General features: G+C 42.2%; 1 protein-coding gene and 2 long non-coding RNA genes across 7 annotated transcripts in view; 1 reads left to right on the top strand and 2 right to left on the bottom strand.

Annotated features, from left to right (window-relative positions):
- The window catches only part of eml1 (EMAP like 1), a 263,264-nt gene extending 192,989 nt beyond the window's left edge, over positions 1–70,275 (bottom strand). Inside the window, exons 1-2 of one of the 5 annotated variants that reach the window (XM_059958938.1) lie at positions 70,187–70,221; positions 66,759–66,848 (exon numbers count right to left, since the gene is read on the bottom strand). In XM_059958938.1, coding sequence (XP_059814921.1) covers positions 66,759–66,848; positions 70,187–70,211 — 115 coding nt within the window. In that variant the 5' untranslated portion in view covers positions 70,212–70,221. Of the gene's footprint in view, positions 1–32,841; positions 33,045–55,547; positions 55,570–66,758; positions 66,849–70,186 lie in introns of those variants that run through there. The other 4 variants (XM_059958960.1, XM_059958978.1, XM_059958955.1 and 1 more) reach the window with 4 other exon arrangements.
- Positions 70,276–83,717: 13,442 nt separating this feature from the next.
- On the top strand, positions 83,718–139,484 carry LOC132405618 (uncharacterized). Its single transcript, XR_009515931.1, has 4 exons — positions 83,718–83,977; positions 108,652–108,778; positions 114,364–114,480; positions 139,367–139,484. It is a non-coding gene; the product is annotated as an uncharacterized LOC132405618 (long non-coding RNA).
- On the bottom strand, positions 112,457–139,454 carry LOC132405622 (uncharacterized). The gene is made up of 4 exons (XR_009515932.1): positions 139,323–139,454; positions 137,512–137,666; positions 137,274–137,415; positions 112,457–113,129 (listed from the first exon to the last, which is right to left on the bottom strand). It is a non-coding gene; the product is annotated as an uncharacterized LOC132405622 (long non-coding RNA).
- Positions 139,485–144,179: the final 4,695 nt, after the last annotated feature.

Raw genomic sequence — 144,179 nt, 5'->3', positions numbered from 1 at the left:
AGGTTGAGGGGGGACTTGATAGAGGTATTTAAAATTATGAGGGGGATAGATCGCGTTGACTTGGATAGGCTTTTTCCATTGGGAGTAGGGGAGATTCAAACTAGAGGACATGAGTTGAGAGTTAGGGGGCAAAAGTTTATGGGTAACACGAGGGGGAATTTCTTTACTCAGAGTGGTAGCTGTGTGGAACGAACTTCCAGTAGAAGTGGTAGAGGCAGGTTCGATATTGTCATTTAAAGTAAAATTGGATAAGTATATGGACAGGAAAGGAATGGAGGGTTATGGGCTGAGTGCGGGTCAGTGGGACTAGGTGAGAGTAAGCGTTTGGCACGGACTAGAAGGACCAAGATGGCCTGTTTCCGTGCTGTAGTTGTTATATGGTTATATACTGTTGTCTGCTGTGATGCAGTGTACAAGCCCCACTCAATTTCTCATTCCCCTGGCTGACCAGTATCACAATGCTATGCTTTGCTCCTCAAAAATGCCTCACGTCATTCTGGTCTGAGGCAAAATTAAAGCAGCTGCCGAAGCAGACAGGAGACATTTTGACTGAACTAATCAGAGGCCACTTGCTTGTATTAAATGAGATACTGGGCATTGCAGAGCCTGCTGCAATAGGTACAACAGATGAAATATTCCTTCTAGCAACAAAGCTCTGCTGTCAGCTCAGGACACCCCTCCTCCACCACTTGTCTTCCAGCCATTGTTCTTCAGCTGTTCACCCTACCCAAGGACATCTACTCTTAGGACAAACCGCTCAAAGTTTATTCTCAAGTAGAGATCCTCACTGTGGAAATCCGCAGGCAGTACCAGCTCCATGCTCTGCTTGAAAAAGGCGTGCAACTAATTTGTCTGTCTTTGTGCCTGTCAACTTTCTTTTCTTTGCTGCTGACTTAATATCTTCTTACCTAAACCAATCGTCAGTCTGAACTTCACCCTGTAATAATGGGCTAATTCCAATAATGGTCCCATAAAGGAGTGCAACACATTTGGAAAGGAAGTCACTTGCAGCCATAGCAAGCAAATTATGATTCTTGGGAGGAGTCAGAGAGATCAGCAGTACTGTACAAAATCTAACCTGACCCAAACCTTTAAATTTTAGCAGAGTGAACTAATTTTAATCAAACTGATTCTACTTTCATTATTTATGAATGCTATATTTTTGGTATCTTACTGAAGTACATTTTCTAGTTACTGTTGCAGAATAGATGAACTTGTCCAAGATAAAAATAGTCAAATTCTGTCTTGTTGCATTACTCAAGAAGATTTTCTCGGTTTCAATATGATGTTGAGCACATTGAAATGTAATAATCTTGAGGTCCTCATCAACTGTACCGTATCATTTATGGACCAAAACAGAGCAACTCAATTCAAACCATGTGGTTTACTACAATTTTTTTAGTGGCCTGGGTCAAATGTGTAGCACTCCTTTACGGGACCACGTCACAACAATCCTTTTCTTCCACTTTTCTGAATATGCTACTGTGTTAGGTAGAGTCATGTTATCCATTGGAAAGTTCCAATCTGGGAATTTCAATGCGATAGTCTTTTATAAACTTTCCACAGCTGTGAGATTTCACATAGCACCAGAGTTAGGAGATTAGAACTTAGTTTAATTTGGTTCAAATTGATCACTTACTGTTCTGCCTTGTCGTTTGCCAATGTCCAGTTAATGCTGTACTCTGGCTAATATTTCACTTTAACAGTGTAACAGTCAGAGCTGTTACATTGCTCTGTTCATAATGCTGCTAATAATTCCAACTCTTCAAAAACTCAAGTTTCAATATAGCACCAACATAAGGAGATTTTGTGGATGGCAGGGCATCAGGCAATTATGCTGCTAATTAGACTAAATGTTCAAAATAACTGAATTTCAGTCTGATTCCCAACCAAAGGCTAAGTTAGATTGCTTATCCCCTCTAATACAAATCCTTCATTTTGTTACAATGAATAATGTATTCAAACTGGAGAAACTATCCTCTGGATAAATTCATGGGATAAGAGGACCGACATGTATGAAAAGTTTGTTTTCAGTTATGCATCTCAAAAAGTATAAGGGAACATACTCACTATATGTAGACATGTACAGAGTATTAGCTTGTGTCAAAATCAGAGATTGACAATGGTGCCCAAGATCAATTTCAAAAATCTTCGATAGAAGACTGGAAATCTAACCTTAGAAACCAATTTTGGAATCATTCGAAGAATATCCGATAAAGGGACAATTTAATTTTAATGGACCAAATGCACTTTCTGTCAAATGTGAGATGTCACCGCTCCCTGACCTGGAAAATTGTCACATTAACTGAGAGTCACATTACTGCACTGCGTGTGGTGGACCAAAGCATTTGATTTAAGGTCCTGGAAGTGTTGGAATGGCTTGACGAATGCATGTAGGTCACAGGGCTGGAGTGAGCCTCATGCAGGAGTGTAGGATCGAGCGGTTAGGTGAGCTTTGGGGCATCAGCTACAAGGTGAGTGACGTTGGTTGGGTGGCCTAGGGTGGCAATGGTCATTTATAAATAGGATCAGGGTTCTAACTGACTGAAGGAAAGCCTTTGTCACAAAGGATGTCCTTAGTAAGAAGTAAGTTTTTTTAATTTAAAGGCATTTTGAACAATGGTCCCTTCAGGCATGTCTCCTTTAAGTTTCACCAAAGCAGAGCTTCATATTGAAAGTCTGCTTTGATGGAAGTGGCAGACCATTTGTGGGCCATGCATGTATTAATGAATTTCATGGAATTGATATTCAGCCATGTCCTGTACACAGCTGTACCTGATTGTTATCTCCCTGTGTTAGCAGCGTGCATGGATGGCGGATTCTGAAACAAAATTTCTGTCTCTTTTATCTTCTCTCTCCAAGCTTCTAAAAGAACTTTTCAGTTTTGCCCCTTGTACAACTCTGATTTATTGTCTCAGCACTGCCAATCAGCCCTCAGCCGCCTTGGCCTAAAATTCTACTATTTCCTCATTAAAAATTTCCCTTCCTTCCACTCTCCTTTCAAATGCCATTCTACGTTTGTCAGCTATCACTTGTCATAATATCTTTTTTAATGCTTGTTTGAAAATGTTTCCTTTTGTCTTGGGACACCTTACAGTAATAGAATTGTGAATATAAATGCTAATTACTGTGATCTTGGTCTTATCTATCGAACAACAGTGATTACATTTTGAAGGCAGTTTTAGTCTGGCCGTCTTGAAACCAAACTAGGAATTATAAACGAAAACTCTTTCTTTCCAATGTCAGTAGTCTCCTGCAAATAATGTGTGAAGTATATGATAGTTTCTCAAACACTGGGATAATAGGTTTATTCATTGTAAATTGGATGGGATATTATATCTTGTAGGTGTCAATAATTTATCATATTGCGCATGGTAAGAAGAGCTAACACCCCTTTAAAACAAAAGCTCTGAGTTGGATGGAATGATGTATGCCCATTGCACAGACTGTGATGAAAAATCTTAAGGACATACAGAGGGAATATAATTTCCTACTCTGTCACTTCTGTGAGCAAAGCAAAGGAAATGAATGATACTCTAATGAGATGCAAACGAGCGAGTTGCATTTTTCAGATTTGCTCTGTGTCCATTTAACGGATCTGCCCGGTTAAATCTTATGTGCTGAAAAATTTTCAAAATGCATTTTACATCAACTTACAGAAAATGTGACAATATTCTGCAAATGGGAATAAAGGGAATTCCATTAAAACTAATCAGAAAAAAACAGAGAACACCCCTGTGTTAATTGCAGGTTTTTGGAAATAAACCAAAATTCCTTCTCCTCAACTGAAAGCTGCTTTCTCCAATGATCTAACTTTTGTCTTTTTATCGGTCAAGAGTTAACAACTGGTAGAAATTGACCACTTCTACGTAACAAAATGAAGAGGTGCATGTCTTGTATTTACTTTTCATCAGTTAAGTTACTTCACGTGGTTGCTTTGGCATATTTCAGTCGTGTCATTTGATTAATACACAGCTATACTCAAGGGAGTAGATTTAAAGCTGTTGGACATATGGGCTCTTTTCCATTCAGATTTAATCTTACTGAAGCTTTGATTAGCCTAACTGATGATGCCTGTAACTGTTACCTTGTATAGACTATTACAAAAGTGACAGATGGAGAAACCCCTTTTGGCTTCTGCTAAGTCTCTCTGGCTTTGAATGCTCTTAAGTTCTTTCATGTCAGGCATTGATATGAAATTTTGTTTTAATGTTGCTCATCCCTGGGTCTTACTACCGCGTGACACTTACTGTCTGATACCAGTGCAACATTTTCCTGATTTCCTTCACCGTGATAAAGCGGACTAAGGCAAGCACTTGAGGATACAGGGCCTACTCCTCTGTTCCAGACACCTTGGACCTCATGCACCACCGAATGCCCTCGCAGCACGGACAAATTCCTTGGCAATCACTATCGATGTACTTTGGTAGTTATGATGGACTATCCCTTTAGAGTCTCATACACGAGTCTCCTTAATCATTCAGTGTTTATAATTACTCTAATGGGTCAACTTTGAATATTAGAGAGAACCATAAATATTGGAAAAATCGTCACATGCTGGGCAGATGGTGAAATAAGGTGAACACATCAGCAGCGTCAAGCAGAGTGTCTGATAGGATGACGAGGTGGGAACGGCTGACAGGTTGGTGTTAGCTGAGCCAGGGCTATAAATATTGACTCCACATAAGGACAACACATCATTAAATCACTTCCATCTCCTTCTTTCTTCACACATTTTTGACATATTAAAACAGCAGCTACTGGCAAGTGTAGGCTGCTGACAGATACAGAACTTCCAATGATGGTGTTGATAGTGATTGAAGTAAACGCCATTTCGTGAGATTAAGATTGAAACTCCATGTAATTCTCTTTTATGTAACTAAGGGAAATCTACGTCGCATTAAAAGGTCATTGAGTTTAATTGTTTTCAAATGCAGAGTCAAACCAAGCATAAAAGAAGAGGAGGAGGAAGGTTATGGTATGTGATGTTTAACTTTGGGGTTGGAGCTAGAGAGAATGAGCATCTTAAAGTAGCTGACAGGGATAAATATCTAAAGTGCTCAAAGGGAAAACAAGGACGGGAATGATACAGGCAGCAGGGTTTTAAAACTTAAAACCAGCACGGATGTACAAGTTATCATTTCTGAGTCAAACATCTGACTAAAACAACATGTCACCATAACTCTCCACAGTCAGATCTTAAGGAAATGGTGTGAGTAGCAATAGTCATTGTTCTGAGGGCAGAATCCAAAGGCAAGTGGGACAAGAAGGAGATTGATTTACTCTCAATGGACCCCAATTCTCAGTGTCAGGGCGCAGTGATGGAAAGCTCTGATTCTTTTCCCCTTCATAAACTACCTAGACTGGTATAGCGATCTGACATTAAACGATAAAATTATGTTAATTTTATCTTTTGTAGCAGATAGGAATGAATCACTCGGCCACACCAGCTTGGTTCCTTCCATTGGAAAATCTCCAGATGAGTCACAAATCAAAATTTAGCACAAACTCCACTTGCAAGTGGTGGGGGTAGATTTTAAACCTGACCCCGGTCAGAAACTAGCATTGCACATTAAGAGGGTGGCCAATTTACACTGACATTAAATCATTTTCTATAGTGCACAATCTCTGCTGTCAGTTTAGCACACAAGCAGCAAATTGAAACTCTCTTTCAGTTACAGGTATTAATTGAAGAGTTTTAAAAATTCTAATAGAATCTTATATTATCTCAAACAAATCTGTACTCATTACTATGCCAATTTCTGTATTAAAATTACTGTGCAATCTTTTATCACCATGGGTAATATGAATTGAGAATGCTTTCAATGTAATTCAAATGAAATGGCACATGACCTTTCTCCTAGTACTGAGAGAGAAAGAATCTCATTCTCCACATTTTTACAATTCAGATAATTTCATCTTCAGTACCAGGTCATTCCATAAATATTCAAACACAATGTCCTTTTATCCATCATACCTCAAAACAATGCATATAGATGGTTTGTTTTAACCAAGTAGCTTCTCAAATATGGCACAGTTTCAAATTATATTATCAGCACTAATGCCAAACGCATCATGTAATGTAACGGTATTGTTCTTTTAACTAGATCACATGATGAAGAGAAAAAATGTAACTAATTGAGGACCATGGAGACCCATTGTTGAAAACGAGATTTATATTTATTTAAATGTTGCATGATATCTGTGATTGATTATCCATAAAAGTTAGGAGAACAGCAAGTTCCTCATTTTCAGAACAAGTAGACTGTACGTGGCTAAATGATATTATGCCTTGGTTTCTCCACAGAATCAGAGAATCAAAGGATGATGTTGTATTTGGCATTCTTTCTCCATACACTCATAGCAGATCTGCTCCATAAATCTGTCAGGTCATAGGGGTTATGTTCCCTTTGACCTGTTTTACAAGGCTTTTAAGTATAATTGTAAACTCACTGTGAAACTTTAACTGTTCTTGCAATTAATAATATGAAGTACTCATTACGAACTTGATTTAAGAGTTGTTGAATTAGGCCAATTATAAAGGTATCATTGTGCCTACAATTGGCAATTAATTTTGCCCACATGTGGGGCAGAGGGGGAAAAAAAAGGACCAGCCATGATTGAATGATGGAACAGACTTGACAGGCCAAATGGCCTAATTCTGCTCCTATGTCTTATGGTTTTATGTTCATGGGAATTGACTGTCCCAGCAGTTGATTGCAAGAGTATGGGGAAGGGGAGGGGCAAACGGAGCCACAACAACTCCCAAAAAGCTATTCAGAAACAATACATGCAATGTGTTTTTTAAAGTTTACTTGCATATGTTCTCCCATAACAAAATGGATCTGCCCAACAGTCCCTGTAACTGCTGGCAAATTGAAACTCCTTAGAGCTTACAGTCTGACAAGGAATGTCCTTTGACCATAAATTGTCATAAAGGAGGAAATGCTGACTTGCCAACGGCAAGCTCCCATGGAAAGCAATGGCCACTGGCATGATGTTTATTGACAAATGCATAACTAGCCAGGGCACATGTGTAATGTCCAGCCCTTCTAATCTTCCTGACGAAGGGTCTCGGCCCGAAATGTCGACAGCGCTTCCCCCTATAGATCTGCCTGGCCTGCTGTGTTCCACCAGCATTTTGTGTGTGTTGTTGTTTGAATTTTCAGCATCTGCTGATTTCCTCGTGTTTGCTAATCTTTCAAACCTATTTGAGAGAGGAAGGCAGGCCTCAGTTTAACAACTCATTCTAACAAAACCCTTTACTATGTCAGAATTTATTGTTCACATCTTTGACGTGAGGCTGTTGTGTATTTGAAATTTCAGTAATATTTGAGTAATATTGTAAATATAGCTTGATCAAACACTCATTATTTACATAATTCATTACGGGTCATGTGTAAATGTATGTGATTGGCATATGTCATGATGCCACCAGGCCATAAGTGCAGGCCTCACTGAAGTGAAACTAAACAAAAATGAAGTTCACATCCAACCCTGGCTGCATGTTGTCACATCAATTAGTTTTATGTGTTGGAGTTATAAAATATAATAGGGCCTGAACTATTTTCTCCTGATGCCAGGACATCCAAAGTCATAGAGTCAGGAATGAGGGGGAGGTAGAGGGTGTGCGCATGTGCACGTGCACACTCATCTTTTGCTACTAGTGCACAAAGGAATTTAAACTGTGCACAAAAGGTTGTCACCCTCTACCTCCTTGGCAGATTAAGTATATTTCAAGCTTGTACACAATTGCATTGCCTTTCTGGTTTATGATCTGGATGGTGTTGAGAATGTGGAGTTTGCAGGTTTTAGAGCTGGCCTATTTACACTGTTTTTATTGAAGAAGTCGTTCAGTGTGCACGTGTTGTCACTAGGAAAAGAATTGCACAGCACAAGATCTTTGAGCACACTGGTCATTACAGATTAGAGGCAACATTGGTTAGAGGTCATTGACTGATGACGAACAGGGTCAGGTGCTGGCGGTCAGAGTCTAGGTCGGGGTAGTCCACGGTCGAAGGCCAGCAATCCCTGTGCAAAGATGTCAGGTCAGCAGAGATTGAGGATGAAGACCAGCAATCCCCATGGTCAGTGACTGAAGGAGCCAATCACTGAGGGTTATGTAGCCCTGTGGATGAGGGTTGGTGAATCTCCCAGGTTAGTGAGTCCCAACGTTGGTCATCTGTGTGAGCCTGGAGTTCAAGGCTCAAAGTTGAAAGTCCAGTAATCATTAAGTCATTGGGACCAAAGTCAGGGAGTCCAGAGGTCAAGACCTAATGGTCAAAGACCCTAGGTTGGTGTGTCCGGAAGATGGAGGCCCTATGTCAGTGAGTCCATGGCAGACTCTGGAAGATAGAGATCCAATGTCAGTGAGTCCTTATCAGACTCTAGAAGATGGAGGCCCAATGTCAGTGAGTCCTTATCAGACTCTGGAAGATGGAGATCCAATGTCAGTGAGTCCTTATCAGACTCTGGAAGATGGAGATCCAACGTCAGTGAGTCCTTATCAGACTCTAGAAGATGGAGATCCAATGTCAGTGAGTCCTTATCAGACTCTGGAAGATGGAGGCCCTATGTCAGTGAGTCCTTATCAGACTCTGGAAGATAGAGATCCAATGTCAGTGAGTCCTTATCAGACTCTGGAAGATGGAGGCCCTATGTCAGTGAGTCCTTATCAGACTCTGGAAGATAGAGATCCAATGTCAGTGAGTCCTTATCAGACTCTAGAAGATGGAGATCCAATGTCAGTGAGTCCTTATCAGACTCTGGAAGATAGAGATCCAATGTCAGTGAGTCCTTATCAGACTCTGGAAGATAGAGATCCAATGTCAGTGAGTCCTTATCAGACTCTGGAAGATAGAGATCCAATGTCAGTGAGTCCTTATCAGACTCTGGAAGATGGAGATCCAATGTCAGTGAGTCCTTATCAGACTCTGGAAGATAGAGATCCAATGTCAGTGAGTCCTTATCAGACTCTGGAAGATAGAGATCCAATGTCAGTGAGTCCTTATCAGACTCTGGAAGATGGAGGCCCTATGTCAGTGAGTCCTTATCAGACTCTGGAAGATAGAGATCCAATGTCAGTGAGTCCTTATCAGACTCTGGAAGATGGAGATCCAATGTCAGTGAGTCCTTATCAGACTCTGGAAGATGGAGATCCAATGTCAGTGAGTCCTTATCAGACTCTGGAAGATGGAGATCCAATGTCAGTGAGTCCTTATCAGACTCTAGAAGATGGAGGTCTAGAGGTGGCCTGTCCTGGCAATGGAGATCCGGCTGTATGAGAGAATTGCCGGGAGGGTGGAAATGACTTGTTTTGTTGTTATGGTTGTTATTGCAGTTTTGTTGAAAATTGTGGGCATTTTATATTGTTGCTGGAATGTGTGGCAGTATCTGCAGGCTGCTTCCAGCACATCCTTTGGCTGTGTTAGTTGTTAATACAAGCAATGGATTTCATTGTATGCTTCAATGTACATCTGATAAATAAATGAATCTGAAAAGGCTAAATAGTTATCCTGAGGCTGCAGTCAGGCATATTGCCATCATAATTTAATGTTCCCAAATCCCATCACTTTCTGTTGCGTGGAATAAACTATAATTAAGCTATAACCTATAACTATAAAAGGGTACCTGGAGGCACATGATAAAGAAGGCTGTATTCAGCATGGTTTCCTCAAGGGAAAATCTTGCCTGACAAATCTGTTGGAATTCTTTAAAGAAATAACAAGCAAGATGGACAAAGGAGAATCGGTTGATGTAGTGTACTTGGATTTTCAGAAGGCCTTTGACAAGGTGCCACACATGAGGCTGCTTAACAAGCTACAAGCCCATGGTATTACAGGAAAGATTCTAGCATGGATAAAGCAGTGGCTGGTTGACAGAAGGCAAAGAGACAGGAACAAAGGGAGCCTTTTCTAGTTGGCTGCCAGTGACTAGTGGTATTCCACAGGTGTCTATTTTGGGACCAATTCTTTTTACGTTACATGTCAATGATTTGGATGATGGAATTGATGGCTTTATTGCAAAGTTTGCTGATGATATGAAGGCAGGTGGAGGGACAGGTAGTTTTGAGGAAGTAGCGAGGCTACTGAAGGATTTAGATAGACTAGGAGAATGGGCAAAGAGGTAGCAGTTGGAATACAGTGTCGGGAAGTGTATGGTTATGTAGCTTGGTAGGAGAAATGAAAGGGTTGACTATTTTCTAAATGGAGAGAAAATACAAAAAACTGAAGTGCAAAGAGACTTGGGAGTCCTTGTGCAGGATTCGCTAAAGATTAATTTGCAAGTTGTGTCTATGGTGAGGAAGGCAAATGCAATGTTAGCATTCATTTCAAGAGGACTAGAATATAAAAGCAAGGATGTAATGTTAAAAATTTATAAAGCACTGGTGAGGCCTCACTTGGAGTCAATGTTCCCTCTAAGGTGTGCGTGTGCACACATCTTTTGCTACTATGAGAGATGACCACATTGAAACATATTGAATGGTGAAAGGCCTTGATAGAATGGATGTGGAGAGGATGTTTCCTATAGTGGGAGAGTCTAAGACCAGAGGACGCAGCCTCAGAACAGAATGGAGATAAGAACAAATTTCTTTACCCAGAGAGTGGTGAATCTGTGGAATTCTTTGTCACAGGCACCTGTGGAGACCAAGTCTTTATGCATATTTAAGGCAGAAGTTGATAGATTCTTAATTGGTCAGGGCATGAAGAGATATGGGCCAAGTCAGAGATTGGGGCTGTGAGGAAAAGTGGGGCAGGCATGATGAAATGACAAAGTAGACTTGATGGGCCAAAATGCCTAATTCTGCTCTGATAACTTATGGTCTTATGATAAAAATATCAAAATTTGTAAATATGTTCTTAAGAAATGTCATATAATGGGGGGGGGGTTGGTTGTTTAGAATTTTGACAGTTTATTGCTGCAATTATGGTCATTTAGCGTAAATTATTGTGGAACATTTTGTATTTAAAAAAGATGAAATTACTACAGATCAGTCTGTTCTGCTGTCACGTTGCAATATAAAAGAGGAAAAGTTGCTATTAGCACTTTCTACATTAAATAAACAAAACTGACACAAAATCATGTGTCACAATTCACATGGTTTGTAGATATATGGAAAATATGCCGCTTTCATTATATTTAAAATCAAAATCTTAAATTTAATATTTTTTCAGAAAAAAAACAAAGGCTATCACAAGCAAAATTTAAAATGCAGATCATGGTGTTTTCTTCTTTGTTTCCTTGAGGTTGAAACCAAAGGCATGTAAAGCATGTTGTTCTCATAATCTGTATCAATATAAATTATTTTTCTGTAAGAAAAGTGACATAGATTGTGCTTATCTTCCTAAAAATTCACAGCAAACCTGAGCACTTTCCTTTCAGCTGCGGATGACTGACATTTTACTTCTACTGGTCATTAATATCACTTCTCACATTTCATATGCCTTCAGCACACTGTCTCTAGTTACTGCATAGCAACAGAAACTTTTACAAGTAAATAAAGAAATAAAATAGCTCGCAAAATTACAGAAACCTTTTTTAAACAGTTCAGCAATTCAAATCCCAGGAGTGTACTGGATTAATTTGATAAGTAGTGAATTCATTATAATTTAAAATAGGAAAATCAAGAATTATTTCCACCATGACCCAGCTGTCATGTTCAAACTTGAAAATTCAAAACCACCGTGATTAAAATAGGGCCAGGTTAAGTTAATCATTGCCCTGGTACTTCAGAAACCACTTTTATATCAAACAAACTCCTCCAATAATTACCCTTCTTAAATACGCATTAGTGAAACTCCCGAAGACTACTGTTAAGTTTATGGCTTGTCATAAATTCTCTTCCTCTTGTTGCCATTAGAGGAGATACGCTTATGGAAGGTCTCCACAGGAAGTTTCTCTCTTTGTCTTTTATCAAAAGCACCAGCATTAGCATCATGCTTTTCTTAAAACCAAAAGGAGCCAATTGCTGTCAGTGTGTTTCAGAGAATTCCTTTGATAGAGCTCTTGGAGATTTAAGCATGCAAGCAATGAATTATTAACTCCCTCTTGTCTTGGCCATTCCAGATGGGCAACACTGTCGGCAGCCAACTTCCAAGTGCAGCTACAGAATAAAAGTTCTATTCGATGCAAATAGAAAGGAAGCAAGCTCCATCACAGTAGAATAATCCTTGATAAATTGTTGTAACTAAATATTCAAAGTTGTCTGTAAAATGATGCAAATAAGTACCAAATTTTTTAGAAATCGCAACTTGTTTTATCAGTCAGATGCCATTAAATATGGATCATATTGGTCCCCTTGTTACTTTGAGCGGACCATAAATCAATCTGAAAAGTGAGTCCTTATTTTAACAGTAGCATCTTCTCTCTGCTCACTGTGAGCAGTTAAAGCCCCCTATTTCTAAAAGGCGACATAACCTTTGTTGGCTCCTACTACCAAATGAACAGGGTCCCACTTGACAGTTAAGAGTGACCACCTGATAGTATCATCTTAAGTAACAGTTTGGGGGAAGCTATGTGCATGTTTAATTGAAAAAATAGTCAGGTGGTAAATCTGGCTGTGTGTCAGGCTGGTCCCCTGAATTATTTGCAGCTTCTGTGTCCCTAGATCTTGGACACACCTGAGGGCATGCTACACCACTTCCACCCAGAAAAGAAAGTGTTGTGTGCAATAATGTGCTCACATCAGAATGCTAATATTACGGTGTCTTACTTCATTGTCTTTGAAGCTTTCTGTAGGAGACATTATAGTGCAATGTGATTGCTGGAGTGTGTTTATGCTCACTGGGGCCCTCTGGTGTTCGATTGTCAAAATGTAAGTACAATAGGAACAATGGTGAAGGAACTCAGCCAGTCAAGCAGCATCTGTAGAAGGAGACAGACAGTCAACATCTTTCATCTGGACCCAAAACATTAACTGTCCATTCCCCGCTATAGCTGCTGCTCAAGCCACTGAGTACTGTACCTCCAGCAGGTCATTTCTTTGCTCCAGATTCCAGCATGTGCAGTTTCTTGTGTCTCCATTAGTACAATACATATCCCTCCAGGGTCGTAAGAGACACCCGAAAAATAAATATTGAAGGTACTGGAAATCTGAAATAAAAGTTGTTCCATGTTCTGATTAACACCTAAAAAATGTAATGTGGCAATAATATCATCTGATAAAAGCAATCCAACAGGCCCAAATGCCTTGGAAAATTCCTTGGCACTTAAGGATACTACAAGGGGTGACTGATAAGCTCGTGGCCTAAGGTAGAAGGAGATGAGTTATACAGCTCTTGTTACTTGCACATGCAGGTCAACTCTTTGAGTGATTATGCAGAAAGTTTGAAGTTAATAACTCATCAGTTAATAACTTACCGGGGTGATTGATAAGTTCATGGCCTAAGGTAGAAGGAGATGAGTTAGCATTCATTTCAAGAGCAAGGATGTGATGCTGAGGCTTTATAAGGTACTGGCGAGGCCTCACCTTGGGTATTGTGAACAGTTTTGGGCTCCTCATCTGCTGGTTTTGGAGAGGGTCCAGAGGAGGTTCACAAGGATGATTCTGGGAATGAAAGGGTTATCATATGAGGAATGTTTGATGGCTCTGGGTCTGTCTGGAATTCGGAAGGATGAGGGGGATCCCATTGAAACCTTTCGAATGTTGAAAGACCTAGACAGAATAGATGTGGAAAGGGTGTTTCCAATGGTGGGAGAGTCTAGGACAAGAGGGCATGGCCTCAGAATAGAGGGGTGTCCTTTCAAAACAGAGATGCGGAGAAATTTCTTTAGCCAAAGGGTGGTGAATTTATGGAATTTCTTGCCACTTGCAGCTGTGGAGGCCAGGTCATTGGATATATTTAAGGCAGAGATTGATAGGTTCTTGATTGGACATAGCATCAAAGGTTATTTGGTATTTCTCCTACCAAACTCTTTTCCAACTTTGTATTTCATTTGCCACTTCCTTGCCCAATATCCTAATCTGTTCAAGCATCTTCTGCATCCTATCTGTTTTCTCAACATTACCCGCCCTTCGACCAATCTTCGTATCATCTGCAAACTTGGAAACAAAGCCATCTATTCCATCAACTAAATCATTTACGTACAGCATAAAGAGAAGCGGTTCCAACACTGACCCCTGTGGAACACCACTAGTCACTGGCAGCCAACCAGAAAAGGATCCTTTTATTCCCACTTGCTGCCTCCTCCCAATCAGCCAATGTTCTAACCATGTTAGTAACTTCCTTGTAATACCATGGACTCTTAACTTGGTAAGCAGCCTCCTGTGTGGCTTTGTCAAAGGCCTTCTGAAAGTCCAAATATACAACATCCACTACATCCCCCTTTATCTATCCTACTTGTAATCTCCTCAAAGAATTTTAACAGGTTCGTCAGGCAGGACTTTGTACTATCTTGTCCTGTGTCACCAAGTACTCCATCACCTCATCCTTAACAATTGACTCTTCCCTACCACTTAGGTCAGGCTAACTGGTCTATACACTGCAGAACAGGTCCTTCACGCCCACCAATCAGAGCCAGTCAGCAACCCACCCACTTAGCCTGAGTTTAATCACAGAATGATTTACAATTAACCCACTAACCGGTATGTCTTTGGGCAGTGGGAGGAAGCTGGTGTACGGCAGGAAACCCACACAGTAACGGGAAGAACATACATACTCCTTGCAGATGATGCCAGGATTGAACTCTGAACTCTGACAACCTGAGTTAACATTGCACTAACCACTGCACTTCTATGGCTTCCATTAATAATGGACTTATTCAAACATAATGAAACTTATGTATGCATTTTATCTATTACAAAATTACTACAAATGTTCAAGGCTTATGTATTTATTTTATACTATGGCCCCTTAAAAAGTCAATATATCTTTCTATGGGTTTGAATACTCAAAATTGAACTCTAAATACCATTTTACATCCAAGTAATATCGGATGCACCTGAAGCACAAGTTGCTCCACTCTAACTACGCAGTATCTACAACGTGCCTGCTCCCAGACTGCCATTTACTGCTGCAGATATAATACACAGCAGCCTTGTTTGTCAGTGGGTCAATTACAAACAACTCTGAAATGCCGAATTTGAGAAAAGTTACATACCTATTTGGTATGTGCTTTTAGGAACATGTAATCACTTAAATCTGAAGTGGGTTTAAAAGTACTTCTTGTAGCGGCGTGCTACACGCAGCGCTGCAATAATGACACGGATTCGGTGAGCTGCAGTTACAAAAGAGGTTTATTCAAACTTCGCGGCCTTGCTTTAAAGCCTTCCTGATCCCGCCCTCCCCGGGCAGGAATGCTATATTGCGTATTCACAGTCCCGTCCTGCGTGCGAGCTTTTCCCCTTGCTGGTGAAGCAGGCTTCGTGCCCTCTTTGGGACCTGCCTCAATGCCGGCGCGCACCGCTTTGTGAGCCGGTTCGAGTGCTCTGGGAAGTGGGTCGCCACATTCCCAACATATTCTGTACCCCTGCCAGTCCAGATGGGATTGAGTGAGTGGAGTTTGGGCACAATTTAGTGGTGTTCTACAATCACCCTGGCTAGGCACAGGCAACGAGACAAAGACAGAGAATGGAGTGCAGGGATCTTCAATATTATGACTTGTCTGTTCGTTAAATTACAGGGTAAACTCACTTGGAATGTTTTTAATTCTGTCTGAATTAAACAGGAGATAAAGCAAATTATATCAGCAGTAACCCAGCAGTGCAGCAAAAGCATTATAAAGCGCCACTCTCTAAGTTCTTGCTGAAGAAAGACAAAAGATACCCCACGCCCACATGCAGTCCTCAGAGCGACTGAATAGGACCAATCAGTATCATTACCATCTCAGTACCGTGGCTACTCATTCCACCAATTAACTGTGCTTTCACAGCAAGTGTGACCTGGGACCTGCAAATGTTCTGGGATGTTGTCCTTACTGCTTGGATGAAGGTATTTTTAACTGTTGAATGATTGTCGATCCATTTCTCTGGAAATGCCATACTCTCCCTTTTGTTAATATTACATCATGGTTGTGAAAATCTTGAATGTAAAAGATTTTTACAATCTTGATAGTAAAAATCTAAGTATATTCAACAATCATAATTATAATCTACCTGTTATTTCTAGTCAAAGACTGTTGTTGGATATGTTTTCTAAAGCTTATGTAAAATGTTCATAACGTTTATCTTGCACTCACTTTGAACTGTATTATGAACTGATTTTAAAGCAATTACCCATAGCGTGTTTGTCTCTTATTGGATTGCAAATGCACTGTTCTGTATAAGGTTACTTAACCGGATGCACTGACATTATTTTGGAACAGGATACACACTGTCTGTGTAACTTACACAAAGTTAGTGAGAGTCCTTTCATTAGTTTAGGTCATTTATTTTCTGGAGAACATAAAACTGTATAGTCTGAGTGATGTGAAATATAATGGAGAGCTGGATTCCCCAGAATTTCAATTGTGTTTGCAGCAGGATGCACTGTAATGTAGAGATATTGGTTTACCTGCAGTAGACTAATTCTAGCCGTTGTGAATAAACCAAAGAGAAAATGCAAGAAACTTGATCCTCTGATTGACTAATGGTTGTTCTATCATTAAGCACCATTCAGATACATTAAAAGAGAGGGCTGAGAGGCGGGACTGCGCAGGCGCGTGAAGGAGGCCCGGGAAGGAGGGAAGATACATAAAGAACGCCGCCTTAAGAAGCGGACAGCTTCGTTTGTGGGCAGCGGAGTGAGCCGGGAGCAGAGTGCAGGGCTTGGGCTCAGAGGGCTTAGGCGGAAGAGGGCACAGTAGGCTTATCTTTTAGTTCTTGTATTTTCAGTTATTTGGGAGGTATGAGTGTGAGGGCAGCTTGTTGTTCTCGGTGTCGGATGTGGGAGGTCCTGGAGTCTCCGAGCCTCCCGGACGTCCACATCTGCGCCAGGTGCGCCGAACTGCAGCTCCTGAGGGACTGAGTTAGGGAACTGGAGCTGCAGCTCGATGACCTTCGCCTGGTCAGGGAGAGTGAGGAGGTGATAGAGAGGAGTTACAGGCAGGTGGTCACTCCGGGACCACGGGAGGCAGATAGGTGGGTTACAGTCAGGAAGGGGAAGAGGCAGGTACTAGAGAGTACCCCAGTGGCTGTACCCCTTGACAATAAGTACTCATGTTTGAGTACTGTTGGGGGGGACAGCCTACCTGGTGGGAGTGACAGTGGCCGAGCCTCCGGCACAGAGGACGGCCCTGTAGCTCAGAAGGGTAGGGTTAGAAGAAAGAGGTCCATAGTAATAGGGGACTCAATAGTCAGGGGCTCAGACAGGTGGTTCTGTGGAGGTGACCGGGAGTCCCGGATGGTAATTTGCCTCCCTGGTGCCAGGGTTCGGGACGTTTCTGATCGCGTCCAAGATATCCTGAAGTGGGAGGGTGAAGAGCCAGAGGTCGTGGTACACATAGGTACCAATGACATAGGAAGGAAAGGGGAAGAGGTCCTGAAACGAGAGTATAGGGAGTTAGGAAGGCAGTTAAGAAGAAGGACCGCAAAGGTAGTAATCTCGGGATTACTGCCTGTGCCACACGACAGTGAGAGTAGGAATAGAATTAGGTGGAGGATGAATGCGTGGCTGTGGGATTGGAGCAGGGGGCAGGGATTCAAGTTTCTGGATCATTGGGACCTCTTTTGGGGCAGGAGTGACCTGTTCAAGAAGGACGGGTTACACTTGAATCGTAGGGGGACCAATATCCTAGCGGGGAGGTTTGCTAGGGCTACAAGGCGGACTTTAAACTAGTAAGATGGGGGGGGGCGGGAGACTATTTGAGGAGACTATGGGAGAGGAGGTTAGTTCACCAGTGGAGCAAGTAAATAGACAGTGTGTGAGGGAGGAAAGGCAGGTGATGGAGAAGGGATGCGCTCAGCCCGAAGATGTAGGGGAGAAGAAAGAAAAGGATAATAAATTTGAATGCATTGTTAGGGATGGAAAGAGAGGAGGAGATGGAGAGTATCTTAAATGTATCTATTTTAATGCTAGGAGCATTGTAAGAAAGGTGGATGAGCTTAAAGCGTGGATTGATACCTGGAATTATGATGTTGTAGCTATTAGTGAAACATGGTTGCAGGAAGGGTGTGATTGGCAACTAAATATTCCTGGATTTAGTTGCTTCAGGTGCGATAGAGTAGGAGGGGCCAGAGGAGGAGGTGTTGCATTGCTTGTCCGAGAAAATCTTATGGCGGTGCTTTGGAAGGATAGATTAGAGAGCTCCTCTAGGGAGGCCATTTGGATGGAATTGAAGAATGGGAAAGGTGCAGTAACACTGATAGGAGTGTATTATAGGCCACCTAATGGGGCGCGTGAGTTGGAAGAGCAAATGTGTAAGGAGATAGCAGATATTTGTAGTAAGCACAAGGTGGTGATTGTGGGAGATTTTAATTTTCCACACGTAGACTGGGAAGCTCATTCTGTAAAAGGGCTGGATGGTTTAGAGTTTGTGAAATGTGTGCAGGATAGTTTTTTGCAACAATACATAGAAGTACCGACTAGAGATGGGGCAGTGTTGGATCTCCTGTTAGGGAATGCAATAGGTCAGCTGACAGATGTATGTGTTGGGGAGCACTTCGGGTCCAGTGATCACAATAGCATTAGCTTCAATATAATTATGGAGAAGGACAGGACTGGACCTAGAGTTGAGATTTTTGATTGGAGAAAGGCTAACTTTGAGGGGATGCGAAGGGATTTAGAGAGAGTGGATTGGGTCAAGTTGTTTTATGGGAAGGATGTAATAGAGAAATGGAGGTCATTTAAGGGTGAAATTATGAGGGTACAGAATCTTTATGTTCCTGTTAGGGTGAAAGGAAAGGTTAAAGGTTTGAGAGCACCATGGTTTTCAAGGGATATTAGAAATTTGGTTCAGATAAAGAGGGATGTCTACAATAGATATAGGCAGCATGGAGTAAAGGAATTGCTCGAGGAATATAAAGAATGTAAAAGGAATCTTAAGAAAGAGATTAGAAAAGCTAAAAGAAGATACGAGGTTGGTTTGGCAAATAAGGTGAAAGTAAATCCGAAAGGTTTCTACAGTTATATTAAAAGCAAGAGGATAGTGAGGGATAAAATTGGCCCCTTAGAGAATCAGAGTGGTCAGCTATGTGTGGAACCGAAGGAGATGGGAGAGATTTTGAATGATTTCTTCTCTTCGGTATTCACTAAGGAGAAGGATATTGAATTGTCTAAGGTGTGGGAAACAAGTAAGGAAGTTATGGAACCTATGACAATTAAAGAGGTGAAGGTACTGGCGCTTTTAAGAAATTTAGAAGTGGATAAATCTCCGTGTCCTGACAGGATATTCCCCAGGACCTTGAGGGAAGTTTGTGTAGAAATAGCAGGAGCTCTGACGGAGATCTTTAATATGTCATTAGAAACGGGGATTTGTGCCGGAGGATTGGCGTATTGCTCATGTGGTTCCATTGTTTAAAAAGGGTTCTAGAAGGAAGCCTAGCAATTATAGACCTGTCAGTTTGACATCAGTGGTGGGTAAATTAATGGAAAGTATTCTTAGAGATAGTATTTATAATTATCTGGATAGACGGGATCTGATTAGAAGTAGCCAGCATGGATTTGTGCGTGGAAGGTCATGTTTGACAAACGTTATTGAATTTTTTGAAGAAGTTACGAGGAATGTTGACGAGGGTAAGGCAGTGGATGTAGTCTATATGGACTTCAGCAAAGCCTTTGACAAAGTTCCACATGGAAGGTTAGTTAAGAAGGTTCAGTCGTTAGGTAATAATGCTGGAGTAATAAAATGGATTCAACAGTGGCTAGATGGGAGATGCCAGAGAGTAGTGGTGGATAATTGTTTATCGGGATGGAGGCCGGTGACTAGCGGGGTGCCTCAGGGATCTGTTTTGGGCCCAATGTTGTTTGTAATATACATAAATGATCTGGATGATGGGGTGGTAAATTGGATTAGTAAGTATGCCGATGATACTAAGGTAGGAGGTGTTGTGGATAATGAGGTGGATTTTCAAAGCTTGCAGGGAGATTTATGCCGGTTAGAAGAATGGGCTGAACGTTGGCAGATGGAGTTTAATGCTGAGAAGTGTGAGGTTCTACATTTTGGCAGGAATAATCCAAATAGAACATACAGAGTAAATGGTAGGGCATTGAGGAATGCAGAGGAACAGAGAGATCTAGGAATAACTGTGCATAGTTCCCTGAAAGTGGAGTCTCATGTAGATAGGGTGGTGAAGAGGGCTTTTGGAACGCTGGCCTTTATAAATCAAAGCATTGAGTACAGAAGTTGGGATGTAATGCTAAAGTTGTACAAGGCATTGGTAAGGCCAAATTTGGAATATTGTGTGCAGTTCTGGTCACCGAATTATAGGAAAGATATCAATAAATTAGAGAGAGTGCAGAGACGATTTACTAGGATGTTACCTGGGTTTCAGCAATTAAGTTACAGTGAAAGGTTGAACAAGTTAGGTCTCTATTCATTGGAGTGTAGAAGGTTGAGGGGGGATTTGATCGAGGTATTTAAAATTTTGAGAGGGATAGATAGAGTTGACGTGAACAGGCTGTTTCCATTGAGAGTAGGGGAGATTCAAACTAGAGGACATGATTTGAGAGTTAGGGGGCAGAAGTTTAAGGGAAACACGAGGGGGTATTTCTTTACTCAGAGAGTGATAGCTGTGTGGAATGAGCTTCCTGTAGAAGTAGTAGAGGCCAGTTCAGTTGTGTTATTTAAGGTAAAATTGGATAGGTATATGGACAGGAAAGGAGTGGAGGGTTATGGGCTGAGTGCGGGTAGGTGGGACTAGGTGAGATTAATGGTTTGGCACGGACTAGGAGGGCCAAGATGGCCTGTTTCCGTGCTGTGATTGTTATATGGTTATTGATTCTTTAAAAGGGTTTGTATGTACTTCTGTACATAGTGCACTGGAGTGCGGTGGGCACGTCCCACAGCTTGGAATTGGAGCCACAGCCCCTGCAGCTTCCTGGTGCAGACTTGCGTTTCCGCCAGTGCAGTAATTACAGAACCAGAGAGTCATAGAACACTACAGCACTGCAACAGACCCTTTGGCCCATCCGGTCCATGCCGAACCATTAACCATCACCACTTGGCTGTCAGCTCCACCCACACTCTCACCAACCTCCCCCTCATGTTCCCCTTAAACATTTCACCTTTTCACCTTTAACCCATGACCTCTGGTTGCAGTCCCAACCAACCTCGGAGGGAAAGGCCTGCTTGCATTTCCCCTCCAAATTCGGGCAATACACACAAAATGCTGGAGGCCAAGTCATCCCTCTCCCCAACACCATCCAAAGCAGTGTATCTGTTGTTGTGGGGAATGGCTTCCTGTCCCCTTTCCCCTCCTGATGGTCACCCAGTTACTTATGTCCTGTACCTTGGGTGTAACTACCTTCCTGCATGTCCTGTTGATCAACCCCCCAGCCTCCCAAATTATCTGGAGTTCATCCAACTCTGGTTAGAAGCCACAGCAGGATTCACTTATAGTAGTCATGAATACCGGAGGCCTCTCTGCCTTCCAGCATCCTGCAAGAGGAGCATTTCACTATCCTGCCTGGCATTCCCACTGCTCTAAATCAACAATAGGTAGGAAAGGAAGGAAGAATAGATAAAGAAAATAAAATCTACCCATATCCTATGTCTCTCCTCGCCAAAGTTTCAACTCTCCTCTATAACACTGGCCCGCTTACACAGTAGCCTCTCCAATAGCTTAACTTCTTTTTATTGTATCTTGCCAAGTGCATAATTTTGCAGAATCAAGTGTCTCCTTGGGAAATGTGGCTCGCAAACATACCACTTCTTTCAAACTCTCTCTCCACAGCGGAGAGAGTGGAAAACATCAAGTTCCTTGGGGTGCAGATCTCGGACAATCTTACCTGGTCCACGAACACCACTGGGATTGTGAAACGGGCCCAGCAGAGATTGCACTTTCTGAGGAAACTTAAACAAACATCACTCCCCACTAACATCTTAACTACATTCTACAGAGGCGTGGTTGAGAGTGTGCTGACCTTTTGCATCACAACCTGGTACTCCAGCTGCAGTGCTGCCGACAAAAAAGCCTTGCAGAGGGTGGTTAGGGGAGCAGAGAAGGTTATTGGGGTTTCCCTACCTGCTGTCCAAGACCTCTTTCAGAGACGATCCCTCCAGAAGACATGGTACATCATTAAAGACCCCTCACACCCTCTCCATAAACTGTTTGTTCTGCCATCAGGTAAACGTTACGGGAACATCAAAACAAAAACCACAAGGCTACTAAACAGTTTCCTCCAACAGACAGTCAGACTGCTAAATAGCTGCTCTACCTGACTCTGCTTTGGACACTTTTAACTTGCACTGGACACTTATAACTTGATTTTAACTGACGTGTGGTTGTTGTGTTTTACTATTTATTGTTGTGTTTACTATTTATTGTTGCGTTTGCTATGTGGGCAAGGCATCAGACTAGTAACCTGAAGGTCACTGGTTCGAGCCTCAGCTGAGGCAGCGTGTTTGTGTCCTTGAGCAAGGCACTTAACAACACATTGCTCTGCCACGTCACCGATGCCAAGCTGCATGGGTCCTAGTGCCCTTCCCTTGGACAACATCGGTGGCGTGGAGAGGGGAAGGCCTGCAGCTTGGGCAACTGCCGGTCTCCCATACAACCCAGCCCAGGCCTGCGCCCTGGAAACTCCAGGCGCAGATCCATGGTCTCTTGAGACCAACGGATGCCACCACATTGTTATGTTATGATTGCACTTGCCCCTGGGAAACGCTGTCTCATTCTGCCCTGCAGAGCTGATGTAAGGTTAGAATGACAATGAAGTTTTGAATCTTTTTTTTTGAATATGCGCAATCTAATGTCTCCTCGGGAACTGTGGCGCACAAAAGGTACTTCTGCCAGCACTTTCTCTTGCTATCATAAGTGACGCCTTCCCAGGGACCTGAACAGTCTTTCCAGGTGAAGGAATGGCACACTTGCGCTTTTTCTAATCTAATGTCCCGCATTCTGCATTTGCTATCTGTTTTCTGCACTGGAGAAATCAACAAAGATTGGCGAAACGCCTCTGTTCCATCCACAGCAGCATGCTGTGAGTTTGCTGTTGCCTACTGCTTTAATTCCTCATCTCTCTCCTACTTCACTTTCTGTCTGGAGCCCCTTACGCCATTACAGTGAGTCCAATGGATTCCTGAGGAACAGCAGCGCTTCTCCCGAATGGGTACATTGCAACCTTACAAGCACAATACTGGTTTCCATTCCCATTCACTCATCGCTCACACTGATTTCCAGGGTCAAACCGGTCTTGCTCCATCAGAGACATATCCCTCCCTGACCTGCCTTCAACAAGCTACTTGTCTCCCCTTCCCAATTCTGATGAAGGGACTTGCTCCCTCCATTTCTCTTGCCACAAATGTGACCTAATTTGCTGTGCATCTCCTGCATTTTATTTATTTAGGAAATTAAAATATGTTGAATTCTGATTTATTAAAAATTTTAAAATCCATTTATAAAATCTTTTCATGATACAACTTCCCAGTTCCATTCTGACATGACAGTCCATGGCACCCTCTACTGAGGCACTCAGACTTTAGGAGCAACACCTCACATACTGTCTGAGTAGCCTCCAACCTCATGGCATGACCTTCCATTTCCCTCATTTTTGGTCATTTATCCCCCTCTGTCTTCTCTCACCCCACACTCCCTGTTCTGGTTTCCTCTCACCCCTTCTGTTTCCCTCAGCTGACCATCTGGTGCCCCTCATTTTTCTCTTTCTCCCATGGTCCTCCGTCCTCTCCTATCAGATCTCTCTTCTTCTTCAGCCCTTTCCTTCTTCCACCTCTCAGCTCCCAGCTCCTTACTTCATCCTCTGTCCCTCACCCACCCACCTTTCACTCCTTCTCCCCCCCACACCTTCTTATTTTGGCTTCTTCCCCCTTTCCTTCCCCAGCCTGAGACATCAACCATTTAATCTTCTCCATATCTGCTGCCTGACTTGCTGAGTTCATCCAGAATTTTGTGTGTGCTTTTCACGATACAAACCTCCCAGGCAGTTCTCTGGAGCACTATCAAAGCAAGTTTGACTCTTAAAGATGACATTAGATCATAATAGGAAAATGCTCCAACTGATTTAGTTTTCACATTCTCAATTTGAGACGTGTAAATATTGAGGTGTAGATAAGAACATGTAAAGAGCAAAAAACCGCAATGATTCGCAGTTTCAGTACAAGGCATCACAGAGCTGTAAGAAGTTTATCTCACGTGGCAGGACACAAGGAAAAGAATCAAAGGATTATCGCATCACCGAAAATTAATAACCCATTTCACTGCTGAAACCCACAACCTGGTTTGTGAACCTCTAAGAGGCGAGTTCCAAAACATTATCAGTGTATTCTGAGATTCAACAAATCTATAAAATTAGGGCTCTATCTTTTCCATTCTTAACCACTCACATTAAAGAACTGGATGAGCAGTGCTGTGTCGATTTGATAGAAATGATTGGTTTCCTTGGTTAATAATAAATATTACAAAGCAATGCAAAAACCTTGCAAATGTTTATTTGATAGGTTAGATACTGAGAATGTTCCTCGTGTCCAAGTCCTATAATAGTGGCTGCAAACTCAAGACAGTTACAATGTTAATAAATCTAATAGTGGCCTCATCAGTAACTCCATCAATGGGCATTGGGATGAGCTCTGAGTATGCTGACCGACAGCTGCTGGGCTCAAGCAAAGGTCTCTGATTCTTCAGCGTATCTCTCTCTTTAGAGTATGTGAAGTGAGAGGCCAACACAATGGTAGTCGTGTTCAGGACTAGACTGAATACCCTGTCGTTGGATTCACCACTGAGCTCAGCACAGGAGCAATGGCTTCTTAAAGCTGGGCTTCCCAACCCTTTTTACACCATATTGGGAATCGCTGTCTTAAAGAGAGTGTCCATATGTACCACACCTGGCCAGTTTTAGCCAGTTCCATATATTCCAATGGGATCACTGATCCTATGAAAAAGGGTAGGGGATTAATTTAATATGTGTAATCCTTAAACTGCTTTTGCTTTTTTTTAACCTTATAACATTTGTTTTAGGACAAAGAATGAACTTTTTAGGACAAAGGACTTGCAAGACTGAAGCATTTGAGGTTCATGTAATTTTGGAAAAGTTTCAGGCTTATTTTATCTGAATTCCATGATCTAATTGCTGTTTTGTAATGCCAACAATTTAATTCATCCTGTACAAACACCAAAACTGAAATACAATGGCAGATCTATTTACTCGATATCTTTGGGAATAACATAGCCTGTTCACACTTTTAATGGCTGTTTTTGACTAATGAGCAGTAGACTAGCAAGACCAATAAACATTCAAAGAACGACCTGGCGTTTCCATTCCCAAGCACATGTATTTTTACAAAATGGGATTGTTTGTAAAATGTCAGAGGTAGCCACCCCTGTTGCTTATTAAACATTACTGCCTTGAATGTGCCCACAAAAAAAAATATGTTCAACTAGGATTTCAGAGATCTTCTATTGTTCATTTATCATGCCTTTCAATGAATGTAAAGAAAGTTGAGAAATCCAGTCCCTCCTCTGAATGCAAAGGTAGTTCAGCTTCAGTTCACAGTCCATATTTACATGTATAATTAAATGTCAAATAATGGATTTCCTTCATAAATCCAAATTAGTTGTCTGTTACCATGGTAATGAAACAGCTAAAACATTCATGTCTATTGTTTTCATTGAATTGGATTGAGTCTCCTGGCCTAGGGCTGCATTGTTTACAATGTATATTAACTAGTCTTAACAACAGCAGCAAGTTTGCTCAAAAATAAGTGAGAATATTGAGAAAAACATAATTTATTTTCTCATTTGATATATAAAAATTGCTGTGGAAACAAGCTGCAAATTCTCACCTGCTAGCTATTAAACCTAGCCCTAAGGACCAATGTCATGTTTCTATGTCCTTCTCAATATCAGCAACAGAATTTCTCCGCCCCACTTGGCAGTGAGCAGGTCCTGGTGAACCTGATGTTATGGATATTGCTGGTTCTGTTGATACACCCACCCAAAGGCAATTTCTCAGCAATTCACTTGGACACGAATAGTTCCTGGGCCACGTTACTGTAGTAAGCACAGGTTAGCCTGGCTTTGTCCCAATTTGTCACTTAAATGATCAGCAGTGGATATTGAAGGCTGATTTGTTTTTTTTTTCTGACAGTTCCATTATCCAGTGGGGATATGTTACCACTCGTACCATATTTTGTTACTAGCACACAAACTAGAAATCTAGAATCTCCCAAATCAATGAGGAACCATATTTTAGAGTTATAGGTTAAATCTCCAAGAAACAAACAATGTTAAAAGAATACAGAGTATTTTCTGATGTCTTGAAAATTTAAGGGAAATTAGAAGAAATTTCTGTTTAAAGAAGTTTTACAGAAATCACCTGATATTAAATTATCATCAGATGAATCATTTGTTGAAAATACAATGGATTCCGATTAATTGGGCCACTGATTAATCAGGACAGCCACTTGTTTGGGACAAAAACTAATCAAGAAAGTAGCCAGGATTCTCTTCATTTATTTGGGGCACTATGCCGCTTAATTGGAACAGGAGACTTGCCGAACAGTTTCTAACTAGCGTCAGTCACACACATTTCTGTGGCCATTAGACACGACGCCATAGTTGACGAGAAATAAGTAGAAAGGCAAATCAGAACTGTTTTTCTCACTGTGTTTGCCAGTATTCAGACTTGAAGCTGCCAGAAATGGCCGGGAACTACAAAGAATTTGAACGTAGTGACCGACAATCATTTTGAATGTTACAATGAAAATGAAGAATTGGAGGATGCAATCCTCGAAAGCATTGAATGAAAGCAGTCCACTATCTGCGCTGATCTTGTTCATTTGTGCCATTCAAACAAACACGGCCACATACACAGGATGAATTCCTCTTTAAGAACTAATACACTGTTTTACAGTACTATAGTAGCACTTGTAGTTTTCTAATATGTTCTGTATTTCATTTGAATTCATAATTTGTTACTTAGTTAAATGGTATCTTTTTAACTATTTCCCTGAAACTTTGGCTAATTGGGACAGCTGCTTAATTGGGCGAAAATGTACTGGTCTGATGTGTTCCAGTTAACCAGAATCCACTGTAAATGATTGAAACCTGTGCAAGTGTTTCATTAGTCACTTGACAGACCAGTGTTCCGTTAAGTGTTCTGGGTGTAACATTTTTAGATCCAAAAACAACCCAGCTGAGGTTGTTTAAGCAGCATCTGTGCAGGCAAAGGGATAGTCAATGGTTCTTGCTGATTTTCTGCATCAGGCCTGAGAGTGTCGTGGGGAAATAGTCAACCCAAAATGTCAACCATCTCTACAAACGCTGCTTGATTTACTGATTTCCCCAGCAGGGTGTGATTTTTGCTTCATATTCCAGCATTTGCAGCTTTTGTAACATTTTTCAAACTTATTCATGTTTCCATTATTCACTTTTGTCTAATCGCAGTACAACAGTGATTGATTTGTCTTTAAACCTTCCTCAAAAGCATAAATGTTCTTTTAAATTACTGGAATCTCAGGTTAACGTGTAGGTAAATGCCACTCTTTCTACCACACCTGTGCTACCACTTATGTGTTCTCAAATGAAAGTAAACTTCCAATGTTTCTGCATCCTTGCTTATTTCTCATTTTCAAAAGTTGGAATTAATTTCCTTTCAAATTATATTTTCCCTTCCTCAATAGTAATTTACAAACACAAGAGATGCTGCAGATGCTGGAAATCCAGAATAACACACACAAAATAATGGAGGAACTCAGCAGATCAGGCAGCCTCTATGAAGAGGAATAAACAGTTAATGTTTTGGGCCTAGACCCTTCATCATTGTGTGTGTGTGTGTGTGTGTGTGTGTGTGTGTGTGTGTGTGTGTGTGTGTGTTCTTCAATAGTCACTGGTAGTTCAGGGGCTTTGAACAGATTCTCCCCTTCAGTTCCAGGCTTAGATCCTGCTTGGGAGCAAATTCAGCTAAGAAGTATTTCACACTGTAATTACCTGCTGTATCTGATGATAGCATTTAAGGAGGTTTTGGATCATTTAAGATGAATGTGAGTTCACATCTGGACCTGTTTATGTGATCCACAGAAACATAACATGGTCCTGTTCCAAAAGGTGTTCTCAATAAAACCATGAAGCAAGGAATGGCTTGGCAGCGTGAGCAACCATGTCCTCATTACCAGATGATGTTGCATTTGGCTTTCAGTCAAAAGGAGTCATGCCACACCATGATTTTGTTCACTCTCCTTACGCCCCAAATTTTTTACTGTTCTTTGCCTCTCTTCTGGGCTTGCCAGGTATCACATTTAGGACTTCACCCATGTTTAGGGCCACATTGACACACAACAAATTTATTGATTTAGCTGGTGGAAAATACTGGAGAGCTTCCTCTATCTGCAACTTTGCGCTGTTTCCCTCAGTAGAACCTGATGGTTTTGCTGAATTTGACACATGCCATCTGAGGGAATGCACTAACTGTTAGAAGTTGACACTGAAATGTGTTTGTAGGTGACAGTATTTAGTACCAAAGGCATGTTTAGAATTAGCCAACACTCTCAAATTGCTAACCTGGTTAACTATTTTATAACAATAAAAAGTTAAAAATTATTTTATGTTCTTTTAAATATCTAGGCGGCAGGGTGGAGATTCGTCTCTACCTAAGGAGGTATAAGGTGCACCTTCTCTCCACTAGCCTGCAAGGTCACACTTGGACAAGGTGTAGCACCTGCTTAACCCCCTGATCAGGGTTGCATGAAGACATGGGAGCAGGAGGTGGATGGTCATGTGAGCAGCTGGTGCATATCACAAGTCCTGGTGAAGCAACCAGTGATGCCATGCAGACAATCTCTGAAGTGCAGTAAGAATGGCTGCTCATCAGAAGGCAATGGAAAACCACTTCTGTAGAAAGACCATGATCGCCTGTGTCATGCAAGACACGTAATGAAGAAATGACGGCCAGGGGTTCGGAACTGCTGCAAGGTGAGGAGAGTGGGAAGAAGGACATCCAGGGTTCCTGCTCATTGACTACTGTACAATCATAATGGTCTTGTGTTCTACAGTTTATATCACTTGCAATAACTCCTCTGGCTAAATGAGCCACCGACGAAGAACGATCATGGATCAGACTGTGTACTGGTCAATAGCATAATTTGGCGAAATAAGTTTTGGGAGAGGATAACTAAGTAAGAAAAGCAAAAGCAATCTTCTTGTCATCTCAATGGTCACTCTCTGCAAATTATACTGACCTGCTGCAGAAGAATTATAACACAATTTTAGAGAGGCTCTGTCTTGATGCACACAGAAAAATGCAACTATAGTCAGCCCTCCTTATCTGCGGGTTCCGCATGCACAGATTCAACCAACCACGGATTGGGAAAATCTGGAAGTTCTCTCTCCAGCACTCGTTGTTTGAGCATGTACAGATTTCTTTTTCTTGTCATTATTCCCTAAGCAATACAGTACAACAACTATTTACATAGCATTTACATTGTATGGGTATTAAGTAATCTAGAGATGATTTAAAGTATACGGGAGTATTACTTTTAGATACTGGGAATTATCAAAGTCCATTAAAGCATTCATTCAACCAAAAAAGGCAAATTTCACATTGTACACCATCTTCATCCATTAACTTTGCAAGTGTTGGATTTTTTCCCAACCAATCCTATCGCCTTTGTGTTTATGCTACAGTTGCATTTTTTTCCTGTTTCAAATGCTCATTTTACTTTGGTATCTGCCTCAACTATTGCCTGGTCTCACATCATTCCACGTAAATAAATTTGGCTCACATGTTATCAGTGACTAATACACACAGAATGCTGGAGGAATTCAGCAGATCGGGCAGCATCTATGGAAATGAATGAACAGTTGGTGTTTTGGGCTGAGACCCTCCATCAGTCCCATGCCCAATTACTCCATCGTAAAAGGACTTGGGTATGTAAGGCTACCCCCTTGTACTCTAGTGACAGTTCTTGTTGCAAGGTGAATTAAGCCTAGATATTTCTCATCACCAGAGTATCGAGCTAATAGCACTTTCAGCTACCAGACATTCACACTGTGATCTCCTTCCAAATTCCAGATTTGGGTTGGTTATGGATTTTGGGGAGACATACAATGTCCTCTGTCAGCCATAACGTTTATAACTGAAGTACTTTGTTTGATGCTGTAGCTCAAGTGGCTTGCCAAGCAACCACACGTCAGTAAAGTGGAGGCATGTTTCTACAGCCAATTTTCCGGGCCTTCCTACTCCCTTTCTTTCACATTACTGTGGAATTGCCAAATGCAAGACAGCCAAAATGCATTCTTAGCTCAATATAAGTGTCTCTTTGTGTCACATTCCGCCTCCTGAATACTTTTCCTCCATGGGATCAACAAGCCGAGTTCACTTTAATCTGGGTTTAATTGTAGCAAAGGATTTCAAATGTGTACATTGCTTAGATGGTGTACCATGCTGCCGAGGTTTATATTCCCTGGCTCACAGCACCAATGAGACTGATACTCCTCTGTACCACAGTACAACAGGTTCCTTAATTCGGGTATGAAAGAGCTTTTGTTTCACTTCTATCTAGACGAGTCAACCATTTTTAAATGAGCTGGCTCAGAGATGACCTTGAACTCCATAGACCAAATTCTGGATACTTAATTTCCACAATATAGAGAGAGAGATGAACAAGTTTCAAAAGAAAGCAAACAGAATTGTCCAACTGAGGGTATTTGTTTCACATTTCAGATTGTATTGCATCCATCCAGCAAGCTCATGACGTTCACCTGCAATTAGCCAATTTATACGTTGTGGGTCATCTTCATCATCATCGTTATGTGCTGTGTCGTAAGATGTCGGTGATCGTGGTCTCATGTCCATGATTATTCTTCGCAAGTTTTACTACAGAAGTGGTTTGCCATTGTCTTCTTCTGGGCAGGTCTTTACAAGGTGGCTAACCCCAGCCATTATCAATTCTCTTCAAAGGTTGTCTGCCTGTCTTCAGACATGTCATATGCACCTTCTGCTCATACGATCATCTACCACCCTCACACATGGCTTCATGTGCCCAAGCGTGACCTGCAGGCTGGTGAAGGGAAGAAGCGCCTTACACCTCCTTTAGTAGAGATGTTATCTCCATCCCACCACCCAGTGGTGGGGTACTGGTTAGAATACTAGATCAGCAAGCCAGTGGCAGGGACTAATAACCTAGAAACTTGAATTCAAATCTCAACTTGACAGCAAGGAAAGTTATGCAGTTTATCTGGCATTATGTAGGTGATATATAGTCTTGGGAGTGATGGACCTGTTGCGACTCCCTGGTGGCAATTTGGTGAATAGGTGACTGCTAAGGTGGGTGGAGTCAGCAGTACTTTTCCAGCTCTGACAATGTACGTGTCTCTGAAGGTCGGTAGCTGACAGCCAATTGACCTTCTCCGCTGAAAGGATCACTCACTGTGACCTGGACCAGGAGAGGAAGGAGGCAGCAAAGAACCAAATGGTGATAGAGGTGGCCATAACACTCTCAATGATGGATGAATAAAAATTTATCAGGATACACCCTGAGATGTTAAGTTTCCTAAGCTGGTGTAGGAGGGACAATCTCTGCTGGGCTCTCCTAGTGATGAGTATAATGTGCCTGCCCCACTTCAATGTATTGGTACTGGTAGTCGCCAAGCGTTTGAATGACTTGACAACAGATACAACCTGGCCATTACTTTCCAAGGTAGGGGGTTGTCAGCAGAAGTCATTCCTCATTTCCACTGCCTGGATAGCATTCTGAAGTCAGAACAACTGGCCTATAATCATGAAGTCCCGTGATCTTGTCTTTCTTGGGAACAGGATTAATTGTAGCAACTTTAAATTAGTCCGGAACTCTGCATAATTGCAGGGAGGTGTTAATTATCTCAGCAAATTCAGGTGCTAACTGATCTGTACGGTACCTCAGAGTACCAGGCATCATCAGGATCTGCAGCTTTCCTAATGTTCTGCTTTCAAATAGTCTGTGGACATTTTTATGTGGAACCTTTACAATGGGAATGCACCTGTATGGAGATTGTTGACAACTGTTTTCTCAAGGACAATGAAGCATGGGTGTTCAAGCTCCATGTATTGGGGGAAAAAAATGAAAAACTCTGGATGACCTGTTGTTGGTTTGAACCCTGCACTTTTCTGGCTTCTACAGTACCTAACAGCCGGGAAGGGAACTCTTTAAGCTCTGTAAACTTTGAGTATATTTCTGAAGCAACGTATAATGGCCATTTTGCAATTCAGTAGTCAAAACTAATTTAAAGTAGAGAGTGAGATTTACACTCTCAGATTCTGGTTAATTTGCTTTTTAAAGTGCCTTTTTAATAAAAGATGAGATAAATGCAGTTCTCAGAATTCAACCCATGACATATTTTAATAAAATGGCATTAAATATACATTTATAAAAGGACAACAATTAGACATGCTAAACAAATTGCCTTAAGAGAACTGGCTTTAATAATTATTAAATCAGCGGGACTGCAATTCTCTAAAAATGGCACTGTAACTATTTTCATGTATTTATATGAGCCACATATACCTCACCCCTGACCACTGCTGTCTTTATTTTAATTCTGTGACCCTTTGGATATTCGTAGATTTTGTAAAACTGCAGACTCATCAACTCGAGCGTGGTTCTGGATGATTCGTTCAGCTGCTTATTTAAAATTAAATCAAGTTTAGGTTAAGTTGCTTAAGCTCGACGACTGGCAGCACTGAAGGATCTGCCGCAGAGTGTCCAGCTTTTAAATCTGTATCACAGAGCGCAAGCTGAGAGCTGAGGACAGAGCAGTAAACTGAAACTGGCACTTACCCAGAGTTAATCCCTCACAGTCAGACATCACGTACAAAGGGGCTTTTCTACTTCTTCCCTTCTTTCCCACTGTTTTGTCTTGTATCCCTAAACCACCGCAATAACCTAAAGTTTAAGTCTTCCACTGGAGAGCACACTGTGAACCGTAATCAGCCCCAGATGTAACTTGACAGCAGTCCCCACCCCTGCTAATGGAAACAAACAGTCCACAGCTCATTATGGAATCAAAGAATGCAATTCTGTGCCAGAACTCTCTCTTCCCATTGGTGGGTATAATTACTTCTCTCCGCCCATTCCTAACATATTCCCACCCAAGGTCAACGGGTCATATTGGATATACTTAATTGCCATTGAAATATTAATAAGGCAAGAAATGAAGTGTAGAGTGTGAGGTTGGGACGAAGAAGGCCGGACTGATTCAAAGGAGAGCTGGCTGCTCCGTCAGCTGATGTCGGAGTCAGTGCTGCATTTTCTGCATATATAACCACAGCGAACAAGCAGTCCTGCAAGCTGAAAACATTAAGCAAGGAGACCATCACTTAAAGTGACGTTGAAACTGTCAGCCATGACATAGGCTCAGCTGTGGTTTATTAATTGACTGGTACCTGTACTTCATCACAAATAATAAAATCTGTATCAGCTTGCTCATCACATAAACATCAGATAAAGGGTTTGCTTCCTGTTACTGAGGCAGGAAAGACTGCCTTCCTTATACACTCAGTGGCCACTTTATTAGGTACACCTGTCCGTCTGCACATTAAATGCAAATATCTGAGCAGCCAATCATGTGGCAGAACCTGGTGCATAAGAGCATGCAGACAAGGTCAAGAGGTTCATTTTGTGTTCTAACCAAACATCAGAATGGGGGGGGGGGGAATGTGATCTTAATGACTTTGAGCATGGAATGATGCCAAATGGGGAGGTCTGAGTATCTCAGAAATTGTTGATCTCCTGGGATTTGCACACACAACAGTTTCTAGAGTTTACAGTGTTTGATGCAAAAAACAAAAAAAAATCCAGTGAGTGGCTATTCCTTGGGTGAAAACACCTTGTTAGTGAGAGAAGTCAGAGGAGAATGGCCGGACTGGTTCAAGCTGCAGAAAAGCGACAGTAACTCCGATTATCTTCTGTTATAACAGGGGTGTGCAGAAGAGCATCTCCGAATGCACAGCATGTTGAACCTTGAAGTGGATGGGCTACAGCAGCAGAAGACCACAAGCATACAGGAGGTTCCTCATAAAGTGGCCACTGAGTGTAGTTCTGTGTGACCTTGTCCTAAATCAAGGCTTGATCACAGAGACCAGTTTTCATTAGTGGGCCCACAGGCCCAGATTCCTGACCCAGCTCTCATAACAGTACGGTGAGAGTGGGTGGCGTGAGGCGCCCAGTGGATAGGAAGTTGGGGGGGTGGGGGGCAAGTAGAGATAGTTGCAAGTTGTAGCTTTGGAGATGGCAGGGAGTTCTGAAACTTTGGTGGGAAGCCAGGAACACAGGAAGAAGCAATAGGTCTTGGCAAGGAAGGTAGGAGATTTTGAGAAGAATGATCCCATGCCTTCTGACCCTACAAAATTACCAAAATGGAAGGAATTTTGATCTGACTGCAGCTCCATTGAATGACTGCACATGAGTATAGGTGAGCAGGGGCCCCCAAAACCCGCATTCCGTGCATTGCTGGCTGAAAATTGCACCTGCCTCCCACCAGCACATATGATCCAGATTTGGCTCAGGTAATTGTTTGTAGAATTTCAAGAAGGCACCCAAGGTTGGATGGTTCAGAGGGATAATTGAAACAGAACATGATTTGGATGGTATCACCATAACACCATGGCTCTGGCCCTGTATTCACTGGAATTCAGAAGAATGAGGGGTGACTTAATTGAAACCTACCAAATGATGAAAGGAGTTGACAGAGTGGATGTGGAGAGGGTGCTTCCTATGGTGGAAGAGTTTAAGACCAGAGGACACAGTCTCAGAATAGAGGGGCATCCTTTTAGAGTGGAGATGAGGAGGAATTTCTTTAGCCAGTGAGTGGTGAATCTGGAGTTCTTTGCCATAGGCAGCTGTGGAGGCCAAGTCTTTAAGTATATTTAAGGCAGAGGTTGACAGATTCTTGATTGGTCTGGACATGAAGGGATACAGCGGCAAGGGAGGAGACTGGGGCTGACAGGAGAAATAGATCAGCCATGATGAATTGGCAGAACAGACTCGATGGGCCAGAGGGCCAAATTCTGCTCCTATAGATTATGGACATAGGAGCACAATTAGACCATTCATCCCATTGAGTTTGCTCTGCCGTTCAACCATGGCTGATTTATTTCTCCTCTTAATCCCATTCTCCTGCCTGTGATCATAATTATAATCCCGCAATCATACTTACAGTGATAAATATTCCTATTTTAAAAAGATAAAAGAACATGTTTATAGAGCAAAACATTCAGTAGTAACAATGCAGGAAGCAAACTACTTCAGATTCAGTTTGTTTCAACTGTAATTACTACCCTAAATAAATATGTGATATGGAGCATCATTGTAGGAAATATAGCTACTTATAACATACATTCAAATGTATTATGCAAATTTTCCAATTTATGCTCAGCCAATAGAAAGGGAATGATCTTAAAGGTGTATATGTTGTAATTTCAGTTATTGCTGTTCGGCCCAACTGTGTGTCTAAATTGAAAAGCCAAGAGATACATGAACATGCTAAGTGGATACAATTAGCTGGTTGAGCACTCTAATCATAGTAATGAAGTCTGTACAGAAATTTTCCATGTGGCGTTCACCTGCTAAAACAGGCATTAGCTACTTCCACATTCTTTCTGAATTTCAGTAGGGTCTCATCTCTCCTGTACTACCTTCAACCAAATTTTAATTCTCAGTCTCACTCTAATACAGTTTAATAGTGTAATTAATACTTCAGATTATTACATTGATTTAGATCACGTTCCACTGATTTAGTATCGTTGATCTTACGTAGATGAAATGTAGTTTCGTAATGGTTACCATACTGCCTCCAGTGAAGGCATTCGATTACAGGAAACCCAGTTGGCACCAGTTGTATAACATTCTGATTTGTAAATATATTGCCAGTCCTTCTTCATCAGCTCCAAGTCCCGGGATGTCCTACCCGGCAGTGCTGTGAAAGGACCCCCACAGTGGTTCCAGAGGGTTCTCAAGAGTAAATAATTTCTATATGTACTTGGCAGCAATGACCAGATCCTGGAAAATGAACTTTAATAAAAAGCTGGCATGAAAAAGTAAGAATGACTGAAATCGTAGAGCCTAACTCATTTGTTTGCTACATTCCTGCACTGAATAAATGTTTATTAATGAGAATCTAATAAAATTTTTAAGTTACTCTTAATATCCTGGGTGCACTTTGGCTGATAACATGATTACTTTGAGAAATCCTTGTATCTGTCAGCCATGATTTTCTTCCATTCTGGATCAGTATCTTAAATGCTCTCTGAGTCTAATTCTGTGTAACAGTCATCTGATAATCTGGTGCCTTTATTTGAATGTGACTTCTTTTATAAGAACATAAGAAATAGGAGCAGGAGCAGGCCATCCGGCCCATCAAGCCTTCCCTGCCATTCAATAAGATCATGGCAGATCTGTCTGTAAACTCAGCTCCATCTACCTGCCTTTTCCCCATAACCCTCAATTCCCCCACTATGTAAAAATCTATCTAACTGTATCTTAAATATATTTAATGAAGAAGACTCAACTGCTTCCCTGGGCAGAGAATTCCACAGATTCACCACTCTCTGGGAAAAACAGTTTCTCCTCATCTCTGTCCTAAATCTTCTCCCCTGAATCTTGAGGCAATGTCCCCTAGTTCTAGTCTCACCTACCAATGGAAACAACTTTCCTACTTCTATCTTATCTATCCTTTTTAATCCCATTACTTCAAGATTTTGCTGGTAATCAGTAATTTGTAATAGTTTAAACTCACAATAATATAGATTTTCATGACTGCTTGCAAGCAATCTTTTTAAAAAATTAAACATCTTTAGAAAAGATTGGCTTTATTTGTCACATATACAATATACCTGTATAGTGAAATGCATCCTTCACTTCAAATGAGATCAGCAATGATTGTGCTGGGGGCAGCCCACAAGTGGTATCATGTCTCCAGCACAAGCATAACATAGTCTAAACTCCCTAAACTTATCCCATAGATCTTTGGAATTTGGGAAAAATTAGAGTACCTGGAAGAAACCATGTAGTCCCAGGTAGAATATCCAAATAACTCACAGACAGCGGCAGGAATTGAACCTGATCTCATAGCTGGTATTGTAAGGTATTGCGCTAACTGCTACACTACTATGCTGCCCCATATTAATAACAGGGGTGGTAAGCTAAGAAATTCTTACTTTGCTAATAGTTGTTTTAATATACTGAAGTCCCATTGATTTTGGACAGAGTGAATAAAGAAATTAAGAAAAAAGATCAATTTTGATGATCCAGACACCCTTAATTAGGTACATTCTAAGAGAGAACATGTCTTAGAGTAGTAGAGATACTAAACCAAAAACTCTTAACTTGAGACACAAGACTAATACCAAGAGAAGGAATTCTGAGGAGTAGACAGATGCGTGATCCATAATTTCCAAGGTGAGCAGTCTAACTTTAAAGTGTTTCTCAGATCCCCAAAGCTGGTAGTTTCTACAGATTAATATTTCCAATTCTTAACCCATTTCAAGATATGAGGTTTAGATACAGAACATTAATTGCCTTTCTAATGTAGTTAACTTTTGAAATCTGACCAGCAATAGATCTCCACATCAGGATAGGGTGTGACTCGAAGATGTCCTGCAGTTGATGGTGTTCCTGTGTGCATCTCCTTGTGGAAGAGTTTGTAGGTTTAGGAGGGGGTGTTGGAGTAGACTGGGTGAGGATCTAGAGTGCAGATCATAGATAAATGTACACTTCAGGCTCTCCTTGCCAGTGATAGAGAGAATGAATAACGAGGATGGAGAAATGGGTGTCAATCAAGAGGGCTCACTCACAGACTATTTGTTAGTATTGGTGAGTGCGTGCCATGTGATAGCACTGCCAGTGATAACTTCCACCACTTTGTTGATGACTCATTAGGCCAATAGGGTGATTGGACATCCTGACTTAGACAGTTTCCATTCTTGTAGACTGCTTAACTGTATTGGAACAGCTAAACCCTGATGCACCATCAATAACTCACTCTGAGACGTGAAGGTGAGATATCAGCTTTTATTGACTGGAAGATGGAACAAGCAGTGGTTGACCACCATACTACATCCTGGAGACTGAGAGGCCGGGCTCATGCCTCGAACGCCTTTATAACGGGGTCTGTGGGAGGAGCCACAGGAGCAGTCAGCAGGGGGCGTGTCCAGACAGGTATATGTAGTTCACCACAAACCTGTAGTGCAGTTCTTCAATACAACTGGCAAATTAACATTGATTGACTGAACTGAACTAGCAGAAGACTCACTGAGGGTGGAGATCCCAGGTGGAAGCTGAGTGGGCCTCTTTTTGGCAATTCTACTTCAGCTTTGTCTCCAGAATTCATGTGCCGTGCCGACCCCTGCCTTTGTTCAGGGTGTCAGTATGTGTGGAGCCTCTTCCTTCTCATGTCTGTTCAATTGCTCACCATTATTTACAGCAGATGTGGTAAGTCTTCAGAACTCAACTACCCTACAATTCTGGACAGACCCTTTGACCTTTCCCTTAATGACATAGACACAGCAAACAAGAACCAGCAAACACATGCATGGGAACAGGAATTCAGGGAAGATTAAAATTCAAAGTCAAGCTCATTGTGAATTTAATTGTAGAGCAGCATTTCAGTCCCGGACGCAGGTGAAATTCATTATTTTGTCTGCAAATTCTGCAAATGCAGCAATTGAGATGAATGGTGAAGTCATGCATTAGACAGGTAGACTGATGTCAATCATTGTGGATGCTTATCTGAAGCACTGGCAATTGAAACGGGGTAATGTTTGTATACTTAAGAAATGTTATCCATCATTTGCATTCTAATTAGTGCTTACTATGCAGTGAGAGGCCAAACAATATGTTGCATGCTGAAACTGTGCGCATATGTTTTCACTACTAGAGTGATATATTGCTGCATGGCTGTGGCACTCTCATAAATATGCACAGGTTCCCTACATAGCTCTGCCATACACATAAGTTTTTAAAAGAAATGTATTGCTGTCCAATCTCAAAGAAGAGAAGATCTGCAGAAGCAGGAAACCCAAGCAACACACACAAAATGCTGTTCCTCAGCAGACCGGGCAGCATCTACGGAAAAGTGTATCGCTGATGTTTCAGGCCTGAATCCTGAGGAGGGATCTCGGCCCAAAACATTCACTCTACTGTTTTCCACAGTTGCTGCCTGGCCTGCTGAGTTCCTCCAGCATTTTGTGTGTGTTGCTTGTACTGCAGTCCAAGAGTTGTTAAAATATCAAAATATTTTCAGAATCAGAATCAGAATCAGACTTTAATCGCCAAGTACCTGAGCAATTACAATGAATTTACTTCCGGCAGATGTTGTCTCTCTGTTCATAACAATAATAATGATAAATATAAATGAAAATATAGATTATACATACAAGTAGTGCAATCCAAGTAATAGTTAGCCGACAGTTATCTCACTTTGTCATCACTGTTGCTCAGCCAGTCCATGCTAAATGCTTCAACATGAAACCAAAGATTTCACAGTTATAAAGCTCCAGACTTGCTTTGTGGTTGGCAACTGCCATTTTGTTAGGGATTTCTGGCTTGTCCCTGACTTTCCTTACCCCCCATAACACCACTGGCATTTGGGGCAGCAACGAAGGTACTCCATCTCTAGCTGTGATCAGTTCTTCCTTTAGCATGTCAGCAGCTTCCTCTCGGTTTGCTGTCTATTATGCAAGTCCTGAATGGAGACTCAGGAATACCATTGCACACAGATGTCGAAGGATTCTTCATTGCAGTTTCCTTTTGTTTTACCAGTCAGGGTTGCTAGCCCTGAGCTGAACCCCCAAACCTGGAGGACCGGTGGACCAATCTTAGTCTGGCCTCTGCCCTTTGACCTGTTTGGTATGAATGAGCCTACCAAAAGCCAATGCACAACGCCCTGACTCCAGCCAACAGAGCTGTCGAGGTCACGGAGCAACACAAGCTCCCAAACCCAATGACAAGGCTGTGGTCCTCTTGGAGGGCTTTGTCCCCGAGAAGGGTCCTAAAGCAAGGATGAGGCCCTGGATCTGCAGAACCAATTGGTCAAAGATTCAAGATTCAAGATTTAAAATTCGTCCATTTTTCATGCGTCGTTTGAAACATACAGTGAAATGCACCGTTTGCATTAGTGACGAACACACCCGAGGGCATGCCGGGGACAGCCTGAAAATGCTGGCACACATTCCGGCACCAGTGTAGCAAGTCCATAATGTCAGCAGAACAACACAGAACACAACAAATCTACAACAGCCTCCCACCCATGCACAACCACAATCCTTTAACCCCAGGACAGGCCATCCTCCTCTCTCCAGTCTCCAGAGGACTTGGACTTGAGCATGCAGAGCTTAGGCTCTATCATCCCTAGTGGACTCACAGAGATTCGTACAATCTAAAGGATATAGCTCAATCAGATTTCTGGAACCAAGATGTTTCCTGCCTGTTAGGTTGATTCTTGGGCATAGAGACTAGTTTAAGTATAATCCACTGACAGGTTTTAGGACTCTGGCCAGGTTGTACTCTTTCGTGCTGGAAGTCCTCCAAGTCCAAGATCCTTTTTATAACCCTTCCCAAATCCTGTTGGAAAGTCTCCAGTTTTTCCTAATGAGAATGAGCAGATTTGTTGTATGGTGTTTTATAAATATTCATGTGAATATTATCATAACCAGACTGAAGATTAGCAGGGGGTGGGGGGTGGGTCAAGTTCAAGGACTGAGAACCTCACTTGCCTCCTTATTCTAAATTCTGAAATCATGCTTGCAGAACCCAGAGGCGAAGAACTCCATGATGTCTGGATAGTTTAGCAGAAAACAAGGAACTAGTCTCAATACAAGGGGAAAGGTTCATATTAAAAAGACTGCAGATTAAACAAATATAGACTGGATCCAAGAATCAGACCTGTTACATAGTATTGTAAGTAGTATTCTCTGTAAAGAATCAGTACCGCTGTTTTGACCCCTATCATTAAAAAACAAACTCACTCCAGAGATTCAAAATTACATTTGAACACTTAGAATGCTTGCTTCATAGTTCTCTGTTCTATTTTTTGACACACGTACAGTATAATGATTTTTGTGTTATTTATTTAATTGGGTTCTCTTATCTAGTGTTAGGACTTACATGAAGATCTGATTGCATTTTATGTCATATTTATGCAGAAACAGAGAGAATTCTACAGGGTGCACAAATGTTCTAGCATCACTGTACAATAAATAAAAATAATTGTGTAAGTATTAGAGAAAGAAGAATTACAATTGAACCTTTGTAGAGCAGAAAGGTCTAGGCTGACACTCTGGTACTGGGAAGTGGGGGTGTGGTTATGCTTTGTGCAACAACACAAATTCAACAAGTCAGGCAACATCTATGGAGAGGATTAAACAGTTGACGTTTTGAGCTGAGAGGTGATTGTATATCCCCCTCTGTAGATACTACCTGTCTTGCTGAGCTCCTCCGCAGTTTTGTGTGTGTTCCATCATCTGCAGAATCCTGTGCCCAGTGCAATAGCTATCTGCAATCAGCATCGTTTTGAAACGGATACTGTGATCCCCATCACAGGAGCTTGCTATGTTCCTGTGCAGCACCTGCCATTCACAGGAGCTTGCTGTGTACTTGTGCAAGACCTGCCATTCACCAACACTAGTGTGGTAACTATGCTTCAAAAATGCTTTAATGGTGAGAAGATGCTGATGCTTAGAGTTGGCCTGAAGTTGGGAAAAGTGCTTCAGAAGTGCACTTTTTCCTTTACCTTTCAATGTTTAAACACTAATATGTCAGTTACTTCTTTCTGTGCTGAGAGATCCAAATACCTATGTTGTTGGTATCACAAATAACCGTACTTTGTGATAGGAATTTGAATCAATGAACAAATTCCATCTTCCAGAATGTTCCATATCTAAGCACAAAATGATTGTGTCGCCTACCAGATTTAAAAATGTATTGCAGATGAACCATTTCAAAAATGCAGGGAGGTCAGAATCACCAGTGCTGCAGCTTTCATTAATGGGATTTAAGATGAGAAGTATACAGAATACCGAGGGAAGGTCTTTCAGGAATCACTAAATTCTGGCTCTGGAAGAATGGAAAATTGCAAATGTCACTCCACTCTTCAAGAAGGGGGTGAGGCAGAAGAAAGGAAATTATAGTCCAGTTAGTCTGACCTCAGTGATTGGGAAGATGTTGGAGTCAATTATTAAGGATGATAACATAAGCTGTAGTCAGCATGGTTTCCTCAAGGGAAAATCTTGCATGACAAATCTGTCTTTGAAGAAATAACAAGCAGAGTGGACAAAGGAGAATCAGGTGATTTGTGTACTTGGATTTTCAGAAAGCCTTTGACAAGGTGCCACACGTGAGGCTGCCTAACAAGCTATGAGCCCATGGTATTACAGGAAAGATTCTAGCACAGATAAAGCAGTGGCTGATTGGCAGGAGGCAAAGAGTGAGAATAAAGGGAGCTTTGTCTGGTTGGCTGCCAGTAACTAGTGGTGTTCCACGGGGGTCTGTGTTAGGACTGATTCTTTTCATGCTATATGTCAATGATATGGATAATGGAATTGATGCCATTTTTGCGAAGTTTACAGACAATATGAAGATAGGTGGAGGGGCAGGTAGTGTTGAGGAAGTAGGGAGGCTACGAAGGATTTAGACAGATTATGAGAATGGGCAAAGAAGCAACAGATTAAATAAGCTGCCAGGAAGAGTATGGCCATGCTCTTTGGCAGAAGAAATGAAAGGGTTGACTATTTTCTAAATGGAGAGACAATAAAAAAAATCTGAGGCACAAAGGGATTTGAGAGTATGTGTGCAGAATTCTCTGAGGGCTAATTTGCAGGTTGAGTCTGTGATGAGGAAGGCAAATGCAATGTTAACTTTCATTTCAAGAGGACTCCAAAATAAAAGCAAGGATGTAATGTTGAATCTTTAGAAAGCATTGGTGAGATCTTTCTTGGAGTATTGCGTGGAGTTTTGGGCCCCTCATCTTAGAAAGGATGTGCTGAAACCGGAGAGGGTTCAAAGGAGATTCATGAAAATGATTCCAGGATTGAATGGCTTGTCATATAAAGAGCGTTTGATGGCTCTGGGTCTGTATTCACTGGAATTCAGAAGAATGAGGAGTGACCTCATTGAAACTTATTGAAGGCTGAAAGGCCTTGACAGAGAGGATGTGGAGAGGATGTCTCCTACAGTGGGAGAGTTTAAGACCAGAGGTAGCAGCATCAGAATAGAGGGGCGTCCTTTTTGAATGGAGATGAAGAGGAATTTCGTTAGACAGAGAGTGGTGAATCTGTGGAATTCGTTGCCATAGGCAACTATGGAGGCCAAGTCTGTATGTGTATTTAAGGCAGAGATTGATAGACTCTTGATTGGTCAGGGCATAAAGGGATAGGGGAAAGGCAGGAGATTGGGATTGAGAGGAAAAATATATCAGCTAGCATGAAATGGTGGAGCAGACTCGATGAGCCAAAGAGTCTAACTCTGCTGCCAAATCTTATGGTCTATTAGTCATGGAAAGGCAGTAGTTCTGAAAGACTGTTATGTATTCATGTATATTTTGACCCTTACGTGTTTTGCTGTCAAGCTTCCCTGTGTGTTATGTACAGAACATAAAGTGAGTGGGAATTCTGGGTGAATGTCTTATAAGCAAAACAAACAGCTGCACGTTCCTCCCATCTCGGTCTCTAGTGTGTGTTATTCACAGCCACCTGGCTTCCCAGTACCACAAACATAACAGATTGTATTTTCCGTCATGTTCAGAAGAAACTTTAATAAAATATCACTTCTAAAATGCAAGTCACTTTTCTGTTGTTTCCCTTTATCTGCATGTTTTCAATTGCACGTTCATATATGTAGTATTCTATGTAGACACAGCATGTTGTCTATGTAATAATTATGGCCTGGAGGGCAAGACATGGAACTACAGAGTTAAGGAAAGCCTTGGCTTATTGGCAGGTTTGAATTTTCCCTTTTCTGGGAGCAACAGAACTCAGGTGGTAAGGCTATGGTCAAAGGTTGTCCTGTGTCAGACACGCTAAACGTTGCATAGATGCCTACACATTCTACACCCAACTTCTAAAAATTGGATCCATTGGAAGGAGAAAAACTGAACCTCAAAAGAGACTACTATGTGTATTTATTTACAGTGAATTCTGGTTAATTGGGACACCTCAGGACAAGTACATTTTGACCTAGTTATGCAGCTGTCTTAATTAGCCTGTTTCATGGAAATAGTTGGAGAGATATGAAAAAGATGACCTGAATAACAGATTATGTATTTAAGTGAAATACAGAATAATACTACTGCAGTGCTATATATCTGTGTATTAGTTCTTATACTTACTGCTGGAGGAATTCATTTGCACTGTGTCTTTTGACTGTAAATGAATAAAATCAGCGCACCCACCTAGAGTAGATAATAAAATCCTTCGCACAATGCTTTTGATGATTGCATCTTCCGAATCTTCACTTTCATAATAATATTCAAAATACTGGTTGATACCTTCAAATTCTCCATACTTGTTGAAGTGGTGAAATCATTTCATTTTCACTCCTGGCTGTTTCTGGCATGAATACTTGGAAACACAGCGAGCAAAACAGTTCTGAATTGTCTTACTGCTTATTTCTCGACGACTGTCAGTGACAAAGATCGCTGCTTTTTGAACACAAACCCATGCAACTGATTTTTTTTTTAAAACCTGTTCGCTCAAAGCACGGTGTTGTGTCTCAAAGCTCCGCAAGTGCATGTGACTGATGTAGTTAGAAACTGTTCAGTAACAGTCCACTGCCCCAATTAATCAGTATAGTGTCTCAAATAAATGACAGGAAGCCTGGCTATTTTCTCTATTTGTTTTTGGTCTTTAAGCAGCTGTCCCAATTAACTGATTGCCCAAATAACTGGAATCCACTCTATACATTGCATGTGACCAAGGAGCAATCTTTATAAAGGAATTTCCCAGTTGTGTTCAGGTAGTTGGAAAAAGGCTCAAAACTGAACATCGGCTGTGGTTCAGCCCTACTAATCCCAAGGCAAAGGCAAATAACAGGGTTAGAGCTATCAACAAAATATCCTTTATTAAAGACAGTAACTCTAACCAATGGCAGCATCTGCTAAAATAATATATCTAAAGTCTTATCACACGACACCTGTTCTTCAAAGTCCATTTGTGCTTGTAAGCAACAAAAGCCAAGACTTGCATGCATAAATTCACACCTGCTTAATATTTCTGTAAATATGTTTCAATAAAATACTTTTGCCAATTACAAGTTTGGATTTTTTTCTTCCTCTGAAGATGGAAGTGCTTCCCTGCAAGCATCACCAAGTTAAAGTTTTGTTGTCATGGTGAATCTTAACCCAAAGGTAAGACAGCACCTTTTGTTCCGCCATGATTTTCTAATATGCTAGAGTCTCTAAGTGAGCATTAAATTACAGATGGTTTTTTGCTATGAATCTGTGTGAAGCTGTTCAAGTCTAATGTCTTTCATTGTCCGTAGATTGAAAAGGCTCGGTGGTTATGGGTTGTAGCTAAAACTGTGGTTAGGTGCACAGTTCAGTGACAGAAGCAGCAATCAATACATCGCTGACATGCAGAGCAGACTCAATGGGCCAAGCAGCCTAATTCTGATCAGATAGCTTATGATTTTATGATAATAGACACTCATGTTCTTATAGCACTGGGATTTTTGAGTCTTGTTTTGGTTGCAGATGTCGAGTTTAATTGTGAATGCCTAACTTGAGTCTTGGAGGTGCATGAGATTTGGGGAGTCAAGAAGTAAACCAGTCCACTTTGAAGACTGAGCCAGTACATTGCTGTTGTAGCCACACCACTGAAACGATGATATGGGTGGCGGTAGTCCAATGACATTGAGGTGAGATATCTCGGCTGGTGGTACAATGAAAGCTATAGGAGAGGGACTGGAGTTTGTTAATATGAACTTGAGAAACAATAATTACGTATCCTTTATGAGGAATAATTTTTACTTTGGCACAGACACTTGAAGTAGTGAAGGTAGGTGAACACCACTGAAATGGCACTAAAAAATTTCACACCTGACCTTATGAAGGGAGGGAGGTTTAACCCTTGACTCTTCTATTAGAAGAGTGGTACATTTAGGAAAGCTCCAGCAATCCCAATTGAAATCTGATCCAATGTACTGTCCATGTGGAATTTTTCTATTTTCCCTATGACTGCATGGATTTTCTCTGCTTCCTTCAGTTCTCTCCCACGTAGAACATATAGAACATAAATTCCAAAGATGTAAACTACCCTGCTGTAGATGGTTGGCCAGAAAATCAGGGTGGAATTAGTGGACATGTGAGGGATAATAGATTCCAGAGAAATGGACTGTGGAGCCATTGAGGCTGAAGAACTTCCTTCTATGTCATGGGAAAGATGAGAATTACTTACAGAGGTCTTGTCTCAATGGATATACTTGTGACAAGGGGAGTGCAATGGGGGTTCACCAAAGTAATTCCTGCACCAGGCAGAGGGGAGGTTATGCACATTGACCAGTTCTCTCTAGGATTTTGAAGAAGGAGTGGCTGGAGTGCCTAGAAGCAGAAGTCAAAATCTCAAAACTAGGTCTATCCATTCAGGACTGAGATGAAAATGTTTCTTCACCCATCCATTCGTGAATCTAGAATTCATGACCACAGAAGGGCGTGGAGGCACTGGGGAGATTCAAGACACGTAAATAAATTTGCAATATTAAGGTAATTGAGAGATCAGGGATCAGAGCATGAAAGTAATGCTGAGGAAAAGAAAAGAAGGCACGAGGAACTGAAGGAACTGCTCCTGCTGCTGTTTCTAGGGCTATGAATGCATCCTCAAGAACAACATCCACTTATTGTGTGTCAGATGTGACAAAGCCACTGAAGGGATTTTATCACCCAATCAGGCAGAAAATATAAAAGCCTGAAAGTCCATACTACTAGGCCCAATGACAGCTTCATCTGGCTGTTATAAGACCATGATGAAATGGACTGCTGACTGCAGAGGTTGCTGCACTATATTCTGCCTTCCCCTTACACAACCTTGTCTTCCCCTTGCTATACTGATGTGATCAAATTATTTGAATGGATAGCATGCAGATCAACATTTCTCTCCATCTTGGTACATGTGACAAGAATGAACAAATTTACCAATTTAACCACATAATAAGGGTAGGAAGTGAAAAGATGTTCTCGATGGGATTTAATGATGGTCATTAGACCATAAGACAAAGGAGCAGAAGTTGGCCATTTGGCCCATCGAGTCTGCTCCGCAATTTCATCATGAGCTGATCCAATCTCCCCTTTAGTCCCATTCCCCCGCCTTCTCACCATAACCTTTGATGCCCTGACTACTCAGATACCTATCAATCTCTGCTTTAAATACACCCAATGACTTGGCCTCCACTGCCGCCCGTGGCAACAAATTCCACAGATTCACCACCCTCTGGCTAAAAATTTTTTTTCACATCTGTTCTGAATGGGTACCCTTCAATTCTTAAGTCATGCCCTCTCGTAATAGACCCCCACCATGGGGAACAACTTTGTCACATCCACTCTGTCCATGCCTTTCAACATTCAAAATGTTTCTAGGAGGTCCCCCCTCATTCCTCTAAACTCCAAGGAGTGCAGTCCAAGAGCGGTCAAACGTTCCTCATATGTTAATCCTCTCATTCCCAGAATCATTCTAGTGAATCTTCTCTGAACCCGCTCCAATGTCAGCACATCCTTTCTTAAATAAGGAGCCCAAAACTGCATACAGTATTCCAAGTGAGGTCTTACCAGTGCCTTATAGAGCCTCAACATCACATCCCTGCTCCAATACTCTATTCCTCTAGAAATGAATGCCAACATTGCATTCGTGTTCTTCACCACCAACTCAACCTGGAGGTTAACCTTAAGGGTATCCTGCACGAGGACTCCCAAATCCCGTTGCATCTCAGATCTTTGAATTCTCTTCCTATTTAAATAATAGTCTGCCTGTTTATTTCTTCTACCAAAGTGTATGACCGTACACTTTCCGACATTGTAATTCCTTTACCACTTCTTTGCCCATTCCCCCAATCTATCCAAGTCTCTCTGAAGACTGATTCCTCAGCACTACCAGCCCCTCCACCTATCTTTGTATCATCAGCAAACTTAGCCACAAAGCCATCTATTCCATAATCCAAATAGTTGATATACAACGTAAAAAGTGGCCCCAACACAGACCTCTGTGGAACACCACTGGTAACTGGCAGCCAACCAGAATGGGATCCCTTTATTTCCACTGTTTCCTGCCAATCAACCAATGCTCTACCCACGTATGTAACTTTCCTGTAATTCTATGGGCTCTTATCTTGTTTAGCAGCCTTATGTGCAGCACCTTGTCAAAGGCCTTCTGAAAATCCAAATACACAACATCCACTGCATTTCCCTTGTCTAGCCTACTTGTAATTTCCTCAAAAAATTGCACTAGGTTTGTCAGACAGGATTTTCCTTTAAGGAAACCATGCTGAGTTCTGCCTGTCTTGTCATATACCTCCAGGTACTCCATAACCTCATCCTTGACAATCTACTCCAACAACGTTCCAACCACCAATGTCAAGCTAACAAGTCTATAATTTCCGTTTTGCTTCCTTGCCCCCTTCTTAAACAGTGGAGTGACATTTGTAATCTTCCAGTCCTCTGGAACCATACCAGAATCTATTGACTTTTGAAAGACCATTGCTAATTCCTCCGCAATCCCCACTGCTACTTCCTTCAGAACACAAGGGTGCATTCCATCTGGTCCAGGAGATTTATCTACCCTTCGACTATTCAGCTTCCTGAGTACTTTCTCTGTTGTAATTGTGACTGCGCACACTTCTCTCCCCTGACACCCTTGAGTGTCCGGTATACTGCTGATGTCTTCCTCAGTGAAGACTGATGCAAAATACTCGTTCAGTTCCTCTGCCATCTCCTTATCTCCCTTTACAATTTCTCCAGCATCATTTTCTATCGGTCCTATATCTCTCACCTGTCTTTTACTCTTTATATACTTGAAAAAGCTTTTAGTATCCTCTTTGATATTATTTGCTAGCTTCCTTTCATAGTTCATCTTTTACCTCTTAATGACCTTCGTAGTTTCCTTTTGTAAGCTTTTAAAAACTTCCCAATCCTCTGTCTTCCCACTAATTTTTGCTTCCTTGTATGCCCTCTGCTTTGCTTTTACTTTGGCTTTGACTTCTCTTGTCATCATCCAGGCAACAACAGTATCACTCAGCATGATAATGGGGGCAAACCTCTGCAGGTGGAAAGTGAAACTCAACCATGTCAAAGGAACAAGTTGGGAAACTACACCGGGGAAACATGGGTTAACTTGCAGAAAATGCAATGATGGAATTGTGGGCTAGGAACATGCATGTTTGAACAGCCGGGGATTTTGAAAATGGGGCAGTGGTTCATGAGAGCACAGGAGTCAGATTGTTTTGGACTGTTTAAAAGAAATGTCATCAAGGTTATATAGTTCAGAGGGATGGTGATGGTTAGCAGTTTAACAGCAATAGTGTTACAGTAGACAGAGTTGGGTCCGATTATATTGTTACATATTCTGGCAACAATAAATGAGTTTGGCAAGGGCTTTTATAACGAACAACACGTTTATTAAACACTGAAAGCAAACCCCCCAAAAGTAAACAAACACCAACGTAACCGGAAACAGCTGCTGTGCGGCAGCTCAAACAGTTCTTAAAGCGATGCAGCTCAAACAGTTCTTAAAGCAATGCAGCTCAAACAGTTCTTAAAGCGATGCAGCTCAAACAGTTCTTTAAAGTAGTATTGCCAAAAGTTCGAAATGCTTACAGTCCATTTAAAAGGAGAGACTTTATAAGACAATTTAAATTCTCTTTCACATCGTTTTGCTTTGATCCCCGGTGTCGAACTTCCCACGAAGAATTAACGAAACAGAACGAAACGGCTTAAAAGGCACTGACCTTTCCTTTATCACACTGTCCTCAATCTTCTGCTACCCCGCAGAGATTAACATGAGAACAGTCAACGAATTCCTTTCCAAATAAGGATTAAATAAGGTCGAACCTGTTTCACAGTCGTAAATCGATCCTCCTCGATCTTTAACTCCTGAACTCCAATATTCACTCTCCACTGATTCTCAAACTAGCAGCATTGTAAAGAACCTGCTGGCAATGACCTTTTAAACTTTAGGCATTAGATAAAACTTCATCTTTCAACTAAACTGCATCATCACATTAAATCACGCAGTAGCATGAAGTCAACTTGGCAAATCCAGCCACGAACTGCCCCTCCTCACAAGGTGGGGTCTTCCTGTTATAACCTGTAAAAACCTGTCACATGATCTCTACTGGCGGGAAAATTACGTCACTCCACCATCACAAGACCATTACCTCAAGTCCAGTAGAGCTTCAACCCCAGTCACGTGACAAGGGCTCCACTGTCATGTCTCGAGTACGTAACACCTCCCTCCAAAAAAAACATTTTTGGTCTGACAAGAACAAAAATTTTTAACAACTGCTTACAAGATAACAAATGTATAAATTTTATAACATACATAACATACAATACCATCATACAACAGCTTATAACACAATACAGTAGGAGTGTTACAATTTAAAAAAACCACTCCATAAAAAAAATTGCATTGTACATTCAACATTGAGATAGACAATCACAGTGGCATGTCCAAATTCATTCTTAGCTAAATTAATAGTTAAGTTAGCTTTTGAAAGCCTTTCAAACAATTTCTCCACCGCAATAATGTGTGCTTCCCAAGTATCATTTCCTGTCACTAAATCATCAATATAAGCATCAGTATCTTTCAATCCCTGAATCAGAGTTAATCATCCTCTGGAAAGTACCTGGGGCATCCTTCATCCCAAATGGAAGAACATTATACTCATATAACCCAGATGGAGTTACAAATGCAGAAATCTCTCTACCTCTGTCTGTTAATGGAACACACAAATACCCTTTCAATAAATCAACCTTTGTAAGGAACTTTGCTTTTCCAACTTTATCTACACAATCATCTACTCTAGGAATTGGATATGCATCTGTTTTCATTACAGCATTCACCTACCTAATACTACCATCTGGTTTTGGCACCATAACACATGGAGAACTCCAATTCGAGTTAGAATGTCGATATTATTCTCTAACATATATTCAATTTCTTTCTCAGCAAGTTCACATTTTTCCATGTTCATCCTATATGGATGTTTGATAGGTTTGGCATCTCCAACATCTACATCATGTGAAGCTATAGTAGTCCTTCTCAGAACATCTGGAAACAACTCCTTATATTTAAAAATTAATTCCTTCATCTGTTGTTTCTGCTCTAACTGTAAATGTGCTAATTTCTCATCAATATTTTCCAGAATGGTTGAATTTGGTAACCTAACAGAAACAATGTTGGATTTAGAAAAAAAGTCAGATGAATCATCTATCATGTTCCCAGTTAAATCAAACTCATTCTCACTAACCACAACAGTCACAGTATCAGATTGTTTCTCAAAATATGATTTTATCATATTTATATGGCAAAGTTGTGTTGATCTTCTACGATCTGGAGTTTTTAAATCACATAATCCACATCATTGATTTTAGACACAATTTCATAAGGACCATGAAATCTAGCTTGTAAAGGATTTGTCTGCACTGGGAAAAGAACCAACACCTTATCTCCAGGCTTAAACATCCTCATCCTAGCTTCTTTATCATACCAAGTCTTCATTTTCTCCTGAGCCAACTGTAAATTTTCCTTGGCTAAGCTACAAGCTTTATGTAACCTGTCCTTAAATTTCAAAACATAGTCCAACAAATTAGTGTGTACTTCCTTACTAATCCACTGTTCTTTTAATAAAGCTAAAGGTCCTCTAACTCTATGCCCAAACACAAGTTCAAATGGACTAAAACCTAAAGATTCCTGTACCGATTCCCTTACTGCAAATAAAAGTAAGTTTATACCCTCATCCCAGTCACTTTCATTTTCCATGCAGTATGTCCTAATCATATTCGTGAGGGTAGAATGAAACCTCTCCAAGGCACCTTGTGATTCTGGTTGGTATGCAAATGAAGTAATTTGCTTAGCTCCCAATTTATAAACTATCTGTTGAAACAATCCAGACATAAAATTACTGCCTTGATCAGTTTGTATCTCCTTAGGTAGTCCAAAATAAGTAAAGAATTTTATAAGAACCTTTGTCACTGTTTTAGCTTTTATATTCCTAAGTGGTACTGCCTCTGGAAACCTAGACGAAGTACACATGATCGTCAACAAATACTGATAACCAGTTTTTGTCTTTGGTAATGGACCAACACAATCTACAATAACTTTAGAAAGCAGTTCATCAAATGCTGGAATAGGTTGTAATGGAGCTACTAGTGTAACCTGATTTGGTTTACCCACAATTTGACAAGTATGGCATGTTTTACAAAATATTGCCACATCTTTCCTTAGACCAGGCCAGTAAAATGTTTTAATATCTTGTCCACAGTTTTCCTTACCCCTTGATGTCCACCTAAAGGCACATTGTGAGCTAAAGTCAAAATCTCATTTCGATAAACTTTCGGGACAACTACCTGGTAAACAACATTCCAAACCTCACTGGCGGGAATTGTAGGCGGTTTCCACTTCCTCATCAACACTCCTTTTTCCAAGTAATATCCTACTGGCACCTTCTCAATTTCACTATCTAGTAAAGCTTGTTCTCTTAATTTTATAATCTCAGAGTCTCTATTCTGCTCTGCTATCATCTCCTTCCGAGACAGAGATAAATCTTCATAGTCAGACTTCCTCTAAGAATCTTGTTCAAACAACGAAGGTAAGAAAGTCTCTGACACATCCTCAAAACTCGAATCCTGAGTTGAACAGTCATGAGTAACAACCTCATTCTGGGCATCAATCTTTTTAGCCATAGCTCTAGTCACAACACAGGAAGAATCTGTGTTAGAATTCAACTCTGGTTCCTCTGATTCCATTGTCAAATGCACTTCAGGAAAAACTTGTCCACCTGCCAAGTCATTACCTAACAATAAAGAAATACCCTTCACAGGTAAGCTATGCTGTAATCCTACTTTACCAAATCCTGTAACTAACCCTGACTTTAAATTTACGTTATGTAAATGTACAGGCACAAGATCACTCCCAACACCTCTTACGTAATTTACCTCACCAGTATCAGACTCTTCATTAAACTTCAACACACTGTCTAACATCAGTGATTGAGAAGCTCCAGTATCCCCAAGGATTTTTATTGGCACCAGAGTAGATCCTTCTTTCAAGGATACAAACCCTTCAGTTATAAAATGATCATAACCCTTTCTAACCTGGTCAGACTCTAACAAAGCATCATTTGTGTTTATCAAACCCTGTAACTTTACAGGTGCTTCAGTATGTTGCACACAAGCGTCTGGAACTGCTTCCTTCTCTTTCTTTTTCAATCTGAAACAATTAACTATTACATGGCCAGGCTTCTTACAATAGTTACAAATAAGACCAAACTGTTTTTCCTTCACAGGTTTTCCTTCCTCCTTACCTTTCTCATTAAGTTCTGATTTAATTTCTGATTTACCTTGAGTCTCCATGTTATTTTTCCTCTTAAAAATTCTGCCCTGAGGAAACTTATTCTTATGGATTAAAACATACTCATCAGCTAATCTAGCACAGTCCTGCAATTTATCAGTATCCCTCTCATTTAAGTACATCCTTACTTCAACAGGGATGCTTCTTTTAAATTCCTCCATTAAAATCAGCTCTCTCAATGTACCATAGTCCCCATTTACATTTTTAGAAGAAACCCATCTCTCAAAACACACAGCTTCATCATAGGCAAATTCCACATAAGTTTTATCCACAGACTTTTTCAAACTTCTGAATCTTTCCCTATAAGCTTCTGGGACCAATTCGTATGCGTTTAGGATATGCATTTTCACAATATCATAATCAAGTGCTTGCGCAGCTGTTAAAGCTGTATAAACTTGTTGTGCTTTACCTTTAATTACACTCTGTAACAACACTGACCATTTATCTTTCAGCCACTCTAACATCCGAGCATTAGTTTCAAAATGTTGAAAATATCTTTCCACTTCTGTTTCACTAAATGGAGGGACCAATTTAATTTCTTGACTAGCAACAAATGGCTTTTTAGAACCAGAAGACTGATTCCCAGACCTTCATTCCTCCATTGCATATTCAAATTCCCTCTGCTTTTGTTCAGCCTCTAATTTACAACGCTCTAACATCATTTGTTCAATTTGCAACTGCATCTCCAGATCACTTATTGGAAACGACTCTAAAACCGAATCATCAAAAACACCCGAATCCACATAGAGTGACACGATTTTTCTCTGTATTACAGCCTTAGATGTAGTCATCAAAATACCTTTAAGTTGCAATCTACGAGCTATCTCAGATACCTCAGTTTTTTTTGCCTTCACTAATAACTCTGCGCCTGGCGAAGCCAGAAACTCATTAATATTCATTGTTGCCGAAAAACACTCACAAGCCAATCGAACAAAAGAATCAAGTATTCCCCTTTTCCAAAAAACTGATTCAAAAGTTAGCAAGCATTTAAACTTAAACGATCCAATCCCGGACGAGCCCCCATATTTATTGTAACGTTCTCCTTCGGGTGTAACGAACGCCGAATTTAACGTCCGGATAAACCACAGCCAATGCAAACCAGATCGCAGTAAGATTAACCATTTACTGTTCACTCTTCACATTAACATATGGTGAAAACTGTTGATAAAACAATACAAGATTGATACAGTATTTGTTCCTTCCTTAATATCACATTTCAAGTGTAAATACTTGCAAAGGTGACTATAACTACATTACACTAAGGTGCAGTATACAGGGAGAGTTTACCTGCTCCATTGACTACTTTAAATACACTTCCATGCAAACTATCCGCGACTCTTTAACTAACGAAAGCATAAACATTATCTACCGTCGTTACTTCTAACAGGATCGGCATTAACATCTTAGTTCAATATATCGATTATCTATTAACTTACAGCGTTGCTCTCACTGTGATTTCTCATGCCTGCAAAACTACTTGTGCTCAGGTGAGCCTCGTGGAAAGCCCCCACCCTCGCGCTAATTTCAAACCGGTATTTTCCCACAAGACGCGGCGAAACCGGATGTGACGTCATCACATGCCGATATATTTTACATGCAATGAATATACTTTAAACACTCCTAATTCTAACTAGAAAATACTATTGAATGAATTACTAAGCGAAAATATTATAAACTAAATAACTGTCGTAAAGACAGCACATTTATGTTACGTATTCCGGCAACAATAAATATGAGTTCGGCAAGGGCTTTTATAACAAACAACACGTTTATTAGACACTGAAAGCAAACCCCCCAAAAATAAACAAACACCAACGTAACTGGAAACAGCTGCTGTGCGGCAGCTTAAACAGTTCTTAAAGCGATGCAGCTCAAACAGTTCTTAAAGCGATGTTGCAAAAACAGTTCTTTAAAGTATTGCCAAAAGTTCAAAATGCTCACAGTCCATTTAAAAGGAGAGACTTTATAAGACGATTTAAATTCTCTTTCACGTCTTTTTGCTTCGATCCCCGGCGTCGAACTTCTCCCACGAAGAATTAATGAAACGGAACGAAACGGCTTAAAGGCACTGACCTTTCCTTTATCACACTGTCCTCAATCTTCTGCTACCCCGCAGAGATTAACATGAGAACAGTCAACGAATTCCTTTCCAAATAAGGATTAAATAAGGTCGAACCTGTTTCACAGTCGTAAATCGATCCTCCTCGATCTTTAACTCCTGAACGATCTTCACTCTCCACTGATTCTCAAACTAGCAGTATTGTAAAGAAACTGCTGGCAATGACCTTTTAAACTTTAGGCATTAGATAAAACTTCATCCTTCAACTAAACTGCGTCATCACATTAAATCACGCAGTGGCATGAAGTCAACTTGGCAAATCCAGCCACGAACTGCCCCTCCTAACAGGGTGGGGTCTTCCTTTCATAACGTGCAAAAAAAACCTGTCACATGATCTCTACTGGCGCTAAAATGACGTCACTCCACCATCACAAGACCATTATAGCTTCAACCCCAGTCACGTGACAAGGGTACCACTGTCATGTCACAAGTACGTAACAATATAAACTACCTGAAGTAAAAATCAGAGTGGAGAAATTCAGACGGTCAAGCAGTATTTCTGGAGAGAAGAAATATTGATGTCTCTGTCAGGGTGCTGGAGCAGGGACCCAATCGCAGACCCTGTACTGTGCACACTGTGATATTTATTAACAAATCCCAAGGTGCAAACGAAGTCGGCGTCAAAGTTCAGGTAGAGATCAAAACATCCAGAGAAATCCAAAAACCAGAATCAGGAAAACACACTGGCACTATCTGGCAACAAACAGGTGAAAACACAGGACTAAAACACATTGATCAACAAACAGAGGCAGATGATAGGTGGAGCATCTCATCTGTGATGTCTTCGGAGAGGCCATTCAGGAAGGTGTCGTCCTGTGCCTCCGAGTTCCAGCCGCTGGAGGTGACTAGGGTCCAGAGCTCTAAGGTGTAATCTGACACAGATCTGTGCCCCGGTGCATGTGAAGCATTTCCCGGGCGGCCTCTCTCCCATGTTTAGAGTGATCCAATACTTTTCTCATCTCCTCAGAAAATAATGAAAACTGATGCAGAAAGGTGAGCCTGTCTCCCAGACGGCTGTTCCCCATTCTCTCACCCAACCAGACAGTTGGGTGATGACATAGGCTACCTTGGCTCAATCAGATGGAAATGTTGTTGGTAATAATTCAAAAATGAGTGTGCACTGGGAAAGAAAAGAGCAGCAGGTACCAGGCTCACCTGAGTACTTTTCTGGAGGAGGTCGATGAGACCCTTGGATGGGAGGAGCATGCGAGGATGTGGAGGGCAGGGCAGAAGATGTGGTCACAGAATGTTGATGGGCACTCTGGGACAGCTGGAGGGACTGAGTCTGGGCCACAAGATCGGTTACATTGGCAGGAAGTGTCTCCACTGCCCTGAGCACGGAGTCCAACTGGTTCTGGTGTCTCCCAGCATCACTCCCTGTTGTTCCAGGGCAGCTCTCAGACAACCAGGGTCTGCTGGATCCATTCTGGCCAGATTGTACCATCCAGCTGCTGGAGCAGGGATCCATTCGCAGACCAAGTAGTGTGCACACTGTGATATTTATTGAGTAACCAGGAGGTACAAACAAAGTCAGCGTCAAAGTTCAGGCAGAGAGCAAACTGTGGTAATCTATGTTTACCTGTCTGGACACGTCCCTCTGCAGACTGCTCCTGTGGCTCCTCCCACAGACCCCTGTATAAAGGCAATTGGGGCACTGCTCCTCCCTCAGTCTTCGAGATGTCATGCTCCCTTCTGCTGTTAATAAAAGCCTATCGTTCACTTCCAGTCTCCAAGAGTTATTGATGGTGCATCACAAACCATCCAAAGAAATTCAAAAACCAGAATCAGGAAAACTCACTGGCACAATCTGGCAAGAAACAGGTGAAACCACAGGAAGAAAATACACTGAGCAATAAACAGAGAGGCAGATGACAGGTGGAGCACAATGAGACACAGGTGGCAGCAATACAGGTAATAATGGGAAACAGGTGAGAGATGGAGTACTCAGTGATACAGGGGCCGGAGTAGAGCAGGAGCGGGGACAGGAGCACAGAAGCAATCAAGAGCACACGGCAATACAAAATCACAGACTGACAGCTAGGGGGAAACACACAAAAGACAGAGTTCAGCTGAAGGTACCGACAGTCTCCGATTGAGAGTCTGCAGCAGGACCCAAAACAGTGACAATTCTTTTCACCTCTTCTACAGATGCTGAATTCCTCCAGCAGATTTTTAAAAATTCTGTATTCAAGCATTTGCAGCGCCTTGTGTCTCCACAAAATATTTGGAATAGTTCTGTCTAAAAGTTTTCCAGATGTTCATTCAGTTAACATCTTTAGCAACAAAATATGTAATCTAAATTTATACATGGCTTTAAAATAATCTTTTCTCCCTTCTTCCTTCATCCCTTGCTATCACCTAATGAAGTGACCCCCCATTCAAAATCATGTTTTGTCAAATGGTGTACAAATCTCAACTGTGACAATTGATTGAATGCCTCTGTGGATCTACAGAAGTGACAATACATACTTGGACAACTTTAACTGAATGATTTTCCGATGGCATTTCTTACTAATTGTGTTCATGCAATTATACTAGAATATAAATGTTCAGTTAATCAGAAGTCAGCCAGTGATCAGGAGTCGAGGAAACATGCAGAAATTCCTTGTAAGTGTAAATTCCTCGAGTTAGCAACTGTTCAACAGATAATCTCATGGAAAACTTCCAGGAACTGCTAACTACAGGGTGCTGCAAATTGAGCTGTCAGGCACCATTCTGCTTTGTGTAAAAGCTAATTTATACTGAAAGTAACCTTTGAGTCAAAGCTACAAGGCAGACCTTTACCAGCTCATGTTACCTGTCTCAGTGATCAGTAAAGAAATTCCTTGAGCTTTGTTTATATTTGCACTTGCAGAAACTTTGCCAACTGAAATAATTCACACTAAGCTTTCCCAAACATTAAACATAGTTCCTATTGAAATGCTACGTTAACTATACAGTGATAATCCAAGAAGGCCAAAAATAACATCTTTATTCCTAATTTAAGATCCTGGCTTTCAACTTCAAATCTTATGAACTAAGCTCTATGGAGGTCCTTTGCAAATGCTAGCTCACTTAGTGATAATTTTTCCGCTCTTGCGGTACGTGCACATGAATTAATTTGCAATGTTGGAGAGCTTCCATACTGCAGCCTCCATGACTTTGGGGATGGTTTTATGCGCATTGCTCCAGGAAGTGAGATTCTCGTAGGTTTCTTTAATGCCACACACTAAAAACAGCTCTCAATCTGCTTTGCTTTATGTTCGGGCATATTCTGGACTTACGGTATATAGCAAATACTAATTTTAACAGCAGCCAGTCTTCAGACCTAAACGTGGATTTAAAATGCAGCTCTGAATAATAGTATTGTTGGAGCTGCAGACTGGAGCTGATTGCAAACCAGACAATGCTGATTAACATTCATATTGTGGGTCTGGAATATGGGTGCGAAGAAGGAGGTATTTGAAAACTTCTGCGTGTCTCCGTGATGTGGAAGGACACTGGAACGTTTGGAGGAAACCCATGTAGTCACCGGGAAAATGTACACAGGCAATACCCGAGGTCAGCCTCTCAAAGTCGTTGTGAGAGGTGGAAACGGGTACAGGCTGATTTATACTTGTGCGTCGAATGTATGCCATGGGCCAGCCAACAGGGCTCTGGTGAAGCTGTATAGGACAAACCCCTGTACAGTGGATGCAATGGTTTGTAGAAGCATTGATGAACTCCAACTATACCATCGACTTCAGAGGATGAAGGGGATAGAAGGTCTCTGATGGCCCATGCTTCACTTAGGAGCTAAGGGTTCAAGTAAGTAAAGGTCAGGATTGAACCTCAGTCTCTCGTGTTGTGAGACTGCAGTCCAAAAGGCTACATTGCCTCTCTGTGCCCTCAGCTATTGACAGCCTCATCAAAAAACTCATTTGTTTTCTCCAGAAATCAGTTCCATTGAGATCTCATCTGCAGCTGGGTTACACTTACCCTGCAGAGAGGGTAAAGGGGAGGTTCCACCATGTTCAGATCCTATCCTCATACACAATTCTGAACTAAACAGTGTCAGTATCTGAGCTTGTGCCCTACCTGAGTGGTGTATATATAATAGCTATGAGAGTAGTGGTTACGTTTAGGATGGTGAGGTTGTTAGTCATTGGAACATTGCTATACCATGCTGGCAAGTTCAGTTCAAGACTGACTGTCAATAGCTGTGTCTTACCTGCTGTCTGAGTGAGGGAAATCTCTCATTGCTACAGTCAGAAGTTCCCACTTGCTTTGAAAGGCAGCAATCACACCAGAGCCCCAGAAGAGCAGGGTGAGCTGCCGTAATGACTCTCATCCAGTAACACTCACATCTATGGTGATGAAGCACTTTAAGAGGTTGGTTATGGCCGGAGTCAACAAGGAAATAGTCCCACTGCTATTTACCTATCACTGCAATAGGTCTACAATGGATGCAACCTCATTGGCTCCTCACATGGCCTTGGACCACCTGGATAAAACTAATACCTATGTCAGGATGTTGTTTATTGACTCAGCATTTAACACCATCTTTCCTACAGTTCTTATCAAAAAGCTCCAAAACCCAGGCCTTTGTAACTTCCTCTGCTACTGGATCCTCGACTTCCTCACTGGGAGACCACACTCTGTGTGGATTGAAAACAACATCTCCTCCTCGCTGACAATCAGCACTGGTGCACCTCAGGGATGTGTGCTTAGCCCACTGCTCTACTCTCTCTACAACCATGACAGTGTTGCTAGGCACAACTCAAATGCTGTCTATAAATTTGCTGATGACACAACTACTGTTGGCAGAATTTAGATGGTGATGAGAGGGTGTAGAGGAGCAAGATATAGCAGCTAGTGGAGTGGTGTCACAGCAACAACTGCACTCAACGTCAGTAAGACAAAAGAGCTGATTGTGGACTTCAGAAAGGGTAAGATGACAGAATACGTACAATCCTCAGAGAGAGATCAGAAGTGGAGAGAGTGAGCAGTTTCAAGTTCTTAGGTGTCAAGATCTCTGAGGATCTATCCTGGGCCCAACATATCGATGCAGCTATAAAGGAGGCATGGCAGCAACTATACTTCATTAGGAGTTTCAGGAGATTTGGTATTTCACCAAAATCACTTGCCAGTTTCTACAGATGTACTGTGGAGAGCATTCTAACTGGCTGCATCACCGTCAGGTATACATTTGTGAGTGTGGGGCGCGGAGGAGCTACTGCACAGGATTGAAAGGAGCTGCAGAGAGTTGTAAACTTCGTCAGCTCTATCATGGGCACTAGCCTCCGTACCATCCAGGACATCTTCAAGGTGCAGTGCCTCAAAAATGCGGCATGCATCATTGAGGGCCCCCCATCACCCAGGACATGCCTTCTTCTAATTGCTACCATTGGAAAGGAGGTACAGAAGCCTGAAGGCACACACCCAGCGATTCAAGAACAACTTCTTCCCCTCTGTCATCCGATTCCTAAATGGACATTGAACCCATGAACACGACCTCACTTTTTTGCACTACTTATTGAACTTAACTATCTAATGCATATAAATGTAATTTATTATTACGTATTGCGTTGTACTGCTGCGGCAAAAGCAATAAATTTCACAACATATGCCAGTTACATTAAAGCCAATTCTGAATCTGTTTCTGAGTTGATATTCTGTTCCAGATGATTTGACAGAGTAATCAGTAACAGAATACAAATGTTTCTGCGTCCCATTCCAGCAACCCACCACCCCCCCCCCCATCCTCAACCGCTGTCTGGCCTGACCGCAGTGTCTGATTGTGTGAAAGGAAAAACAACCACAACGAAGGTTGCTGTGAGTGGAGATTGTAGGGTGGATGTAAAGCCAGATATTTTCAATGCCGGCAGCTCACCAAGTGAAGGACAAAGGAGAAATCGGAGGTAATTCAGCTGCAACGCTTTCTCAAAGTGGCTGAGGCCACACTGCCACACAGACACTCGCGGCTTCCGGCGGTTCCAGTGGAAGTCTGCCAGTGAGCATAGTGTTCAGGCGTGTGTCCTGTCCTGGCTCAATAACTGGTGACATGTGCAACCATACGCAGAGAGTGAGGCAGAGGTAAATTTAAGGAAGTCAGGATTGATTCCCAAAGGAGAATGACAAAGGTGTGGTATGTTGTTGATTGAGTCTTGACTCCGGAGTAAATCAGGGCAGTCGATACTATTCAGGTTTGCAGTGCTCCACGTACAAAGACATGGGCAGACCCAGACTTTCACTGAGTATCTAATGAGACGAGACCACAATCAGCTCGCAAGGTATTTCAGTCAAGTGGGATAACCAGGGAAGCAATTTTCAGATCCCTAACTTAAACATGCACATGGCCACTGAAAGTTAGTGACTGATTTACTCCTAATAACTGTCATGGAGTCATACAGCAGGGAATCAGGCCATTTGGCCCAATCAGTCCATGCTGAACAAAATGCCTATCAAAGCTGGTCACTGTTTCTTCAAGCTATTTTCACTGCAAATTCTGGGCTACAATTTTGCTGACTTTTTCCCAGGGACAAACAACACAGTGGCAGTATTCTGGGGCTGTCTGTATGTTGTTCCTGCACATTTCTTTCAGCTGCTCTACCCTCCTTGTGCATCCAAAAGGCATCCGGGTTGGTGGGTTCATCGGTTACTGCAAATTCTTCAAAGTTTTAGGGGAGTGGTAGAGTCTAGAGGAGCTGATGGAAATGTGGGGAGGATAGAAAAGGTTGAGAGCAGGATCAGTTGAAATCTGTGCTTGATGGTTGGGACGACCTCAGAGAGCCAAAGGGTTTGCTTCCACACTGGATCTCTTAATAACTCTAATTAAGGCTGGAAGAGTACAGAGAAAATTGACAAGGATGTTCCTGGGTCTGGAGGATCTGAGGTATAAGTAAAGATTGAATAGGTTCGGACTTTATTCCTTGGCACAGAGAAGACTGAGACGATATTTCATAGAGGTATACAAAATTATGAGGGTTATAGACAGAGTAAATGCGAGCAGGATTTTTTTCCCTGAGGTTGGGTGGGACTACAACTAGAGGTCATGGGCTGAGGGTGAAAGGTGAAAGGTTTAAGGGGAACATGAGGGGAAACTTCTTCATGCAGGGGGTCATGAGAGTATGGGATGAGCTGCCAGCACAAGTAGTGCAGGTGAGCTTGATTTCAATGTTTGAGAGAAGCTTGGATAGATAAATGGATGGTAGAGGCATGGAGGGCTATGGTTTCAGTGTTGGCCAATGGGAGTAGACGGTTTAAATGGCTGGCACAGATTAGATACCACTGTACTTTCTATGCCAAAAGTTTAAAACATTATTGTATAATATCTCAAAAATGAGACTTATGGCAAGGTGTAAGGTAAATACCATGACAGCGACATGCAGAGAAGGATGCCAGCCCAGAGTTCCGAGAAGACAAAGCATGTCACAAAGCAGTAACCAATCAAAATGCAGACTAGCTTACCTTTCATAAGTTCATTTCCAACTCATTTGCAGAGCCTCATCAGTGTAAATTTTCTGAAGCTGCTCAAAATTATGTTTAAATATATTGTGAGAAGTTTCAGCAACTACTCAAGACTGTTGTGACCATCCTGAGTGGTCGGTAACTGTCTCGCCAAGACTGTCTGATAGTTGGTCCCTTGTTGTGACTGTGCAAAAAGTCACCAGAGAGACACTGAAGCTGATGATATAGAACAAGCAGACATCATTCTGGAGACATTTTTGAGAGAGGCTCACAGACCCAAAGGTACATCTCATTTTTATACACTGAAGATCAAGGGTAACAGTAGCTGATACAATGCAATTTCAGTAGTCACAATGTCATGTCATCTTTTCTTTCAATATTTTGGGTTGACAGTGCTTCCTTTGGATTAAATATCAACAGTGACAGATGCCTCTGAATGTTCAAACTCCTTTGACACAAAGTAATTCACACAAATAGTCTAAAAGCTTCAGGGACAGAAATCCCAGACACCAAAAATTAATATTGTCAGGGATGTCTCTGAGCAAACAAATATCAGAAGTACACAAAAACTATTGATTGCCTATATCTGTGACCACGTTTGATGTACTAAGTGCCAACATCAGTCTGCTCTGCCAGCTTGCACTAAAGTCACAGTGGTGCAGATACCTCAGCTATGCTCCCTGGTTTGATGCGGGCCAATTAAAACAATCGCATTGTCTTAACCTTTGGCTCTTGCATTTGCAATCTCTTAGTCTGTGGAGCTGCTTGCAATTTACAAAAAAAAATACAGAAGGCCAATTGCAGGCTTCCTGAACATTTACATTTACAATAAGAACTGAAGCCTGATTCTTGTTTGATTTAATGTCTGCTTTATTTGCAACGGGACTTGGGAGTCCTCGTGCAGGATACCCTTAAGGTTACCTCCAGGTTGAGTCGGTGGTGAAGAAGGTGAATGCAATGTTGGCATTCATTCTAGAGGAATAGAGTATAGGAGCAGGGATGTGATGTTGAGGCTCTGTGAGGCATTGGTAAGACTTCACTTGGAATACTGTGTGCAGTTATGGCTCCTTATTTAAGAAAGGATGTGCTGACATTGGAGAGGGTTCAGAGAAGATTCACTAGAATGATTCTGGGAATGAGAGGGTTAACATATGAGGAACGTTTGACCGCTCTTGGACTGTACTCCTTGGAGTTTAGAAGAATGAGGGGGGACCTCCTAGAAACATTTCAAATGTTGAAAGGCATGGACAGAGTGGATGTGACAAAGTTGTTCCCCATGGTGGGGGAGTCTAGTATGAGAGGGTATGACTTAAGGATTGAAGGGTACCCATTCAGAACAGAGATGTGAAGAAATTTTTTTAGCCAGAGGGTGGTGAATCTGTGGAATTTGTTGCCACGGGCGGCAGTGGAGGCCAGGTCATTGGGTGTATTTAAAGCAGAGATTGATAGGTATCTGAGTAGCCAGGGCTTCAAAGGTTATGGTGAGAAGGCGAGGGAGTGGGACTAAATGGGAGAATGGATCAGCTCATGATGAAATGGTGGAGCAGACTCAATGGGCTGAATGGCTGACTTCTGCTCCTTTGTCTTATGGTCTTATGGTCTTATTCACAAAAACCGTAAGACCATACCAGACAGCAGCAGAATTAGGCCTATTGATTCTGCTCTGCCCTTTCATCATGGCTGATCCATTTTTCCACTCATCCCCATTCTTCTGCCTTCTCCCCATAACTTTTCATGCCCTGACTAATCAAAACCCTATCAAGCCCTGCCTTAAATACTTCCAATGACTTAGCTTCCACAGCTGTCTGTGGCCATAAAATCCACAGATTCACCACCCTTAGGTTAAAGAAATTCCTCCTCATCTCTGTTCTAAATGGGCGTTTCTCTAGTCTGAGGTTATGCCCTCTGGTCCTAGACTCCAGCACAATAGGAAGCATCCTCTCCACATCCACTCTTATCAAGGCCTTCCAACTTTCAATAGGTTTCAATGAGAAAACTCTCCATTCTTCTAATTTCCTTCGAGTCCAGGCCCAAAGCCATCAAACACTGTTCATACAATAAGCCTTTCATTCCCAGAGTCATCTTGTGAACCTCCTCTGAATCCTCTCCAATGTCAGCACATCCTTTATAAAGCCTCAGCATTACATCTTTTCTTTTGTATTCTAGCCCCTCGAAATGAATGCTAGCATTGCATTTGGCTTCCTCACCACCGATTCAACCTGCAAGTTAACCTTCAGGGAATCCTGCACAAGGACTCCCAAGTCACTGCACCTAGGATTTTTGAATTTTCTTCCTTTCTAGAAAACATCTATGCTTTTGTTAACTCCAGAATATTCCCTGACAAAGACCATAAGTGTCCACATACCCAAATATGAAGTCTGCGTTAAAAACCTCCAACTTAGATGCAGACTACAAAAAGCAAGGTGACAGTGTCAAATGAAGTAAAATCCACAAGCCCAATTAGGAAAGTTTACCATACTCACCGGCCTCGGTAATCTTCCTTTCTGCATCATAAACCAATAAAACTTAACAAAAATAGGCGTCAAAAGTCATTCGATAAATTTTGCTGATCTAGAGTATTCACAATTCTGGTACACCTCACTTATGTACTGATGCACCTGTACCACAGCTCTGAGGGGCCGAAGGGTGCAGGGTAGCCCCCTCCTTTGTGAGAATTGCGAGAGCATTATTGGGTTGGGTCAGAGGACCCAGGAAATGAGAGGGAGACATGGCCATTGTCTCCTGGAGACAATGTTTGTGGATTGGGGACTATGCTACGTGCAAGCCCTCGGGCAAAGTGGGCTGGTTGAGAGAGGGATTGCATCACCCCAACCTGATTGACATCTACTACCCTGCGAGTTAAGATAAAAGAGGGGCTGTAGGGACAGCCCCTCAGACGCACCAGAAGAAACGCTAGCGATCCCATAGTAGCGGGAAGCCATTTGAAGGAAGCCACGTGCGTTCGGTTCCCTTGCCTGGGGGCTGGTGGCTGGTAACACGGAAAACGACTTGGAACTAACAACGGGGAACCCACTCCCCCGACTCAATGGATTGGCCTCATAAAAGACCTGGGCAAGTTTAAAACCATCTCTCTTAAACCCAAAGAGCTGCAGCTTGAAAGGACAGTGACTTTTATCTTTCCATCGGAAAATACAATATCCCCTAGACAAACAATAGAGCTATTGCTTATTGATGATTATTATTATTATACCCGCGGTTTTAGATTGAGTATTGATGACGTATATTATCTGGATGTTTGCATTAATCTTCTTTTTGTGCCCTTTATCAATAAATACTTTTAAAAATAGTACCATCAGACTTCAACGGACCTCTCAATCTTTGCTGGTAAGTGATCCAGTTACGGGAATTTCGTAACACACCATCAATAAGTCTCGGAGACGGGAGGCAAAAGATAGGCTTTTATTAGCTGCAAACGTGACCACAACATCTTGGAGACTGAGGGAGGAGCAGTGCCTCCAATCGCCTTTATACAGGGGTCTGTGGGAGGAGCCACAGGAGCAGTCAGCAGAGGGGCATGTCCAGACAGGTATATGTAGTTTACCACATGTACTGAGCTAAATATATTGTAACAATATAAAATATACCTCTGATTGCAAAGATGGTGTATATAGGCCCGGCATCAAACAACAGTGTGAATTTGCAGTAACTCTGAACAATCAGGACTTCTCCATCTGCTATAATTAAGACATTGTTAGATTTATGATCCCTTAGCTGCTGCTGTAACAGGCAGTGACATCAATAAACAGAGACATACATTTATTATTGTTTCAAGCCTTTCAGTCTTGTTTTTATCCTTTTATTAAAATGTCGTCCCCGTATTAGTTTTACAAGTCAAATGCACCTCTGTGAAAAACATTCTTTTGGGCTGTGCTTCCTGAATAGAGATTATAGTGCTGAAATTAATTAAACATCATTTTTTTAAAAATAGAGTGGATCTACATTTCCTCTTCCATTTGGGGTGTACAAGACTAAATGGCCATGAACAATACTGATAACTTCTTCGAATTAAAGTTTTGATTGTGTTGGCTGCATCTCTGCTCCATTCATATTATGCTAAATTTACTTGTACTAAAACATTCTATTTGGGTGTGAAAGCAGTTGAAGCTGCTGCAGATACTGTATCTGTAGGATAAGTAAGATATTACTTAATTGTTTATTTATTTATTGAGCAATACAGCATGCAGTAGGCCCTTCCAGAGCCCTGTTGCCCCAGCAACCCCACAACCCCAATTAACCTCAACCTAATCATCAGACAATTCACAATGACCTATTAACCTACCCAGTACAACTTTGGACTGCGGAGGAAACTGGAGCACCGAGGGAAACCCTAGGATGTACGGAGACTCCTTACAGAACAACGCAGGAAGTGAACTCTGAACTCCGGAACGCCCTGAGCTGCTGTAGTGTTGTGCTAAACCCCTACGCCACTGTGGCTTTATGTCATATAGGCAATGTTATAAGGAAATACACGCATCTGCAATTCTTAAAGTTACTGATCTCCTTGCAAAAATACTGTGTTTTTAAATAAATAAAGGATCTCCAGGCCTCACCATCTACTTCTAGTCTGTATACTATCTCATATCTTTCTCTATTATTAGACACTCATTGAATTTAAAGCTTCAAATTCAAAATTGTCACAGAGTCATGGAGAAGTACAGCATAGAAACAGGCCTTTTCGCCCATCTAAAACCATTAAGGCTGCCTGCTCCCAATGACCTGCACCGGGACCATAGCCCTCCAAACCCCTACCATCCATGTACCTATCCAAACTTCTCTTAAACATTGAAATCAAGCTCACATGCACTGCTTGTGCTGGAAGCTCATTCCACACTCTCACAACCCTCTGAATGAAGAAGTTTCCCCCTCATGTTTCCCTCAAACTTCTCTCCTTTCACTCTTAACTCATGAACTCTGGTTGGAGTCCTACTGAGCCTCAGTGGGAGCTTACATTTATCCTATCTATACTCCTCATAATGTTGTATACTTCAAATCTCCTCTTCCTCTTCTACTTTCTAAAGAATACAGTCCTAACCTATTGAATCTTTCCTTATAACTCAGGTCCTTCAGACCCAGCTATGTCCTTGTAAAATTTCTCTGTACTCTTTCAAATGTGTTTACATCTTTCCTGGTGACCAAAACTACACACAGTATTCCAAATTAGGCCTCACCAATGTCTTATACAACTTCAACATAACATCCCATCTCCTATACTCAATACATTGATTTGTGAAGGCCAATATCCCTATCTACCTGTGACGCCACTTTCAATGAATTATAGTCCTGTATTTCCAAATCCCTTTGTTCTGCCACACTCCTCAGTTCACTGTGTAAGACCTACACTGGTCGGTCCTACAGAAGTGCAAAACTTCACACTTGTCTGCATTAAATTCCATCTGCCACTTTTCGGCCCATTTTTCCAGCTGATTCAGATCCCAGTACAAACCATGATGACCTTCCCAAATGCCCACTAGACCCCCAATCTTGGTGTCATCAACAGATCTGCTGATCCAGTTAACCACGTTATCATCCAAATCATTGATATCGATGTCAGACAACAAAGGACCCAGCACTGATTCCTGCGGCACACCACTAGTCACAGGCCTCCATTCAGAGAGGCAACCATCTACTACCACTCTCTGGCTTCTCCCACAAAGCCTTTGTCTAATCCAATTTACTACCTCATCCTGAATGCCGTGTAACTGAACCTTCTTGACCAGCCTCCCATGCAGAACCTGCATGGTTCAATGTAAGTCAAATGACTTACTAAAGTCCACTGCCTTGCTTTCATTAACTTTCCTGGTAACTTCTTTGAAAAACACCGTAGGATTGGTTAGACATGACCTAGCACACAAGTGGTATTGTACTTGAGTTCCTCAATAGCTTTTCCTTCCTTTTCTTGCTCAACACCTTGTCCACAGCTCTTCTTCTTTCTGCCATTATCATTCTTTTGTCTCGTTAGAAACATCTGTGACTTCCATTACCCTGGCAGATTCTGTTAGCTGTGTCTTAGTTGCTAACAATCTCCCCTCTGACTTGGAAGGTCAGTAATTCAATTGTCGTTCTGCACATAGAAACATAGAAAATAGGTGTAGGAGTAGGCCATTCGGCCCTTTGAGCCTGCACTGCCATTGTATGATTCATGGCTGATCATCCAACTCAGAACCCTGTACCTGCTTTCTCTCCATACCCCCGATCCCTTTAGCCACATGGGCCATATCTAACTCCCTCTTAAATACAGCCAATGAACTGGCCTCAACTGTTTCCTGTGGCAGAGAATTCCACAGATTCACCACTCTCTGTGTGAAGAAGTTTTTCCTCATCTCGGTCCTGAAAGGTTTCCCCTTTATCCTTAAACTGTGACACCTCATTCTGGACTTCACCAACATTGGAAACAATCTTCCTGCATCTAGCCTGTCCAATCCCTTTAGAATTTTATACATTTCAATAAAATCCCCCCTCAATCTTCTAAATTCCAGTGAGTAAAAGCCTAGTCGATCCAGTCTTTCTTCATATGAAAGTCCTGCCATCCCAGGAATCAGTCTGGTGAACCTGATGAGCACAAAGTCTAAGCTAACAGTCCAGTGCTGGCAGTGGATGAGTCTTTTGGCTAGGTTACTAAGCCCAATCCTTGTTTACCCTCATATAAAGTAATCACAAAATGCAAGCGTGGTTCCCATAGGCACCTGCCTATTCCTCAACAAACCCCAACAGAAAATATAATGATTGTGATTCCTTTATACGTTAAGAGCACAAGCCAAGTGTGCTTTTATCTTGTTTCCCCTAAAAATCACTAAGAAAATGGGAAGTATATTTTTCTAATGGCATCTACTTGTGGGATGTAGCATAGTAACAAAGTTGCTAGAAAAGCTTTCCAGAAATATAAATCTGTATCACACCACAGTGAATGAAGGATTTCAATTGCTAAAAATTAATATGAATAAATACTTAATATGAATATTAATGATGATGAAACTACTGGAGCATTGCAAAGACAAATCTTAAACATAAATACCTTTTAGAAAGAAACTTCTGACCATTCTTGCTTGCCTTTGCTTGTTCATGACGCCAGAAAAACTTGCGGTTGTTTCTTAACTCTGAGATTCCCTATAAACTCTTTAGTTTAATGTTAAATTTCTTGTCCCTATTCCATTTATTTACACATGTGTAAAGTTTTACAGCTCCCCTAGTTAACTAGTAACAGCTCTTTGGATTTACAACAGCACTATATCTTTTATACAGATCTTCACCTGATACTGAAAAAGAGAACTGCTATTTTTGCTTCTGTGCTTTAATTCAAATTATTACATTGTTGATCTTTGTGTTCCAAAATGTGAATGTGTATTAACTATAAACCATAAAATGCAAAGTGAAAACTTGACTTGCTTGTCAACCAGTTCAATAACATGGAAGGCCAAAAGCTGAGGAGGTGGGGTGGGGAAGCTAACAGATTAGACTTCTATCATCCAGCACTGTTTGCAGAAAATAGGTTTTGAAACTTGGAAGTTTCTGTAGGCTTTATGGAAAGATAAAATAAAACTCTCCCAGTAGAAGCCAACAGGAAATAATTATAGAATAATTTTGTTAGGGAGTTTTCTGAAATATTTCACTGAAAGTATCTTTAAAGATATTATTTTAAAAACTGATAATAACTAGAAAGCTTTAGAAAATATACAAAAAAATTAAAGTTGAAAGTAAGAACATGTTTCATATATAATAATTTTCCATTTATAATGATATTATAATGTATAATTCATACATAATCAGTATTTTATTTGTTACATAAGTAAAGTCATAAATGCAGCTATCACAAAGTTTATCGAGAAGGTATTTTGGTTTACTTTATTTAATTGCTTTTCTCCCTTACAGAAATGAAACAAATACTATTTGCATTAACTGTTTTCAAATTTGCTTTTTTTACTGGAAAGTTTGATTGGGATTCTTCCATAGTTGCTTTCTGTAGAGAAAGGTATGGTTGAGTCCACACACAGAAATGTCTCTACATCATCAGTCTCTTTATTAATCATGAACATCATAAGCCAGATAATCATAGAGAATTCAGGGGATTAATAACCTGATAGCTTGTTGAATTCTTTATCTGACAGCCCTGAAAACTTCAGGGAGACAAAAGCCTTTAAGGAAACATGGTTAGCTTTACCTTGAAGTCACAAAGACCCATCTGTACTAATGAACCTCCACAGCATTACCCATAGTCAGTCAAATGTTCCGTCACTTTAGAATAACTGGAGTATTATAACATGTAGCTTATAAGGTTTTATTCTGCCATTAAAATCAAGTTATGCTTAAAGGTGTTTGCCATTTTAATACAAAAAACCTATGTGTTGCCTTTAAGGCATTTGTTTAGTTTATTATATTTTTGCTTTAGTAATTCATTTGTTATCGTTTTCTAGTTAAAATTAAGGTTGTTTAAAGTAAATTCATTGTCTGTGATATATCGCGGCATGCGATGGTGTTGCACCCAGTTTCGCCGCGTCTTGTGGGAAAATACCGGTTTGGAGAAACGGGAAGGAGGGGGCTCACATGTGCAGGATCAGCGCGAGAAAAGTTTTCTTTCTACGCACTAGAAACATCAGTGAAGCAACGCCGTAAGTTCATGAGATAATCAATATGTTGAATTAAAAATGTTAACGCTGATTCTGTTAAAAGTAATGATGGTTGATAAAGTTTATGTTTTTTGTTATTTAAAGAGTTGCGGATAGTTTGTGTTGAAGTGTATTTAAAGCCAGTCGATGGTGTAGGTAGATTCTGACTGTATGTTGCACTTTAATGTAATATAGTTGTTGTAGTTTTACTTTTGCAAGTATTTATGATGTAAGTGTGATGTCAAGAAGGAAACAAATACTGTATATATTTTGTATTGTTTTATCAACAGTTTTCACCATACGTTAATGTGGAAGAGTGAACAGTAAATGGTTAATCTTACTGGGACCGCCTCATTGACTGGTTTACGCTTGGTGTTTAGTTAAGAGTTCTTTTACACCTGTGCGAGAACACTACAACCTATTTGCTTGAAGCAAGAATTTAGTTTAATTAAATCTGGTTATGAAAATTGTAAATTGTAATGTAAAACTCCAGATCATTTAGAACTACGATCAATTAATTTTACTAACTTCAAAAACTTAGATGCATGGGGTGAATAAAATGCTGAAGGTTTTTATAATAGTAATATCTCAGAATTCCATGAAATTGTACTAGCCATCTGTTTATGTAAAGAATGACATGTTTCAGTTTTGTATACAGTTTGGTTCTGTCTACAGCATCTCACCACTTTTCCTGCATGTCTGCCCTCACCTCATTCCCCCTCTCTAGACCTATGCATCCAATGAATCATTCTCCATAACAACCACCATCTCAAAAGAGATTCCACCACCAGGGCACATCTTCCCCCTCCCCTTACCATGTTCTGTAGGGATCACTCTCTTCATTAATTCATTATCCACTTGTCCCTCCCCACTGATTCTCCTCCGGACCACTTACGTCTGCAATCACATTAAGTGTTGCACCTGCCCCGATACCTCCTCCCTCATGACTGTTCAAACTCTTCAGATGTGAATCAATTGATGTCATTTACTGTATCCAGTGTTCCTGCTGTGACTTCCTTTACGTCGATGAGACCCGGTTGCAAATTGGGAATCATTTTGGCAAGCACCTGTTGTGACTGTGATCAAAGTCATTGGAGACACGTTGAAGCTGGTGATGTAAAAGTCTTTATTCAGCACAATAAGCAGGTATCGTTATGGAGAAGCTCTTGGGGGAGGCTCCCAAATCCAATGGTACATCACATTTTTATATTCTTAAGTTCAAAAGGTAACAGTAGGTGATTCAATACAATTTCAATAGTTACAATGACATTGTTTGCTTCAATACTTTGGGTTGACAAACAGTTCCTTTGGGATAAATAGAGGAAGAACATTGTAATTAATAAGACACTTCCGTAGGTCCAAAGACCTTTGAGAGAATCTAATTAATACAAATATCCTGAAACCTTTTGATGACAGAGAGCCAGGCACTCAATGTTGTCAGGGCTGTCTCTGAGTACACAGATATGGTAGGAACACAGAAACTGTTGACTGCCTACACTTGTGACCATGCCTGAGATGTTAAGTGACAACAACCATCTAGTCCGCCAGCTTGAAATCAGTCACAATGTGCAAAAACTTAGCCGTGTTGCCTGGTTTCACGCAAGCCAATTAACACAAACCCACTGTCTTAATGTTAGGCTGCTGCATATACAATTGCCTAGTCTGTGGAGCCGCATGAGCTTTTAACTTCAGTTTACTGCTTTCACATTACAAGAAATCTGAAGGCTACTAGCAAGCTTCCCGGACTTATTTGCATTTACAATAAGACCGAAGATTGATTCTTATTTGAATTAATATCTGCTACATTCACATAGCTCCAGAATACTCCCTTAGAGCACCTTCACTCCATCCACTGAACCAGCCGAGATCTCCCAGTGGCCACTTCCTACTCGCACAATAACATCTCTGTCCAGGGCTTCCACTGCACGTGAACTGGGAGAATCAGATTGGTGCTGGACCCCAGGATAGGGAGTTTGTAGAGCGCCTACGGGATGCGTTCTTGGAACAGCTTGTATGAGAGCCAACCAGGGACAACGCTATTCTGGATTTAGTGTTGTGTAATGAACAGGATTTGATAAGCGATCTTGAAGTAAAGGAGCCATTAGGAGGTAGTGACCATAATATGATAAGCAATTTGAGAAGGATAAGGGCAGATCGGAGGTGTCGGTGTTGCAGTTGAACAAAGGAGACTATGGAGCCATGAGGGAGGAGCTGGCCAAATTTAAATGGGTGGATATCCTAGCAGAAAAGACAGTGGAACAGCAATGGCAGGTATTCTTGGGAATAATGCACAAGGTGCAAAACCAGTTCATCCCCCAGAGAAGGAAGGATTCAAAGGGGGGAAAGGGGCCACAGTGGTTGACAAAGGAAGTCAGAGATTGCATAGCACTAAAAAAAAAGAAGTATGACAGAGTTAAGGTGAGTGGGAAGACAGATGATTGGGAAATTTTTAAGGAACAACAGAACTTAACCAAAACGGCAATACGGGGAGAAAAAAAAGAGGTATGAACACAAGCTAGCCAGGAATATAAAGGAGGATAGCAAAAGATTTTTTAGGTATGTGAAGAGAAAGAAGATAGTTAAGAATAATGTTGGGCCCTTGAAAAATGAATTGGGTGAAATTGTTATGGGAAACAGAGAAATGGCAGAAGAATTTAATAAGTACTTTAGATCTGTCTTCACTAGGGAAGACACAAGCAATCTCCCAGATGTATGGATGGGCCAAGGACATAGGGTAACAGAGGAAATGAAACAGATTGACATTAGGAAGGAAATGGTGATGATTAGACTGATGGGACTGAAGGCTAACAAATCCCCAGGTCCAGATGGTCTGCATCCTAGGGTACTAAAGGAGGTGGCTCTGGAAATTGCAGATGCATTGGTAATCATTTTCCAATGTTCCTTAGATTCAGGATCAGTTCCTGAAGATTGGAGAATGGCTAATGTTATCCCACTTTTTAAGAAAGGAGGGAGGGAGAAAACAGAGAACTATCGTCCTGTCAGCCTAACATCAGTAGTGGGGAAGATGCTAGAGTCCATTACTAAAGATGAAATAGTGGCATATCTAGATAGCAGTGATAGGATTGGGCCGAGCCAGCATGGATTTACCAAGGGTAAATCATGCTTGACTAATCTATTGGAGTTTATCGAGGATGTAACCAGGAAGTTAGACAAGGGAGATCCAGTGGATGTAGTGTACCTCGATTTTCAGAAGACATTTGATAAGGTCCCACATAGGAGATTGGTGGGTAAAATCAGAGCTCATGGCATTGGGGGGAAGATATTGACATGGATAGAAAACTGGTTGGCAGATAGAAAGCAAAGGGTAGCGGTGAATGGGTGTTTCTCGGAATGGCAGGTGGTGACTAGTGGGGTGCCAGAGGGCTCGGTATTGGGACCACAGCTGTTTACGATTTACATCAACAATTTAGATGAAGGCATTGAGAATAACATCAGCAAGTTTGCTGATGATACTAAGCTGGGTGGCAGTGTGACATATGATGAGGATGTTAGGAGAATTCAGGGTGACTTGGATAGGCTGGGTCAGTGGGCAGATACTTGGCAGATGGCGTTTAATGTGAATAAGTGTGAGGTTATCCACTTTGGGAGTAAGAACAGGAAGGCAGATTATTATCTGAATGGTGTAGAGTTAGGTAAGGGAGTAATACAAAGAGATCTAGGAGTCCTTGTTCATCAGTCACTGAAGATGAATGAGCAAGTGCAGCAGGCAGTGAAGAAGGCTAATTGAATGTTGGCCTTTATTACAAAGGGAATTGAGTACAAGAGCAAGGAAATCCTTTTGCATTTGTACAGGGCCCTGGTGAGACCACACCTGGAGTATTGTGTACAGTTTTGGTCTCCAGGGTTAAGGAAGAACATCCTGGCTGTAGAGGAAGTGCAGCGTAGATTCACAAGGTTAATTCCTGGGATGTCTGGACTGTCTTACGCAGAGAGGTTAGAGAGACTGGGCTTGTACACACTGGAATTAAGGAGATTGAGAAGGGATCTGATTGCAGCATATAAGATTATTAAGGGATTGGACAAGATAGAGGCAGGAAATATGTTCCAGATGCTGGGAGAGTCCAGTACCAGAGGGCATGGTTTAAGAATAAGGGGTAGGTCATTTAGGACAGAGTTAAGGAAAAACTTCTTCTCCCAGAGAGTTGTGGGGGTGTGGAATGCACTGCCTCAGAAGGCAGTGGAGGCCAATTCTCTGGATGCTTTCAAGAAGGAGCTAGGTAGGTATCTTATGGATAGGGGAATCAAGGGATATGGGGACAAGGCAGGAACCGGGTATTGATAGTAATTGATCAGCCGTGATCTCAGAATGGCGGTGCAGGCTCGAAGGGCCGAATGGTCTACTTCTGCACCTATTGTCTATAGTCTATTGCTTAGATGCTCTATGCAGATCAGAGCAACAGCACCTCATTTGCCGCCTTGACGTTGGTAGTTTCCATTTTGATGGCATGAACATCAATTTCTCTAACTTCCGGGAATCACTTCTGCCTTTTATAATTCTTACTCCTCCCTCACCCTCTCAAACTCTCACCCACACATATCTCCCTCCAGTTTATCTCCTTCCCCTTATTCTATAATCCCCTGTCCTCTTGTATCAAATTCCATCTTCCTGAACACTTTGTCACTTTCCTCTATCACCTCCTGATGTCTGACATCATTTCCAATCTCCCCTTAACCTATCTGCTTATCACCCGCCTCACCTGGATCTTGCCAGATCTTGCTCTACCCCTTCCTCTCATCATTTTATACTGGCTATCTTTCCTCTTTCTTTGTGAAGTGTCTTGTCCTGAAACATTGACTGTTCATTTCCTTCCGTAGATGCTGACCGACCTGTTGAGTTTCTTTAGCTGCTTTGCGTGTTGCATCCAATATGCATGTGAGAAGTTAATGGAGTAATGTAAATGAATGACAGATCAAAAATAGATAATATACACAGAAAGTATCCCTCTTATATACCATATACCAATGAAACTCCCCATTGAGTTACTTATCCATCTTTTCACCTATTGAATTGCAATTCCAGCATGAATTATGCTTTTACAGTAAATAGTTTGTACATTCACCTCTTAATTGCCAGTATTAAGATGTTGGACACTTAATCCAAGCAGGATTTTTGGTTTCTGAGTCAAACTGTACCAGTGAGTCAGGCAGTATGAGTGAATTAATTTAGTTGTGAAAATTGTTAAGTAGAAGGGCCAACAAGTTGACTGGCCTGACGAATAACAAAGCAGAAATGCAGAGAATGTGGGTTTACTGTGGATACAGATCACCAACAAAGTCCATCGTTTGGAAGCTATTTGTAATCAGCAAGTATTCTAGCCATCTATGGGTACGATCTATTTGACTGAGCTCCAATCTATGAATCATTTGCTCAGAGATGTGGGAGGAAGGTCTGTATCAGATGGAGAAGAGAATTATCTCAGTTATAAACAATAGAACGAGAGCAGGCAATGTCACCAAACGTTTGAATGTTTCCATTACTTTATTAAAATTACAAAGTTATAACATGCTTAACTATTTGGCAGGCTGGATTGTAAAATGTTAATCTCTGCATCTTGTTTCCTATATTTGCATTTGCATTATAGTTTCTTACGGAGATCAGACGGAGTATTCCAGCTAACTCCCCCGTAATGTTACAGTTAGAAGGTAGAGGAATGAAAATGGTAAATCAAACTGATTAGGTCATCAGGCTTTGAAATCATGACAACCAAATACTTAAAAAGTTACTTATTCTTTGGCAGAGAAGAACCTCTCCTATTAACTCTAAGTCACTAAGGAGTGATGATTCAGTTTAACCAAAAAAGGAATACATTCTTGAATAGCTGTTGAGATGGGTAACAGTCTGAACAGATTTCAAAGTGTCAGTCAGTTGGTAAAGACGCTGTTTTTCATCCCTTATCTTCTTAACCCACAGCAGGAAGAAGTAAAATGTTTTCAACTCGACTTCAACCGGTCAAGAAAATCAGAGAATTGTCATCGTTTAGTATTGTACTTTGATGAAGCTTAGGCTAAACTTCTGGTCACTTCAAACATTTTTCATAAAGCTCTAATTGTGTCTCAGTATCTTTTACAGTACACTCGACAATTCGAATGCACAGGAACCATGAAGCTGCAGAGAGCTGTGGACTCTGCCAATACATCCTCCCCACAGTTATTGTGTGTTATGTGCTTGGTTCAAAGAAACATTGTCTCATTTCTATATACATTATATACATGCATGTCGTTAAGTGACAATAAAGATTGGAGCGACTGGGCTTGTATACACTGGAATAGAAGGATGAAAGGGGATCTGATTGAAACACATAAGATTATTAAGGGATTGGACACACTGGAGGCAGGAAGCATGTTCCTGTTGATGGGTGAGTCCAGAACTAGAGGCCACAGTTTAAGAATAAGGGGTAGGCCATTTAGAACAGAGATGCGGAAAAAACTTTTTCACCCAGAGAGTGGTGGATATGTGGAATGCTCTGCCCCAGAAGGCAGTGGAGGCCAAGTCTCTGGATGCATTCAAGAGAGAGTTAGATAGAGCTCTTATAGATAGCGGGGTCAAGGGATATGGGGAGAGGGCAGGAACGGGGTACTGATTGTATATGATCACCATGATCACAGTGAATGGCGGTGCTGACTAGAAGGGCCGAATGGCCTACTCCTGCACCTACTGTCTATTGTCTAAACTTCATTTGACTATCGGTATTATCTACAGGAGGCACTGCCTCAAGAAGGCAACAACTATCAACATAGATCCCCACTATCCAACCTATGCCATCTTCTTGCAGCTACAAGTTAGAGGTACAGAAACCTGAAGATTCACACCACCAGGGGTGGGAGCATGACGTGTTACTCCTCCACCCTGAGGGTGGCCTAATCATGGCACAAGATCACACGTCAGAATGGGAATGGGAATCAGAATTAAAATGTTTAGCCACGGTAAGTCCTGATTGTGGTGGATGGTGCGAAGGTGCTTGGCAAAGTGGTCCCCAATTCATGATGGGTCTCACCACTGAAGAGGAGGGCACATTGGGAGCACCAGGCACAATAGATGGTCCCAGCAGATTTGCACCTGGATGGACTGTTTGGGGCCCTGAATGGAGGTGAGGGAGGAGATGTGTCAGCAGGCAACCCTAATCACTACAGTTTGGCAACATGATATCCACTTTGATCACTTTGCACTAAAATGGATAGCATTTTTGATTCTAATTGCATTCTTGTAAAAATTTTTCATGTTTTATATTTAATTTATGCTTTTCTTATGAACATTGCTTGTAAGACCATCAGATATAGGAGCAGAATTAGGCCATTTGCCTGGAGTCTGCTCTGCCATTTCATCATGCCTGATCCATTTTTCCTCTCAGCCCCAGTCTTCTGCCTGCCCCCCTATCCCTTCATGCCTAATTTATCAAGCTCTGCCTTAAATATACTTAAAGACTTGGACTCCACAGCTGCCTGTGGTGATGAATTCCACAGATTCACCATTGTCTGGCTAAAGAAATACCTCCTCATCTCTGTTCTAAAAGGGCACCCCTCGCTTCTGAGGCTGAGTCCTCTGGTCTTAGACTCTCCCACCATTGGAAACATCCACTCTATCAAGGCCTTTCACCATTTGATAGATTTCAATTAGGTCACCCCTCATCTAACTTCCAGTGAATACAGGTCCAGCACCATCAAATGCTCTTCATATGACAAGTTAATTAACCCTGAAATCAATGTTGTGAACCTCCTTTGAGCCCTCCCCAGTCTCAGCACATCCTTTCTAAGATAAGGGGCCCAGAACTGTACACAATACTCCAAGTCAGGCCCCACCGGTGCTTTATAAAGTCCCACATTACATTTTTGCTTTTTAATTCTAAACCTCTTGACATGACTGTTAACATTGCATTTACCTCTCTCACCACAGACTCAACCTGCAAGTTAACATTTTGGGAATCCTGCACAAGAGATTCTTGCACCTCAAATTTTTGTAATTTCTCTCCATTTAGAAAATGGTCAGTCTTTCATTTCTTTTGCCAAAGTGCATGACCATATACTTCTCGACGCTGTATTCTATCTGCCACTTCTTTGCTCATTCTCATAATCTGTCTTAGTTCTTCTGTAGCCTCCCTATTTCTACTTCCTCAAAACTACCTATCTTCATATCATCTGCAAACTTTTCAACAAAGACATCAATTTCATTATCCAGTCATTGACATATAATGTAAAAAGAATCAGTCCCAACATAGACCCCAGTGGAACACCGCTAGTCACTGGCAGCCATCCTGAGCAGGCTCCCTTTATTCCCACTCTCTGCCTCCTGCCAATCAGCCACTGCTTTATCTATGGTAGAATCTTTCCTGTAATACCATGGGCTCATAGCTTGTTAAGCAGCCTCATGTGTGGCACCTTGTCAAAGGCCTTCTGAAAATCCAAGTACACAACATCAACCAATTCTCCTTTAAATATTCTGCTTGTTAGTTCTTCAAAGAATTCCAACAGATTTGTCAAGCAATATTTATCCTTAAGGAAACCATTATTTTATCATGTGCCTACAAGTACCCTGAAACCTCATCCTTAACAATCGACTCCAACATCTTCCATCCACTGAGGTCAGACTAACTGGCTGATAGTTTCCTTTCTTTTACCACTCTAACTTCTTGAAGAGCAGAGTGACATTAGCAATTTTTGATTCTTCCAGAACTATTCCAAAAGCTTGTGATTCTTGAAAGATCATTAATATTGCCTCCACAATCTCTTCAGCCACCTCTCTTAGAACTGTGGGGTGTTCACCATCTGTTCCAGCTGACTCATCTACCTTCAGACCTTTCAGTTTTCCAAGAACCTTCTCTCTAGTTATGGTAACCACACACTTCATGTCCCCTGACACCTGGAACTTCCACCATACTGCTAGTGTCTCCCACAAATGCAAAATACTTATTCAGTTTGTCTGCCATTTTCTTGTACCCTATTACTACCTCTCCAGCATAATTTTCCGCCATCCAATATCCATTCTCATCTCTCCTTTACATTCTATGTATCTGAAGAAACTTTTGGTATCCTCTTTAATATTATTGGCTAACTTCCTTTTGTATTCCATCTTTACCTTCTTAATAATTTTTTAGTTGCCTTCTGTTGGTTTTTAAAAGCTTCCCAATCCCCAAACTTCCCTCTAATTGTTGCCCTATTTTATGCCCTCTCCTTGACTTCCCTTATTAGCCTTGGTTGTGTCATCTTTCTTTCAGAATACTTCTTCCTCCTTAGGATGTGTACATCCTGTGCCATCCGAATTGCTTTTAGAAATTCCAGCATTGTTGCTCTGCCTCCATCCTGCCAGTCTTGCTTTTCAATCAATTTTGTTCAACTCCTCTCATGTCTCTGTAATTTCCTTCACTCCACCATATTTCTGATACGTCTGACCTTAGCTTCTCTTTCTCAAATTTCAGGGTGAATTTAATCACAATATGTTCACTTTCCCCTTAGGGTTCTTTTACCTTAAGCTCTCTAATCAATTCTGATTCATTGCCCAACATCCAATCCAGGATAGCTGCTCTTAAAAAGCCATCTGGTAGGCATTCTAGAAGAGGCACTCCCCATCTTGGAATGCCACACCAACCTGATTTTCCCGATCTGCCTGCATGTTGAAATCCCCCATGACTATTGCCCTTTTGGCTTGCATTTTCTATCTCCTGTTGTAACCTGCAGACCACATTCTTTCTCCTGTTTGGGAATCCGTATATAACTCCCATCAGGGTCTTTTTACCCTTGCAGTTCCTTAGCTCTACCCGCAAAGATTCAACACCTATGTCACCTCTTTCTAAAGATTTACTTTCATTTTTTACCAACAGAGCCAGGCCACCCCTCTGCCTTCTTGCAATATAATGTGTGCCTCGGACATTAAGCTCCTAGCTATAATCTTCTTTTAGCCACGATTTAGTGATGCCTACAATATCATACTTGCTAATTTGTAACTGCGCTACAAGTTCATCTATGTCATTCCTTCTACTGTGCACTTTCAAGCATAACACCTTCAGTCCTGTATTCACCCTTTTCGATTTTATCTGCCTTTTACATTGCAACTTGCAATTCATCCTGTTGACTGCAATTTTGCCCTATCGTCAGTCTCTCCTTGCTAAGACTCTCGTTACACATTGCCTCTGTTTGTAAACCATCTACCTCGTCCTCAGCACTGTCACTCTGGTTCCCATCCCAATGGCAAATTAGTTTAAACCCACCCGAACGACTCGAGCCAACCTGCCTGCAAGGATATTGATCTTCCTCAAGTTCTGACCAATCAGCAAGAGGGATTCATTAGAAGGGGCCAATAAGAATAATCCTAGTGCAAGCGGAGTGGCCATTCTTGTGAGTGTGCCAATGTTTGGAGCGACTGGCTCATCAGGCTTAGGCAAGATCAGGTTTGAGTGAGGTAAATTGTCTTGTGAGTTACTCTCTTTCTCTCTGTATTTGTTCATTCTTCATCTGTTAGGGCGTAATAGATTAGTAGGAATGGCTCCAGGGGCAGAATGTTCTATACTGTGTGTGGGATGTGGTAAGTCTGGGTCTCCTGGATAAACACATCCGATCCAGCTCCTGAGAGAACATATTAAGGAACTGGAGCTGCAGCTCGATGACCTTCAACTCATATGGGAGACTGAGGAGGTGATAGACAGGAGCTACAGGGAGGTTGCAGGAGACAGGAAAATGGATGACTGTCAGGAGAAAGAGGGTAAATGTACAGCCAGTGCAGAGTACACCTGTGACCTTTTCCCTCAATAGTAAGTATATAACTTCAGATACTATTGAGGGCAATGACCTACCGGAGGGAGCACAGTGACCAGAAGGGCAGAGTGGTGAAGTGTTGATAGGGGATTCCTCAGTCAGAGGAACAAAGACGAGCTTCTGTGGGCACAATAGAGACACCCAGATGGTATGTTGCCTCCCTGGTGCCATGATCAGGGATGTCTGGGATTGTGTCCATGCCATTCTCAAGAGCAAGGGTGAGCAGCCAGAAGTCTTGGTACTTCTGAAATAAAGATTAGCTTTATTTGTCAAATGTACATGAAAGCATGCAGTGAAATGTGTCATTTGCGTCAAATCAAATTGATGAGGATTGAAATGGGCAATTGGTTTTGGAAGATGGGAGAACGTACAAACTCCTTACAGAGAGCAGTGGGAATTGAATCCCACTCTTACAGTTGGCGTTGTAAAGTGATGCGCTAACCGCGAGTATCGAAGTATTGCAAGTTGAGTCAGTGGTGAGGAAGGCAAATGCCACGTTAGCATTTATTTCAAGAGGTCTAGAATACAAGGGATGTGATGCTGAGGCTTTATTAGGCACTGGTAAGGCCTCACCTTGAGTATTGTGAACAATTTTGGGCCCCTCATCTTAGAAAAGATGTGCTGACATTAGAGAGGGCCCAGAGGAGGTTCACAAGGATGATTCCAGGAATTAAAAGGTTATCATATGAGGAACGTTTGATGGCTCTGGGTCTGTACTTGCTGGAATTCAGAAGGAAGAGGCAGGATCTCATTGATACCTTTTGAATGTTGAAAGGATGTTTCCCATGGTGTGAGAGTCTAGGACAAAAGGGCACATCCTCAGGATAGAGGGGCATCTTTTCAAAACAGAGATGCAGAGAAATTTCTTTAGCCAAGGGTGATGAATTTGTCGAATTTGTTGCCACATGCAGTTGTGGAGGCCAAGTCATTGGGTGTATTTAAGGCAGAGATTGATAGGTTCTTGATTGAACATGGCATCAAAGGTTACGGGGAGAAGGCTGGGAACTGGTGTTGAGGAGGAGATGGTAAAGAGGGATCAGCCATGATTGAATGGCAGAGCAGACTCGATGGGCCAGATGGTTTAAATCTGCTCCTATGTCTTATGGTTTTACTGCTGAACCAAGAACCAGTGTTAGTGAGTCATGGGATGCTGTGTGAAAGGAAATATGGGTATTTTCTTCAGAACATTTCTAGTTAAGAAAGTAATTGATAGTTGACTTACCTATTCTGTAGTTATGTACAGTGATCGCTATGCTTCTGAAGGAACAACAGATGAACATAATTCTGATCTACAAAGAGAAGAGATTTGGACAGTGTGTTTATCTCAGCTAGGTAAGGAACGATGATAATCCCTCAACATCCCCGGGCCTAGGATGGGGAGCAAGAACCGTAAGAGACTGGTTTGTCCAGATCCTAGCTGTGAGTAGAGACCTCTGCTGGTAAGTGAATGTGTACGGACACAGCATCACCTCTTATTGGATAGCTTACATGGGATTACCAAGGAATTATGATTACTCGTCTGCTTTTCAACTACCATGACCAACAGACAACAAGAAGGATATGGAGAAAAAAGATTCCTGGCAATTCCAGTCCAAGAAAAAGTTATCAGAATACAACCTGTCTTAGTAGTGGTGACCATGAAAACTAGTGGATTGTTATTTAACCCTATCTAAGGTTCACTGTTGTCTTTCAGCAAAGTAAGTTTGCTGTCATACAAGGATTTGTCTGTATGTGACTCCAGACACCCCCATGTGGTTATGTCTTAAACTTTTAAATCTGCCCTAAATATGCTTTATACGTGCTTCTGGGGATGAATGAAACTGGTTGGACCACATGGAATTAACCTGAGCACTAAATCCAAACACCACAAAGTCAGGGAAATTGAGCTGTTGGTCACAGAATGATGGGAACATCCTGCTGGTCTCTGAGTCATAACCACCTGCTGATATGGTGATAGGGACAGGGTGATGACAGGGTGATAGGGTCAGGGTGATAACAGGGTGATAGGTTCTGGGTGACGACAGGGTGATAGGTTCAGGGTGAATACAGAGTGATAGGGTCAAGATGATGACAGGGTGATAGGGTCAGGGTGATGACAGGGTGATAGGTTCAGGGTGATGACGGGGTGATAGGTTCAGGGTGATGACAGGGTGATAGGGTCAGGGTGATGAGAGGGTGATAGGTTCAGGGTGATGACAGGGTGATAGGGTCAGGGTGATGACAGGGTGATGACAGGGTGATAGGTTCAGGGTGATAGGGTCAGGGTGATGACAGGATGATAAGGTCTGGGTGATGACGGGGTGATAGGGTCAGGGTGACGACAGGGTGATAGGTTCAGGGTGATGACAGGGTGATAGGGTCAGGGTGATGACAGGCTGATAGGTTCTGGGTGACGACAGGGTGATAGGTTCTGGGTGACGACAGGGTGATAGGGTCAGGGTGATGACAGGGTGATAGGTTCAGGGTGATGACGGGGTGATAGGTTCAGGGTGATGACAGGGTGATAGGGTCAGGGTGATGACAGGGTGATAGGTTCAGGGTGATGACAGGGTGATAGGGTCTGGGTGATGACAGGGTGATAGGTTCAGGGTGATGACAGGGTGATAGGTTCTGGGTGATGACGGGGTGATTGGTTCTGGGTGACGACACGGTGATAGGTTCTGGGTGACGACACGGTGATAGGTTCTGGGTGACGACACGGTGATAGGTTCTGGGTAACGACAGGGTGATAGGGTCAGGGTGATGACGGGGTGATTGGTTCTGGGTGATGACGGGGTGATTGGTTCTGGGTGATGACGGGGTGATAGGGTCAGGGTGATGACAGGGTGATAGGTTCAGGGTGATGACAGGGTGATAGGGTCAGGGTGATGACAGGGTGATAGGTTCAGGGTGATGACGGGGTGATAGGTTCAGGGTGATGACAGGGTGATAGGTTCAGGGTGATGACAGGGTGATAGGGTCAGGGTGATAACAGGGTGATAGGTTCTGGGTGACGACAGGGTGATAGGTTCAGGGTGAATACAGAGTGATAGGGTCAAGATGATGACAGGGTGATAGGGTCAGGGTGATGACAGGGTGATAGGTTCAGGGTGATGACGGGGTGATAGGTTCAGGGTGATGACAGGGTGATAGGGTCAGGGTGATGAGAGGGTGATAGGTTCAGGGTGATGACAGGGTGATAGGGTCAGGGTGATGACAGGGTGATGACAGGGTGATAGGTTCAGGGTGATAGGGTCAGGGTGATGACAGGATGATAAGGTCTGGGTGATGACGGGGTGATAGGGTCAGGGTGACGACAGGGTGATAGGTTCAGGGTGATGACAGGGTGATAGGGTCAGGGTGATGACAGGCTGATAGGTTCTGGGTGACGACAGGGTGATAGGTTCTGGGTGACGACAGGGTGATAGGGTCAGGGTGATGACAGGGTGATAGGTTCAGGGTGATGACGGGGTGATAGGTTCAGGGTGATGACAGGGTGATAGGGTCAGGGTGATGACAGGGTGATAGGTTCAGGGTGATGACAGGGTGATAGGGTCTGGGTGATGACAGGGTGATAGGTTCAGGGTGATGACAGGGTGATAGGTTCTGGGTGATGACGGGGTGATTGGTTCTGGGTGACGACACGGTGATAGGTTCTGGGTGACGACACGGTGATAGGTTCTGGGTGACGACACGGTGATAGGTTCTGGGTAACGACAGGGTGATAGGGTCAGGGTGATGACGGGGTGATTGGTTCTGGGTGATGACGGGGTGATTGGTTCTGGGTGATGACGGGGTGATAGGGTCAGGGTGATGACAGGGTGATAGGTTCAGGGTGATGACAGGGTGATAGGGTCAGGGTGATGACAGGGTGATAGGTTCAGGGTGATGACGGGGTGATAGGTTCAGGGTGATGACAGGGTGATAGGTTCAGGGTGATGACAGGGTGATAGGGTCAGGGTGATGACAGGGTGATAGGTTCAGGGTGATGACGGGGTGATAGGTTCAGGGTGATGACAGGGTGATAGGTTCAGGGTGATGACAGGGTGATAGGTTCAGGGTGATGACAGGGTGATAGGTTCTGGGTGATGACGGGGTGATAGGTTCAGGGTGATGACGGGGTGATAGGTTCAGGGTGATGACGGGGTGATAGGTTCAGGGTGATGACGGGGTGATAGGGTCAGGGTGATGACAGGGTGATAGGGTCAGGGTGATGACAGGGTGATAGGTTCAGGGTGATGACGGGGTGATAGGTTCTGGGTGACGACACGGTGATAGGTTCTGGGTGACGACAGGGTGATAGGGTCAGGGTGATGACAGGGTGATAGGGTCAGGGTGATGACAGGGTGATAGGTTCTGGGTGACGACAGGGTGATAGGTTCTGGGTGATGACGGGGTGATAGGTTCTGGGTGATGACGGGGTGATTGGTTCTGGGTGATGACGGGGTGATTGGTTCTGGGTGACGACACGGTGATAGGTTCTGGGTGACGACAGGGTGATAGGTTCTGGGTGATAGGGTCAGGGTGATGACAGGATGATAAGGTCTGGGTGATGACGGGGTGATAGGGTCAGGGTGACGACAGGGTGATAGGTTCAGGGTGATGACAGGGTGATAGGGTCAGGGTGATGACAGGGTGATGACAGGGTGATAGGTTCAGGGTGATAGGGTCAGGGTGATGACAGGATGATAAGGTCTGGGTGATGACGGGGTGATAGGGTCAGGGTGACGACAGGGTGATAGGTTCAGGGTGATGACAGGGTGATAGGGTCAGGATGATGACAGGGTGATAAGGTCAGGGTGATGACGGTGATAGGTTCAGGGTGATGACAGGGTGATAGGGTCAGGGTGATGACAGGCTGATAGGTTCTGGGTGACGACAGGGTGATAGGTTCTGGGTGACGACAGGGTGATAGGGTCAGGGTGATGACAGGGTGATAAGGTCAGGGTGATGACGGTGATAGGTTCAGGGTGATGACAGGGTGATAGGGTCAGGGTGATGACAGGCTGATAGGTTCTGGGTGACGACAGGGTGATAGGTTCTGGGTGACGACAGGGTGATAGGGTCAGGGTGATGACAGGGTGATAGGGTCAGGGTGATGACAGGGTGATAGGTTCAGGGTGATGACAGGGTGATAGGGTCTGGGTGATGACGGGGTGATAGGTTCAGGGTGATGACAGGGTGATAGGTTCTGGGTGATGACGGGGTGATTGGTTCTGGGTGACGACACGGTGATAGGTTCTGGGTGACGACACGGTGATAGGTTCTGGGTGACGACACGGTGATAGGTTCTGGGTAACGACAGGGTGATAGGGTCAGGGTGATGACGGGGTGATTGGTTCTGGGTGATGACGGGGTGATTGGTTCTGGGTGATGACGGGGTGATAGGTTCAGGGTGATGACGGGGTGATAGGGTCAGGGTGATGACAGGGTGATAGGTTCAGGGTGATGACAGGGTGATAGGGTCAGGGTGATGACAGGGTGATAGGTTCAGGGTGATGACGGGGTGATAGGTTCAGGGTGATGACGGGGTGATAGGTTCAGGGTGATGACAGGGTGATAGGTTCAGGGTGATGACAGGGTGATAGGTTCAGGGTGATGACGGGGTGATAGGTTCTGGGTGACAACACGGTGATAGGTTCTGGGTGACGACAGGGTGATAGGGTCAGGGTGATGACAGGGTGATAGGGTCAGGGTGATGACAGGGTGATAGGTTCTGGGTGACGACAGGGTGATAGGTTCTGGGTGATGACGGGGTGATAGGTTCTGGGTGATGACGGGGTGATTGGTTCTGGGTGATGACGGGGTGATTGGTTCTGGGTGACGACACGGTGATAGGTTCTGGGTGACGACAGGGTGATAGGTTCTGGGTAACGACAGGGTGATAGGTTCTGGGTGATGATGGGGTGATTGGTTCTGGGTGATGACGGGGTGATAGGGTCTGGGTGATGACAGGGAGATAAGGTCAGGGTGATAACAGGGTGATGACGGGGTGATAGGTTCTGGGTGACGACAGGGTGACGACAGGGTGATAGGGTCAGGGTGATGACAGGGTGATAGGGTCAGGGTGATGACAGGGTGATAGGTTCTGGGTGACGACAGGGTGATAGGTTCTGGGTGATGACGGGGTAATTGGTTCTGGGTGATGACGGGGTGATAGGTTCAGGGTGATGACAGGGTGATAGGTTCAGGGTGATGACAGGGTGATAGGTTCTGGGTGATGACAGGGTGATAGGGTCAGGGTGATAACAGGGTGATGACGGGGTGATAGGTTCTGGGTGACGACAGGGTGATGACAGGGTGATAGGTTCTGGGTGATGACAGGGAGATAGGTTCAGGGTGATGACGGGGTGATAGGTTCTGGGTGATGACAGGGTGATAGGGTCAGGGTGATGACAGGGAGATAGGTTCTGGGTGATGACAGGGTGATGACAGGGTGATAGGTTCTGGGTGATGACAGGGTGATAGGTTCTGGGTGATGACAGGGAGATAAGGTCAGGGTGATGACAGGGTGATAGGTTCTGGGTGATGACAGGGTGATAGGTTCTGGGTGATGACAGGGTGATAGGTTCTGGGTGATGACGGGGTGATAGGGTCAGGATGATGACAGGGTGATAGGTTCAGGGTGATGACAGGGTGATAGGGTCAGGGTGATGACAGGGTGATGACAGGGTGATAGGTTCAGGGTGATAGGGTCAGGGTGATGACAGGATGATAAGGTCTGGGTGATGACGGGGTGATAGGGTCAGGGTGATGACAGGGTGATAGGTTCAGGGTGATGACAGGGTGATAGGGTCAGGGTGATGACAGGGTGATAGGTTCAGGGTGATGACAGGGTGATAGGGTCAGGATGATGACAGGGTGATAGGGTCAGGGTGATGACGGGGTGATAGGGTCAGGATGATGACGGGGTGATAGGGTCAGGATGATGACGGGGTGATAGGGTCAGGATGATGACAGGGTGATAGGGTCAGGATGATGACGGGGTGATAGGGTCAGGATGATGACAGGGTGATAGGGTCAGGGTGATGACAGGATGATAGGGTCAGGGTGATGAGAGGGTGATAGGGTCAGGGTGATGACAGGGTGATAGGTTCAGGGTGATGACAGGGTGATAGGGTCAGGGTGATGACAGGGTGATGACAGGGTGATAGGTTCAGGGTGATAGGGTCAGGGTGACGACAGGGTGATAAGGTCAGGGTGATGACAGGGTGATAGGGTCAGGGTGATGACAGGATGATAGGGTCTGGGTGATGACGGGGTGATAGGGTCAGGATGATGACAGGGTGATAGGTTCAGGGTGATGACAGGGTGATAGGGTCAGGGTGATGACAGGGTGATGACAGGGTGATAGGTTCAGGGTGATGACAGGGTGATAGGTTCAGGGTGATGACAGGGTGATAGGGTCAGGGTGATGACAGGGTGATAGGTTCAGGGTGATGACAGGGTGATAGGTTCTGGGTGACGACAGGGTGATAAGGTCAGGGTGATGACAGGGTGATAGGTTCAGGGTGAATACAGAGTGATAGGGTCAAGATGATGACAGGGTGATAGGGTCAGGGTGATGACAGGGTGATAGGTTCAGGGTGATGACAGGGAGATAGGTTCTGGGTGACGACAGGGTGATAAGGTCAGGGTGATGACAGGGTGATAGGTTCAGGGTGAATACAGAGTGATAGGGTCAAGATGATGACAGGGTGATAGGGTCAGGGTGATGACAGGGTGATAGGGTCAGGGTGATGACAGGTATGAAGTACTGGCCCTGAAAAAGCCCCACGATGAGTGATAATCATAGACCTTAACTAGAGGTGATTCCAAGCTCTCGACTCCAGTGCATCAGACCTGGTAATAATAAAATGGAAAAATTGAAACAAAGGGTTAACATTCAATCATAAAATAGCAGCTGATACAGCAACTGTTTTTAAAGTTCAAAGTTCAAAGTAAATTTATTATCGAAATACATACGTGTTGCCATATACAGTCCTACCTGGAGATACATTTCCTTGCAAGTAGTTACAGGAAAAAGAAATGCAGTAAAATTTCACAGCAACCTACACAAAGACCAATGTGGAAATGAAGAAAGCTGTGCAAATAAAAATGATACTGAGAGAATGAGTTGTAAAGAGTCCTAGGTCATAGAATCAGTTCAGAGTACTCGTGCCCATGCTGATTCAGGAGCAGGGTAATAACTGTTCCTGACCCTGCTGGTGTGGGCCCAAATGCTTCTAACCTCCTACACGATGGTTGTAGCAAAAAGAGGGCAAGGCCTGGATGTTGGGGATCTTTGATGATGGATGCTGTTTTCTTGTGGCAGTGTTCCATGTAAATATACCCAATGGTGGGGAGGGATTTGACAGACTGGTATCCACCACTTTCTGTAGATTTTTCCAATCCTGAGCATTGGTGTTTCCATGCCAGGATCTGATGCAAGCAGTTAGGATACTCTCCACTGTGCATCTATACAAGTTTGTCAAAATTTTTGGTCACTGGCAAACTACTAAGAAAGCAGAGAGTAGAGGTATTGTATTGCCTTCTTTGCACTGACATTTATATGCTGGTGAAGGGTCTCGGCCCGAAACGTTGGCTACTCTTTTCTCACGGATGCTGCCTGACCTGCTGAGTTCTTCCAGTGTTGTGTATGTATTCTTTGATCCACAGCATCTGCAGATGTATTTTTGACCTTTGTAAAGAAGCCTGGTCACCAAATCTTCAGAATAAAGAGATTTTTGTCTAACATATTACAAAACTATAAGGCCAATCCTATCTCTCTTAATAACTATGGCCTTCCATTCCAAACAACATCCTTGTGAATCTCATCTGCACTCTCTCTATTGCTACCCAATCGTTCCTATTGAACTTAGTTAAGAAGGCCCAGGGGATGCTAGGCTTCATTAACAGGGTGATTGAGTTCAAGAGTAGAGAGGTCATGTTGCAACTCTACAAATCTCTGGTGAGACTGCACTTAGAGTATTGTGTTCAATTCTGGTCACCGCATTATAGGAAGGATGTGGAAGCTATGGGGAGGGTGCAGAGGAGATTTACCAGGATGTTGCCTGGTTTGGAGAACAAGTCATATGAAGCAAGGTTAGCAGAGCTGGGACTTTTCTCTTTGGAGCGTAGAAGAATGAGAGGGGACTTGATAGAGGTCTACAAGATTATGAGAGGCATAAATAGGGTGGATAGTTAGTACCTGTTTCCCAGGGCACCAATAGGAAACACCAGAGGGCATATGTACCAAATTAAGGGAGGGAAGTTTAGGGGAGACATCAGGGGTAAGTTTTTTTACACAGAGGGTTGTGAGTGCCTGGAATGACTTGCCAGGGATGGTGGTGGAGGCTAAAACATTAGGGGTATTTAAGAGCCTCTTGGACAGGCACATGGATGAAAGAAAAATAGAGGGTTATTGGGTAGTGTGGGTTTAGTACTTTTTTTTAAGGATTATATGGGTCGGCACAACATGGAGGGCTGAAGGGCCTGTACTGTGCTGAAATGTTCTATCATTCTATGGTTCTAACTGTACACAATAGTCCAAATGTAGCCCAGTGAATGTTTCATACAGCTGTAATATAATGTCCCAACTCTTATTCTCAATGTTTCAGCCGAGAAAGGTCAGAATATGCCTTCTTCATTACCCTATCCACCTGTGTCACCACTTTTAGAGAAATATGAACTTTCACCCTAAGGTCTCTTTACATAACAACACTTTTAGGGTCTTTGCTATTTATTGTGTATGCCCTAACACCATCTGACCTCACGCTTGTCTGAATTAAGTTCCATTTACCATTGTATGCCTTAGCTTTCCAACTATTCTCTGTCCCTCAGTATTCCTGGACAATCTTCTTTACTATCGATAATAGTACCAATCTTTGTCACATCAGCAAACTTACTAATCTTACCGCTATGAATCGGATACTTCTTATCTAAGTCATGTATATATATGACAAACAACAGTGGTCTCAGCACTAACCCCTGTGGCACACCAGTGGTCACAAACTTCCGATTAGAATAGCATCCCTCTACCACATGCTCAGCCTCTCCACAACAAGCTGCTTTTGCAGTTTGTCAGCCCACCTTGGATCCCGTGCGTTTTAACCTTCTGGATCAACCAACTATGCAGGACCTTGTCAAAAGTTTTGCTAATGTCCACATCAACCATGTCTACCAGCCTCCCTTCATCAGCTCTCTCACATTTATTGAGAAGGTCAGCTCCTGGATGAGAGGTTTGCACAGCTCTCAGGCCAGACGGAACAACGAAGTCCGCAGAGGATTGCCACTTTTCCCGTGAGGTGGTTTTCCACTTTGACCTCTTGTAACTTTCTTAGTCACCAGACTTGATTGCCTCTGGGGATTGATGGTTGATGGTCCAACTGAAGACGTCTGATCAGTGGGGTCCCCACTCAGTGTTGGGACCTCTGTTGTTCATTGTTAATAACCATAAGGCATAGGAACAGAATTCGACTATTTGGCCCATCAAGTCTTCTCCACCATTCCATTATGGCTGATTTATTATCCTTCTCCACCCCATTCTCCTGCCTCCTCCCCATAATCTTTCCAGAATCTTTCTCTAGGCTGTTTCCAATGGCAGCACATTTTTTCTTAGATAAGAGGCTCAAAGTTGCTCACAATACTCCAAGTGCGGTTTGACCAATGCTTTATAAAGTCTCAGCATTGCATCATTGCTTTTATATCTTAGATCTTTTGAAATGACAGCTAACATTGCATTTGCTTTCCTCACCACCGACTCAAGCTGCAGGTTAACCTTTAAGGGATCATGCATGAGGATTCCCAAGTCCCTTTGCATGTCTGATTTTTGAATTTTCTCATTTAGAAAATAGTCTATGCCTTTATTCCCTACACTAACTGCCACTTCTTTGTCCATTCCCCCGACTTGTCTGTCCTTCTGTAGACTCCCTGCTTCCTCAACAATGCCTGTCCCTTCACCTACTTTCGTATCATCCACAAACTTAGCCTCAAAACCATCAATTCCGTTACCTAAATCATTGACATATAACATGCAAGGAAATGGTCCGAATACTGACTTCTGCAGAACACCACCAGTCACTAACAGCTAACCAGAAAAGGTCCCCTTTATTCCCGCTCTTTGCCTCCTGCCAGTCTAGTTATGTAAATGATTTGGATACGAGTATACATGTCACTATTAACAAGTTTGCAAATGACACAAAATTAGGGGGCCTTGTTCACCGTGAAGCAGATTACAACAAATCAGGAAGAGGCTACGATCAGTTAGAGAGTTGAACTGAAGAACGGCAAACGGATTTCAACTTGGTTGAGTGTGAGGTAATGTAATACGGACAGTCAAATGAGGGTAAGACTTATACAGTTAATGACAAAGCATTGACAAGAGTGGAACAGAGGGACTTGGGAGCACCAGTGAAAGTGGCCGTATAAGTGAACAGGGTGACGAAGTTGGTTTTTAGTCTATTGTCCTTTATTAGTCAGAGCACCAAATGTAGCAGCAGAGACATTATGTTGCGGCTTAATGTCATTGGTGAGCCTCACTTGAAGTATTGTGTATAGTTTCGGTCACTTTGTTATGGGATAGACATTGTCAAGCTGGAAAAGGTGCGGAAGAGATTTACAAGGATGCTGCCTGGACTAGTGTTATGGGGAGAAGTTGGTCACAGAGGATCTTTATTCCCTGTAGCATAAAAGAAGGAGGGATGACCTCACAGAAGTTTATAAGATCATGAGGACTATGGATAAGGTGGCCATTCATACCTTTTGCCCTGATTTGGGTGGGAGTCCAGAACAGGACGACACCAATACAAGATAAGAAAGTAGAGATTTAAAAGAGACCTGAGAAGTCACTTCTTGATACAGAAAGTAGTGAGTATTTGGAATGAGCTTCCAGAGGGGGTGTTTGAACAGGTACAATTGCAACATTGAAGAGGCATTTGAATAGGTACATCCCTCAATAATCATGAGTCTATCTAAAGGCCTCTAAAATGCCACTATCATATCCTCTTTATGTTATCTTTAACATTTCTACATTGGGATATAGGTTCTGACTGCCTTCTCTATTTACACCTCTCATAAATTCATATACTTCTGTTTTCTCTCAGACTCCAACATACCAGAGAAATCAACCCACGTTTGTCCAACCTCTCTTTAAAGCTCATACCTTCTAATTCAAGCAGGATCCTTGTGAACCTCTCCTATACCCTTTACAAAGCTTCCACATTTTTCTTGTAAGGGCAATCAAGAGAAATATAGAAGTTCCAGGTACAACCTTTAAAACCATCTCACATGCAAAGTGACAATTCTGGGCCAAACTTGAATCTCAGCAGGATATTTGACAGTTGTGGCAGGGCTTGAATGCAATAACTTCCTGCAAAATGACACCAAGCAACATACATGACAACAAGGTTTTGTTCCCAGATGAGCTCAATGACTTTTATGCTCACTTTGACCTTCAGAACATGGTGGCAACTACATAGACTCCCATAGTCCCTGACAACCCTGTGATTTCTGTCTCTGAGACTGACGTGTGAGCATCCTTCAGGAGGCTGAACTCACGGAAAGCGTCCGGCCCAGATGGTGTACTTGGCCAAGTACTGAAGACTTGCATTGATCAACTGGCTGGAGTGTTCACCGATAACTTTAACTTCTCACTTCGGCTGTCAAAGTTACTCATCTGCTTCAAGCAGGAAGAATGTGGTAACCTTCCTCAATTGCTGTCGTCCAATAGCACTTACACCCACTGTGATTTATTATTTATTTACTGTGTGGAATAGGCCCATCTGGCCCTTTGAGTTTTGCCACCAGCAACCCCAGCTTTAAACCGAGCCTAATCTAAGGACAATTGTACAAAGGGACTTGGGGTTCAAATCCATACGTCCCTCAAGGTCGATGCACAGGTTGATAGGGTAGTTAAGAAGGCCTATGGGATGCTAGGCTTCATAAACAGGGGGATTGAGTTCAAGAGTAGAGAGGTCATGTTGCAACTCTACAAATCTCTGGTGAGACCGCACTTAGAGTATTGTGTTCAATTCTGATCACCTCATTATAGGAAGGATGTGGAAGCTATGGAGAGGGTGCAGAGGAGATTTACCAGGATGTTGCTTGGTTTGGAGAACAAGTCATATGAAGCAAGGTTAGCAGAGCTGGGACTTTTCTCTTTGGAGCATAGAAGAATGAGAGGGGACTTGATAGAGGTCTACAAGATTATGAGAGGCATAGATAGGGTGGATAGTCAGTACCTGTTTCCCAGGGCACCAATAGCAAACACCAGGGGGCATATGTCCAAAACTAAGGGAGGGAAGTTTAGGGGAGACATCAGGGGTAAGTTTTTTTACACAGAGGGTTGTGAGTGCCTGGAATGACTTGCCAGGGATGGTGGTGGAGGCTAAAACATTAGGGGTATTTAAGAACCTCTTGGACAGGCACATGGATGAAAGAAAAATGGAGGGTTATGGGGTAGTATGGGTTTAGTACTTTTTTTAAGGATTGTATGGGTCGGCACAACATGGAGGGCTGAAGGGCCTGTACTGTGCTGTAGTGTTCTATGGTTCTAATTTATAGGGACCATTTAACTTACTAACAGCTATGTCTTTGGACTGTGGGAGGAAACTTCAGCATACAGCAGAAACTCACATATTCCATGGGGGGAGGGAGCGTACAGAGGATGCTGGGATTGAATTCTGAACTGCAACGTCCCAAGTTGTAATATGTCACGCTAACCGCCACACTACTGTGGTGCCCTTGCTGAAATGCTTTGAGAGGGTGATGATGAAACTTATCAACTCCTGCCTGAGAAGCAGCTTGGATCCGCTCCAATTTGCCTACCGGAGCAATGGGTCAACAGCTGATGCCATTTCATTGGCTCTTCACTCAAACGTGGAACATCTGGACAGTGAAAATGCATACATCAGGATGCACTTCATTGACTGCTGCTCTGTATTCAACACGATCATCCCTCAAAATGAATCAAAGAGCCCCAGGACCTAGGCCTCAGTACCTTCCTCATGCAAATGGATCTTTAATTTCCTTCTTGCAAACCCCAGTCAGTTCCGCTTGGCAACAACAGTCACCGTCAGCACAAGTGCGCCACAAGGCTGTGCGCTTCGCCCCCTGCTCTGTTGGCTTTATACTTGAGACTGTGAGGCTAAGCACTGCTCCAACACCATATTTAAGTTTGCTGATGACATCGCTGCTGCTGGTGAAATAAAAGGTGGCGATGAATCAACATAGAGGGTGGAGAGTGAAAATCTGTCTGAATGTTGCCACAGCAATGACCTCTCACACAACATCAGCAAAATCAAAGTGCTAATTATTGACTACGGGAGGAGGAAATTGGAGGTTCATGAGCCAGTCCTCATCAGGGGATCAGACGTGGAGATGGGGAGCAACCTTAAATTTTCTCAGTGTTTTCCTTTCAGAGGATCTATCCCGAGTCCAGCATGTAGGTGCCATTACAAAAAGTCATAGCAGCATCTCAGCTTTCTGAGAAGTTAGCAAAGATTTGTCATTTCACCAAAAACTTTGACAAGTGTCTATCGATGTTCAGTGGAGAGTATACTGACTGGTTGCATCACAGCCTGATATGGAAAAACCATTGCCCTTGCACATAAAAGACTACAGAAAGTAGTGAGCAGGGCTGAAGCCCTCCCCACCATTGAACACATCTACAGGGAACACTGTGCGCAGGAAAGCTGCATCCACCGGCAAGCACCCACACAATTCAGGCCATGCTCTCTTCCCATTGCTGACATCAGGAAGTAAACAGGAGCCTTGGGTCCCACACCACCAGGTTCAGGAACAGTTATTACCCCTCAGCCATCAGGCTCTTGAACCGGTGGGGATAACTTCATTCACCCCAGCTCGGCACTGATTCCACAACTTTTGGACTTATTTTCAAGGACTCTACCTCTGATGTTCTCAATATTATTTATTAATTTATTGATTTTTATTATTTTATTTTTGTATTTGAACAATTTGTTGGTTTTTTTGCACATTAGTTGTTTGCCCACCTTTGTTGCGTACAATTTTTCATTGTTTATAATGCGTTTCTTTCTATTTACTGTGAATGCGCACAAGAAAATAAATCTTCAGGTTGTATATGGTGACATTTCTGTACTTTGATGATAATTTTACTTTGAACTCTGAAACTGAGTTGTACACAATTCTCAAATTGCCGCCTGAGCCTTGTCAGATAAAGTGCAATTGGTTTTGTCATATAAAGTATAGCACACTTTAGAGATAGTGAATTAGAACCGAGTGGTAAATGAACCTTTTAACGAGCCTGTGAATAATTATTCAAATACAAAATCTGTTCCACACAACACATCTTTGACAACGATGAACAAGGGAAATATTAATTAAATTTCCATCAGTGATGTAAGTGGTCGGGTAATCTGGCATCTTGGCTTAGCTCCAAAGCAGTATTGTGCCATAATTGGTTGCCATAGCGGCGTGCACCCAGAGGCACACACTTTCATTTGTGACCGGATGAACCGTTAGGTTTGCATAACAATACTGATTTGCCGATGTAAGGTCAGGTCCGAGTAGGATGTTATATCCTTGAGGACAGTGGAAATGCTTGACCATACAGGGTGGTATAGATCACCAATTCAAGAACTCCAGCTCACCCTGTTAGGCCCATCGCTCACATTACAATTGATATCTGCCAGTCAGGGGCCCAGTGAATGGATATTGCAGCAGTTAAGTGTTGGAGAAAACACTCACGAATAGCCGCTCAGCTCTCTGGAAGGTATTTGCGCAGTCTGAATCCACATAATTAAGTCAGTAAAGTCAACGGGGCATCCATTAACATAGACACAAATACAATAAGCAGCATAATGTATTGTACTGCAAATGGTCCAGTTAATGGCAGCAATGGATGTAATATGCAACGCCTGATTTGTGCACATAAAAATCATGTACTGATAGATCCAGTTTCTTGGTAATAAACCAGAATATTGGCTTCACCCAATCATCAGTAAAATAATGAAAGAAGTCGTCACTGTATCTACTCACTGATCATCTGATTAACAATGCTTCTATTCAATGTACTAGAATCACTTGGCAAAAACACAACAGCTTAATCCCAGATGTAAGCCATTATACCCACAAAATTAAAATCAATAATGGTCACGAGGAAATTATCTTGATAGCTGGCATCTTACCAGATGTGCTAAAATATTATTTGTTACTTTTGTAGCTCCGGCTTTTCTAAATGTTTGAGCCAATATGTGATTGAGCACTTGAGTCTTGTTTTCACAATATGTGCAATGGTTTCAAGAGCTGGACGTGCTTCAGAAAATGCTTTAGGTGATTTTATTCTCACAGAAAAACCAGTGGAAATAACTGAAAGAAACATTGAAGCTATTTTATTTAGTGATACAGCGCAGAACAGGCCTTTCTGAGCCTTTGTGCTGCCCTGCCCAGCAACCCCGATTCAACCCTAACCTAATCACGGGACGATTTACAATGACCATTGACCTACCTGGTCAGGAGAAAACTGGAGTACCTGGAGAAAACCACATTCCACAGGGAGGGTGACAGAGACTCCTTACAGGGGACACCAGTATTGAACTCTAAACCCCAACGCCACAAGCTGTAATAGTGTTGTGCTAACCACTATGCTCTCTGAATCAGATAGGCCTGCAGCCTCCCATACGCAAATAACTAGAGCAGCCCACGCCCACAGAACAATTCACTGTTACACATCTTGTCAGATTTACTTGCCTTTTGGCCTCCCACAGCCATCATTTCATACTTAGACTCAATAGCTTCTTCTGCAATTGCAGTCATTTCCAGCAGTTTATAATAATTATACAATAATGCAGCTAGATCCCCAATCTTTCTGTACGTAGGCTCAAAGTGAGCATTTCTATCTACACCATTGCATGGAGTTGCAGTGCATTCACCAGAAACCATTGATAGCTATTATCTTGGTTCCATGCTTAAGGTGTTAGTAAATGTGCTCACAAGGGGGTGTAGCAGGCACATCATACTGCTTAACCCTAACGCAGCTGGAGGTTTTTGGAGGAAGAGACAACCTGCATCGTATTTTACACGATTATAACAAGTATATTACAACTGAAGTCTAGTCACGGTCATACAGAAAGCTAATTAAAATACCAAATCTAGAAGAATTTATAATTCAACCTTTATAGAGCTTTGCTCACAGATCTACATACTTATGATATTAGCTGTAATCCAGAAAGTATTTCCTCATGGAGAAGGAAAACGTTTGTAGTGATAATTTATAAATTTGCATAGGAATTGGATTTAGGAATAATTTTACTCCTTTCTGCTCTTTCATGCTTTCTTTGTTCTTTCAACATTATTATAACTGAGAAAATTTGAATGAAATAAACACAAAGCTAAAGAAACCTGCTACATCTAGAAAATGAACTGCTGCTGTTCAGATTCTGCAGGCTGAAGAATTGGGTGAACTCACAAACATTGCAATAAATAGCTACAGCTGTTTTATTAGAAATATTTATTAGAAATTGGTGATGAAATGGCAGAAGATGAGGATTTCCTCTAGTCAAATATGTGTTGTTGCTGTGCAAGTGCAGCCAAAAAGAATATATCCATAATTACTCTTTTTCTGTTATTCCTATCCATGTAGTCCTCTTCCACTTAAACCTGAAATATTAACTATATTTCTCTTCCAACAGATGTATTGAGTATTTCCAGCATTTTAAGTTTCTACAAGGGGTGATTGATAAGTTTGTGGCCTAAGGCAGAAGGACTCAATTTTAGAAAACCTCGCACATTTATTTTTCAACATAGTCCCCTCCTACATGTACACACCTAGTCCAGCGGTTGTGGAGCATACGGATCCCTTCTTTGTAGAAGTGGTCCACAGCGGGGTGATTGATAAGTTTGTGGCCTACAGTAGAAGGAGATGAGTTATACAGCTGTCCTTACACACACATGCAGTTCAACTCTTTGAGTGAAAATGCAGGAAATTTGAAGTTAATAACTCATCTCCTACTGTAGGCCATGAACTTATCAATCACCCCATGCTGTGGACCAGTTCTGAAGGTCCAAGAGGCTGCACAGAAGGGATCCGTATGCTCCACGACCACTGGACTAAGTGTGTGAATATAGAAAAAATAAATGTGCTATGTTTTCCAAAATTTACTCCTTCTGCCTTAGGCCATGAACTTATCGATCACTCCTCGTATTTTAGACTTCCATCTTCTTCATATATTCTTCTCGTAGGCCCATCATCGGCACCATTGAAATAACCATGTGGAAAAACCATGGGGATTCAGAGGATTATGGGGCAGGCACTGTGGAGTTAAAGGGATAAATAATTGGAACTGTTGAAATGTAGGAATCTGGCACTGACAGAATCGGAATGCAACTATGATTCTACTTGGGGAGAAAAGCCTAATTGACTGAAATGCCCCCAGATAATGAGAGGGCAATGAGAGAACATAATGAAAATAATTGTAAAGTTGCATGAAAGTATTCAGCTTCAGTTCATTTATTGTACATTAGAAATATTACACTTCAAATGTCCTTGTCTTGACTCTGGTCAAATAATGTGCTACATGCCTAATGAGCTACCAATAGTAAAGGCATTGTTTTATCAACGCATTCAACACCCGTTCCAACTTCCTGTCATCTGCAAGTGATCAGAATAGAAACAGTAGGAGAAATTAAGAAATTTATAATTCTGAATGGAGCAAAACATTTTTTTATTCTGGACCCTGAGCATAATAACATGAGAACATAAGAAATAGCTGCAGGAATAGGCTATCTGGCTAATTGAGCCTGTTCCACCATTAAATATGATCATGGCTGATCTGGCAACAGACTTTCCCCCTCCATAACTCATAATTCCCCTGCTATACAAAAATCTAGCTACTTGTTTCTTAAGTATACTTAACAAGATCACTTCTACTGCTTCTCTGGGCAGAGAATTCTAAAGGTTCACTACTCTCTGGTGGTAGAGAGGGGGGAATCCAATTTCTCCTCATCCCCATCCTAAATCTATTCCTCTGATCTTGAGGCAATGTCCCGTAGTTTTACTTTATCAGTGGAAATAACTTCCCTGTCTCTAACTTATCTATCCTTTTCATAATTCTCTATGTTTCTTTAAAATCCCCTCTTATTCTTCAGAGTTCCAGTGAGTATAGGCCTAGGTGTCCCAATCTCTCCTCAAGGGTAACTCCTCATCTCCAGAATCAATCTTATAAACCTCCTCTGCACTTCCTCCAAAGCCTGTATATCTTTACTCAAGTAAGGATACCAAAACAGTACACTGTTGTCCAGGTGCAGCCTCATCTGTTGCATCATAATCTCCCTGCTTTTAAAATTCAATCTCTCTAGCAATGAAGGTCAGCATTCCATTTGTCTTCCTGATAACCTGTTGCACCTGCAACCTAATCTTTTGTGATTCATGCACAAGCACCCCAAGTCCTTCTAAATAACTGTTACACGAGCGAGGTGGTAGACGAACCCAAGTACAGAACACAGGCGCGGAGGCAGAGTCGGGAGGTGTTCTTGACGTAGCGAGCATGGAATCGGTATCCAGGAGTGATGCCAGACTTAGAACTGGCAGTCCTAAGAGCCATGAAATGAGGTTACTCACACCGGAGTCAACCAACTCCTTGTTGTGATCACAGGGTTTTTATCATAAGACCATAAGACAAAGGAGCACAAGTCAGCCATTCGGCCCATCGAGTCTGCTCTGCCATTTCATCATGAGCTGATCCAATCTTCCCTTTAGTCCCATTACCCTGCCTTCTCACCATAACCTTTGAAGCCCTGGCTACTCAGATACCTATCAATCTCTGCTTTAAATACACCCAATGACTTGGCCTCCACTGCCGCCCGTGGCAACAAATTCCACAGATTCACCACCCTCTGGCTAAAAAAAATTTTCTCATCTCTGTTCTGAATGGGCGCCCTGCAATCCTCAAGTCATGTCCTCGCGTACTAGACTCCCCCACCATGGGAAACAACTTTGCCACATCCTCTCTGTCCATGCCTTTCAACATTTGAAATGTTTCTAGGAGGTCCCCCCTCATTCTTCTAAACTCCAAGGAGTACAGTCCAAGAGCGGTCAAACGTTCCTCATATGTTAATCCTCTCATTCCCGGAATCATTCTAGTGAATCTTCTCTGAACCCTCTCCAATGTCAGCATATCCTTTCTTAAATAGGGAGTCCAAAACTGCACACAGTATTCCAAGTGAGGTCTTATCAGTGCCTTACAGAGCCTCAACATCACATCCCTGCTCCTATACTCTATTCCTCTAGAAATGAATGCCAACATTGCATTCACCTTCTTCACCTCCAACTCAACCTGGAGGGTAACTTTAAGGGTATCTTGCAACAGAACTCCCAAATCCCATTGCATCTCAGAACTTTGAATTCTCTCTCCATTTAAATAATAGTCTGCCTGCTTATTTTCTGCATTTGTTGATGGAAAGCGGGTGTGTGTAGTTAGTGGAACCTGGGAATGATTGGAAACTAAACGAGGAGATTGAGGTCCAATTGAGGTCCTTGGATGCAAGTCACACCATCTGCCCTGGTTGGTACTCAGGTGCCGGAGTCCGGTGTCGGTCAGCCGTCTTCTTATTGCGTTTGCTGATCTGAGTAGGGCCGATCATGTCTGCTTCCAAACCTTAAGGCACCAATCTATATGGTCCTGAACCAACAGTACCGCAATCTCATTTTCTTGCGTGGGGAACAGTGCGGTTTGGTACCCCAAGGAACACTGGAATGGAGACCTTCCAATGGCAGAGCTCACCAGAGAGTCATCGGCATACTCAACCCACGGGAGGTGGTCACTCCAGGTCGATGGGTTGTTTGCCGTTACACAATGTAGCATCGCCTCCAAGTCTTGGTTGACCCGTTTCGTCTGACCGTCCGTCTGGGGGTGGAAGCTGACCGATGCACCTAAGGCTTGACAGAAGGCCTTCCATACCTGTGAGATAAACTGGGGACCAGGATTGGAGACGATGTCTGCAGGGATTCTGTGGAGACAGAAGATGTGGCGGATGAGAAGATCTGTGGTTTCTTGAGAGGAAGGGAGTTTAGGGAGGACTACAAAGTGAACAACCTTGGAGAACCGGTCTACCACGGTGAGTACGGTGGTTTTCCCATGCAAAGTGGGTAGACCGGTGTTGAAGTCTAGGGTGATGTGTGACCAGGGACGACCAGGGACAGATAGAGGATGAAGTAAACCTGAAGGTGGCTGATGGGAGGCTTTTCCCCAGGCACAGATGGAACATGCCAAGACATAGGACATAGGAACTGGTATCCGCCTCCATGGTCGGCCACCAGAAGTGTTTTTCCAGAAGCGCTAGGGTCTGATCACTCCCAGGGTGGCAGGCGAACCAGGACGTGTGCCCCCATTGGAGAACTTGAGGCCTAACGGAAACGGGCACATACGGGCCGGGGTCGGGGTCATCCCACTGGGCCTCTTTTACCTTCGATTTGATCTCCCAAGTGAGGGTGGCAACCACGCAGGACGGTGAGAGGATAGTCCCTGGGCTGGAAGTGTCCTCCTTGGAGTCGTATTGGCGGGAGAGCGCGTCCGGCTTCCCGTTCTTGGACCCCAGACCATATGTGAGGGAAAACTTGAACCGTCCAAAAAAAAAAATGATGCCCAATGGGCCTAGTGGGATTTCAAACCCCAGGTTTTTATGATCAGTCCATACCACAAATGGTTGTTCAGCCCCCTCCAGCCAGTGCATCCATTCTTCCAATGCTAGTTTGACCATCAGGAGTTCCCGATTCCCCACATCTTAATTCCGCTTGGCGAGGCACAGTCGGTGAGAATAGAAAGCGCAGGGGTGAAGCTTTTTGTCCTAACTTGATCACTGGGACAGGACTGCTCATATCCCAGAGTCAGAAGCATCCACCTCAACAATGAATTGACGGGCTGGGTCCGGATGGGAGCGGTGGTGAACCACCTCTTCAGGTCGCTGAACGCCGAGTCAGCTTTGGAGTCCCAACAGAAGGGGGTAGTAGGTGATGTAAACTGGGTAAGTGAGGCCACCACTCTACTGTAGTCTCATAAATTGGCAGTAGAAATGTGCAAACCCCAGGAATCGTTGAAGTTGTTTGCAGGTCGTGGGCCTAGGCCATTCTTCCACTGCCCAGATCTTCTTGGGGTCTGCTCTTACCTGCCCGCTCTCGATGATATAACCCAGAAAGCTGACCGAAGGAACATGGAACTCACATTTCTCCACCTTCATGAACCCTGACAAAGAGTCAGGAAGCACTTAGCGGCATCCTTACCAGACAGTTGTGGACAGCGTCCGAAGGTTTTCCATGACCTCCCTAAGTAGTTGGTCGTGGGCACACAGTAGGCCCTGACTGGCAAGGGCCTGTTGTACAGGATCTGTGTCCGCTGGGTTCATTATGGCCAGTTCGTTCTGTTACACGAGCAAGGCGGTGGACAAACCCAAGTGCAGAACACGGGCGCGGAGGCAGAGTCGGGAGACATTATTGACGTAGCGAGCATGGAATCGGTATCCAGGAGCAATGCTAGACTTAGAACTGGCAGTCCTAAGAACCATGAAACAAGGTTACTCACACCGGAGTCGACCAACGAACTGGCAGCTCCTTGTTGTGATCACAGAGCTTTTAATCCTGCATTTGCTGATGGAAAGCAGGTGTGTGTAGTTAGTGGAACCTGGGAATGATTGGAAACTAAACGAGGGGACTGAGGCCCAATTCCTGAGGTAAATAGCCAGGTGGGGGATTGCCAGAAGGGACCATGACAATAACAGCATGCCACAATCTTTCACTATTTAAATAATAATCTGATTTTCTATTTTTCCTTCCAATGTGGATGACCTTGCATTTACCAACATCGTACTTACTTAATCTATTTATGCCTCTCTGTGCATTCTCTGCATGATTTGCTTTTCCAGGTAACTTAGTGTCGTCAGCAAATTTAGATAAGCTGCGTTTGCTCCCCACTTCCAAATTGTTAATGAATATCATGAACAGTTGTGGGCCCAGTACTGACCCCTGCAACAATCTACACACCACTGGCTGCCAACCAGAGAAACACCAATTTTTTCCCAACTCTCTGCTATCCTCGATCCGTAATAATATATTAACCTCAGTTCCTTTCATCCTTATCCTATAGACAAGTCTTTTATGCAGCACCTTATCGAACGCCTTCTGGAAATCTAATACACAACATCCACCTCTTCCCCTCTATCCACTGTGCTGATTACATCCTCAAAAAGCTCAAGTATGTTTGTCAGACAAGACATGCTCTTCATGCCCAGTCCATCGGGGAAAGCCCTCCCCACCTCTGAGCACATCTACAAGGAGCGTTGCCACAAGAAAGCAGCACCCATCACCAAGGACCCCCCCATCATCCAGGCCATGCTTTGTTTTTGCTGTTGCCATCGGGAAGGACATTCATGCGCCATAGGTCCCACATCAATAGATTCAGCAACAGTTATTACCCTTCAATCATTAGGCTCTTGAACCAGTTCACTCACTTCAACTCTGAACTGATTCCATAATCCTATGGACTCACTTTCAGGGACTTAGTATTATTTATTTATTTTTATTATATTTTGTATTGCAGGGTTTGTCTTCTTTAGTACCTTGGTTGTTTGTCTTTGTGTGTAGTTTGTGTGACATATACTGTGTGTACCTTGATAATCAATTTACTTTGAACTTTGAATACATGCTGTGTCTGTGTCTGTTGGAACCATTTGAATGAATGAAATTAATTTATTTCAGTCAGTATAAACATAACACAAAGCATCATTTACAACGATGATTTCATAGGACAAAATTACAACACGAAAAATAGGTATTCTTTAAAACAGACGGAAAGGGTGTAGGCTGAAGCTACAGCTTATTAGGCTGTACTTACAGCCTCGTACTTACACAGCAACATATTTGGCATCAATCATCACATCAAAACAAAAAAAAATTCATAATCTTTTAACACAAAATCCAATTCCAAACATCATTTATTTACATTACTCCCATTCATTTTAAATCATGTATTTTATATTTGTTCATTAAATAATTTTTTAAACTTGTTAAGTGTGGTGCATGTTTTGAAATTCTCACTACGACTGTTCCATAGATTCATCCCTCTGACTGAAATACAATGAATTTTTAAATTTGTTCTTATCCAGCTTAATTTACTATCTATTATCACTCCTAAAAATTTTGTTTCAGATATCTTATCAATTTCAACATCATTTATTCTAAATTTACTAATTGAGTTTGGTACACAGTTTGCAAATATTATGAATTTAGTTTTACTTAGATTCAGTGATAATTTGTCAGTTTCAAGCCATTTCTTTATAATTTTCAGTACAAAGTAAATGGCAGGATACTTGGGTGTGTGGAGGAGCACAGGGATCTGGGGGTACCTGTCCACAGATCCCTGAAAGTTGCTTCACCAGTAGATAGGGTAGTTAAAGCTTATGGAGTGTTAGTTTTCATAAGTGCAGGGATAGAGTTTAAGAGTCATGGGGTAATGATGGAGCTCTATAAAATTCTGGTTAGGCCACACTTGGAGTACTGTATCGCCTCACTATAGGAAGGATGTGGAAGCATTGGAAAGGGTACAGAGGAGATTTACCAGGATGCTGCCTGGTTTAGAGAGTATCCATTATGATCAGAGATTAAGGGAGCTAGGGCTTTACTCTCTGGAGAGAAGGAGGATGAGAGGAGACATGATAGAGGTATACAAGATATTAAGATGAATAAATTGAGCGGACAGCCAGCGCCTCTTCCCCAGGGCACCACTGCTCAGTACAAGAGGACATGGCTTTAAGGTAAGGGGTGGGAAGTTCAAGGGGGATATTAGAGGAAGGTTTTTTACTCAAAGAGTGGTTGGCGTGTGGAATGCACTGCCTGAGTCAGTGGTGGAGGCAGATACAATAGTGAAATTTAGGAGATACTAGACAGGTATATGGAGGAATTTAAGGTGGGGGGTTATATGGGAGGCAGGGTTTAAGGGTCAGCGCAACATTGTGGGCCAAATGGCCTGTACTGTGCTGTATTGTTCTTTGTTCTTTCTTCACTGTATCCAAGAGTTGTTTCAGATGTTCCCTACTACAAAATATAGCTGTATCATCAGCGAATAATAAACATTTTAATGTCTGAGAGACCATACATATATAGTTTATATACAAAATGAACAGCAATGGACCAAGCACTGAACCTTGTGGAACCCCACAAGTTAACCTCAAAAGTTTTGAATTTTATTTGTTTATATGTGCATACTGATACCTGTCTGCCAAATAACTACTTAACCAGTCGTGTGCTACCGCTCCAATACCATATCTTTCTAATTTTGTTAATTATAGTTTCTGGTCAATGGTGTCAAATGCTTTTTTTAGATCAAGGAATATTCCCACTGTGTATTAATTTCTTTCTATAACGGTTGATATTTCTTCTACAAAATCTATTAATGCTATTGTAGCGGTTCTGTTTTTTTCTGAAACCATATTGCTGTTCACAGAGTATATTATGTTTGTTATAAAATCATTTAACCTTCTTACAAATACTTTTTCCAATATTTCGGAAAACTGTGAGAAATATCTCATTATTTCTTCCATGATGATTGTTTAAAGTATTTTCCCGACTACAGATGTTAAGCTAACTGGCCTACAGTTACCTGCCTTTTGCCTACATCTGTTTTTAAACAGTAGCGTGACATCCACTGTCTAACACTGAGATCTTGCCAGAGTCCAGAGAATTTTGTTAAGTTATCACAAACAAATCTACTATAACTTTTGCCATTTCTTTCAGTATCCTGGAGACATCCCATCAGAACCAGGGATATTGTCTACCTTTAGGCCCACCATTTTGCTCCCATCACAGCCATAACATCTCTCTGTGGTTTCTTAGACATGTCCTCCACCGTGAAGATCAACTCAAGATAGTTGTTCAAAGCTATGGCCATTTCCACATTACCTAATATTAATTCCCCTTCTCATCTTCCAAAGAACTTACATTCACTTCAGCCATACTTTTCTGTTCGATATAATAATAAAAACATTTATTACTCTTTTTATATTTTGTGCTTGTTTACATTCATAATCTTTCTGAGCCTGAAAGTCTGCTCTGATAAATGAGTAGCTGTCTGATGAAATGTCCGTGATATTTTTAATAACCTGTATTAATAATGAGTATTTGGTCTTTCAGATAATCTACACTCCTGGAGAGGAACTACTCCCAATGCTTTATGGATCTGGTAGACTCATTTGGAAGCATGTTCTGATGTGCTTCACAGGAGGCAGGAAGAGGTTAAACTGAAGTCTATTTAGGGCAGGTGAGTTATCAACATTCCATGGTACAATTCAAAGAAAAGGAAGATGTACTTCCAGAGTCTAACACCTGTAACTGTTCACCTGTTCTCATATTTCATGTTAGCTGCTTTTGCACACAGTCCGCTCTCTGTACTGAAAAACATGATTGCAACAAATACCTTCAAGTAATAAATGGAACTCATAATATTGTACAAGTACTGTTCATTAATTTTAATTGCTTATCTCAAACAAATGGAGATTTCTCACATTGCGTTCCATTACCCTGCTTTGAAAATGACTATCACTTTTTTCAATGGGACAATTTAAAACTGAATTTGTAATGCAGAACTTATGGTCAAGTTCCTGTGTTTACCGTCCATAATCATTTGCTGCTAACTGCATCACAGTACTCTGACTCTGTTGACCCAACTAACAGATCTCTATATAGATCAGAAGCCATTCCTATTATTCATTGTCACACTCACTGACTCTTAGCTGCCCTTCCAAATAATCCAACAAGCATTGCAGTTCAGCGGCAATTTAAGAAGAGCAGTAACTGCTGGCTGAGACAGAAACAGCCACATCTTGTGAATGAGTGGATAAAGAACAACTACACTTATTTCCAGAGAAATTTGTTTACATCCTGTGTTTTTTCTGGCCTCACCCAAGCAGCCCCTCTCTGATATGTTTGATAGAAGCCACAATTTCAACACTTCCCCTCTTAGCACCCTTTTTATGCTAATGTTGTTTTTCAGGTATGTCTGAAATTCTGCTCGCATGCAACTCAGTGTTTAACCCATACTTACATTTACATTTCACATTGATCTACTTTCAGTACTGGGCGCGTGGTGGCCTGAAAGTCACCACAGATCCTGACAGGCCCATCCTTCTTGGCTACTGAGATCACTGGCAATGCCCGTGTGCTCCAGTCAACCTTGAAAAGAAATCTTTCAGCCTCCATGCAATCTAGCTTACTGACTACTTTATCACGGATGGTATAAGGAACTGGACAAGCTTTGTAAAACTTGGGTGCTGCTTTTTCCTTTAACACCATTTTAGCCTTGATATGCATGAGTTTTCCAATGCCATCCTTGAGCACTGCAGTGGTATCATCCAGCACCTTTCCTATTTTGCTTTCAGTTGACTCTGTTGCAGGGGATGTGGCATGCAAATGGTGGATGGATCTCCAATCATCTCTGCCAAACACAGCCCTACAATGCAGGTCCTTCAGTTTTTACCAGATACAAGCATAATGTGGTTTGCTGGTTGTTCTATTTCACTATAACTAATAAAGTTCCCACAGAAGTCATCCTTTCTCCTGTATAAGCTCTTAGTTGGATATCTGCAGGCTTCAGTTCAGTATCTTTGAAATGCCATTCAAGCTCATTTTGTGGAATTACTGAAACAGCTGAACCAGTGTCCAATTCAATTTTAATTCAGTTGCCATTACTTCTGATGTTAGCCATATTGCTTGTCTACTGTAAATCTCACGGCTACACAGTCCTGTGTTACTCACACCATCATCAGGTTTCCATCAACATCGTGCAGATTGGTGCTCTTTTTGAAATTGAACTTTCCTTTTTTTAAAATCTTTTTCTCTTCTCTGTACAATCCACTTAATTTTGTCTGCCAGGCACGCTTTTTGTGCGTGACCTACTTTGCTGCATTTTTTGCAAGTTCTGCTTTTAAACCTGCATTGGTCTGGTGTATGTGAGCCCCTGCCACAACGGTGACACAATTTATTTGGCCAGGCTGGTTTCTGCTCAGACGTTGCAATTTTGTTCATGCTCATTTTCATTCCTGACTGCAACTCAATTGTGTCTGTCTGTGGTTTCCAAAGGAACAGTAATTTCAACTTTTTAAAAAAATGTAAGCTGCGCTTCAGTTGGCAACTGTTTTTGAATGCTTATAAGATTCCACAAACTAAATGATCTCTTACTATATCATTAAGCCCATTACCAAACTGACAATGCTCACTCTCTTGAATTCAGCCACATATGCTGAAATGGACTCCCCTTCCTTTTGATTCCGTTTATGAAACCTGCAGTCAATAATGGCTTCAATTCTAAATGTTCCTGCATTAAAAGTTCACGATATCAGCAAAGCTCATTTCTGCTGGATTGGTTGGAGCAATTAAATTTTGAAGCAAACCCAATGCACTCAACAAAATTGGTACTTGTTTCTCATTGGCTATTTCATTTGCTTCAAGATTCTGTTCAATTTGCTCAGTATATAAAATCCAGCTATCTTTTGTGTAATCAAACATATCTATCTTTCTGATGTAGCCAGTCATTTCTGCTCTTTTTCTTAATGATTATTATCACCAGGTACCTGTAAATCCTTTTGATTTCTGACTTTTTAAAAAAAATTCTAAAAATTCAATTGCGTCTTCCCTTCAAAGAACAGATTCTGTACTTCATTTTGTTACTTGACTGTCTCTCGCTGCATTTGTTTTTAGTTCAGGTTTCTCGTTAAGCTTCAACAGGTTCTCAGGTTCATTCTAAAAATACCCCATCGCTATTCTTAGGTTTTGTAATTTCAAAACTTTAAACTAATTCAAAAGGAAGACACAGGAGTTCAAACCGTGTGTCTTACTTCAAGCTTACTTTAAGTGAGGTGCACACATATCACGTGGAAGAGTGATGACATATGCAATTCACGTATTTATACATATAACCCGTAATGAATTATTTAAATGAACAAGAATGCTTAATCAACCATTATAAACACAAGATTACTCAAGTATTAATGAAATATTACATACACAACAATTAGCTTATCTTGATCTATGTGTGGCACCAGAGACAGGAGGCATAATAATAAACAAAGTATTAAGTTGAATAACATAAAGCTTTCTAACAATTTATTGGTAACCTTCCTCAGCAGAAAGCATAAAGTCATACTGAGCTTTGATTTCATATTTGATGGCAGCTTAAAGATGACCAGGTACCCTTCCACATGTGACTTGGTCACTGATTGTTATTCAGGTCTGAGTAGATCTGAATTCCAACGGCACATGTCGAATCCCTAGCACTTGCCAGAAAGAAGGACATTTTGGAGCACCATTACCTTTAGGTTCCCTATAGGATTGTACATCAGTCTGGTCTGTAATGGTCCTTCAACATCATAGGGTATAAATCCTGGAACTCCTTTACCTACAGTATTCTAGGAATGTCTTTCCCAAAAGGATTGTAAGATTCGGTATTTTGTTGTGACAATTAGAGGTGGGCAGTTGATGTTGATTCATTCTCTTAGACATAGTCACAAAAAACTTTCCTCACAAAGTGAAAAATACTATGAAATGGATATTTGGAATTCCTTACCCAATTCTAGCATAAGTTTGCAAAATCTAGCCTGCTCTGTTTGGAAAATGTGATGCTATTTTCTAGGCTGAGTGGGAGTCACTTTTGGTAAAGCCATTTTAATAAGAAAAACTTAACCTCCATTTACATCACTGCAAAATTCAGATTCAGATTCAGTTTATTGTCATTTAGAAACCACAAATGCGATGCAGTTAAAAAATGAGACAACGTTCCTCCAGAATGATATCACAAAAGCATATGACAAAACAGACTACACCAGAAAATCCATATAACATTTGGCAATCCCCAATCCAGAGTCCAGAGAGGCTGCTGGGTATTAATATCGCGCTACCGTCTTAGCACGTTCCCCGGAAAGGAGCTCCGAATCCACCAGACAAAACAAGACCAAAAACTAAAGCTACAAGACCTGCACAAAACCACATAATTACAACATATAGTTACAACAGTGCAAACAATAGCATAATTGATTAAAAAAAAACAGACCATGGGCACAGTAAAAATAGTCCAAAGATGTTAAAAGACTATAAGTTCAAAAGAAATCACCAGTTTCCACAAGTCCCCAGGGTCCCAACAGACTCAGAATCCCACACTGGCAGTAGAAGGGAATACCCCCGCTATGGACTTCCACGGCGCCGCCCGACTCAGCCTCGCAGACGCAGCACACATTGAAAGCTCCGTCGAAACCAGCCTCGCAGACACAGCACACACCAAAAGTGACCTGACCGCAGCGAACCTTCGAGTCTCCGGCCATCCCCTCCGGCACAGCTTCTCCAAGCACCATCCTCTGCCGAGCGTATTAAGACGGCCACGCCAACGCGACCCCGAGGACTGGGGGCCTGTTCTTCCCAGCAGAGTCCCGGACCTCACAGCAGCAGCAGCAACGAAGAAGGTCTTCCTGGAGATTTCCCAATGTTCCTCCGTGCTACCATGTCCGTTTTCTATCAATTATGATTGCGCACGGCACCCCACTTCACAAATAACAGATAATCAGCTCCGGAAATGAAACATTCCTCAGCCATTTTACTTAACGTAATCAATCATTGACAATTTTCTATAAAACATAAAGATATTAATTTGCTTTAGCTTGGAATTGCCTGAACAAGAATAATAGGTACTGTGCTAAATTGACTTACTTAAGCAGAGCAGGTCAAAAAGGAAAATATCTAGGAGATTACCGAATTTATAAATGTTTCTGTTACTTCTTTCACAATAATTGTCCTCATTCTTATCGTCATGATAATTGGAAGTGTTGGTAAATGATCAGAATACACAACACTAGCGAAACAGATGCAGCCTCCCTAAAAATATTTTTTTTGACCTTTGCCTTCTTCATAACTATGTTTAGTTGGTGTTAAAATAGAGCTAGAACTGGTTGTACTACATTCAGGAGCAAACAGAGTCTCAACATTTGTTTATTTCTATTTAGTGTGTACTTCTTAAAAAAATTAAGGTGGCTTAATACATTACTAAGGTTATTAACATAAACCTGCCAGCAACCGACCAATAATCACTGCCACATTCAATAATCATTGTTCTCCTATTCAGCTCTGCCTGAGAGGAATCTGGTACAAAAAAAAACATTCATTGCCAACGTTGGCCCTGTCATCCCTACCCTGCTGTGAAGCTGCATGAAGTTGCACATTTTAGAGGAGACCTGTCATTTAGATAGACTTAGATCCAAGCAGGGATACTGCTCCCTAAACAGTGCTGATGCAATGTGTGTGCTGTCCTTCTTCTTCCTCCATTGACCTCCCTACTTCTAGCTTGTTCTGCCCTGCTTATCCTTTTCTCCCAGTCATGTGTCCTCACTAATGTTGCACCAAGTCTACTGTAATTACTTTTGCAAATTTGCAGGCATATGACTTAAGGGACACTCACCCTACCTGGACAATCAACACTATTAATCCCTAGTTTTCACCAGAAAACTCAATAGAGTATCAAAATTTATTCTACAGAGTGTTCAATCTCTTAAAGTTTATGTCATCCCTTACAAACATCAATATGTTTTAAACCTAAATGTTCTTGCCCTGATTTGTAAGTATATAATTCCTTATTGCTGGAAGGCAGCCAAATGCAGAGAATATCCAGGCCTGCCTAACTCTTAATATTATGTTTGGGGATAATCGTCCAAATGTGTAGGAGCAGTAGGGAATCTTTCTTATCGGTGCATATCAGTATATCGGTGATAGGTTGGCATGAATTTGCAACAGCATTGGTATTAGATGATGTTCCCCACAAGTGGTACCTAATCTAATAATTATCCTTTTAATATTCCCGTTTGGCAGGTGTAAACTGCGCAAAAAAATCTGCCTGGATGAAGTCAAACATTGCAGCTATTAGTCTGAATAATGTGTACATACACCTTTTGATGCACCATCAATAACTCGGAGACGTGAGTCAAGGTAGGCTTTTATTGGCTGGAAGAAAGCACCGTCAGCAGCAAGAGACCACCACACAACATCCTGGAGACTGAGGAAGGAGCTGTGCCTCCAATCGCCTTTATACCGGGGTCTGTGGGAGGAGCCACAGGAGCAGTCAGTGGGGGTGGGGGGGGGCGTGTCCAGACAGGTATATGTAGTTCACCACACCTTTAGCCCTTGTATCCTGAGCAACAGGAATGCTTGATCTATTATCTGAGCATATTTTGCCTGAGGTACAAATTCACTCTGCAAATTTGCAGATCATATTTCAAATTGTTTTGTGTTTGCCATGCATCTAGGTAACTCAGCATTGACATCAGATCACTTAAAGATGCTCATGACAGAAAGATTAGCATGTACATATGCCAAGCATTCAATGAAATTTTCAATACATGCAGCAGTGTTTTGCAGCTAATTAAATAGTTTATAAGTGTAGTCACAATTATAAACTAGGGAAAGCGGCCACAATTTGGGCACAGCAATATTTACTCCACTTCAATGGGAACATCAAACCGGGAGAATAAACATGCCCATGGTTTAATTGCTTATCATAAAAACAGCTCCAACGGCACTAGATTGGAGTGCCAGCCAAAATCTTCAGCTAGAGTGGGACTTAATTCCACAACCAAATGACTCAGATGAAAAGATCAGGTTGGATTTTGTACTGACATACAGTATTTACATAAATTGTTGGCATTTTTTGCAGTGTTTTGCTTGTATGTTAATACTGCCAGGGCTATTGAATTAGACAAAGGACATATGAGCAGAATTAGCAGCCCATTGAGTCTGTCCAGACCAGTGTGACGCAGACTGAACGCAAAGCCTGTGGATTTATGGAAAAAGCAATCTGCGAGAATTATAGTACTATATCTTCTGAGCTTCTGCTGTTATTATTTTGTACTGTCACAACCATGGATTTTGCTGTAGGGTCTATTTGCCCCGCAGGCCAGTTGCACTTCAGGTTCAACAACTGCGCTTGTGAATATGCACATTCCAGCTAATCACGGTTTCATTATAGCAGTATTAAACTCTCTTTTCCTTGTAATGTTGTTGAGATTTGACCAAAAATAACAATATTTTTACACTCACTCTTACCTTTGTACCTGTCCAGGAAAGAGGCCCACCATTTTGACTGATGCTGGAAAGGAGCAGTTTTTCATTTAGTGTTTAGTATTATTTTCAGCCACAGTATTGGCATTTAACTTTCAGTTTGAGAGTTCTAGTTAATGGCCCTGTTGACCAAGCATTTATAGATTTCCTTTTCCTTTAAATCCTGCTGCAGTTCTCATTTAGGTCAGTGAACTGTTGATATCTCTCTCCCCCCCACCACCCTTGGGCCATATCGGAAAGCTCTGACACACATTGGCCCTAATGCTGAGGTATTCAAAGCCCTTATACTTGACCTTGCTTTTTGGAGAAATGAGCTTCTGGCCAAGATGCAAGGATGGAGTTCTCACCAGCACCTTAATCCCACAGAGAGAACAGAAAAGGAGCTGATACAAGCCTAGTCTCCCCTTTCATGCTTATTATTCTGTCTGATAACACTCCTGTGAAGTGCCTGGGCTTATTTTAATACATTAGTCAAGTGATACAAATACTACCTGTGTACAACAGTAATAGTACAATACTACCTGACAAAGTGTTCCCTTTGCTTTACCCTAATTTCCGATTGAGTATTCCATCCAGAATACAGAGCTAAGCATGCCAGGCTTGTTTGCTTTGTTAGGTACTCGTAATCGTATGCTGACAGCAGCTCGCCAGGGTCCTCTGTCCCTGGTCTGTCTTTCCAGGTGTAGCTCATTGAAGATCCTTCCTCCCCGAGGGATGAGATCTTTCAAGTTCCTGTTGATATTTCTGCAGCAGAGGGTTTTTATGGGATGGGCTTGCTAGCCTCATGCCAACCCTCCTCCATTCGCAGTAGGGCTTTGGACCGTCCATGATAGAATTTTGTTAGGTACGAGATCATTAAAAAAAAAACTTTACTCTACACTTTGATAGACACATTCATAACAAGCCACATTTTTGGCATCTAAAGTAATAATTAGCACTTTTACCAACACATTTCCAAATCTTTCACTATAGCTATACATTGCATTTCATTTTTATTCAAACATGGGATGGGGGCATTATTGGCCAGGGCAACATTTACTGTCCATCCCAACAAGCCTTGAGGAAATAGAAGACATTTGCCCTGAATTGCAGCAGTGCCAAGAGTGATTGTTGTCCTGTGATGCCGTTAGGTTGGCAGTTCCACTATGTTAAACTTAGTGACGACAAAGCAAAAATATTTTATCAGCAAGTAAGCATCTTTGTTGTTGTTCCTTCCATGCCTTGTCGAGTATTAGGCAGCAAACTTGCTGTTTCGCGGCCCAAAACGTCGACAGTGCTTCTCCCTATAGATGCTGCCTGGCCTGCTGTGTTCCACCAGCATTTTGTGTGTGTTGCTGTTTCCTTAGCATTTTTGTCCAGTTTTTTTACGAGGCCGAGTTGCTAGCTCGACACTCAACCCAGCGAGGATGGAAAGCGTACAAGGAGCCAGCCAGGTTCGAACCCAGGACCACTCGCCTCAAGGTCTGGTGCGGATGCCACTCCACCACTGGCCGGCAGGAATCTTTGGAAATTGGAGGAAGGACCAGAAGGTAGTGGATCCTCCATGCAGTTTCTGCTCTTGGTGTTCTATCTGGAAAATGACATCAACTTGGAAAGTACTGTATATGAATCCTTCACAAATGGCTGTACAGCATACACCACAGCCACAGTCCGCATTTGGTAGAGAGAAGAAATGTGATGATGGTACCAACCAAGAAAGCTGCTTTGCTCTGAATAGTGTTAAGTTTGAGTATTGTTCAGGCTCTACTCCTCCAGACAACTGTATTGTAAAACAGTTCTGACTTGTGCCTTGCAAACTGTAAAAAGGCTTGGGGAATAAGGAGGTGTATTATTCGCCACATATACCCCGTCTGTCCCAACAGCATCTGTAGTAACCTGACTGTTCCAGATGAGTGACTGGCTGGTGCTCATACACAGAATGGTTGTGGTAGGTGTTCAAATATAAAACCAGAAAGCATCACAGCAGAATCAGGCCATTTGGCCCTTTGAGTCTGCTCCACCATTCCATCATATCTTATTATCCCTCTCAACCCGTCCTCCTGCCTTCTCCCCATAACCTTTGATGCCCTGACTAATGAAGAACGTATCAACTTTTCTTTAAATATATCCAATGATTTTACCCACACAGCCATCTGTGGAACTAAATTTCACAGATTCTCTACACTCCTCCTCCTCTCTGTTTTAAATAGACGTCCATTTATTCTGAGAGTTTTCCCTCTAGTCCTGGATTCCCAAAAATCCACTCTATATCTAGGCCTTTTAATATTCGATAGGTTTCAGTGAGATCCCCCCCATTCTTCTAAACTCCAGCAAGTGTAGGCCCAGAGCCATCAAATGCTCCTCATATGTTCATGCCAGAATCATTTTTGTAAACTTCCTTTACACATAATTTCTTAAATAAGGGGCCCAAAACTGCTCAGAATACTCCAAGTGCAGCCTGATCAATGCCTTAAAAAACCTCAGCATTACATCCTTGCTTTTATATTCCAGTCCTCTCAAAATGAATGCTAACATTGTATTTGCCTTCCTTATTACTGACTCTTCCTGCACAAGGACTTCTAAGTCTCTTTGCACCTTTTTGCACCTCAATTTTCTCCCCATTTAGAAAATAGTATGTCTTTACTCCTTCTACCAAACTGTGCGACCATTCTCTTCCCTACACTACATTCCATCTCTGCAGACACACTGATTCCTCACCACCACCTGCCAATCCACCTATCTTCCTATTGTCCGCAAGTTTGCCCATATGCCGTCAAATCCATCATCCAAATTGTTAACATATAACGTGAAAAGAAGTGATCCCTACACTGACCCCTATGGAACACCATCGGTCACTGCAAGCCAACCAGAAAAGGCCCTTTATTCAGCCAATTTCTATCCTTGCTAGTATATTTTCTGTAATACGATATGCCCAAGAGCTCTTTTCTTGTTAAGCAGCCTTATCTGTGGCATCTTATCAAAGGCCTTCTGAAAATCCAAGTACATAACATCCACTGAATCTCCTTTGCCTATCTTGCTTGTTACTTCCTCAAAGAATTCTAACAGATTTGTCAAGCAGGATTTCTCCTTAAGGAAACCATGCCAACTTTGGCCTATTATATCAAGTGCCTCCATACCCTGAAACCTCATCCTTAATAATAGATTCCAACATATTCGCAACCAGTTATGTCAGGATAACTGGCCTATTGTTTCCTTTTTTCCACCTCCCTCCCTTCTTAAAGAGTGGAGTGACATTTATAACCGGAACAATTCTAGAATTTAATGTTTCCTGAAATATCATGAATAATGCATCCACACTCTCTCCAGCTACCTCTTTTAGAACCCTGGAGTCTAGTCCATCTGCTCCAGGTGGCTTATCCACCTTCAGACCTTTCAGCTTCCAAAGCACCTTCTCCTTAGTGATAGCATCTACTTTCACTTCTGTCCCCTAACACTCTCGAATTTCTGGCACAGTGCTAGTGTCTTCCACAGTGAAGACTGACATAAAATACTCATTAAGATTATTTGTCATTTCCCTGTCCCCATTACTACCACTTCAGCATTATTTTCCAGTGGTCTGATATCCACTCTCATTTTGCTGTTACTCCTTATATATCTGAGAAAATGTTTGGTTCTTCTTTTATATTATTAGTTAGCTTACCTCCATATTTCATCTTTTCTCTCTTTGTGGCTTTTCAGTTGCCTTATTTTGGTTTTTAAAAGCTTCCCAATTCTCTAACTTCCCACTTACTTTTGCTATATTATATGTTTTCTCTTTTGATTGTAGAAACACAGAAAACCTACAGCACAATACAGACTCTTCAGCCCACAAAGCTGTGCCAACACGTCTTTACCTTAGAAATTACATAGGGTTACCCATAGCTCTCTATTTTTCTAAGCTCCATGCACCTACCCAGGAGTCTCTTAAAAGACCCTATTGTATCCACCTCCACCACTGTTGCAGGCAGCCCATTCCATGCACTCGCCACTTTGTGTAAAAAACTTACCCCTGACATCTCCTCTGCACCTACTTCCAAGCACCTTAAAACTGTGCCCCTTCGTGTTACCCATTTCAGCCCTGAGAAAAAGTCTCTGACTATCCACATGATCAATGCTTTTCATCATCTTCTACACCTCTATCAGGTCATCTCTCATCCTCCGTTGCTCCAAGGAGAAAAGGCCGAGTTCACTCAACCTACTCTCATAAGGCATGCCCCCCAGTCCAGGCAACATCCTTGTAAATCTCTTCTGAACCCTTTCTATGGTATCCTGTAATGAGGTGACCAGAACTGAGCACAGTACTCCAAGTGGGGTCTGACCAGGGTCCTATATACCTGTAACATTACCTCTCAGCTCTTAAACTCAACCCCACAATCAATAAAGGCCAATACACCAAGAACCAAATAACCAAAGAATCAACCTGCGCAGCAGCTTTCAGCGTCCTATGGATTCGGACCCCAAGATCCCTCTGATCCTCCACACTGCCAAGAGTCTTACCATTAATACTATATTCTGCCATCATATTTGACCTACCAAAATGAACCATCTCACACTCATCTGGGCTGATCTCCATCTGCTGCTTCTCAGCCCAGTTTTGCATCCTATCAACATGCCGCTGTAACCTCTGACAGCCCTCCACACTATCCACAAAACCTCTAACCTTTGTGTCATCAGCAAACTTACTAACCCATCCCTCCACTTCCTCATCCAGGTCATTTATAAAAATCACAAGCAGTAGGGGTCCCAGAACAGATCCCTGAGGCACCCCACTGATCACTGACCTCCATGCAGAATATGACCCGTCTACAACCACTCTTTGTCTCTGTGGGCAAGCCAGTTCTGGATCCACAAAGCAATGTCCCCTTGGATCCCATGCTTCCTTACTTTCTCAATAAGCCTTGCATGGCGTACCTTATCAAATGCCTTGCTGAAATCCATATACACCACATCTACTGCTCTTCCTTCATCAATGTGTTTAGTCACATCCTCAAAAATTTCAAGACACAACTTGCCTTTGACAAAGCCATGCTGACTATTCCAAATCATATTATGCCTCTCCAAATGTTCATAAATCCTGCCTCTCAGGATCTTTTCCATCAACTTTACCAACCACTGAAGTAAGACAAACTAGTCTATAATTTCCTGGACTATCTCTACTCCCTTTCTTGAATAAAGGAACAACATCCACAACCCTCCAATCCTCCGGAACCTTTCCCGTCCCCACTGATGATGCAAAGATCATTGCCAGAGGCTCAGCGATTTCCTCCCTCGCCTCCCACAGTAGCCAAGGGTACATCTTGACCTGTCTTGGTGACTTATCCAACTTCATGCTTTCCAAAAGCTCCAGCACATCCTCTTCCTTAATATCTACATGCTCAAGCTTTTCAGTCCATTGTAAGTCATCCCTACAATCACCAAGATCCTTTTCTATAGTGAATACTGAAGCAAAGTACTCATTAAGTACCTCTGCTGTCTCCTCCAGTTCCATATGAACTTTTCCACTGTCACACTTGATAGGTCCTATTCTCTCACATCTTAATTTGTTCTTCATATACTTGTAGAATGCCTTGGGGTTTTCCTTAATCTTGCCTGCCAAGGCCTTCTCATGGCCCCTTCTGCCTCTCCAAATTTCATCTGGCTATATTTTACACTATATTTTACTACCCTTGTCAACCATGGTTGCGTATTCCTCCCTTTAGAGTACTCTTCTTCTTTTCTGTGCCTTCCAAACTCCCAGAAATTCCAACCATTGCTGTTCTGCCATCATCCCTGCTAGCATACCGTTCCAGTCACATTTGGCCAGTTCATCACTCATGCCTCTGTAATTCCCTTTACTCCACTGTAATACTGATACATCTGACTTTAGCTTCTCCCTCTTAAACTGCATGGTGAATTTGAACATATTATCATCACTGTTCTCTGAGGGCTCCATGATCTTAAGCTCCCTGACCAAATCTGGTTCATTACACAACACCTCATTCATAATTGCGTTTTCCCTAGTGGGCTCAACCAAAATCTGCTTTATAAAGCCATCTCATAGGCATTCTACAAACTCCCTCTGTTGAGATCCAGCACCAACCTGATTTTCTCAATCTACCTGCATATTGAAATCCCCCATGACAGTTACAACATTGTCCTTTTTATATGCCTTTTCTATCTTCCATTGTAATTTGTACCCCATGTCCTTGCTACTGAATATAACTCCCTTCCGGGTCCTTTTACCCTTGCAGTTCGTTAACTCTACCCACAAGGATTCACATCTTCTGATCATATATCACCTCTTTCCAAGGATTTGAATTCTTTTTTTTACCAACAGAGCCACCCCATCCCTCTGCCTACCCTCCTGTCCTTTCAATACAATGATGCTCACAACTTTGATCTCCTTTTAGCCAACGTCAAAACTGCCAATCTCTAAATGCGCCATTCCATGTATTACATGCATTCAAATAGAACACTTCCGGTCCTGTTTTTATCACCATTTTTGATTTTGCCATGTTACACTTCAGCTCATCCCACTGATTGTAATTTTGCCCTATCATCTGCCTGTCCTTCGTTACAGTCTCACTATACACTGTATCTACTTGTATACCAACTGCCCTTGCCTCAGCCCTATCACTCGAGTTCCCAACACGCTGCCAAATTAGTATAAACCCTCCTCTAAAGCTCTAGCAAACCTGTTCACAGCCCTCGATTTCAGGTGTAACCCATCTTTTTTGTGCAGTTCATACCTTCCCCTGAACAGATCCAGAAATAAGAAACTCTGCCCTTTGCACTAATTCTTCAGCCATGCATTCATCTGCCAAATCATGCTATTCTTACCCTCACTGACTTATGGCACATAGTGATTACTATCCTTGAGGTAAAAACACAAAATGCTGGCAGAACTCAGCAGGCCAGACAGCATCTATGGGAGGAGGTAGTGACGACGTTTCGGGCCGAAACCCTTCATCAGGAGTGAAATAACAAGGGATGGTCGAGGGGGGATAAGAAGTGGGGGGAGGGATGAAGTAGAGAGCTGGGAAGTGATAGGCTGGAGGGAAAAGGGCTAGGGGAAAGGTGGTGAATTATGGGAAATAAAAGAGAAAGAAAGGTAGGGCTGGGGGGAGATTATAGTGAGGCGGGAAAAGAGAGAGAAAGAGAACCAGACTAAAATTATAGATAGGGATGGGGTAAGGAGGGGGCAGGGGTATCAACGGAGGTCTGTGAGTTGAATGTTCATGCCGGCAGGTAGGAGGCTACCTAGGTGGGAGATAAGGTATTGCTCCATCACCCTGCGTGTGGTCTCATCTTGACGGTAGAGGAGGCCATAGATAGACAGACATATCGGAGTGGGAGTGGTCTGTGGAATTGAAGTGTATGTGGCCACAGGGAGATCCCGCCACTGCTGGAGGACTGAGCGCTGGTGTTCGGCGAAACAGTCTCCCAGTCTGCGGCGGGTCTCCCCAATGTATAAATGGCCACATCGGGAGCACCAGATACAGTATATCACCCCAGTTGACTCGCAGGTGAAGTGGTGCCTCACCTGAGAGGACTGTCTGGGGCCTGGGATGGTGGTGAGGGAAAAAGTGTGGGGGCAGGTGTAGCACTTCTTCCATTTGCAGGGATAAGTGCCTGGAGGAAGTCGGTGGGGAGGGATGGGGGGGGGGAATGAATGGACAACCTGAGGTCCTGCTTTTCAGTTTTCTACCTATCACTAATTCTCTCTTCATCCCTTTTCCTACCTTTGTCATTGGTACCAATATGTACCATGACTTCTGGCTGTTCCCCCTCACCCTGGTGTTAGAATATAGTTTGAAATGGAGCTGATTAAACCCTATGAAGGGCAAAATGTTTTCAGTGCCGGATTTTTCACTATATCCCTCAGAGTCGGTCATTTTCATAGTGAAATTTTCATTAATAAATGCAAAAGATACAGATCAAGACATATTTTCTGAAATGGTTCCAAAAAGAACATCATACATTCAGTGAGTAAAGAGCATTAAAGCAAATTGTCAAATATCTTCAGAACAATGTGCTCAATATTACAAATGAAAGATGCTGATTTAAATGGTAATTCAAGCTGTGATCTAACACAGACTGTAATTAAACGATTCTAACATTAATTTTTCATGCATAAAATAGATTGTATAATCTGCACAGATGAAGGAGATGTATTTTTGGCATTTGTGTAGATTAAATAACAATTACTGGATAACTTTGGGAGTATTATAATGTGATATTAGCCACATCAGCCAGTAGGTTGCACTCTTGGAGTGTAATAAAATCATGTAGCAGGGAAATAGGCCAATCAGCCCAACTGGTCCATGCTGTCCAGTGAGTACCCTTCTGTATTCATCCCTCCTGCCAGCACTGAGTCCATAGCCCTCAATGCCTAAGAGGTTCAAGGGTACATCTGGGCCCTTCTTAAATGCTGTGGGTGACCCAGCATCAACCATTCACTCCTGTCCCATTAAGAAAGTCACCTCATTTTCCTCTTACAGCCGAGTCAGGAATTTACAGCGATAAGTCCCACTTGAGAAACAGATGCAGGATCTACACTGTCACTCCGAGCACCATCTGAAGAAGTGCTGCACTGCTGGGCTCATTGCCTTTTGGATGTGATGTTAAACTGAAGCAGTGTCTCCTTTCAAAGGTGATTTAATAGATCTTGTGGTACTATTTCAAAGAGGAGGCCAATTCTTTCTGAAGTCTTAGATTATATTTAACCCTGAACCAATATTGTTAAAAAAGAGCATCCGGACATTGTGACATTACTATATTTGGAAGGTGTCTTTGCACATATTGACTCTTTTGCTTCCTAAGCTAAAACGGTGAATATTCTGCAAAAAAATCTTCCATACTGTATGACTCTATGCTGGTGCCTTGACCAATACCTTTGTGTCCTCTATAGCCACAAGTGAGGTCCTAGCTGGGACTAGCGAGTAGCCAACACTATTCTTTTGTTCAGGAAAGGAAATAAGGATAATCATGGAAACTATAGACCAGTGAGTCTAATATCAGTGGAAGGGAAGCTATTGGGGAGGTTTCTTAGGCATAGGATTTATGAGCAGTTGGAAAATCATGGCCTAATTAGGAATAGTCCACATGACTTTGTGCAGGGCATGTCATATCTTACTAACCTGATTGAGTTTTTCCAGGGAGGTGACAATGCTGATGATGAATGCAGAGTTGTGGATGTTGTCCACATTAATTTTAGTAAGGCGTTTGACAATGTCCCTCAAGGGAGGCTCATCCAGAACATTAAGTTATATGGGATATATGGTAAGTTCGCCATCTAGATTCAGAATTGGCCTGCTCATAGAAGACAGAGGCAAGTTGTTGATGGGACCTATTCTATCTCGAGGTCTGTGACTGGGACCTCTGCTGTTTGTGATAATATAAATGATCTGAATGAAAACATAAATGAGTAACACACACAAAATTCTGGAGGAACTTAGCAGGCCAGGCAGCATCAATGGAAAAGAGTAAACAGTTGACATTTTGGGCTGAGACCCTTCATTGGGAAGTGTTCTTCAGATGAATCATCAGACACTGCCTGGTCTCCTGAGTTCCTCCAGCATTTTGTATGTATGTATTACTTTGATTTCCAGCATCTGCAGATAGTTAATAAGTTTGCAAACAATGCAAAGATCGATGATGTAATAGAAGAATAGAGTGGGATATAGATCAATGGCAGATAAGGGTGGAGAGATGGCAGGTGGAGCTTAACCCATCCAACTATGAAGCACTACACTTTTGGAGATCAAATGTAAAGGGACTGTACACTGTTAATGGCAAGTTTCTCAATGGTATTGATTTGCAGAGGGATCTTGGATCCAAGTCCATAGCTCCCTACACAGGTTGATAGGGTGGTAAAGACAGCTGATGATTTTATATACCTCTGTACTACCATGCCCTCAGCCCTCTCGTCTCCAGGGCAACCACCCCCAGCCTATTCAGCCTCTCTGATCCAGGCAACATCTCAGTGGATCTCTTCAGTGCAAACACATTGCTACCAAAAATACACAAAATACTCCAGATGTGGCTGAACCAATGTTCTGGTAAATTTTCAATGTAACCATAAGACCTTAAGACATGGGAGCAGAATTAGCCTATTTGGCCCATCAATTCTACCCTACCATATCATCTTGGCTGATCCAATTTTCCTCTCAGTCTCAATATCCTGCCTTCTCCCCATATCCCTTCATGTCTGATCAATCAAAAATCTATCAACCTCTGCCTTAAATATACATAAAGACTTCACCTCCATAGCTGCCTGTGGCATAAAATTTCACAGATTCTCCACTGTCTGGCTAAAGAAGTTCCTCCTCATCTCCATTCTAAAAGGATGTCCCTCTATTCTGTGTCTTCTAGTCTTAGACTGTACCACCATAGGAAACATCCTCTCCACATCTACTAAAGTCCTATCAAGGACTTTCACTGTTCAATAGGTTTCAAAGAGGTCACTTCTCATTCTTCAGAACACCAGTGAATCCAGGCCCTGAGCCATAAAACACTCTTCATATGACAAGCCATTCAAACCTGGAAACATTTGTGTGAACCTCCTTTGAACCCTCTCCAGTTTCAGCACATCCTTTCTAATAATATGGGGCCCAAACCCGCTCACAATACTCCAAGTGAGGCCTCACCAGTGCTTTATAAAGTCTCAACATTATATCCTTGCTTTTATGTTCTCATCCTCTTGAAATGAATCCTAACATTGCATTTGCCTTCCTCACAACAGACTCAACCTGCAAATTAACCTTTAGGGAATCCTGCACAAATACTCCCAAGTCCCTTTGCAACCTCAGTTCTGTGTATTTTCTCTCCATTTAGAGAATTGTCAACCCTTACATTCCTTCTACCAAAGTGCATGACCATACACTTCCCCACATCGATTCCAACACAGACCCCTGTGGAACACCACTAGTTACCAGCAGGCAAGCAGAAAAGACTACCTTTATTCCCACTCTTCCTGCCAGTCAACCACTGCTTTATCTTCCCTGTAATACCGTGGGCTCATAACTTGTTAATCAGGCTCACGTGTGGCACCTTGTCAAAGACCTTCTGATAATCCAAGTACAAAGACACAGGAGAATCGATTGATATTGTGTACTTGGATTTTCAGAAGGACTTTGACAAGGCTCCTGAGCAAGCTTTGAGCCCATGGTATTACAGGGAAGATTCTACCATGGATAAAACAGTGGCCGATGGGCAGGTGGCAAAGAGAGTGAATAAAGGAAGTCGTTTCTGATGGCTGCCGATGACTAGTGGTGTACAACAGGGGTCTGTGTTGGGACAAGAATTGAACTTTTTAGATCTGAAGTGACTTTTAATATTCTCTTTAATACTATTGGCTGGCTTACTTTTGTATTCCATCTTTATCTTCTTAATGATTATTTTAGTTGCCTTCTGGTGGTATTTTAAAGCTTCACAATCCTCTAACTTCTCTCTGCTATATACTTCATCTTTGGGGTATATATATCCTGTGCCTTTCAAATTTCTTCCAAAAATTCCAGCCATTGCTGCTCTGCCATCATCCCTGCCAGTGTTCTTTTTCGATCAATTCTGGCCAACTCCTCTCTCATGCCTCTGTAATTCCCTTTACTCCACTGTAATACTGATACATCTGACTTTATCTACTCCTTCTCAGAATTCAGAGTGAATTTGATCATATCATGATCATTATCTCCCTAGTGTTCCTTTACCTTAAGCTCCCTGATCAGTTCTGGGTCATTGCACCACATCCAATCCAGAATAGTTGATCCCCTAGAGGCTCAAACACAAGTTGCTCTAAAAAGCCATCTTTGTAGGCATTATAGAGATTCCCATTCCCGGAAGCCAAACATCCTAGTCTGTTTGTTCATCACCATACTGATGAAGGCAAGCAACCAATATGCTTTTTTTTTAACCATCTTATCCACCTTTATTGTCATTTTCATGGATTAATGGACTTGTATCCCAAAGTGCCTTTGTGGATCAACACTCTCCAGGGCTCTACTGTTTACTCTGTGTGTATTACAATAATTTGCCCTTCCAAAATGTATCACTTCACATTTGTTAGGGTTAAATCCCATTTGCTATTGCTCCATCCATACTATATTGTAAGGATCTTCAACCTTCCTCGGTATTAGACCATGAGACACAAGAGCAGAATCAGGCCATTGAGTCTGCTCTGCTATTCAATCGTGGCTGATCTTTCATTTCCTCCCCAGCCTTCTCCGTAACCTTTGATGCCGTGTCCTATCAAGAAACTATCAATCTCTGCCTTAAATACACCCAACGACTTGGCCTCCACAGCCGCCTGTGGTAACAAATCCCACAAATTCACCACCCTCTGGCTAAAGAAACTTCTCCACATCTCTGTTTTAAATGGACACCCCTCTATCCTGGGGCTGTGGCCTCTTGTCCTAGGCCTATCAACCTTCGAAAGGTTTCAATAAGATACCCCCTCATCTTTCTAAATTCCATTGAGTACAGATCCAGAACCATCAAATGTTCCTCATATGGTAACACTTTCATTCCCTGAATCATCCTTGTGAACCTCCTCTGAACCCGCTCCAATGCCCAGCACACCTTTTCTTCTGTGAGGAGCCCAAAACAGTTCACAATACTCGAGGTGAGGCCTCACCAGTGCCTTATAAAGCCTCAGCATCACATCCCTGCTTTTGTATTCTAGACCTCTGGAAATGAGTGCTCACTTTGCATTTGCCTTCCTCACGAGGGCTCCCAAGTCCCTATGTATCTGATTGTTGGATTTTCTCCCTGTTTAGAAAATAGTCTGCACTTTTATTTCTACTACCAAAGTGCATGACCATGCATTTTCCAACATTGTATTTTGTTTGCCACTTTCTTGCCCATTCTCCTAATCTAAGTCCTTCTGCATCCACCTGTTTCCTCAACACCACCTGCTCCTCCACCAATCTTTGTATCAACTGCATATCATCTAAATCATTGCTATACAGCATAAAAAAGAAGCAGTTCCCAACACCAACCGCTGCTGAACACCACTAGTCACTGGCGGCCAACCAGAAAAGGATCCTTTTATTCCCACTCCATGCCTCCTACCAATTAACCAATGCGCTAGCCATGCTAGTAACTTCCCTGTAATACCATGAGTTCTTAACTTGGTAAGCAGCCTCATGTGTGGCACTTTGCAAAATGTTTCTGAAAGTATCTATACTACTTGTAATCTCCACAAAGAATTACAACGGGTTCGTCAGGCAAGATTTTCCTTTAAAGAAACCATGCTGACTTTGTCCTACCCTGTCCTGTGTCACCAAGTACTGTACTCCATAATCTCATCCTTAACAATTGACTCCAACATCTTCCCAATCACTATAGTCAGGTTAATTGGTCCTTAATTTCCTTTCTATGCCTTCCTCCTTTCTTAAAGAGTGGAGTGACATTTGCAATTTTCCAGTCCTCTGGCACCATGCCAGAGTCCAATGATTTCTGAAAGATCTTTACTGATCTGATCCAGGTGACTTATGTACCTTTAGGTCTTTCAGCTTTTTGAGCACCTTCTCCCTTGTCATAGTAACTGCACTCACTTCTCTCTTCTCATATCCTTCAACATCTGGCGCACTGCTAGTGTATTTCACAGTGAAGTTCATTTGCCATCTCCTTATCCCCTGTTATTATTTCTCCAGACTCATTTTCTAGCGGTCCTGATTCAGATTGATTTATCATATCTCCTGCAATCACATCCAAGTCATTAATGTACATCACAAGGATTAAAAGTTTCAGCACCAATCCTTGTGGCACACCACTGGTCTCAAACCTCTTATCAGAAAATTAATTTTCTCTCTCTCTCTCTCTCTCTCTCTCTCTCTCTCTCTCTCTCTCTCTCTCTCTCTCTCTCTCTCTCTCTCTCTCTCTCTCTCTCTCTCTCTCCCTCCCTCCCTCCTATACCAAGCCAGTTTTGAATTCAATTTGTCAGTCTGCTCTGGATTCAATGGTCTCTAATCTTTCTTTCCTGGGTCACTTTGTTGGCAAAAGCAATTAGCTAGTCATTTGTCTCCTTTGTTGTTGAGCCCTTGCATTGCTGCATTTTCACACTAAATTGGAAATGCCAATGGGGCAGAGATAATTCACTAAGTGCAAGGCATATTCTGGCCTCCCAAGGGGATGATTAATTGTAGCTGCTTTTGTTTAACGCTGCTGCACTGGTTACAGATTCCCAGTCCTGATTCTCATTATCATCACTTGATTTCAATCAGTAGAGTCATATTCTGTTTGCTACTGCTGTTGGGAGGCTTTAAACTAATATAGCAGTGGGATTGGAACCCACACAGAAAAGAAGAGGGAAGTGATGCAGAGACCAAAGCTAGAGTTAGTGAAGAAAAAAGTAAGAGTAGAGTGTATAAAAGTAAAAAGCAAAAATCGCATTGGTCACTAGATTCTAAAAGGACAATGAGTATAAGGGCACTTTATCTAAATGCCCGTAGTATTAGAAACAGGGTTAGTCAGGGTGAATCAGGTTGGTCAAGGAAGTCTTGAGGAGGACTTCATAGAATGCATCAGTGATGGTTTTCCTGAGTAGCATGTTAGCGAACCTACAAGGGAAAATACTATCTTAGATCTCGTCCTGTGCAATGAGATAGGTAAGATTAACAATCTTGTAGTCAGGGAACCTCTTGAAAAGAGTGGTCATAGTATGATTGGATCTCACATACAGATGGAGAATGAAATAGTTAGATATAAAACTAGTGTATTATGCTTGAACAAGGGAGACTACAACAGGATGAGGGAAGAGTTGGCTAATGTGGATTGGGAGCATAGGCTATTTGGGAGGACAGTTGAGGAACAGTGGAAGACTTTCAAAGAGATTTTTCACAGTGCTCAACAGAAGTATATTCCAGTCAAAAGTAAGGACAGTAAGTGTGGGGAGAGCCAGCCTTGGATAACTAAGAAACTAAAAGAAAGTATAAAATTTAAAGCTCGTGTACAAAGTCACAAAGATTAGTGGGAGACTGGAGGATTGGGACAACTTTAAAAAGCAACAGAGAACAACTAAACAAGAAATAAGGAAAGGGAAGATAGAGTATGAAAGTAAATAAACACAAAATATAAAAACAGATAGCAAAAGTTTTTATAAATATATAAAGCAGAAGAGGGTGGCTAAAGTCAATGTAGATCTCTTGGAAGACAAGAAGGGGAAATTGATATTGGGTGATAAGGAAATGGCTGAGGCATTGAATGACTATTTTGTGTCAATCTTCACGGTGGAGAACATGTATAATATGCCAAAGAAGGACATTATGGACGAAATGGGAGGTGAGGACCTCGATAAAATCACTGTCACTCAAGAGATAGTGAGGAGCAAACTAGAGGGCCTGAAGGTAGGTAAGTCCCCTGGTCCTGATGGGATGCATCCCAGGGTGCTGAAGGAATTGGCAGAGGTTATAGTAGACCCATTGGTAATCATTTATCAAAACTCTGTAGTCTCTGGACAGGTCCCGGCAGATTGGAAGACAGCAAATGTCATGCCACTTTTTAAAAAAGGATGTAGGCAAAAGACCGGCAACTATAGGCCAGTTAGTTTAACATCTGTAGTTGGGAAAATGCTTGAAGCTGTCATTAAGGAAGAAATAACAAAACATTTAGAAAGGAGTGGTTCCATTAGACAGATACAGTATGGATTCAGAAAGGGCAGGTCCTGTTAGACAAACTTTGAGGACATAATGTGTACAGTGGATTGATGGGAACAGGGGTTGCAAGGATGTGGTGGTGGAAACAAACCCAAGTGCAGAACACGGGCATGGAGGGCAGAGTCAGAAGGCGTTATTAACATAGCGAGCGTGGAATTGGTATGCAGGAGCAATGCTTGACCTAGAACTGGTAGTCCTAAGAACCATGACACAAGGTTACTCACACCAGAGTCAACCAACAAACTGGCAGCTCCTTGTTGTGATCACAGGGTTTTTATACTCCATTTGCTGATGGAAAGCAGGTGTGTGTAGTTAGTGGAACCTGGGAATGAGTAACTTTTAACTTGCACCGTTAAAAACAAGTTATAAGTGTCCAGTGCAAGTTAAAAGTTAATCATTCCCGGGTTCCACTAACTACAAACACCTGCTTTCCATCAGCAAATGCAGTATAAAAACATAATAAACATAACAGCTGTTGTGTTTTACTATTTATTGTTATGTTTATTATTTAGTGTTGCATTTGTTATGTTATGATTGCACTGCTCCTGGGAAACACTGTCTCATTCTGCCCTGCAGAGGTGATGTATGGTTAGAATGACAATAAAGTTTTTGCATCTTGAATCTTGAACTAAACGAGGTGATTGAGGCCTAATTTCTGAGGTAAATAGCCAGGTGGGCAATTGCCAGAAGGGACCATGACAACAGGTGGATGTCATATACTTGGATTTCCAGAAGGCGTTCGACAAGGTGCCACACAAGAGACTTATAAATAAGATACGGATGCATGGAGTCGCAGGAAGTGTATTGGCATGGATAGTGAATTGGTTAACGAGTAGAAGGCAGAGAGTTGGTATAAATGGGTGTTTCTCCAGTTGGCAGTCAGCGGTGTTGCAGGGGTCGGTGCTGGGCCCACAGCTGTTTACCATTTACATTGATGGTTCGGAAGAGGGGACTGAGTGTAGTGTAGCAAGATTTGCTGATGACACTAAACTGAGTGGAAAAGCAAATTGTACAGAGGATGTGGAGAGTTTGCAGAGAGATATAGATAGGTTAAGCGAGTGGGCAAGGGTCTGGCAGATGGAGTACAATGTTGGTAAATGTGAGATCATCCACTTTGGAAGGAATAATAGAAGAGCAGATTATTATTTAAATGTTGAAAGATTGCAGCAAGCTGTAGTGCAGAGGGACTTGGGATTACTTGTTCATGAATCGCAAAAAGTTGGCTTGCAGGTACAACAAGTTATTAAGAAGGCTAACGGAATGTTGACCTTCATTGCTGGAGGGATTGAATTCAAGAACTGGGAGGTTATGCTGCAACTATACAGGGTACCGGTGAAGCCACACCTGGAGTACCGTGTGCAGTTCTGGTCTCCATACTTGAGGAAGGATACACTGGCTTTGGAGGCAATAGACAATAGGTGCAGAAGTAGACCATTCAGCCCTTCGAGCCTGCACCGCCATTCTGAGATCATGGCTGATCACCTACTATCAATACCCGGTTCCTGCCTTGTCCCCATATCCCTTGATTCCCCTATCCATAAGCTACCTACCTAGCTCCTTCTTGAAAGCATCCAGAGAATTGGCCTCCACTACCTTCCGAGGCTGTGCATTCCAGATCCCCACAACTCTCTGGGAGAAGAAGTTTTCCCTTAACTCTGTCCTAAATGACCTACCCCTTATTCTTAAACCATGCCCTCTGGTACTGGATTCTCCTAGCATCTGGAACATTTTTCCTGCCTCTATCTTGTCCAATCCCTTAATAATCTTATACCAGGTTGATTCCGGGGATGAAGAGGTTAACCTATAAGGAGCGATTGAGTTGTCTGGGACTATACTCTCTGGAATTCAGAAGAATGAGAGGGGATCTTATAGAAACATACAAAATTTTGAAAGGGATAGATAAATAGAAATAGAAAAGTTGTTTCCATTGGTAGGTGAGACTAGAACTAGGGGACATTGCCTCAAGATTCAGGGGAGAAGATTTAGGATGGAGATGAGGAGAAACTGCCTTCCCCAGAGAGTGGTGAATCTGTGGAATTCTCTGCCCAGGGAAGCAGTTGAGGCTTCTTCACTAAATATATTTAAAATACAGTTAGATAGATTTTTACTTAGTAAGGGAATTAAGGGTTATGGGGAAAAGGCAGGTAGGTGGAGCTAAGTTTATGGACAGATCTTATTGAATGGCGGGGCAGGCTCGATGGGCCGGATGGCCTACTCCTGCTCCTATTTCTTATGTTCTTTGTTCTTATGTTCTTCTTATGTCCGACTGGGACATAGGCTGCTGACTGCAGCTCACCAGATTCCTCAGTCTATCAATTTGTCCCCATGTATAGGCTATCTTACGTCTTCAAGGTGAAGATTTTTCCTCTCCTAGGGATGAGGTCTTGGGAGATTCTTTTGGAGTTTCTGTAGTTCTGCGTTTTTATGGGAAGGGGTTGCTAGCCTTATGCCCAACCCTCTTCTTTTTGTAGCTGGGCTTGGAATCATCCATGGTGGACCTCAACAGAGCCATAGACTGATAGTAAAATGTTCGGATATGTCCCAAATGGAGAGGGAGAAAGAGCAAAACATCGCTGTACTTTTGGTCATTAAATACCACCATAATGGTACACTAATTAGCTGGAATGTGCATACCCACGAGCACAATTGTCGAACCTGTTGTGCAGGTATATAGACCCTGCAGCAGAGGCTGTGGCTGTGACAGGTCTCCCCTCTCTCGGTGCAGACTCCGAGACACCACAGACCTGAGCACACTGGAATACCTGGATGTCATGAGGCAGGATGTTCCTCAGGACCCCACCTCCCTCTCCTCCCCACTTGGTGGGTGGTTCGCTGGTCTATACTGTACAGCATCTCCTGGGCAACTTGCTGAGTGCAGGGCAAGGTCCAGTTCTTCATGGATTGGGAGGGGCGTGGTCCTGAGGGACATCCTGAACAGATCACACATCAGGAATTTCCAGCAGGCTCCGGTCTGAGGCACCTCGGGAGCTGCACCTAAGGATGGAGGCCCCGTCACAACCACAGACTTTGCTGCAGGGTCTACATGCCCACTCAGGGGGGCTGGACAGTCACCTTTAACTCAGCGGATACTTTGCAGCACCAAGTTCTTCCAAATTCGAACCTGTCATGCAGCCCACCAACAATCGTTGGCAGAACTTCAGCCGGTGATGAGAAGGTGGACATCAGTTGTTGAGTGGTGTCGCAGCAACACTTTTGCACTCAACATCAGTACTCAGATACCTGGGCCCACATCCAGCCCTCATCTCTGCCTCTATTCCCCAAATTACCGGAACAGCAATACACAAGCGAGGAAGGATGGGCTCTGGACAGGCATTGTCCTCTGACATGTGGCACATCGGCCTTGATATCTTTGCTGTCGGGACGGTAGTAAGGATGAAATTAAACTGGGTGAAGAAGAGAGCCCAGCAGACTTGACGGGAGTTGAGTCTCCTGGCATCTGGAATGTAGGGGAGGTTCTTGTCCAAACCAAAAAGGGATGCCCTGTTCCCTCCAGCCAATGTCTCCATTCATCCAGGGTCTCCTTGACTGCCAGAAGTTCTCTGTTCCCAACATCGCAGTTACTCTCAGCCAGAGTTAAGTGACAGGGAAGAAATGACCAATGGTGCAGCTGGCTATCTGCAAAAGAACACTGAAAGAGTACAGCCATCGGTTAAATCCACCTCAACAATGAACATCTGGGATGAGTCTCGTGGAGAAATGTCGCATCGGTACCCAGAATGCTTGTTCTGGTGTGTTTGGCCAATGGAACTTGCAGAGTGCTTTCTGGTGAGTGCATTTATGGGTTGCGTGATAGATTTGAAATTTTGGAGACCCTATGAAGCACCGTACCTGTTTGATCGTAGATGGCTTTGGCCACTCTGTGACCACTTGAACTTTACTCAGGTCCATTTGAGCACTGGAAGGGTTAAGCACATAACCCAAAAATGACACCTGGTCTTTATGGAACTCTCACCTCTCTGGCTCGCCGTACGGATTATCCTTAAGGTGCCATCTGAGAACCCTCTGGACCTGCTGCACGTGTTGCTGATGAGAGTGAGAATAGATCCAAACGTCACAAAAACGAACTGATTCAACGTCTCTCTGAGCACATCGTTGACTAGGACCAGACCAAAGGGCATCACAAGGAACTGATAGTGACCAGTGAAGTACTTCCACTTGTCCCGTTCTCTGATATGAACAAAATTATAAGAATTGCATAGATTTATCCTGGAAAATATGTTTGCTTCCTGGAAATGTTCAAATGCAGATGCCAGCAGACAAAGAAGGTAGTGGTTCTTCACAGTGATATTGTTTAAGGAACGATAATCAATGCAGGGGAAGAACTTACCAATCCTCTTGCTCACAAAAAAAGAAGCCCACCTGTATTGGAAGGGGCTATGACGGATTCACTTCCAAGATGTAAGGCAGGCCAGGATAAGCAACAGGGCCTCAGGCTTCAGATTCTGAGACTCTTGCTATAGGCATCTGAACTGTGTATATTCATCAATGATAAATTTAAAAACAGCCAAGGGGATTTAAATGCTTTAAAAAATATATATAAATAAATGGTGATATGAACATAGGATGCTCAAAGCAGCTGTGCAGGTTGACGCTGTGGTTAAGAAGGCATACAATGCATTGGCCTTCGTCAATCATGGAATTAAATTTAGGAGCCGAGAGGTAATGTTGCAGCTTTATAGGACCCTGGTCAGACCCCACTTGGAGTACTGTGATCAGTTCTGGTCACCTCACTATAGGAAGGATATGGAAGCCATAGAAAGGGTGCAGAGGAGATTTACAAGGATGTTGCCTGGATTGGGGAGCATGCCTTATGAGAATAGGTTGAGTGAACTCGGCCTTTTCTCCTTGGTGCGAAGGAGGATGTGAGGTGACCTGATAGAGTTGTATAAGATGATGAGAGGTATTGATCGTGTAGATAGTCAGAGGCTTTTTCCCAGGGCTGTAATGGTTGCCATTAGAGGACACAGATTTAAGATGCTGGGTAGTAGGTACAGAGGAGATGTCAGGGGTAAGTTTTTTACTCAGAGAGTGGTGAGTGTGTGGAATGGGCTGCCGGCAATGGTGGTGGAGGCGGATATGATAGGGTCTTTTAAGAGGCTTTTAGATAGGTACATGGAGATTAGTAAAATAGTGGGCTACAGGTAAGCCTAGTAATTTCTGAGGTAGGGACATGTTCAGCACAACTTGGTGGGCCAAAGGGTTTGTATTGTGCTGTAGGTTTTCTATGTTTCTATGAATGATTGGATATGGTGCATACTCATGTGTGTGATTGTTGCACCTATTGCACAGCCAGCCTGCGCAGACGCATAGACCCTGCTGCAGAGTCCATGGTTGTTACAAGTACAGCATGGAAACATGCCCTTTGACCCAACTGGTCCATGCCACAACAGCACACTCTCTGCTAGTTCCAGTTGCCCATGTTTATCCCGTGTTTTCCCTCTTATCTAAATGCCTCAACCACTTCGTCTGACAGCTTTTTCCAGGTATTTGCTACCCTCTGTTACCGCTCAGTCCTTTATAAATCTCTCCTATTGTATCTGTGCGCTCTAGTTTTGAACTCAACAATCCTGGGCAAAGGTCTATGACCGTCCATATTATCCATACCCCTCACCTAGGCCCTTTGTACCCTGGGCGGCCCAATTGATACTGGGAAAATCGAAATCTCCCAGTAGCACTACCCTGCTGTTCTCACAGCTGTGCTGATTATTGGTGGTTGTTCTATGATATAGCTCTACCAGAGTGACCATCTCTTTCTTATTTCTCAGTTCTGCCAAAGTGGATTCATTAGATGAGCCCTCAATAACGTCCTCTCTAAACTCTGATATAATGTCCTGCCTTATCAAAAAATCACCCTTCTCACTACCACCTTCTACTCACTACAGGCCATGCCCTCTTCTCTCTGCTACCATCAGGCAGATGATACAGAAGCACCACCAGGCTCAATTATAACTCTACAACCATCAGGTTCCTGAACTGGCAAGCATAACCTTATTCACCTTTTCTCTGGACTGATTCGATGATCTACAGACTCACCTTCAAGGAGTCTTCACAGCTCACATGTTCAGTATTATTTTTATTTGCACAGTTTGTCTTCTTTTGCACTTTGGTGCTTGTCAGACGGCCTGTTTGTATGCTCTTTTTGTTAAATTCTGTTATGTCGTTTTACTGTAAGTGCCTGCAAGAGAATTAAACTCAAGGTGGTATATAGTAATATATGCTTACTTTGATAATAAATTCACTTTGAACTGTGAACTTTGAAAAGGCAACGCACCTCATCCACTGTTGCCTGTTCCTCCATCATGCCTACAGCGTGGGTATCCCCAAACATTGAGATGCCGTGCTGTTCTTTCCTTTGTCACTTTTGTGTTATGGCCCCAATATCACAGTCCATAGAGGCGATCCATGCCGTCAGTTCATTCACCTTATCTGGCGAGCCACATGCATCAAAGCAGATATAATTTAAAGTACTAGTCTGCTGTTTTTATTGTAAACATGGGTATCCTGATTACCAGGGTTACACCCTTTGGTTGCTGCAAGTACATTTATCTTCTCATTGACTTCACCCTTTTGAGTCCCACCTCCCTATCGACCAAGTTTAAATCCTCCCTGGTGGCAAAAACAAAGTTCTCCACCAGAATATTGGATCCTTCTGTTTCAAGTGCAACCCATCCCTCTTGTACAGGTTGCCTGTAGCTCAGAAGAGAACCTGAATCCCTGTCCCCTACACCAGCTCCTCAGCCACACATTCATCTGGCCTATATTTCTATTCCTGGACTCACCAGCACAGCACCGGGAGTAATCTGCATTTTACTACCCTTGAACCACATCATTTTAATTTCAATGAAGGAGCTGTTTCCTGCATCAGTTAAGACTGAACAATGTAACGGCGCATTTCTTGTTTCCGAAGAGGAGTCAGGCTGAGTTTCCTCTGATGGCCATAGTTCCAACTGGAAAAGGCAGTCATGGAAATGATTCAGTGGCATGTAGTATCCGAGTTAGGTAAAAGAAATCCATTTGAAAGTATGTTTTGGTGATTTGTATTCTCTTTAAAATTCATGGGGCTGGATTGTGGTCCTTACACTTAAACCACTCAGCCACTTTTCACCTACTGCTTCCCTACTCTCCTCTGCCCAGCAACACTTATATTTTTAGGTCCTATGAAGGATTCACTTCCAAATGTAAGGCAGGCCAGGACAAGCAACTAGGCCTCAGGCTTCAGATTCTGAGATTCTTGCTATAGGCATCTGAACTGCATATATTCATCAATGATAAATTAAATTTAAAAAAAGCCAAGAGGAATTAAATGCTTTTAAATATATATATATAAATAAATGGTGATATGAATTGTTTATTATGATTGAGTAAAACACAGAAAAAAAATTACTCTCCCCCGCACTTCTTCATGTTACTTTCATATCTTACTTACTTCCCCCTGGACTGGTTCTCAACCTGAAATGTCTGCTGTCCATTTCCCTCCATGATACTACATGATCCACTGTGCTCTATCAGCATTCCGTATTCCAGCATCTGCAGTCATTGGTCTCTGTTTTCTTAATATATTTTTCTTTATCTTTAGGTTTTTAAACACATTTATAGTGTTTCAAGATAAGTCCAATTACTTATTAGATAATTAGATATATCTTTTTCATCTATTGAACTGTTTTTACAGAGGTTTAATAAGAATTTGAATGCTTTTGACAACTGTAAATTACCAGGTCTCCAAGTCAGTTGGTCCCCTTGAGCAACTAAACAACTTGACCAACATCCTAACTTAGAACTCAAGATGTGAACAGCGCCAATTTTATAATTTTATTTTATAAATATAATTTTATTTCTCTGCAGACCTCAGGTAGAGGAAAACATAATAAGAGACAAATTAAAATTGGTCATCCACATGAAATACAGTTGTACGCAATTGGATAATTCAAAGAGAACCCTTATTTTAAAGAATTAGAACCAATAAATTGGAACTATAAAATGCCTCTAGCACTATGGCCACAGGTCAACAGAGTGCACTAATCCTTAATCAACATTTTGTTTAACCAAAAAGAAATATCATAAACATTAATTATAATAACTTACCTTAATTATAAGCAAATCTACAACTACAATGTTTTTTTTTCCAGTCCTGATGAAGGATCTCGGCCTGAAACGTCGACAATTTACTCTCTTCCATTGATGCTGCCTGGCCTGCTGAGTTCTTCCTGCATTTTGAGTGTGTTGCTTGGATTTCCAGCATCTGCAGATTTTCTCTTGTTTACAATAAAAACAGAAGTAATAGATTTTCTGAAAAACTATTTAAAACAAAGACTGACAAACACCAACGTGCAAAAAAAAAAGAGAAACTGCAAATAAAAATAGTACAGAGAACATGAGTTGTAAAGAGTCCTTGAAAGTGAGTTTGGAGATCACAGAACCTGTTCTGAGTAGTGGTGAGTGAAGTGATTCATGTCAATTCAGGAGCCTAAAGGTTGTAAGGTTACAACTGTTCTTGAACCTGGTGGTGTGGGACCTAAGTCTTCTGTAACTTATATCTGCTGGTAGTAGCAAAATGAGGGCATGGCCTGGATTGTGACAGTCTTTTATGATAGATGTACTTCCTTGTGGCAGCTGTCCATGTAGATGTACTCAGTGACAGGAAAGGCTGCACCTGCAATGGACTAGACTGTATCCACCACTTTCTGTCTATGTTTCTTTCACCTTTAATATTCCTGCAATTACAGAAATCAAACATTTAGCATATATATGTAGCATGCTGTAATGTTTCACTGCTAATGTAACGGTTTCTCTTAACCAGCAATGTTTGGGTTATGTCTAGAGATAACGGGTCTTTGGAATGTTGTTCTTTTGTGTGAGTCTGGAAGAGAGGTCTTTGCGGTCTTTTGTCATGGAGAGATGAGAAGAGAAGTCGCAAATAGAGAGAGTTGGAAGACTGCCAGACGGGGTGGACTTGGAGTGAGGGTCCGAAGGTCAGCAGCCATCGGAGGAGGTCGATGGTGGACGACTGGCTTATCAGTGAGCTCCCAATTGCACATTAGACAGTTTCATGAGAATGGGCCCTTTCACTTTTTTTTGTTTTCTTTACTAACCATATAGTCAGATTAAGAACTATAAAGCTGGATCATTTAATCGCATATTCTGTACTGTTTGTTATTTCGTGCTACTGATTTGTAACAGGGGGCACATCGCGCAGCATCCACCCAAATGAGATTTCTGAAGTTTGGCTGGGCTGGGGGGCTATCACCTCCTTTATTAAGCCACTAACCGAAGCAAGAGCCACAATTGTGGGCTTTCATTTGGGATTGATTCCGTTGGATGCTGTGTGATTACCCTGAGCAATGAACCAGTGGAGTAGATTTTCGTACTCCAGGTGAATTGTTAATTCGCCTGTTGAGTACTGTTAAAGTTGCGATTGTGGGTGGAGGTTTGATAAAAATGGCTCACGCAGCTCTTGTTTTAATGCAGACCAGCGCTGAGATAGAGGTAGCTGGGGTCGGAGATTTCAAAGACAGGGTTTTATCGTTTCTGAAGAGTGAGAGGAAGGAGTGATCAGATTTGGAATGTCTAATTAGTCCATGTTCCTCGGTGAAGAGTGAGAATTCTGAGTTAGTATCCGCCCTTACTTCTCTAGTGAATAAATGGAAGAATAAGATTCAAAGTCCCAGCTATGGTAGACTCCGCCTATTCTCTGGAATAACGCCCACCCCTAAAGGGGAGGAGGAGTATGAGACATGGGTGGAACAGACCTCTCAGTTGTTAGATGAGTGGCTGTGCTTGGATGATGAAAAGCGATACAGGTTGGTTGAAAGTTTGAATGGGCAGGCCGCTGACGTTGTGAGAGCCGTCAGGTTAAAATATCTAGTAGTGACAGCTGTCAATTACATGCAAGCAATAGACAATGCTCTTGGCCCGACAGGAAGCCCAAAGGAACTCATGGTGGGGTTTCAGAACGTGCGTCAGGAGAAGGGGGAGAAGCTTTCTGCTTTCATTTTTCGGCTAGAGGGGCAGTTAAATTGTTTGCGGCGCAGAGGTGGATCAGTTAAGAATGGATCAGATATCCAGGGGCACCCAGTCCCATGACCTAATTGCCTGGGGTCTCCGACAGTCTCATAAGATGCACTCCCCCTCCATCTTCTGTTGAGCTAATTAGAGAATACAGGACAGAGGGCTCTGAGTTGCAGGTGGGCATGAGTGATAGATCGGGGGAGACCTCGCCAGGTAGACTGGAAGTATCCTCAGTACTGACTGAATTTGAAGAGTTAGATGAGGGGGTGTGGCGGTCTCAGAGAATTAGGAGACCACCAGATAGGCTGTCCTATGTAGCATCAGGGGAAGAGTGTGACGTCTACCATTTTGGGGAGCTATGTCACTGTCTTTTACACCTGGATTGGACTTGGTGTTTTGCAGGAAGGGTTGGCGAATGATCTCAATGTCATGAGGACATGACTAAATTTGGTGGGGGGGAGAGTATAACACGCTGTAATATTTCACTGCTAATGTAATGGTTCCTCTGCAGCAGCAATGTTTGGGTTATGACTAAAGATAACGGGGCATTGGAATGTTGTTCTTTCATGTGAGTCTCGCAGTCTTTTGCCGGGGAGAGATGAGGAGAGAAAACGCGAATGGAGAGAGTTGGTAGACCACCGGACAGAATGGACTTGGAGTGAGGGTCCAAAGGTCAGCGACGATCGGAGGAGCTCGATGGTGGACGAGTGGCTTATCAGTGAGCTCCAACATTGCGTATTAGACTGTTTCATGAGAATGGGCCTTTTTCTTTTTTTTGTTTTCTTTACTAACCGTATGGTCAAATTAAGAATTATAAAGCTGAATTGTTTAATCGCATATTGTGTACTGTCTGTTATTTTGTGGTACTGATTAGTAACAGGGGACACATCGCACAGCATCCATCCAAATGAGATTTCTTAAGTTTGGCTGGGCCAAGGGACTATCACCCCCTATATTAAGCCGCTAGCCGAAGTGAGAGTCACATATATAAAGATGCAATAGGATCATATTGACTTTCACCATTATGTGTAAGTTTTAAGTAAACTTTTAATAGAAACAGTATAGCTTAACTTGTTCAATTTGTGAACAAAGAAAACTGGTAAATTTCATTTTGAGTAACTACAGGAATTATTGCACCTCAAAAATCACTGCAGGAGAAATACATTGTAAAGAGATACAACAGAGATGGGGTGAGTGTTGTGATAAATACCTGTACCATAAATAAATCAGATTTTTTAAAAAACTAGTCTACATTGAGCCAAACCATCACTGAACAACCAGAACACATTCAAACTGTATTCTCTGAAATAGCAAGCCAGTTTGTATGAAGTGAAGATGGCCATGTGACCTTCCAAACTCCAATGAGTCCATTAAAAGTATTTTGCTACACTTCATTATACTTGCTTGAAGATGACACAATTCAAGTGTACAAAAATTGTTGTGGCTATTACAACATTATAAATAATGTGCCTTAACTCATTTGTAACAAGAGTGGCATTTATTTTCATTATTCATTGACTCGTTCTAAGGAAATAAGTTGAAGTGATGTGAATTCTGGAAGTAGTATTTAATTAGTACCAATGTAAAGTACCTGAGTCTTCAATGGTGCTCCATTATTACTGTTCAGCAATTTACCTGACATACGTGGACATTTCAAAATGAATGTTTTTGTTTTATTAGATGTTTATGATATCTCAGCTATTTTTGTTCTTTATTTGCTGTCTATATAAAGCCACTATTTTACTGCTCAAGTTTTATTTAAGATTAGCGGCATCACCTTTACTTCGCCGCTGACTGCAAGTTCTAAGCCATGATCAATGGTTTGCTCTGCCATAGCTTGATTTGCTTTTACTCATGAGAAGATCAGAAATGAGGTTTTACACTGTTTCCACCATGGTCAGCAGGCTTTCTTTGTCCCAACTGATCTAAATGGGAGATCAATAGGATCTATTATTCTTTAACTCTGTACTCTTAATATTGTAGTGAAGTATAAAACACTGTAGTAATACTAAAGGTGCTATTACTTCACAGAAATATACATCATCATTTATTTCTCTTGAAAATTTCTACAAATGTACCACGAAGAGCATTCTAACTGGTTGCATCACTGTCTGGTATGGAAGGGGCCACTGCACAGGATCGGAAAAAGCTGCAGTAAGTTGTAAACTCAGCCAGCTCCATGATGGGCACTAGCCTCCTCAGCACTGAGGACACGTTCAAAAGGCGATGCCTTAAAAAGGTTGCATCCATTATTAAGGACCCCCATCACCTGGGATGTACCGTCTTCTCATTGCTATCATCAGGAGGCAGTACAGGAGCCTGAAGACTCACACTCATCAGCTTCTTCCCCTCCACCATCAGATTTCTGAATGGACAATGAACCCATGGACACCACCTCACTATTATAGTTTTATTTTGCTCTCTTTTTGCTCTACATATTTTTTAATATATGGTTTTATCTATAGTGTTTTTATGTATTGCGATGTATTACTGCTGCAAAACAAATATCACAACATATCAGTGATATTAAATCTGATACTGATTCTTATACTTATATTAAATGTGCTTTATTCCCTATAGTCAGAAAATAAATGCAATTTCTTTAAAAACCTCAGCTGTTCAGGCTTCGTGAGTTGGAAGCTTTCTGCTGCATGAATTTCTCAACAAGCTGCATTGATATGCGAACCATCAATTTACATTCCCTCATTTGCCTGCATTAAATGTCCACATATTGTATCAGCTGCAGATAGTACAGCACTTCTGAAATTCACTGAATCAGAATCAGATTTAATATCACCCCCATATGTCGGTGATAACTTAGCAGCAGCAGTAAAATGCAATGCATGATAATACAGAGGAAAATGAAGTTAAAAGAATAAGTAAATCAGTAAACCATTACAGTAAGTATATATATATGTATATTTAATAGTTAAA

This window comes from Hypanus sabinus, chromosome 2 (assembly GCF_030144855.1).
Source record: "Hypanus sabinus isolate sHypSab1 chromosome 2, sHypSab1.hap1, whole genome shotgun sequence".
NCBI lineage: Eukaryota > Metazoa > Chordata > Chondrichthyes > Myliobatiformes > Dasyatidae > Hypanus > Hypanus sabinus.
The sequence above is the reverse complement of the archived record's forward strand: the minus strand, read 5'-3'. Positions and strand labels throughout refer to the sequence as shown.